Consider the following 124,747-nt stretch of genomic DNA (forward strand, 5'->3'; position numbering starts at 1 on the left):
TCATATTTTGTTGAATCATTCCATTTCATAACGATTTATTCTACCACAAATGTTGTCCTGTTTATGGTCACTGCAACCTACCTTCATTTATTCGAATCATTTTTTAAAAAATATCATTTTTATGAGTGAGAAGAATTTTGTTGAGGTGAAATTACAATGAGGCGCAAAAATTAAACAATGAACTGAGCTAAAAATGTTTGCTTCACTCATAAACATTTATATGTGACCTTTAAAATTGACATTTCATTGATGTTCTATTAAAGTTCAAGAGACGACAGAAAAAAAAAAAATTTCTGTTTCATCGCTCAATTATGCTGACAAAATTTTTTCTGAAATTGATTACTCTCAATCAGTATTAAGCCATTGAGATTAGCAACGTCCATATTTCATCTCTGGATTTAGTCCCAGTCTATACCGGAAAATAGACTCTGAGTTTTCAGTTTCTGAAAATATTAAGAGTAAATCATATAGGATAGTGTAATTTTTGAAGTAATTTAATTTTTGACCAGTTTAATATCATAGATGAAAAGTCCAATTTCACTTATCACTTTTAACTATTTTAGATTCAGATTTTCTATCATCATTTTCCATAATCACTGATTAAAAATAAACTAATTTGGATTTTTGCTAGTTTTTATGGCGCATATGTCTCACATTGTAATTCTAATCGAATCATTAATTTAATTCTTTACCCTTTGCATAATTATTCGTTGCATTATCAGCTAGAATGTATTCTTTTCCTACTATTTCTGTAATTTCTATGTCAGATAGATCAAATAGGGTCGATCATAGGAAATTAAATCTCGAAGAGTAATGGATGAGAAAGATCGAGGAGATAAACTATCAGAAAGGTAGCAGTAATTTGTATTACTTAACCGTAGTAGTAATTTGTATTACTTACTTTAAAAGAAATTCACTACGTCTAACTGTACAATGATTGAATTTCAAAAAGGGCAACTGTAAGATCAATAAGGCTGATAAGCAATACTTTCATTAATTAATGATAAATGATAATTGACGATTTTATCAGATGTTATTGTCTTAATTGCATGAGACTGTTAATGTTTTTGTTGAAATGAAGCCAATTTGAAGGTGTAAATTTTTCATTCGATTTAGATGATTTTTTCACCAAGTTATCAATTAATGATAAAATTAGTGGATGTGTTATCAGTGGAAATTTAATAGATGGAAATATCGCTGAATTGGAAAGAATATGTTGCGCGAATTTTTACTCATTCCAATTGGAATGATATTAATCATATTATGGATCATTTCGTTGCGTCGTTCCATTGAAAATGTCAACATTCAACGATCTTTCAGTCAACAAAGTATGTTTATTTTACTTTCTCCTCAATTCTTCAATATTTTTAAATTTTATTTCAAATGATTCACTCTCCTATTTTCACAGTTTATATTATTTTCCTTCTTAGATTATTGCTTTTTTTTTTTTTTTTTAATTAGTTGGCGGCTTTTTGAACATTATGTTTGCTTATTTTATGATAAATAAACATTATTGCTTATATTTTATGATAATTGAACTTTAGTTGCTTAATGACTTTAGCAATATTTTTTTTAACTTACTATTTTTTTAATAAACTCATATGAAGTTACCAGAGCTTTTTTTTTTTTTCCTTATCAGTGAATTAATTTTAAATTTTTAATTGAATGTATTTTTATTTAAATATTTTTTCATCCATATTTTGCTAAAAATTATAAGCAATTTTATAATTTTTTCAGTTCAAGCAAAAGATTTTTTTAATGCAACAACAACAAAAGTAAGTATGGAAGAATTGCTGCTATTGGATAGAGCTGAAACAGTTAAACGAAAGGTTTTCTCTTTCATCAATTTTCATTTATTTCCATTCTTGTTTAACAATTATTCTATTTCTATTGATTTCTATTACTAACATATATTATTAATGAGAATTTTTAGCTTCCATTGCTATCAGCTTATATTCTGGAGGATGAAATATGCAAGCAGTTACTAATGAGCTACAAATATTCAAAAATGCCTCAAATTAACAAAGTTTGAAATTTTTTTTCTTTTGATTTTATGTAAACAACCGCATTTGCTTCCATCCTTTCCAATTTGTTGCGAGAAAATTAAATTGAATTTTGAAACTAAATCGTTTTTTTTTTTTTAAGTACGTGGTAACCGTTAATAGAAGCAGCGATAAGCATTGGGATACTTCCTGTAAAGCTATCCGTCAACGAGGCTTTTATCCTGAAATGCCATTTTCGAGTGCTGAAAAAAACTTCCCAATTGCCTTCATTAGAATTGTTTACAAGGTTAGACATAGGCCTAAAGGCCTTACCATCTTTGGTTCAGTAACTTATACTCTTTCTGTTGCTGCTTACTGTAATGCTGTGATACTGTAATTATATTACCGTATTATTTTGTTACTGTAACATTAGTTGTATAATTGAATATTACTAATTATAATCACATCTTTTATCAAATAATCTGTTTGTCCTCAGTTCACATATCACTGTTGCAGGATTTTCATTTGCAAGAACTTCTTTTCAATTTAATGTATGCACCACAAAATTTTTACTGCTATGCATTGGATGCTAAGTCCACGCCACTATTTCATTCACAAATGCGCAATTTGTCAAAGTGTTTTCCGAATGTATTATTAACCGAACGAGAATACGAGGTTGATAGTGCAGGTCATAACATGTCACGCAGTTTTCTGGAATGCTTACGTGTGGTACGAAGATTACTAGGCTGGAAATATGCTATCCTATTGCAGGTTTCTCTTTTTCATTAATTCCTTCCTTTTATAAAATTCATTTTAATTTCACTACTTTGTGTACCTTTTTTAAACTTTGCACGTTTTTCAAACTCTATGCTTTACTTATTTGGATTGTTCGGCTTCTTCTTTTCTGTTATTTTCATCCTTTAATTCCAGAAAAGATCAACTTAAACGTTTCCAAGGCAGAAAATTAGATTCTTATATGGAAACTTCAGAATAATGACATACCATTGAAAAGCAATCGAGAAATGGTGCAAATTTTGAGTGCTTTAAATGGAAGTAATGATGTCAACATAGGATATCCGAATGCAGATCGTGTACCTAATGGCGCTCCTTGGACTTTTCGAGCACTTACACTTTTCAATGGTCAGCGTCTTTGGTAATTGTATTTTGTTTCTGATGTTTTGGAAAATATGTAATGATCAGTCTGTTTATTAAATCAGATGAACTTTTTAGATGAGAAGCAAAACGATGATCGTAAGTTACGGATAGCAAAAGGAAGTACGTCGGCATCATTAAGCTATGCATTTGTAGAATTCGTTGTTGACAAATTGAATCTAACCATTTTGCTTGATAAATTCGATCGTCTAAGTTACGGTGTAGATGAAATGTTATTTCCGTCATTGAATTCCGAAGATTCTTTAGGTTAGTTCTTGTTGATAAAAGGATTCTTTAAATTAGTTCTTAATGATTAAATCTTCCTATATTTCAAGATCGCCTAAAAAAAATTCCATTTTCATTAAGATATCTTTGTCTTTTCCAAAAATTTCTTTACAAGATTCATATTCCAGGTGCACCCGGTGGATTTACGCGACAGTGTATTGATGTTTACAATAATATGATCACCAGGTATTATTAAATTTATTTAATTATTACCATTATTATTAATCTGCGATTAGTTTAATGGAAGGAAATTGAATGAAAGCTTGAATACTTATCTTCATAAATTCTCATTGCAATGCTTTACATTAAAATTTAGAAATGATAACAACTGATTGATTAAATGCATCAGTTAAGTCACATGCTTAAAAAAATTGAAATAAGTTGAAAAAAAAAATGTGAAATATCTTTTAAAAAAAACCTTTTAAAAAGTCATAAAATTATATGATGCTATTTACTAGTTCAGATGAAAGTAATTACTATTAATACTGATAGTTTGATACTTAAGCAAAATATCAATTGTAATAATCAGATTTGATTTGTTAAATGTTCTCAGATACGTAGTGTGGAAAAAATCCACGAAAAATTGTCGAAGTGGTCAGTATCGCCATGATATTTGTATATTTGGTATTGCTGATTTACCCACAATGGCTACTTCTAGAGCTTTATTTGCTAACAAAATGCTTCCGGAATATGACTATACTGCAATCGGTTGCTGGGCTCATTCCCTTCATAATCGAACTTACTCTGCTGCTAAAATTATGCCTATAAAACTTAATTATTATGCTAATCGTTTACCGGTTCGATTTCATAACGAACGAGAAAGATGGAAATTAAACTTATCAGCTTTTAATTGCTCTTGTTGTTAATTAATTTTGTATCTTATCTGATATTGATATTAAGCAGGTTGTACAAAGTTTCATGCATGTATCAAGTTGAAATATCTATCAATTCAAGATATACTAATTTCACATTAATGCTTATCACAATTTTTAGCTGTCAAAAATTTGAATTCCAGTAGTATGAATGACATTCATTAGATAAGTTTATTAATTGTTCCATGTAAAAACACCTTTGTTTGCTCAGGTGTATAGGTATTACTGATAAAATATTACTATAAATAACATGGTTATGTTATTTATATTTTGATCGTTGTTACCTATTCAATTACATTAATGTTATTTCTTTTAATAAAGAACTGAAATGTAAAGTAGTGCTTTTGAAATTAAAATGCTACAAAATAAGATTTGAATTTATTGGCGTAAAGAAAGATATATATGACAAATGGGGTGCATTTAATTGGATAATAAACTATTCTAAACTCTAAGTAAAAAATTTTTCTCCAATTTTTGAATTTTGAAGAAGGAAGCATTTTCTTTAGTTTTTTTTTTTTTTTTCGGTAGTAATTTCGAAAAAATATTTTTTTTTTTGATTTCGAAAATAAGTTTGAAGAAAATTGTTTTGAATGAAAGTGATTATTCAGTCAAGAAATACATTTTGCGCCAATTAACCTGTCATAGCTGGATTCTTTTTCTTTTCTTTTGCTTCAAAAAATAAAAATAATTTTCCAATATGGCTGTTCTGTTTAATACTTATCATTTAATGAACATATTTAATGTTAACACTATTTTTAGCATTAAACTTATTAAACAAGAAATACAACAAGACATTAAGCAATAAGCCCAATTGTCTAGGCCTGGACAATTTGTCCATGTGAAAAATGCATGATAAAAAGATTTCAAAAATAGATTAAAATGAATGGAAATAAATTCAGGAAATTATTTGAACTAAATTACTTTAAGTCCATATTATTCTATTTCAATACTCTTTTGCATTAATTTTCTTTTTCCCTTATTTTCCAACATTTTCTAATCTGATCTATTTTCTTCGTTTTAGTTGCATCTTCCAATCTTAGACAAAACTAATTTTGACGAATTCATTATTTTCCTTCTTTTCGCTAAATTTCAAATCTCTAAAGAATAGTTTTAATTCATTTCTTCAAATTTCTATCTAAATTCTCGACAAAAGTTTGTATTTTTTTAGTAGATATCAATCGATATTTTCCATTATGAGTGTCATCAATTTGTCACATCAATAATGCATCGTCATAGAAGAGTATATCTCTTTGCTAATATCTGACATTGACTAATATTTTGTGTTGAATAGGTGAGAAATTAATTAAATAATTTTTCATCTACAGGCATTTTTCAATTGCTTCACAAAGTGAAATGTGCTGGATAAGCTTGAAAATTTGCTTTTCTCCTTAAAATGTTAAAATAGATTATATGATTGAAAGATTGGCAAAGACAGTAAAATGGTTTTTACATTCAACGCCTAATTTTTTTTTTTTTTTTAATTTTAAGTGCTTAATAAATAAATCCGCTAAAGCTTATCGAACGCTGTTTTTAAAAATTTTTCTTCACGAGATAAATTCTTCGTGCTTCTCAGAAGTCGTGGCGCTAAAGTGAACGAATTACTGACGGTGGTCAATTTGTCCTGAACTAAAAAATTGTTTCACGAAATTTGTATCTCTTTTTATCATAGAGCAAAATCCTAGTGAAATGATAATCTTCCATCCTGAAAATATGACCTGCCCAATTTTGGTATGTGCTTTCAGTAACTTAGACCGTCGTCGATATTATATCGAGTGTAAATACCATTGTCTTAATTGAAATCTGCCATGACTCTTTGGAGCAGCTCAATGAAGAATAGTATGAATAAGTTAGCGTAAAGACGTAACATAAACGTTTTACTTACTATAAGCCTTTTCTGCTTACGTAGTAATCAAATGCTTCGGCGAAGTCAACGAATGTCACGTGAAGTCTTTTGTTTCTTACACTTTTTATGCAGTTGTAGGAGAACAACTTTCATATCTCTGTTAGCTCTAAAATCATATTAGCTTTCGGGTAAAAGTGATTCGTGGAAGAATTTTACCAACTGTGGAGAGTAAAGTAATAAAGGTAAAGAGTAAAGTAAAAATAAAGTAATAAAGTAAATCTCGATAATTTAAGCTATCAGAATTTTTCTTACTCATAGAATGTATGTGCCTTTCATGCTTCCAAATTTCCGATGTAATTCCATCAATTCCAGATTCTTTTATCATGCTTCAATTACGGTATATTACAGTATATTTCAATTACTGTAGCTAAATTTTCACTGATTGTTGAATGAAGTGCTAAATTATTGAGTGTTTAACTGAACAGTGTATACTGAAAAGAATTCTCACAGTACTCAATCATTAATCACCTGTGAGAGGGCAAGGGTCATCGTCGTCATCTGAGCTAAGGCAAGGATGTGAACTTGATGTGTTATTGGTTCATACAGTACTTTGTAGATTCCTCTGTAGTTGCCGACATTTGCATATTATTGAATTGTAGATTCTAAGTATTCTGTGAAGGACTGCTGGATGCTAATTTTAATGAGTTGCCAAGGAATCTGTGTATTTAGTCGCATACTATAGTGATGTCAAAAATTGTTAACTTTAAACTTCTTCTTGAACACTTTTAAGTTTGGTCTAAAAATGAGAGCTAAACGTACGTTGATCTGTTTGACATTCTGCATTAGGCATCATTCGTCATGAATAGATCTTTGGGCACTAAGATGAAATCGAGGATGCATTTAGGTCATTTTTAGGTTGTTTTTCTGCTGAAAAGTTATGCTGAGATACTTTAACAAGAGATGTCCTTTGTCATAGCACTTCACATTACTGTGGTTGACAAATAGTCAGTTCTCTGACTAATTCTAGGTTCAGAGTTCTTTTCTACTAGCATTGAACTATGACTTTATTCTTTACAGGAACTTTTCACATCACAAATGTAAACATCGATGTAGAATTTGGTTTCTTTTTTTTTCTTCTGTGTGATTAGTTTGAAAAGTTGAATTTAACGTCTTTGTTTTGAAAAAAGATAATATTTTACTAACATAGAGAAATAATGCGATTGGAATGGCTCGATAGAAATAATTGTTTACGGTAATTGTTTACGACTTTTCGGCAATTAATGAGTTTGGAAGTTTTCTTAATCGTAAGCCAAATACATAGTGCGAATATTCTGCCTTCAATTTAACCAGAAGAGTTTGTCCTCTGTGACTACCTTTGTTAGGTAGACGAATTTCACTAAGAGTACAATGTCGTATATTAAATCATAAAAACTTGTAAACAATTATTAAGAATGATTTTGATGTTCCAATTTGCAAAGATTAGTCTGCAAACATTTTAAAAAGCAAGTTTACCTCCTTGTTCTTTTTTTCTTTTGTTTGTTTTAATTCAACTGCAACAAGTAATGTCCGGTTGACGGATAGCTTTTCAAGATTAATGAGCTTTATCTATCCGGATTTCCCTAAAGTTAACAAATCCACTAGGCTAATAAATCCACTGCTCTGTCTGAACTTTTAGTTCAGATCTTTTGGCTTGGCAATCCTACCGAAACATACACCACACTGAAATCTTTTGCATCTGATAATTTATTATCGCAGATTGATCAAATCGAATGAGAAACTTCTACAACCGTATTATCTTCTACAAAAGTAAACAAATATTGTTTATTACTTACTGAGAGTAATGAAATTGGAAAATTTTTACAGAAAAAGAATGCAAAGGTAATATTTTTCTGCGACAATTAGTATGAAAAGTAGTCTTTCATTACATTGCACCTCATCTAATAGTTCCTAAAGTGGTGCAAGTTAATTTATCACTTTTATCACATATATTTAATATATCATTCTATTCTATTACGAGAAAACTTTTTTTAACTTTTCATACAAATTTATGTTTAAAATTAAATGATAACTTTTCTAACAAATTAAAGGTAATATCGTTAATGAAATCAGCAAAAGCTTAACTTTTCTCACAATTACTTTTTGCAATGCATTAAAAAATGTTTGAGGTCAATCGATGATATTTGATTTAGTATAATTTCATTTTTTTTTTTTTTTTTGATGTTTATTTTTATAATTAAGAAATGGTAAATTATCCTAAATGCATGATTGCATGATGCAATCCTTAAGCATGCATGCATATCAGTAACATATAAAAAATTTTTTAGTAAATTGCAAGCATTACAGGTATTAGAGATGTAATAATAATAGAAACAGTATTGTCACATCATTTCATTTCAGGTGGCCTTCATCTTGAATTCCATTTTGCTATCACTCAAAATAGATCCCAGTATATTTTTTGTTATCATTTCTTTCTGCAAATTAGCATTTACAGTTTCACTGATATAATAGAAAGATTATAATGCAAATTATGTTAAAGCAAACAGTGAATAACAAATTTAAAATCCAAAAATTTCAGCTTTTTTTTTTTTTTGTAAACTAAAATTGTGAAAGATTTATTCATTCAATTTGTTTTTCTTTTTGAAATGAAAAGAATGAAACTTAACAAAGCAAAAGCAAAGCTTGCATATAAGAAACAACATCTATGATGATAATGACATCAGTTTAACTTTTAAATAAAGTACTATTTAAATGTGTTCCTTCAAAATTTCTTTCAGAAATCCTTTGTTCCTTATCGAAAAAAATTCTCAAATGTTGATAAAGTGCGCCTTGTTAACTTCTCGCGAAAAACTCTCGAAAAAACCTTTATGCTTATCTATTAGCTTTTCGTTAATTCTTACAAGTTATACCTTTCTATTCGAATCAACATTTTTCATTTTTAAGTTTAAAAGTGTAAAAAAAATTTTTTTTTTTACATTTCAGTACTAAATGATAAATAACTCTAAAATAATAATACCTTCTTTCGTCAGTCTCAATTTTGAGGAATGCAGCAACAATTTTGACTTAGATTAAATAATTGTACATTTAGACAAATAGAAATGAACTGATAAGATGCGGAAGCGTAATGAAAAGATGAAGCCGGAATGCGGAACTGAGGCGGACTGAATTATAAGTTATTTGTAGTGAAATTCTACTACACACATATTAATTACATGATTTTTCATTTGTTTTTTATGGAATTATTTCGAGAAGAGAAAAATGCAATGCAAATAGTTTATTTGATAGGCTAACGATCTAAATAATACTTATCACTTAGCTGATTAATAATCTAAGCAATATCACCTGATATGATTAACCTGTTAATCAATTTTCTTATCTTAATATTTCTTTAGCAATATTCGTTGTGATTATAAATTAAATCATCCATCAAAGTGCATTATTAAAGGAAAATCTTTTCATAAAAAAATTTCTTAACTGCTAAAATCTGTATGCAAAGCCCTATTAAACTAAGGTTCGATATATTAAAGACTGTTTACATTAAGTTCATCCATTTCAAATATATTTCCATCGAACTAACTTGATGATTTCTTTTATCCAAACCTGATATCACCGATATGTCACGAATTTGTCCTATATTACAACAAAAATATCTTAATAGTTTTGAATGATTTGTAAACATTTCAATCACAGCGCAAGAAAGATGTTGTTTATGTGTATGAAATCAATTTGATAACAAAATTTTAATTTTAAAATATAAAAATTCAAAAAAAAAAAAATTGATAGTTTAATAAATAATATATGTTATTAAAACTTCTAAATCTCTTAGTTTGAAAAGTTTTTATATTTGAATATGTACCTAAATCAAAAACTAGAAGAAATTTCAACACGTACAAATTATTGTATCTCTTTGTATTTTTGTATTCAAATTTATCAGATAATCAGAAACATTGGTAGAAAAATTTAATCCTAGTCAAGCAGATATAAATGAGTAAAATAAAATAATACAAAAGGAATACGAAATCCAAATTAAAAAAAGGAAAAAATTTAATCAGAAATTGATAAAGAATTTTTGAACTAATTGCGTGCCAAAACATTGAAGAAATTAATTTCTTTATTAGAAGTTTATAAGTTTGTTATTAAATAATTTAGAAGTCAACATTGCTTCATATCCATTCACAGAAAATTTTGAAAAAAGATTTACCTGTAGAATAGTCTATAAAATAGAATTATATATTATACCTTTTGTGTAATTTTGAAAACAAAATTTCATATTTACTAGGTGAAGCATTTTTAATTTAACCATTTATGAGACAAAACCTGATCAGGTTTCAATAATTTATTTTCAGCTTTGCATAACAAATTTAAAATTCCATCTTCTCCTAAATTCTTTTTTCCCTCCCTTGTCACTTCATTAATTTCAATAATAATATAACTATCCATCATTTTGTACATTAATTGATCAACTAACATATTTCATCGTCCAAAGTGATATTTTCAGAATTTAAATGAAACCTGAAATGTTCTCGATAACTAACTTATCAATCATTTCTCTACTTATTACATTTCAACTTCTGCCCATCTTCCATCATATTTATGTCTGTGAGTTTTGTAAAATTTTATCACTGGTAATTTCGGTATCATTTGGTACCTTTCTTAAAGTAGAAATTATTCTCACAATTATTTTTTGCAAATATTTTTCACCAGTAGCTTCTATATTTTTTAGTAGGAGATGGTGAAGTAACTACGGTAACAGCACATGATGGACTAACTACAGAAACTCAACCGGATGGGTTAACAGCAGGAACTCAACTGGATGGACTAACGACAGGAACTCAACCGGATGGACTAACGGCAGTAACTGAACAGGGTGCAGGAACTGATGAATCTATGCGTTTACTGCCTCTCATTCATGAACATTCACCATCGGAAAAAGATTGTGATGCAGCAATAACTGATCCGGCAGTAGCAACCGAATTAACTTCAGTAAATGAATTTCATATTACTGTTTTGCATAATCTTTAAAAATTTTGCTTTTATTTTTTTTTATAGCAATTTATAAATTTATCTAATATTTGATAAAATTTAGATTTTCTTTTTAATTGATATATCTGCAAGATATTTTTATAAATTATTTTAAAAATTACATATGTATATAAATAAAGATAACATTTTGAAATTTTTTTTTACTATTAATAAAAAATTTGTGCAAAAATTTTTGTGCTGAAGTAATCAGGAAAATTTTTCAGAAACCATACACTGTTGATTCTGATAAAGCAGATGCAAATATTAGCAATTCATGTGAGGATATCAAACAACGTGGATTATATCCGGAAAATCCTGCAAGTGATGACGAGAAAGATTTTCCAATTGTTTTCATCCGAGTTGTTTACAGAGTAAGTTCATATGAATGATTTTTTTTTTACCGTAGAAAATAAAAATTTTCCACTAAATTTTAAAATTGTCATTACTATTTTATTTATATGTTTCCAAATTTTCTTTCTTCAAATCGTCGTTTTTATTCAAATTTTCCTAAAGAATAGAAAATATACACAAAAAAAAAAACAAACAAAGATTATACCATTCTTACTTTCATTTGTATTTCGAATTTAACAATTTGCAATTTAATGCACACTTACAAATAAATTATCATTGTTATCATCAAAATTTACAATGATAATTTGTACATTCGCTTAATATTCAATCAATCAAACATTTTTTTTTTTTTCTAAAAGATCGAAATATCATTTAAATAAAAAAAAAAGAGTTATTTTCTATTTGCCCTTGTATATGCTAACATTATTGCGAATTTGTAATGAATTTTAATTTAAATTAAAATTGATTGATAAATTAAAATAAAATTAAAAAATTTTTTAGGCCTATCACATCCAGGAATTGCTATTTAATTTGATGTATGCTCCACAGAATTTATATTGCTATGCGTTGGATAGTAAATCAAGTCCACTATTTCATGAACAAATGAGAAATTTGTCAAAATGTTTCCCAAATGTAATTTTAACTGAAAATGAATATGAAGTGGACGGTGCAGGACATAATATGACTAAAAGTTATATGAAATGTTTGGAAACTGTATCAGAGAAACCTGCATGGAAATATGCTATCTTACTTCAGGTAAACAATAATTTATGACACATTTGGTAATTGCTTGAAAATTATAAAATTTAGCAAAAAAGTATTACAATTAATCTAACACACACACACATATGCATGCACATGCACACACATGCAATACATGCACATACATGCATTCCATGCGCTGCTGCATAATTTATTAAAACAATTGTGCACAGTTTGAGAGCAATTTTTCAGCTAAAAATTCTTTTATATATATATGTTTATTAAGTAAAGAAAAGAAGTCACTTCATTCAACTTAATTAATAACTTTTATTTTAATTAATAATTTTATTTTAATTAGTAATTTTATTCTAATTAAAGACATAACGAAAGATTCGCATAAAATGGAATGTATTTTTATAGAATGATGATTTCCCAATAAAAAGTAATTATGAATTGGTCAAAATATTGGATATACTTAATGGTAGTAATGCAATTAATGTTGGAAGACCATATCGTCATCGTGTACCGCAACATATCGATTGGAGTTATGCTGGTTTAAACCTTTTTAAAGGTTTGGTATAAATTTAATTTTGCAAAAATTTAAATTGAAATCTGATATTCTTCCCAAATTTTTACATTAATATTTTAAATTTTCTGCAAAAAAGAAAAAAAATAAAATAAAATATTATGGTAGTTGAATGAAATGATAATTTGATAATATTTTATCATTCCCATTGTCGTATTATGCATATAAATATAATTACAGATTCAAGCAAAAATGTTCCCGATTCACGTCTAAAACTTGCTAAAGGAAGTCCATCTGTTGCATTGTCGAGAGGTTTTGTAGAGTATGTAACGAATGAATTGAATTTAACAACACTTATTAACATTTTTGACTCGAAACCATTTGGAACTGATGAAATGATCTTCCAAAGTTTACATTCCGATGATGCTTTAGGTTAATTTTAATTTTAAACATAAAAGATTTCACAGAAAGACAGAAATTAGGGAAAAAAAGAACCATATAAGATGAAAATTATTTTTGAATTTAACAAAAATATATTCAACAATGAAATGTTGCTTAGAATAAATGATCCAATTTCTAATATTAGACAAAATTTGAAATAAATAATTACTGTATTTACAGATGCTCCTGGTGGCTTTACAAGAAAATGCCTTGATGAACAAAGCGATTTTACCACTAGGTTAGTTCAAAAGTAATTTTAATCTAATATTTTCTACTATATCATCACAGAAATGATATCATTCAATAAAAGGAAGAATGTAATAATTTACAGATAGCATTGTTTGTAATCTCAAAATTTAATACTTTTATAATTTCTTATCCATTTTTTTTTCTCTTGTTTTATACAAAAAAAAGTAAGTAAGTAAAGAAAAAGAAGTTATGAAACTGATCATTAATTAGAATTAATTAATTGTAATATATAATAGATATGTATCGTGGTCCTGGTCAAATCGAACATGTAAAAGTGGCAATTATCGACATAGTGCATGCGTATTTGGTGTTGCTGATTTGAATCATTTGGAAAATATTCAGCATTTATTCGCTAATAAAATGTTATCAGAAAATGATTATGGAGCGATTGCTTGTTGGGCAATGCGTTTCTCTAAACGAATTGCAAGCAAATCAACTGTTGATTTCGAGAGTTACAAGCAAAGTCAAATTGTACGATTTAATCATGATAAAGAAATGTGGAGAAAAAATATATCAGTGTTTGAGTGCTAAAAGATGAAATTAAAATGCTTATGTATTATTTTGAGGAAAAACTGAAGCAGTGATAAAATGATAAAGATAATGAATTGTAAATTGCAAATGCATACTATTTAACAATTAGTACATCAATTAGACAAAACAAATGAGATATTATTGTAAGTCTTAACATCTTACTAACTAATCAATTTTGATAATGGTAAATTATAGCAAACATGAAAGGAGTTTCTAAATTGTTAGTATAAAGTACTATCAAATAAGACAAAGTAAATTTAAGTATTCCTAATTAGTAATTTAATTAAAATCCCATCAGGAATATTTGTAACTGCAAAGACAAAACTTCCACCACCTGTTAATTTGTTCTTGGATGATATCATCTAGCACAAGAAATGATTGTTGACCTGACACAAATTTGCGACTCTTTCGTGCGCTATTATCATGTTTTATATCCGGTATGCATTTCATTCATCACTACTATATTGTGTTTGAAATCGAATTTTTTATTTTGAAAACAAAAAATATAGCATTAAAAAAAGATACATACTATGAAAAAAATAAAAGCACCATATCATTTAGGTACATGATATAATCAAATAACATTTGGCTGAACGTCAGTTCCTTACTGATTAGACCAATGACCAGAAATTCCAGACGCAAATCTAAAACCTTGTACATAGCTAAGTTCAGACTGCAGAAGTTTTTTGTCATCTACTCAATAAACCATTGTAGACGAGTGATATAAGGCCTCTCAAAAACAAAGCGATTAGTATTTTAAGTAAAAAATCAGGCTAAAGTCAATAAAGTCTGATATGAGATCAGAGAATCAGAGATATAAGCAGAAATGAACAAAATATGCATGGAAATTGAACAAGCGTCACTGCTGATATCTTTATACTCATAAAGTCTGAAACTTGAAATTCCCTGCTTTGTAGTTATGGAAAAAGTTTCCCGTCCAACTTTAACACCTAACAATGATAAAAAGATGAGTAATTTACAAAAGGATATAAACAAGTCTACAAGTGTCTCTTGCCAACAAAAATCAAAGGACAGGACAAACAAACTATGCAAAATAATTCACAAACAATATCTGTCAATGACACTTCCTTTATACTTAATCATCATCATCCATAATAACATCTAACAACATTTTTTTTGTCCCAGGTTCATTTGAGGCAATTATTTTATCCGTGGAACTGGAAAGATCGGGAACTCCACCTCTCTGCGAAGCATTTTTTAGGATCTCTAACACGGGTGGATCACTATTTTGTCCACGTCCCGCTTTTCGTTTTTTGGCTTCCTCATTCCTTTGCTGTCTGTTGGCTTTCCATATTTCCACTGCTTCCTTTACCTGCAGTTATTAAAATTAAAATGACATCCTGTGAACACTATTTGCTAAGGAAGAAGACAAATGGATAAACGGCCCGCTGATAAAGGACTGCTTTGACAAAATCGTATTCCTTCTTTTATTCATTCCACTTGTTTCTAAGCATAAGGTCTATTTCTAGCAACCAATATGTGCCAAAGACCTAATAAATATGAACTTTAATAAATATGAACCGGCTTCTCCAACTCTTCACATTCCAAAACTCGCACCGCATTTAATACATCCACCGCAGTAACTGTCTTGTGTTTGCTAGATACTGCACATTCTTGAGCATATGTCGCAGCATGCAAAATGAAAACTGCTGCAGCACGAGCTATCGCTGTCCGTGCATCCTACAATATCAGTAGTTTTCATTCTATACTTCATAAACTGTTTATTCATTGTTAAAATGGGCAAGGCTTCAAAAAGAAAAAAAACCAATAGAAAATGCATTGTTGATAAGAAAAAACCACAAAAAAGTCACAAAAACTCCATTTATCGTCTAAAATACTGCAAACCTTAGAAATGATAACACCAGGGGGTAGTGCATCCTTCACTAAACGACCAATCACAGTTTGTGGCAGCCGCAAATCCTCAGCTACATCTCCGTCCGCCATTTCAGCAGTAACCTCTTTTTCTTAAAAAAAAAAAAAAGGAATCAAGATATTTTATTTAGTGTGTAAATAAATTGTAGCACAAATTTTAATACATATTACTCCAAGAATGTATCACTGACAAAAAAAGAAAGAAATATAAATCAATTTTTAACCAATAATGAAAGACCAAAGAAACATTTTCTCGTATCTCATTGAAATCAATTTATGCGTTATGCAAATTGCATACGTTACGTGACTATAAAGCATTGTTTTAATCAAAAGTCTCTCTTTCAAATTAAATTCGAGGAAACTTCCACATAACCCCACTCACCCAACCACTTTCAAGTCAAATTCACTCAAAAAATTTTTCAAAAAGACTTCCCGTGCCGAATATTAAGAATGTTAAAATTCGTAATATTAAAGTTCGTGCTTCCGTTTGAAAAAATGATCCCACACATTCTTTTGTCTTTTTTTTATGTGTGTGTGTTTTTCTGGCTTATCTGTTATTGGATAATTTATCGTAATAATTTCAAAATGAAATTTCTATGATATATTTTTTTCTTTATATGGAATATTTTTGCAAAAAATGAATAATTCATTGGAAGATATTTTAATGGTTTATTTCCATTTTAATTGAACATTTAAATGATCACTTTAATATCCAAAGTAAAAATCAAAAGTTTTTACTATCATTTTGTGGACTATTCATTACATTAAACCATATGAATAAAAATTTAGAAAAAGAAAAAGGAAAACCGAAAAATTATTCCTTTTACGAATGAATTACTGGAGATTATCCGTAAAACCGGATTTCTTGTTTTTCATCAATTTAAAAATTGTGTAATGAAAGCGATAGTTCTTCCCTCTTTTTTCGTCCATTTTCTTTGCATTTAAAATTTTTTTGTGTAATAAAAGAATTCTTTCTGAAAAATGTGCAAACACGATACAGAGATCAAAGGTGAAATGAGATGCATAAGATATCACTCTCGAATGTTTTACAATATCAAACAAGTTTTCTTCACAAATCTCACAGAGTAAAAATCATCTCAATCAATTTTTGATTAAAAATTTTTGAAATTAGTAATGTAATTCTAAAAATACAGCTCAGAAAAGAAAAATAAAACTAAAAAGGTGAAGAATTTAGTTGGAAATAATAGCAGACATGTAACATTTGCAATTAATAATAATTTCTTAAATTTAAATTTGGGACGAAAATGCATGTAATGACGATAACCATTCAATTTTTTCATTAAACTAAAATTTGAACTCTCAGATTAGTCATCTGAAATGACTTAGTTAAGGTATAAGTAAACAGACAGATAACATAGATATTTGCAGGTAAACTTGAAGATAATCCTATCATACTGTTTTTTTTTTTTATTTTGAAATTTATTCATAGCGTTAAATTTGAATAGTTTATCAAAAAGTTTCTTCTTTTTCTGCTCTCTCATATCTGTCATTTATTAGTTACTTTTATATATTCTTAAATTGTGACTCTTCTAAAGTTGCAAAGATTATTTTTAAGAATGGAAAATAATTCATAACATCTTTTTTCGCTTTTTTGCTGCAAAAAAAAAAAATGTTGAAAATCAGAATTTACGGTTAGATTTGTAGAAGTAAAATTAATTTAATAATTCTAACTTATAATGTTTTAATTTGAAAGCTACCAATTTTCCGTTGTGTTTTATTTCAAACAAATAATTGAAGAGAATTAGCATGACAATCATTATTGGACGATGGAAGAAATTCCTGTTAACAACATTTGCATTTGATTCAATTTATTTATTTACAAGAGAAATATGATTGTAAAATTGTTTTCGATAATTCAAAATGATAAAATTTTGATAATGTTCATTTTTAATTAATTATTCAAAATCAAATAAAAATTTTCATTGTCAAAATTAGCTTCACACTAATTTTTTTTTGTCTTTCTTACAATGGCTTTCTTTTTTTTTTTTTTCATCATGCAACATTGACTTAATTTTCAAGTCTTATAACCGGTTTAAAAAAAAGAGAAAAGGAAAAGAAGCAACAAAGGAAATTTTGAATTTATTCTCTGATAATAATACAAAAGTGTACCATTTGTCCATACATGAATCAGCTAAAAAAATTTTTTTTTCTTTTTTTAAAATTCTTCCTTTTTAATACATATAATGGAGTGATAATAGCATAGCAATTAGTGTTAATTAATAATAACATTAATTAATTTTTCTTATTAAAAATTAAAAACATCGTTCATAATGTTATGGAAATAAGACTTACAATACTAATTTCAAGTTTAAATCAAAAAAAAAAATCCTTTTTTTTTATTATCATTAACATTTCAATTATTCAAAAGTTACTTTATCCTTTACAGAATTCAATTGCTTTATTCGATTGAATTTTCAAATAAGAAAAAAGAAAAAAAAAAAGGGGAAAGACATTTTTCAAACAATGACAATTAATGATGATAATGAATGAAAAGACGGATATTATTGGTCAGTGTAAGGACAGAAATGAGGTGGAGTTGATGGTGAATCGAAATATATGATTAAACCGGTTACAATTGCTATTCAAAAGAGCCCATCGTTTCATTCTTTCTGGTTGTATTAAATTAACCAATCTGATCTCATCTAATCTAGTTCCTGGTTAACTTTTCATCTATTTCAATCTGGTTCTGTTAAACTTTTTAGCTATTTACTAATCTAATTCTCGAAAATATTTGTTCAAGACTTAAACCATTCATCTAAATATTGACTTCAAACTATCTATATTCAAACTATCAATATTTCTAATCATATTCATTATGATATTACAAATTTCTATTCAAACAATCTATCATCAAGTATATTGTTGCAATTATCTGAATTAAACTATTATTGAGAGAGAGAATTATCACTAAAATTTATTTATTTATTTACATCATTTCCATCATTCATATATTTGCTCAAAATAATGTGTGAATAGGAAAAGTGCTTCTTCTAACAAATGTATTCAGTGGTGACAATTATTATACTTCTAACAGGACAAACAAATGGTCAATACGGTGAAATAGCATCACTTATTGGTGATTCTCTTACACCAGGACTTTTCGGCAGTGCAGCTAGCGGTTTAGCTGGAGCTGCTTCAGGTCTTCTCGGCAAAATTGGAACATGTTTGTTTTATTTCTCACAATAATGAAAATGTTTCATCTTGTTAGATAAATTTCACTTCAACAAAATATCTCAAAGATGAATTCGAGCATTATTTTTTTGACTAGTAATAGTTTATAAAATTATTTTTTACTTACCAATGAATGTAGTAAATTTGTCATAAAATTTTTGACATATTTAATTGATATTTAAAAGAGTACTCTTAAATTGTTATGCATAATTTTTTAGGTTAAATATGATTTATTTTGTTTTGATACGAATGATTATCTTAGAGTAATAATCATGATAAACACATAAAACAGAAATAATCTGTTACAATGTTCGTTTCTTCCTTTTTTTTCAGTGTATCAAATTGCTCAAGGTGCATTACAATTAACAGGTACCGGTGTTGGTATCCTGAATCAGGCTGCAGAAGGAAAATGGTTTAATAAAGTTGTTGAAGAAGCTAGAAATGTAAGTTCATTTCTAATTTTCTCATTTTGTAAAAGGGGTGCAAGAAATGAAAAAGTATTTCACAGTAACTGTAATTAGTAATAATTAGCAAAAAAATATTTTTTTGATTTATTGAATTTTTAAAAAATTTGCATAAAAATGTCAGTGAGACTAAAAATGAAATTTTTAAATTAAAATAACTGAAATGTAAAAAGTCCAAAATTAGCAAAAAAAAAAAGCATTTAAACACAATTTTGCATAATAATAAAATATGAAAATAGGAAAAAGTCAAAGAAAAAAACAATTTTTTTTTGATTTCTTTTTTTTAATTTTTGGTTGACCTTTTAAATTGAAGATACTTTGAACATCCATTAATTAATTCTTAAAGAGAGTTCTCTCATATTCAGGTATATTTACTTAAAATAAAGAAGAAATAAATGTCATCCATTATATTTTGCATTCATGTATACCAAAAAGTTATGATAAAGTTAATTTATACCAGTGAGTATGCTAATGTATAGCGATAAGTAAAGTCTAACCTTATCATGTCCTCTCTTTTGAGGTTTTATTGTTTGTTTCTCATAATAATCAAAAATTTTATACAGTGTTTTTCTCTCTAACAGTAGCTGCTACAATTTAAATCAATAATTTTCCACAAAATAATTTGAAAATTATTCAGAAAATTTTTTTAAAATACATTTTATTTCAATTTCCGGCTTTAAAAAAAGATGCCATTAAATGTATGAAAGTGGCGGAAAACTATAATCCGTCTTTCATGTCGTAGAATTTATTGTTAGTCTTTTCAAAAGAAAAAAAAAAAAAAAAAAAACTCTTGCAAAAGTGGATCTTTTATGAGAAATTATATTGCTTTCTTTCTAGGCTAATCGGGAAATTCAAGAGAGAACACTGATTGGTACGTACATTACTTCAATTTTTATTTACTTATTTCCATTTCCAATTTAAATACTTTTTAATTGTACCATAATAAAGTAATGATATTTGTTTGCTCTGAAACAAAAATTGCTGACCTTTGTCTTTAAGATTTATGATTAATTTATATTAACTCTTGTCATTTGAAATTTATTGACCGGAAATGGAAATCATCCGGTTCGTTTGTTGGTTTAAAGCATTTATCTTGGCCACTATCAATGTTTTGCTGGCCTCGAAAGTAACCAGAATAGCAAAAAGGATAAATTACAGTTTTCCGTTTTCTTCCATTTCGATTTTTTAAATTCTAGAACCGAGTGGTTGTTAACTGGAACAAAAAGCAAATATATTAATAATGAATATATCAATATTCGTAATGATAGTTAAATCACGAACACGTCTTGGAGAAATATAACAGAATTTTCTGAAATTTCCATAAGTAGTAGGAAAATTAGTTCTCGGTGAAAATTAGGTGTCAAATTCATTATATCGTAAAAATGAGTGTGTGGGAGGCGTAAAACTCATTCATCATTTAAAACGATAAAAAGATTGAGAAATAAAGAATGAAAAAATAAAAAGGAGAGTAGATGGTAATACGTTATTGCTCCATAACCTGTTCTTTTCCGGAATTGTCAGTTTCGGGTTTTCACAAATTTTTAATCCTATTATGACAATGTCAAAGTCCTAAACATCAAACTGTTCGAGCAAAAAATGATGAACGTGGAAAAAATTAAAATTGCAAATAAATTGAAGTTGAGGTTCCAATAATTCTACTTGATTCGAAAAAGAAAAAATTAATTTTGGTAGCTAAATAAATGCACTTGCCTTTCAACATTTAGGTGATTTTGAAGACGAAAGAAATGTAAACCATTCCAGGAAATAGACTGGAACCCGATTACTCTCAGTTTGGCATTAATTTTCCTGCACCGGCACCTAGTGACTATGATCATGAAGAAACTGCGAAACCGGAAAGTCTTATTCCAATCAATGCTAATAATATGACAACTGAGAGAATTGTTTCAACTGAAACTCCATTAATTACTTTGTTTCCGGAAGAGGTAAATGAAGCTTTTTCAGCTGAAAATTTTGTATAATTGATGAAAGCTATTTATTGTTAAAAATGAAGGAACGAATTGAAATGATTGATAGTTATCCTATCATTTGAAGTTTAAACTTATTATTTATGTTCCGGAAGTGAAAGTCAACTTACGCTTTTGCAACCATTCAGTACAATTATTTCCGTTCTATTATCGCATAGTCTATTATTCATCCAAAGTCTATACTGATAATTAATTATTCATAATACATAATAAAATTCATGTCAAAATAAATTTATTTTAATTATTGTTTACTTAGAAAGAGACGAATAATTTAAACGAAAAAGAAAACCGAAATACTATGAATGTAATTAGCGTCAATGAAAACGGAGAAGAGATTAATCGTTCTGAAAATAGAGAAAACACTGAAGCGGTTAGTATGAATAAATTTTAACAGTAATAATCATGAACATGAAAGAACGGTTTGTTTTTAGTAAAATTTTCAAAAATCAAATTAACTCAATTTCTATGTGATCTCTCTAATCTTCTGCAAAGTTCTAAAAAAAAAAAAAAACAAGCAGTAAACAGTCTTTGAAGACTTAAAAAAAATTATGAAAAAATATGTTTCATAAAATCATTTATTAAAATTACAGAATACAATGAATTGCAGATATTTTCAGGATAAAAAATTAGAGCTCACTGAAGAGAAATTAGCAAAATTACAACGATTTATTACATTGTTACATGAAAGTAACATAACAGGAAATGACTTAAGTGAGTTGACACAAATGCTCGAAGAAGAAAGAATGAACAGATCAAAATCAGTCAAATCAACAGCAACCGAATCTCGAACTGTTTTCACTAATGCTACAACACTTCAACAAATAAACAACGAGACAAGGCAGTTAATTTATTTGCAATTCTTTCAATTTTCAAATTCTTTATCGCTTCTCCAATTCTTGAAGCATTTATTGACATTCAAAGAGTTTTTCGAGGCATTCATTTCAGTATTCTAAATGTTTTCTTCATCAATAATGTCAATGTTGTCTTTTTTTGACACTAAGTATCTTCGACATTTAGAGAATTAATATTTTAAAGACCTAGCAATTATGTTGGTACAATGTCAAATTTTAATTTTAAAATTAAACTAAAATTGCACTTCATTTACAGCAAAACTTTCATCACTGCTCCGCCAATAACTTTCCGACATATAGAAACAGGTGATGTCATCGATAACGAAGATAATGATCTACTTCCATCTTCTACTTCAAGATCAAGAGCAGTAATCACTGTTTTATTTATATTCACAAAGTAGCAAATTTATTACTCAATGGAAATTTAAAATTTTTAAATGACAAGAAATACTTCAGATAATTGTTTTATTTACTAGAGAGCAGCTATGATCAAATATCAACCAAGCAGACAACCTAGAATCAATTCAACATTGGCAACTATTTATCGTCCCAGGAAATATCCTCGTCGTATAGCATATCAAGCACGATTACCGTTTGTCACCAGTGCTACTCATACTGCAGCTAACATAGAGAAGCCAAAGCAGTTAGAAGTAAAGATGAATGAAAGAGCAATTCAGCAACTTCACTTAACAAGTATTTCTTGACAAAAATTCATATTTAATTTATTTCTGTTATTTATTAATTGCAATTATGATAGTGTATGATTCCTTGACAGTTAATCTGTCTGAGAGAAAATAGCTTTTGATGATTTTTTGAAACCAGTAAGTACAATTTTCTCTTTTGTTCAAGAATTCTTAAAAATTTTTTATAGTAATGAATTGAGTTTCATACAAAAGTTCAGCTGACAAAAAAGTTTTTTTTTTCTTTTCAGAAGTATTTAATAACAAAATTTCTCTTTCAGAGCAAAAGCCAGCTGTCCTAAGACAACAGTTTTTGCAACCGACTGCTTTGAATCCATATGGACAATCGGAAATTTTCTTAACTGCCCCAGCTTCCGGAATTTTTCAAACTCCCACACTTCCACCTCCACTTTATTCGCAACCTATGAATGTCATTAAATCCTACCCGCCACACATGTCCGGTTTAGAAGGTCGTAATACTAATAATGGGTTATGGACTCATCAGAATCCTAAATATATTCTAGGAGAGTCGAATTCATATTTTAATTCAAACGCTGATCCATTCATCTTACCTTTCTATAATCGAAATCCATCATAAAACTTGCTAATTGGCTGTGATAATTATTATATTATTGGCTCATTATAAAATTATTTGTAAAAAGTTGTGCATTTGTTAGGTGTTTACGTGTTACCAATCTGTTCATTGTTTTTCAAAATGAATTATAAATATAGAAATTTTAAATTTATCAATTTTAAAAATGAACATTGTGGCAGATCAATAATGAAAATTAGCACTATGAAAGTAATATTTAATGGTTTCAACAGTTTTAGCAATGAAACAAGATAACCGTCTAGACAACAGAGTAAAAAGCTAGACTCTGTTTGCCAATTTCTGACAAAATAACTGCTGGTAAAAGTATGGCTGTAGCAAATTGAATCGATTTTTTGAATTTAAAGAAAATCGAGAGAGACTGAGATCGATAGTAGATGTATAAAAAATGCTGGATTTTAACTAGATAAAATGAAATGTAGCTAAGCCATACCTGATTCTAAATCTGACCTTTGAATCTAAAAGAATAAAGACATTAAGCAATAGTACTGTTATGAATTATTAGAGTAATAAATGAAGGAATTAAGGTCCTGATCACTTCATCTTTTCTTTGCTCTGTTCTCTTCATATTAGCACCGATACACAATCTTATGTATTTTAAATTTTAGCTCTTTTGTATTTAAAAAATCTTAGCTTAATATCATATATACATATGTGCAAACAAAAGTTGCATTAATTATTCGTTAAGTGAAATGAAAAGGGACTGCTGAAACGAATTTCCTAATAGCAAGTATGGAAGAATGCTTAAAGCTAAGCATTAGCGTCACAAAAAAGCTTAGAAGATTGAGTCGATCACATCTTCTCAACAATTATCTCTCTCATAATTATCTATTTTACTACTTCAATCTTTAAGAGATGGGACAATCTTACCAGACATTAACACTCTGGTCATTTCACCTTTCTTTTCTTACCTTTATCTTTTTATTCACTCCTACGAATGACATTCTTTCTTTCCAAGTCTACTTGTCAACCACTTATGACTCAACACTTTCAACATTTCGAAACGATTAATATTTAAATATTTTCAACAATCTTTTAAATTATCTTAAGTTATTTAATATACGTTGATGTTACACTATTTTTTGTGCCTTTTCCAATCAGTCATCCAGTAATGCATCTTTTTCCCTCGTAAATAAGTGGAACATATTCCTCCTTTAAGTATTAGTCGATAATAACTGATAAGCAAAACTTTCTATGGTATTTTTTAAAATTTATTTACAGGAGAAGGAAAAATAAAGAAACATTTGTGCTGGAACTGCTGTTAGATATAATAAAAGTTAGATAGAATTTATTGTTGCTTAAAAAGAAAAAAAAAATAAATAAATAAAAGCTTAAATACCTTTCGCATTTTTTAATTGCTTTTACAAAATATAATTATTGTTACTATCTTCGATATTCAAATTATAAAATGAATATATGATATAAATGTTGCGCCTGTAATGTTCTGCAGTTATTACATGATGTATTGATTTGGATTTGATAAGAATCTAACAACAATGACAACGTGAAATAGCAATAAAATTGATTTAATCATAAAATCTTACATCTTTTGACTTATTACCTTTTCATGTATCCTATTCTTAATAATCTTTTTTTAAATAGCTAACTTCAATTTGTAATGTAAATTGAAGTTTAAAAATTAGTTGCCTAAATTCTGGTTTTCGATTCAACCACTGATGAATCATTGAAAAATGAAAAAGGAATAAGTGTTGAGAAAAGATGTTTGTTGAGTAGCTCAAGAAATATCGGATTAGAATATGACATACTTATCATAAATGACCCGATTTCAACACATCCCTCACAATTATCAATAAAAATTGCTCTCAACATTTTTCACCTCCACAGCTAGTCATTTTCTTCTGTTTCTATTTTATTTGTTATTTGTATTTAAGATTCTCTTTCTCGCTATTCTTTCCTGTTTTGATCAGTTAAAAAAGAAACCGGACATAATGAATGGTTAGAGCTCAAAACCTACGGAAGACATAATGCATCGAAATATGTACTCATCTACTATTTACTACTTCTTAATAAATCTCAGGTATCTGTAAGGTATCTTTTGAATGATTGCTTCAAAATCAGAAAAAAATTAATACAAACTAAAGATGTCAATGCAGATTTCTGTTACTCTAAGCTTATTAATTTGCCTGAAAAAAATCATCAGTATAACAGCTTTAGATTTTGTCTTTTAATAGTTACACTTACAATATTCATTTTATTAGCACATTCAATTGATTTCGAACAGATAACTGACTAACACTATACATAAATTAATCATAAACAACAAATTGCCAAGTTGTAATATTTATTTTCGAAAGATTCTAGAGAAACGAAGAATTTTTTTTTTCTTTTAAAAGACATTATCGGGCTTTTAGTAAAAGAAGCAAATCTAATCTCTCACATCCTTCTCCTTCTTCATTATTTGATAGAATTTCTATTAACATCACTTCATGCCACTATAATAAAGTCTCGAAAACTATTTCCATTTGCACATCTCCGAATTCACCTGAAATTATTCCTTAACTCAGACAAAACTGAATTAAGTGATCAGAACAGACCAAGAGATAGAATAAAAACAGAATAAATTAAGCGTTTAAATTTCAAAAAAAAAAAAAAAAAAAGAAAGAAAGGAGAAAGTAATTGGGCAGTTCTATAATTATTTATCTGGAATTATTTTATTTAATATTACAACTCTATTAAATTGTATGACTTCAAATTTAAAATTTGATTTAAAAGTTTTTCACTTATAGCCAATTTTATTTTTCATCAAAGCTAACTCTCCCCTTAAAAAAAAAGAAAAAAAAAAGACTGCTCGTTCTCCTTAGGCATTCTCCTTGTCATTCAGCCTGCTAGAATCCCCGCGATTAACCCACCAGGAGTTCCACGAGGAACCTACCAGAATTCCCGCGGTCAAAACGAGGTCAGATTTGAAATCACTACTTCCACTCAATAATTGTTGACTGTTGCAGCTCTAAGAGAGTTGTACAAGTAGCTTCAATGGTAATTGTATCATTAATGACTAACCCTTTTTACCTGTCCAGAACTTACCTTTTACTGGTATTTCCCTCCAAAATAATCTAATCGTATCTTTAAAAAAAAATCTAATTTTAAACCTAATCATTACTTTTACACATAACTATACATCACGATTACACATAACTATACATCACGATTACGTCTTCTCAATCACTTTTTTCTTTTTTCATACAATTATTCTGAATTATTATTATTAGCTATCATGTATATCTTTATGAGGTAACGAGCAACATCCTTTTTGTTTTTTAGAAAATTCATAATTTCAATTTTTTGTTGCATCGGTTATTACGAGTATAATTTCGTGTTGTCATCATTGCTATGTCCTACTTTGTTATCTTTTTTTTTTCAGATTTACATCTCGACAAATTCAAGTATTAAATCGTTGAATTGGTTGTGAGATTAGTTTATATCAATTATTAATGGGAGACATCAATTTCGGATCTACAGGTATCTACTGAATTATTTGGCTCTGGCCTTACAAAGTGTACATTCTTTTTTCGACGTGTTGTGTTGAGAAGTGTCAATCACATTGTGAATTAGCAGGATTACATCTAAAATGCGATATGAATATTTGATTCAGTGCAAAATTCGTAGCTTTTGAGTATTTACACAATGTAGTGAATCTCATTATTTCCTCAAAAAAATTAAAGCCACCACCCTTTTCATAGCCATTTTTGGATAGTTACGGTTATTTGAAGGAGTTTCCGTCTTCTGTTGCAGAAATGAGATGTGAACTCTCAACATCTACGGGTCAGAATTCACCTGCTTGTTCAGCGCAGAGTTCACCATATTCCTCTAACATTAGTGAATCGGAAATTGATATTTCATCATTATCAAGGCATTCGTCGTAAGTTTTTCGGGCAGAACAAAAAAATGTTCACCGTTAAATTTCGGACGAACATTTTGCGGACAAATTCATTCTTTTTGCATGATGTTTACATACTTGAATATTTTGTTCAAATTTATTAGCAGATTAGTGCTAATTTCAGGTGTTCATCATTAAATCAACAAAATGCATTGTCGCTGCCAACAGTAACAACAAATGCTATTTCTCCTAACCTACTTTTAAATGGAGGATGTCGAAGTGTTTCAAGAACCAATAATAATGGAAGGGTCGAACAAGATGGTGCAGCACGCATTCGCCTGTCTTGTGCTCCCGATAGCGCAAGTGATGACGATGTAACTGCAGAAGATAGTAGTAGTAACAGGTAAACATTAAAATGAGCCTAGTTGAATTGCAGAAAGTCCTTTCAAAATTTTTTTTAAGTTGAATATTTTGTATCCAGAATTTCATGTTTTATATTATATGAAAATATGCAATTCCTTTTTCTTGGCGTAGTTTTGGTGGACATTTTCGTTTTGAACGACAAAGCACTATTGAATCAAGCGGAATTAAATGGCGTTCACTCAATAGTATTACTGGAAGTGGAAATGAACCAGAACGAAAAACTTCTCTGCTACGTACTGTAAGCATTCGATTACTTACAAATTAAGGATTGAAAATGCATCATTGTGTTATGTTAATTGTCATAAAATTGTGAATTATTGTCAGCGATAACTAAAATTATTATATGAATGATATTTAACCTCCTTAAATTACTTCACAAGTCGTTGCATTTCTTCTGTTACAAGTATAATACAAAATGTATTACTATTACAAATATATGGCAATTGTATTATCAGTTTTTCTCAATTTCTATATTTTTTTTTTACGACCGATAAAATTATTCTGGGCTGCTTATAGTTCACACCATCGCCCAGCGTTTCGGGACGATCATCACCAGCATGTCATCCTGTACCTTCGCATTCACGTGTTGCAAATATACGTCGAGAAAGCAATTGCTCAATTGAAAGCGAACTTGCCCATGAAAGACTAATGCAATTCGCTCAGCAGGTAGAGATGTTAGATCATTGAACGAATATTGTTTTCATTATATATGTATTTGCTCATCCATATTTCTTCTAACCTTTGGTTTAGGTGTCTTTGGGATTCGATGATTTTAGTATCGGTGGTAGTGGAGAACGAAAGAGAACACATTCCCTGTCGGAACCAATTTCTGTTTTAACGAATGCTTTTATCCCGCACAGTTGTTCACCATCACCGACACGATCAGTTGATATACAGAAGGTTGTTTAGTTTGAAAATTTTAAGTATATCAAGACTATAAAATTTTGTTGCAAGGAAATAACTAGTGGAGGAGCAGAAGATATCTTTAAAGCTTGATTTAATTGAGTCGTCGCTATATCACATTTGAGACTATGGTTCTGAATTTGGATCATATCCATGATTTACTTCTTGTTAGGTTTCTTATGAGAACAGTTATCCTGTCATGTGATTTGCGTGATTGTGGAGTCATTTTATTGTTCTCATAGGATGAATTTTGAAGTTACATTACGTTTTTATTTTGCATTGGAGAGCATACAAAGTTAAAATTTTCACTTCAGCAGTGTTATTCGCCCTCCACGCAACAGGTTGTTCGCAACAACATCACTTATTCTCCTAGTCCAAGTCCAACACCGAGTCCTACACGACATACAATGCGGTATACATATTGGTTCTATTTAAAAAGTTAATGTAAAATTTTCATGTTTTGTTTTTATTTCTTTTAACAGTGAAGTACATATGACTTTGGACTGACTATATAGTTTCATTATTTCTAGAAGTCTGAGTCCTATAGCCGTCCGTCAAGTAATAAAACGTAGATATACCAGTTCAGCTGGTTGTGAATTGGATTCTGATCAACGGTAAGCGCGGTAACTTTCTTTCGCTTTTATTCATTTAAATTATAACAAAGAAAATTGTTTAAAAAAATATTATTTATCAAGAAAAAAAATTATTTAAGAATGAAAAAGGACTGTTAAAAACATTATTTAATTTGCAGTGTAGCGAAACGAGTTTGTCATCAGCCTCACATTATAAGTCGTGGTTGTGTTTCTCCACTTGCATTGGAAAATTCGGCAAATTCCTTGGAATCAGCAGTGTAAGAGTATTTTTAAAGTTGTATTAATCTTTTGCTAATCTTAGCAGAACTTCATACTATATCTAGATTTTATTTTTTATAAAATTTAATTCGTTTTTTAAATAAATAACACAAAGCGATTGGTTTTCTAACAGAAGATTAGCAGATGCATGATTTTTCTATAGAGAAATATATCCGTCTTGCATTATAAGTGGTTTGTGATGAATATACCAAATCATTTGAAGTAAATCTCCGGAATTGGCGAATCCATTTTCCTTTCGTTTTCCCCCTCGTCTTCTTGTTGATCCAGCAATTGAAGCCAAAATGCCTCCTCCTTCTATGGAACTGGACGAAGATGGCGATTCAGTCAGTGAACAGAGAACGGGTCCAGAGGTACTGTTGATTTTAATTAAAATGTCATTATTAAAAATGAATTATTTTTTCTGTGGACTGTAAGTTTAGATTAGAGATGTTTTTTTTTTTTTGTTTTTTGTTTTTCATTTTTGTGGATTTAATCTTAATCTCAATTTTTTGAGGAATCGAGTGAAGCGGGTAAAGCTGCACAGATGAAAAAAGACGAGTAATTGTTAACTGAATTAATGAAATTGATTGGATACTGATACACATGTTGCAGATTTCTTTCACCTTTTTTTTTTTGGCTCTTTATTTGCTCATTTTTCTTAGCGGGCGTTCTTTTGCCAAATTGTTCTAATTTTAATTTTATACTCGATATTTTCAAATCACTTTCCATATTATAATAGATTTCCCTTCTCTTTTTTTGGGTTACTGTTCTTATTTCAGTTCTATTCTTATTTCACTTCATCTCTCTCTCTGCAAAGCTGGAACAATTTTTCACGTTTCACTTACATATCGCTTCTCTTTTTAGAATTCATTTCTGATTCATTCCAGAACTTCTTAGTTCTTGCCTGCAATTTTATTATCATATTAATTTAAAGAAAATTGTATATGTATTTTCCTTGATTTGCTCAAAAGTTTGTTTATTTCATATTGGTACTATATATTCTATGGTATGGTTGTCTATTGTATTTTGATTCTTTTGTACACCACTGGAATTCCTGTAACAAATCGCTATTATTATTGGAATGCCTTTTCTTGTCTTTCTGATAAATTTCTAAAGCATTCATAAATTGCTAAAGTAAGGTATACTGTGCAATGCAGAAAAGTTGTATTTCAGATTAGAATACCATAGTATTGCTTCAAAACTAATGATAAAAATGTTCGTAGCGTTTGGGTACAAGACGTCATACTGATTATTCAAAATACTCTGAAGCCGGTTGGGAATGCATCTTTTCTGAGTTTTCAGCTTTTCGGTTCTTCCGACACAATTTGCAATATTTTATCACTGTTTCTTTGAACTGCTTAATAATATCTGTCTAATTCATTTAATAACTAATGTTTTGTGCTCTTATTTTTCGAAAGCTTGTAACCTTAGAACCATAAAATTGATTCTGACTTGTTCGTTTCCCAAGTTAGTACAGTTCTATTACAGAGTTGTATTGTATTTTCAATGAATAGATCGGAACATTTCAGAAAAGTGAAGAAAAAAATGGTGTTAGCCATCCTTCAGTTTTCCGTGAACTTTTCAAATTTTAATGGTATTGTTTGGGGGCAATTCATTCCTTGCTTCTAAGTGTATTCATCTTCAGAAAAGGTTCCATTGGTTGAGAAATCTATAAATATCATGCCAGATGTTTGTTGGGACAAGTTTTATTGCTTGAATCACAATTTAAGTATACTAATAACTTAGATAAAGTTGTTTGATCCAATTACATACATTTTATCGGCTTAGTTTTTATTGAAAAATTAGAGAAGATCGTTTTGTTATTCGTAAAAGCGTTTGAGATGGAATACAATGCCCTTTTTTGCTAGATTATTGAACTGGTCGATGTTTTTTTGTCATCAATTCATTTTTCTTGTTATTTTCATTTCTTCTACAACATTTCATTCTATTATTAATCACTGAATTACGTTGAAGGAAGTTTCCTTTTAAAGGTTTCCTTCCACTTGATCGATTTTCATGTAAAGTCCAGAGTTGATGAAAAAAAATTTTTAATGAAAATTATTGCTAACAGAAATTGACGATTGAGATCTATGAAGAGTTCCCTTACAGCAACAACTCTGACAGGAGGAGGGCATGAACGTTGTTAAATTAAACTATTCTTAATTTAGAACGACAGTATTGCTGAATCGATTATTAAACTTAAGTGATGAATTGTCTCTACTTTTCTATATCTGATAAAAGAAAGGCGTTGGAAAGAAAGGAACTATTAATTAATTTCGAATGTTTGAATTTAAGTTGTTTTCAGCATATTTCACATTATCACCAAATTGTTTGTATTACGAATGCGATTTTTGTCGTATTTATTGCTGGTGATGATGGCAGAGGTTGTTTTGACTAAGGTAAGATTTGTTGGTTTAGTCTTTAGAGGTGTTTGAAAGTTATCTTTCTCACTGAGGATGGTTTAAATCATGTATCAACAGTAATATTGTATCTTTGATCCCTAAACTGCTTTCGATGTGCAGTCACTAAGCAAATAGCCAGACGGTTCGAATGATCTTTCTTAATTGAAAGAAATTCATTTCAAAAGTGCTATTGCATTATTACCTTTGAAAATTAGGAAGGAGTAATTGCTGGTGGTGACAACACATTGAACAACTCTGGCACTACAGCAAACATTCGACAATTGCAGTTACCCGAGTTCACAGATCCTGTTATTATCGTTGGTGGTGGTTTGGCTGGTCTCTCTGCTACACTTGAGGCAATACACGATGGCGCAAATGTTGTTCTTGTTGAAGGTGAAAAGGATTTGGGTGGTAACAGCCAAAAGGTAACCGTTAAGCGCATGATAATGGTAGTTCCGATAGCTTTGTTTATTAAATATATTTAGAATATGAAGTATGGAGAAATGGAACTTTCACTTTATATATAATTTCTATATTGTTACACACTGTACGAAACAAGCAAACAAGATAACCGTACAGTGCATACCTTACAAGCTAGTATCTTACATCATGGTTCATGGTGCTATCAACTACGATGAATTGGATTCTGTATTCTGTGGCCAAACAATAATAATATTTTCTCCATCTCCTCCTGATGTTTATCTTTATTTTGATATTATTCAATTATTGTCACAGTTCTCTAGTTCTCTAGTTGAATTTCAAACTTGTTATTTCCGAGAAATGTTCAGAAAAATGTTCCTCATTGAAAAATGTTTTTCGTAGGCATCAAGCGGAATAGCAGCTTGTAATACGGAAGCACAACGTGTTAGGCAAATACACGACTCATCAGAACTGTTTTATTCCGATACGATGTCAGCTGGAGATCGCGAGAATGATCACATATTAGTTGACCAATTAGTAAGCCTGATTGCAAATGATCTTTTATGCTATTTTTCTTTTTTTTCATTTCACTTCAAATGAAACGAAAAAAAGCAAACCAGTTAGTTTAACTCTATATTCATACTTAATATCTCATTCTATGTGCAGTAATGTTTGATTCTCATTGGATTATGGCTTACGTATTTTGAACAATGTGTTAAATATTTAAGTATGGCGTTACAGGTACGCCATTCGCCCACTGCCGTACAATTCCTCATCGATCATGGGGTTAACTTATCTGACATAAACCTTTGTGGTGGACATTCAGTTAAGAGAGTACACTGGTGAGATTAATTATAAGCTGGCGTTTTGTTTTAAGAAATTATTATTTAGAACATCTTTTTTTTCCGTGCTTTGGAGAATTTTTTTCAATAGGCCAATTGAATTTTCCACTTTTTTTTTCCAATTTTTGACATGGATCGCGTTGTTATGATTCAGATGACTGTTAAAATTGCATCATTTTAGGATACCGCAACCGAAGGAAGGCAAACCAGTAGCGGTTGGTGTCAGTATTATCAAAGCGCTGAAGGAAAAACTTCGCATGCATGAAAAAGACAATCCAGAAAAAGTAGTATCTTGTAAATATCGTATTTTGGTAAAGATATGAGAATAGAAATGTGGATGCTTAGACAAATGCATCAGATTTTGGTCTTAGCTGTATAAAATATAATGGAACTAGAAGTAATATAAGTGCTGGAATTTAAAAATATTTTCGGTGCGCATATTATTGGGGACCGAAGTAGTTGGGCTGGTCACATGGAACGATTTTGTGACCGGTGTGCGTATTAAGAATGGCAGCCAGATTGGTAATATTTTTTATTCAAATTTAAATTAAAATGTTTTTGTTTTAATTTTTTTTTTTTTTTTTTTTTTTTTGTCCGCTGAAGTGATAACTGGGTTCAAATGTTCAAAGAATAGTTCATATAAGCAATTAGAGAATTGACATCTCTGCAGTTGCTTTGATTAACATAACGCTGTAATAAAAAATACGACTGATAAGTTAACAGCTAATTAATCAATGTAAGTCTAAATTAACAGCTGCTTAACAGGAACAGTCTTTTGAGACTACTGTGAAGTTTATTATTAAAGAATAATGAGTGGAATTTCTATCATATTTGGAATAAATGAGTAGTTTTTACTTTATTGTAACGTTATATTATATATTTTTTAATCATTAGTGTAATAGTATTGTTAATTCGAATCTATCTTCAATTGCTAAAAAGAATAAGATTGCATAGAGAAGTTCAGTAATTGAGTAACGTAACGAATATTAACAGCATAACGTTATTAAGAGACTGATGTATTCAACGTGAAAGTGTCATACTCCTTAATAAAATCACTGCAACAACTTAGAAGGGATGGGAAATATTGTTGTTGAATTGTTGATCATGAAACTTACCGAGTAGTCGGAAGCGAGAACACCAAAAGAACGAAGAACATCATCAGTTACAAATTTTTTACTTCTTTCACTGTCTCTTCGCATGGTATCACTCTCTTTGTCCTGTCTATTATATGAAATTTTTCCCATTATTGGTTGAGCGTGTAAGTTTTGCTTTTTGTAGCTTATAGAACGATAAGTGTTTTGTTTATTTCTCATTGTCATTTCTTGCATTTCTTTCCAGTGATGGCCATAACTAGGTGATATTGATGGATTCAGGAAGCCATTACCAGAAAGTCTATAAACATTTTATGCTTATGCTCATATCTTTGACCATTTATCATTAATTTCCAAAATAACAATTAATTTTAGCAAAAATATGAATTTATTCATTTGCTTACTTGGCTGATCTGACTGGTCCTGGTAATTGCTGATTCTTATGTCGAAAGTATGCTGATCTCATTACTTTACGTAATTGCATGCTGTTCATAGTGTTATAATTTTTTTTGTGATTATATTGCCGATATGGAAATGTATCCTTTGTGATAAGCTTAAAATGAGTCTTTCAAATTTTAGTGGTTACTAGTTGACACATGAATGACGAATATGTCAGTGGTGAAGAATATGATAGTGGTTTTTCTTTTTTTTTTTTTTTCGAAAAAAAATTACTTTGAAAATTTTATGGTCATCATCTTCCATAAAAATAGTAATTGGTGGTCGTAGCTGGGTGTGATAAGCTCGTCGATGGTAGTGATACATGTTACCATCACTTCGATATAGGCATATTAGATTATTTCGGAAACTGTAACTTACCATACCTTCACTGATATGGAGTTGTACAGCGTTTGGAAGTAGGGCGCTCTGCAACTTTTAAATCATTACAATGATAATTTTATTGAATTGAGACTAACCAGTTGATTTCCTTGTTTATTTTTTTTATTGACAGTTAGGTAGTATCTAAAAGAGATGTGAAAGTTTTATTAAAATATTAAAAATGAAATATTCACAATTTGTTTTAGGGTCGTTTTGAAGACTGATGAAGCTTCCACAATAGCAACAGCTAATTTTCCACTGACATTTATATCCAAGATCATTTTACGAGTTAATCTTTCTGAATTGTTTTTCTTCCCTTCCTCATTCATCTTACTTTCATCTTCCTTGATAATCTTTCGACAACTACTTAAATTTACTTCCTTTTTTTGAGATAATGAAATACTGATCTGAGGATTATTCAAAGGTAGTTTTATAATTAGAGGGATGGAATGAAATTTAGTTTGGTAGTTAGGAATTTTGATTATTATTTCAGAAAATAAGTCAGTATGTAAAATATTTGCGACTAACGCATCTTTAAGCATGCTATTTAAAAATTACTTTAATAATATATTTGCCAGTTTTACACCAAATCTGTTCACTTGATTTCGTGGCATCTTGTAATAAAAATAGGCGGCGATAAATGCTACTGCTTCTTCAATTTCTCGGTACATGGTGTTCTAATAATCTGAATTTTGCTTATCATTAACTTCAAAATTTGAAGTGGAAATCTAAGCAAAGTTTTATTTTAAAGTTTCAGATGCTACTCTCAAGTCTTATAACGAAACGTATTACATAAGAGAAATGGTTTTTCCTGATGGAACTCAATTAAACGAAGCTAACCACAACTGAGCGAGTTTCTAATACTGGCAAAATTTTTATAACTGATTTATATAACTTTCGTGATAACAACTCAATAAATGCAAATTTTCAGACGAAATATCTGGGAAAGCGGTTGTTTTGACCACTGGTGGTTTCAGTTGCGATCATTCCAAAGAAGATTCATTATTGCAAGAATTTGCTCCAGAAAAAGCTGATTTTCCCACAACTAACGGTCCATGGGCTACGGGACGAGGAGTTAAAATGGCTCGTGCTATGGGCGCAGCTTTAGTAGGCATGCATAATGTCCAGGTAAAACGGAAACTTTCTATGTTCATATATTTAACATTCATAGCTTTTACGATAACACTTCTTGTAACTAATAGCTATTATATTAGTATTAATCTATTTGAAATTATTTTGCAAAAAATCGGGAAAATTATTTTCACCGCTGTTTTTTTACATTTCATCCAGTATTGAAAAAACTTTTTCTACTGTTTAACGGAATCAAGCTCTTTAGTTTCTGATAGTTGTTGCTACATAACTTTTTATAATTTAGTAACTATGTTGCATAATAATCTCAAGTACACAGTTATAAATAAAATTTAGATCCATCCTACAGCATTTGTGGATCCGAAAGATCCAGCAGCAGCGACGAAATTTCTTGCCGCGGAAGCTCTCAGGGGAAAGGGCGCCATTTTGGTATATATTTTTGGTTTATCGAAAAATTGATCGTAGATAACTGAGTAACTATATTTTTTTTTTTTTTTTTTACTTCAAGAAGAATTTTAAAAAGTTTTAGTTAAACGACAAAGGAGAACGGTTTGTGAATGAACTGGGGCGTCGCGATCACGTTACCGATAAAATTTTGAAGTTCTGCGCTAAAAACGAGAAGGCTGGCGCTCATACTGCTTTCATGGTTATGGATGATCAGGCAGTTGAAGATTTCGGCCGCGCTTCGTTTGGTTTCTATGCTAAAATTAAAGGTTTTTTTAAGGTAGAAGCTGTAGCTTGATTATTAGCATCTTTTTTCTTTTTCAGTGATTTTTTCTTTCTCAGTGATTGTTTTGCTACTAAACAGTAGCTAACCGATTTTCAAAAAACTGTGTCATGGTCAGCACTTATCCGATTTTTGCGAACTCTTTAATTTTTGTGCTGAATCTAGTATGGATAAATTTTGTGTTGTAAAATGTAAATTAGTGGGAAGATTTCATCTATTGTAGCAATTCGACACTTTGGAAGAAGCAGCGAATTATATGGGAATACAATCGTCAAAACTAAAAGAAACCTTGGATGAATATAACGAATATACTAAGTTATCTTTGTCTAAGGTAACAATACGCTTCGTTTCTTCACTTAATTTGAACTTCCTTGAAGTGCCAAGTGTAACGGTTTTGGAGATTTTATGAAATCTCACATTTTGAGTATTTATTTCAGGAAGATAAATTTGGAAAGAAGGTTTTTCCGGTTGCTTTGAAACATCCGCCGTATTATGTCGCCGTTATCACTCCAGCTATTCATTACACAATGGGAGGAATAAAAATTGATAAAGATGTAACTTCTCTATTTAGATTTTGTTTTACTTACACAAAGAAACTACGTCCTGGACTGAAAATTTTCCTTGATATTCTTTAGGATTTCAATTCATTGTTTCTACGAATTGGAATCCTAAAGATCCTAATGATTTCAGTAGAGTTATATTATGATTAAGTGACTTTAATATTTTTCTTGTAATTTCGAAACATTTAAACTTTTTAATGAAAAAATGAGTTTTAGTTGTAGTTATTTTAGCAATTTTTCTTATATTTCTTACGTTGATGTATTATTTTTAGGCAGCTGTATACAATGAATTTTCGGGAAAACCATTCAAAGGGTTGTTGGCTGCGGGAGAAGTTACAGGAGGTGTACATGGACGTAATAGATTAGCTGGAAATTCATTGCTTGAATGCGTTGTTTATGGACGCATAGCTGGACGCAATGCAGCTAACATACGTTATTCAGCTTCTGACGCAACACTAACACGTACTGATTTATAAAACGTTCGTTAGGTCATTTTTTGTCCTTCTGTATATGTTGTGAGAACTCTGGAATTTTAATTATTCATTTTTAATTTTAATATGAATTATTTGAAAAATATTGTGATGACACATTTTCTGGGATCATCTTATTACAAATATTATACCAGGTAATTCTTCCTATTTTTATTTCAAACTGTGCAGTCTGACTTTATTACATTTTCACGTCTTAATTTTTCATTGTACATTCTATACCATTTCAAAGTATATGGAATCATCCATGGAAGAGCAAACTAGCGCTTCGCTACTGATTGAGGTCACGATTTATTATGTATCATTATAATGCATGTATGATCTTATTGAATAGCACGTTTCTTTATCCTTTATGTTGCATATTTTATAATGGTTGTTTTGTGGCGTAACTTTACGTTATGTAAGCCGATTGTTTCACATAAGAATTGTTCTCAGTACAAATAGAGAATTGAGGAATTATTTGTTTGAGTTTGTTTATATCGAAAGTTGTTCCAAAGTTAATTTTTGAAATTTTATAAACTTCATATGCATTGATCATCAAATAAATTTATGATTTACACTTTCTCATTATGTGAAAGAATACAACGTCTGCATTCAGCAAGCTAATTTCTATGTCATTACGTTGATTTGTTTGATTTTTCTTGCTATATCATTTGTTGCAGTTTTATTTCTGGGATGTCAGGAAATTTTGTATCATGATATGTATTTAACATATAGTGGTTGTATTGCATGTCCCTAAATCTTCAATCTTTTTCAAACTTAAATTACAGCTCTAGTCCAATCTTTCGATAAAGATTACATTGAAATTTGAAAACTGATACTATCTGCTTGTTGTATCGTCGTAGTTTCCATATAACTCTTAAGAGACTTTAAGCTGCCAATTCTTCGGGAAATAAATGATTCTTTCTTATTAGACTTCTACCTACTGTACCCTAAGATGTTGTACTGGTTCCCTTAAAAGTATTGCTAGAGTGTGATCTAACTGATTATATGTTTACTGCTTCTAAGTGATTTATGTGGTAAATGTCTAAACAAAGATGTTAGAAATGACTGTCTCCAATAATTCCACAACCACTTTCCCAACAAGAAGCGCAAAGCTCCCTGAATCCCCTCAATTCAAATAGGCGGCTCTCTACCACTCAATTTGTTCATCGTGTCTTTATAACAATTTGGTTGGAATGGCTTACTATGCATACGCGTACGTAATGAATGGGTGGTCGCGCGCGGCGGTGATTGTGTATTTCGTATCACTGTGAGTGTGGGTGGGAGGGTGTTAGTGGTGGAGGTGGTAGTTTGGTTGTATTTGTGGTTATGATTTGGTACCGAGAGATCTGGGTGGTATTATTTTGTTGCAATTGTCAACACACACACAACAACTGTAATCCTGTGTTGATTTGCCAAGTGAGTTTCAAACCGAAAAGCTCACATACATCGTTTATGGTGTACAACATTTTGGCAGTGATGAAATTGAATGATCAGATGGTCATTAATCAACTCTGATTTAGTAAGCCCTGATACCATAGTTACTGGTTTGCTTGTCACCGGTTTTGGTATCATTCCAGATCGGGGCTGTTTGGAAAGATTCTGTGTCGTACAATTTTTTTTTTCGTCAGGCAGTAGTTTGAATTCCATTGATGGCTGTTGTCGCGGCATGTCTACAGGCATAATCTCAACCGACGCTATTCAGGACGCATTGCAACGCGCTAAAGAGGTATGCTAATTTCGTATTCTCAAAAAATTGAGATCACATTAATGAAGTGCAGTGTTATGCATTTTGGAGTATACCGTATAAAGTTTTTCGGTATTTATTACTGTTATTATTTTGATTAATTCCCTGCAGAAGTTTTCGTGATATTTTTTTTTTTCATCTAGATCAACCTTTCTGTGTCCGCTTATTTTGGGAAATGACTAGGCAAAATTGAGTTCGAAAATCACTGCATCACTTACCGTTATTGCCATCATATAGTACTGTTAGCGATGAAATTGAAATATTTGCACATTTAACAAATGCGTTGTTACAAACGTTTTGTTTTGTTGGATGAAAGTATAATAATGCATTTGAATAGGTCAAGTTGAAGACCTTTTGTCTCCTTATATTCTGTAAAATATGGGACTGTGGTTATCAGTTCAAGGATGTTATTGCTTAGGTTTAGGAACAGAGGAATGATTGTGTTGTTTCGTAGTTTATATCACTTTTTGCATTCAATCTACAGGACCAATGATTTTTTTCAAATTTTAGACTATATTGCTATATTTTCACGTATTTGCTTGAAATTGATTTTGAGACGAATGCGAAATCACCGCTAGATTCTGTTTGTTAATCAGAGTAGTGAATTATATACATATATTTATTTATTTATTTATATGCTTGGCAAATCGCCACCCTTCTATGGACAGGAAAAAATTGTAGCTTTTCGAAAAAACGAATGTTAAAACTTTGTTCTCATTTCATTTTGGGTGCTTCGGAAAATTTCCCATTCGGAGATGTAGTGTAAAAAATTCCTATGGTTTTACAATGTGGTACGGTTATGTTGACCCACTATGAAAAGATTAACATCCAAAGTTATGACATCAAATTGGACTGAATGCCTCCTGCATAATGATGATGATAATGATGATGCCATTTGGTTTTGGAAATTTGTTGTCTGGAATGAAATAAAAATATTTGCCATATGTGCAGTACTTCGATTTTTATCGTAAGTTTGATGTTACGTGACATTTTTTTAGAATAAGAGGATGCTTATATTTTTTTATTCATGATATCATAAGTGATAATTGATTGTACATGCATTTATAGTATATGTTCATATTTTGCTTGTTATGTTTAGCTCGCTGCTTCTTCACATTCGAATCCGCAGAAACGACCGAATTCGGACGATTCATCTAACCGTACGTACCAGTGATTCACTTGTTATTTTGCATACATTGATGCGTTAAACAGTCACACTTTCATATTAGGAACTTATTGCGTTGAGACGTTCCGTTTTTGACGGTGTAATACGCGTTTATACGGTATTTCATTGCAATTTATGGATTTTTTAAAGTGAAGTCTTCAATTTTCATAAATACGTACATAAATCGATTACGTTTTCTCTATGGATTTTGGTTGTTGATGTGAATTATTTCGATTAATTTTGAAACGGCTGATTTTCAACTTGTCAATTTTATCAGTGCAATTGTGCATATTATTTAAAACTCTATATTTGCAGTGCGTATATTATATTCTTGGTGTTTTTGCATGCATGGTATACAAATATAAAATAGCTGAAATTTAATATGCAATTTCTGTTTTTGGAATGGAGAATTCGTTTGCATTTTTTTCAGTGTATCCAACCAAAAGGGTTAATATCACTGGAAACACAATGGACATGGGCGGGAGCATGCAAATCTCAACACTTGGAGGTCCGGGTCACGTTGCTGCAGGCGGTATGCCGCCAGTTGGAGGTGTTGGAGAAGTTGTTATGGAAACAATGGAGGTTCCGGACCACTGTGTTGGCCTTGGTAATGGTAGATGTTTTGCTGTAGTCTGTGCTCATTTACCGTTTTTTTCTTTTCCTTCTTTTTCTTTTTTTTTTCACTTGACAAATTTTGAATTTATCTTTAATTCTGAATTTCTTTAATTACAAACAATAATGTGATGTTATTTCTTATAGTGATTGGCCGTGGTGGTGAACAAATATCACAGATTCAGTCACAGACCAACTGTCGCGTACAAATGTCACCCGAATCAGATGGGAACAATATGCGCCAGTGTACTTTACAAGGCAGTAAAATGTCCGTAGATCGCGCAAGGGCAATGATAAATGAGGTTGATTCTTGCCTCGTTATGTTTCTCTTTCTTTTGCGTTTCATATTAGTGGTAGGAAATGTATTTAGCTGATATTACGGTGTAAATTTTCTGCCAATTTTTCTGTGTATTATATTGAGTTGCAGTAATTTGCTGCAAATTTCCGTTTATAGAATTTAATACTCCTAACTATTGCAGTCGATTTCTCTCGGCGGTTTTACCCTTTCGATTTTTCTAGATTATTGGTCAAGTTGCGTCATTTACTAATAGTTGTCCCCTTTTGTATAGCATTTCGCGCCTTTTTATCGAATGTTGAAGATTTAGTACTATGTAATACTGTTACTAAATTTAGCCTACATTTTGATGTTGTTCGATTTTTTTTTTTTTTTCTTTTTTTGAAGATTTTGAAAGTAGAAGGAGTTACAAGGTATTACATCAACATATTTATAACGTAGAATTATAATGATGTAATTTCTGTGCTTGCTTTCAGGTAATAGCTCGAGCAGGAAATCGTCCTCCGCCGAACCGAGCAGGCCATTTTGATGGTGGTATACCTGTTGGTACTGGCCGTCAAATAACTCAAGAGATGTTTATTCCTGGTGCAAAATGTGGCCTCGTAATTGGAAAAGGAGGAGAAACAATCAAAAATATTCAGGTGCGTCAATAGAAATGTTTGACATTGTCGATCTTGTAATCTTCGTGGACTACTTTCTATTTTTGCCACCTGTTATTATGTTTCAGGAGCAAACTGGTGTTAAAATGGTTATGATACAAGAAAACCAAGAAAGTGGAGGACAACCAAAACCTTTGCGTATTACTGGTGATCCTGAAAAAGTAGAGAATGCTCGGAGAATGGTTGAAGAAATTTTGCAGTCGCGTGAAGACCATCCGCCTGGACATTTCGGTTTCCCTGGATCATTCGGAATAAGCGGTGGACAGCGTTCGATTGGCGAAGTAAGATTTTTTATTTTCCGGCTGGCTTAATGGCAATTACATGAGTTTACAATGCGACAGCATCCACCTGTTTTACTGATAATACAACTATATTTTAGGTAATTGTTCCTCGTGCCTCGGTTGGAATGATTATTGGAAAAGGTGGAGAGACGATTAAGCGTCTTGCTGCTGAATCAGGAGCTAAAATCCAGTTTAAACCTGATGGTTTGTTTTTTAACTCTTGATTAGGGCAATAATGTATTATTTTCCTGGTATTCAAATTTTTAATCTGTTCTCTGGAAAGCATTTTATATGAAGTGATAAAACGTATTCCATTTACTACTAAAGCAAAGGAAGGTGAAAACTGAGAAGTTTTGCATATCGATTTATTGCAGATGATCAGACAGCGCAAGAGCGATGTGCTGTCATTCAGGGCACTGCTGAACAGATTGCAAAAGCGACGCAGTTCATTTCCGAACTCGTCAAAAAGAGTGGTGCTGCAGGTGGTGCGGAGATGTTCTACATGCACGTTCCATCGAACAAAACGGGATTGGTGATTGGTAAAGGAGGCGAAACTATTAAACAAGTAATCTTTGTTCATTTCATAGTTTTTTTTAATAGAAGTCTTCAGATATCAAACATTTTAATAGGTGAAATCTTCTTGTTTATTATTGTTCTCTCTTTCCAGTTGCATTAATCGCATTGCCTGGAAGTGTCAGAGCATTTCTGTCTTTTCAGTATTAATGCATTTATATTTCTTCCTTTTATTTTGCGTTCATCTTCCAAAGAAAAATGAATAATTTGGTTATGTTGTGATAATTGATAATGATAATTGGTGTATGTAATATTTTTTTTTTTTTTTTTTTTGGAACTCAGGTCTTCTTTAGTTATTTTCTCAGACACACTGCGTAAATAAATTATGGCGCTTGTGTGGTATGAATAATAGACTTGTTTGTAAATTTCATAGGTAACTGAATAACTGGCTGACATCACAGACTTCCAGAACTCTTTTAAGATATGTGCGGAAAGTGGAGCACATGTTGAATTATCACGAGATCCGCCGCCGAATGCATCCGAGAAAGTTTTTATTATAAAAGGAACACCTTATCAAATCCATCATGCACAACATATTATTCGTATCAAGGTATTTCATTTATTCCAAAAATTTTTTCTTAATTCTGCTGCCTTTCTATGAAATTCGTTATTTGGAAGGAGGATTGTATTTAATCAATGTAGCATGTGTACGACACTGGGTCATTTGATGTCTGCCTGGGTCTTGCTGTATAGTCATAGTTAACGGGAAATTGCTCTAAAAAAAAAAAGTTTTTTTAGGTTGGTGATATTGCTCCAGGAACGCCAGTACCACAGTTTCATGGACAGGGTGGTCCAGGGGCGGGTGGTGATGCATTTGGAGTTGGACATAACACTGTACCAAGTGCTCCTCAAGGATATGGTAATGGTAACGCACAATTTGCTGGCGCTGGTATTGGTGGACAAGCAGGAGCGCAATGGAACACTACTTTTGGTAAATGCTGTGTTTGAACATGAAGGGATTTTGTTACTGGATAAAAAGGGTGCACGTAATACAATAATTGTATAACAATGATGCTGCGGTTTTAGGTCATCAGCAAAGTGATCCCGGACAAGCTGCTTGGAATCAGCAATATTATGGACAACAAGGACAACAGCAGCCTGGTTATCAGCAGGGGGCGTATGCTACCCAGTATCAGCAACCAGCACAACCGCAACCACAACCAGCGCAGACAAGTGCAGCTCCAGCAGTAAATCCGCAAACAGGTATGCAGTATGCGATAAAAAGAAAAGGAATTTCTGGGTTTTTTATGGGAGAATGATTGGATAGATATGGAAGTGTCTCCTAATTGTAATAATTTTAGCAAACATCTTTGTGACAACGCATTTGACTTATGCTATCTAATACACTTATTGTTAATTTCGTTCATAAATTTCAAAATTTTTATGAAAATTATGAAGGAGAATACTAAGGATATTTTTCGTTATTTCGCTGAAGTCTGTTCAAAGTATTTGAAGATTTTAAGATGTGCATTTCATTACATCCATTATTTTTCAGGTCAACCTGATTATAGTGCACAGTGGGCAGAGTATTATCGTAGCATGGGTATGCATGAACAGGCAGCCGTTATCGAAAATCAGTTGAAGCAAAATGCTGCTGCTGCCGCTGCTGCTGCTGCTGCTGCACAACAACCAGCTGCACAAGCAAGACCTCAACAACCGGTAAGTTTTCAAAATAATAATTTTTTCCGTGATTCATGAAAGAAATATAGATTGTCACTTTTTTATAGGAAAATTCTTTGGAAACATTATAAGTGGAATAAAAATGGAAATTTTTATCAACTATATGTCATATTATAATTAAACTACCTTGTTTTTAGGGATATGGCGCTTATGGTGCTCAGCCAATTACAGCACAAAATCAGTTCAGTTACGGAACACCGCAAGCACAGCCTCAGGGAGGTTATCAATTCCAGCAACAATATTAAGGCAGTAATGATGAAAGTTGAAAGTTGACATGTTTTATTACTTTATTATTTCTTATTCTTCTTTCTTTTCCTTAAATTCCTCTTGTTTGACACTTTTAAATCGGAACAGGTCGTCAATTCTTCGAGAAGTACAACACAGTGTTTGCTGTTGGATAACATATAATTTTAATGTGTTCGCTTTGTAGTTCTTTTCATGAGGGGGAACTATAAATAAGTGGCATGTACTATTCATAATTAACAGACAGAAGTTTGAGCTCTTTTATGTTCCACAACTAGTTTTTGCTATATAAGAATAGCTGTTTTGGATGGATTACTTACACAATATTCAATTTTAGTTCGTAATAGAATTTAGGCCACTTCTGCCTTGTTTCTTTTGGTTATTCGTAGACACATGGTTACCCTTTTCATCAGTTGGTGGTTCGTTTTTTTTTTTTTTTATTATTATTATTATTGTGGCTGAAGAAATATGTTTTGAATATTCAGGAGATCTCCCTGTGCTTTTTTTTTCTTGAAAAAAAATGCTATTGCTATACTGCTTTGTATCCAATAATTCTCGCAAAATGCGTTGTTCAAATTGTTTTTTATTTTTTCGCCTCCCCGTTGTTTTTTCTTTTAGATTATTTGGTGGATTTTACATAATAATTTTTTGTTTTACGAAGTTAAAATTGCTTGTGTTCTACTAATGCATTTCCAATATATTGTTATAATTTGATGATAGTTGAGTTATTTTTTAATTTTTGCAGTAATGATTTTAATAGCACTCTCACTGCCCGTATAGATGTCTTGTTGGATTTATGACGATAATAATGTTATCACCGGTATGTTGATTATTCAAATGATTGTTTTGACACTACGTTGTTAATTGCTGTTACCTTCTGGTCATCCTCATACATGCGTTCATTTTGCTTCACTGTTTTGATCGTTTGTTACAATTGATGACTGTTGCAGATGATAATGAAGATGATAATAATTATTTTATTGATAGGGAATCATGATTTTGGGCTTATTTTGTTTTGCTGACTTTTTATTTGTCGGTTCTTTTTTTTTCTCTCTCTCTCTTTGAGACATCTTCACAAGTACTATACATGAAGATTATCACTAGTGAAAGAAGAGAATATGAAAAAGAGTTTTTTCTTTCTGATGATTGATCTGTTCTGGTAAAATTATATATATATATATGTGTGTGCATTATATGGCATACAACATTCTATTGATTGATGTATGACGATGTCGTAATTATGATCAAAAATCCACTTTTCAAAGCTATACGGGTGTTGCTGTTATTTGCTCTTGTTTTCCCCCCCTCTATGCTTTTTTTTTTTTTTTTTTTTTTTTTTTTTTTATAAATTTCTCTTTAATCATTTATTGATTACCATTTTAATAGTGCAAGAATTTCTTTTTTTTCTTGAAAAATGCGAACGCCTATGTATGATGGGACATAATATGTGTTATGTGTCTGGTTATTCATTTTCATTTGTGTTTTCTGTTGGTTGGCTTATTTTGTTAATTTCATATGTTCGACACTGTGTTGTTCACTTCTCGAAGAAATCAGGACTTTGTTCAATTTAGTAACATCATTTTTTTTTCCTGGTACTTATCTCTAATTGCAAATCCTTCTTTTTTTTTTTCTTTCCCTCTCTTTCTCTTTCATTCTCACCTTAAATTATTCTTTTTTCTCATAGCACCGTAAATCCCTTTCCCTTTTCTTTCCCTCTTTCCCTTCAGGTTTTACGCAATTTCACAGGGAGCTGACTGATCATTTATGCTATATCATTTGCATAAATATTTTTCTTCATGATAGCCTCCTTAAATGTTGAACTTTTTGACTATGTTTCTTTTTTACTTTTCTGCTAGTTATTCTGTATTTTTTATATTCTTTGAGTTTTTTGGAAGTTACATTTTTTGCATATTGTTAGGTGTTGTCTTTTAATTAATTTATCCACTGCATACCTTTTATGTTCTAACGACGTTCTTTTCCCTGCGTTTTTTCATTATGTTTGACTTTTTCCTGCTCTTCACTCGTTTGTTTTTTTCCCTCCCCCCCCCAAAACCGTGTTAAAATGTTTTTTCCAATTTATATGTAATTGTTTGAAATGATTTGTATCCTCTATTCATGCTCCTTGTTGGTTGCAGTTTTTCCTTTCATTTGTATCCTTATTTTGAGGTGTTTTTCATCCATGAACGATAATAAACTATCAGAAATGAAACTGATGACGTGTCGAAAAAGTCGAACGGTTTTCAGTTGCTAAACATCAAAAATATAAGTTATAATCTTTAAGCTTGTCGGGCTGAAATGCAGGAATCTGATTGTTTTCAGTTAGATTAATCCCGGGAAGTCTCTGAAAATGGTGGACTTCTTTTTACCACTCGGAATTCTTGCAAAATACGAAATTGATTAATGATTTAATTCTTAATGCTTAAACTTTGAACATTTCTTAGACTTAATAAGGTGCTTACAATGTTCAGTGCATTGTCGTCGTATTATCTTGAAATTAATTGGTGTCGTTATATGAAAAATACAGGGGAAAACCACTAGTAATATTTTAACAATGGAATTTGATAAGAGATAGACAAAAGCATTTCAATGATGCAAAGACTAATTTGAGTTGTTGGTCGTAATGTTTGAATTTTTTCTGTTTAAAAAATTTCTTATTTGAAAGTCTTCAGAAATCGGAACATGAAAATAGTAGGGAACATTTTTGTTTTACATATATATATATATAGTAGATTTTAAAATTCTTAGTTTTAATATATCCCACAGATTCGGAAACCCGAAAACAGAATATAAAACACCTGAAAAAAGTAATATTATTACATGTGAAAATAGAGCACAAAGAAATGAATAATCAATGAAAGGTTGTGAATAGCAATCGATGTTAAACTTAAAAAGCATCAAAAAATTTATTGGACTATTTTCTATGCATTATTTCAGGAATAGATGACAAAAATATAACTTTTAGATTAATTTTGTTCTACTACAGTGAAATTTAGAAGGAAAACTTTTTTTTTTTTTTTTTGCACAACAATAATTATTGATTGTTTGGAAGAGTTAAAGTAACATGTAAGCAAGAGATTTATTTGATAAAATTTATTTCATTATTCGATACATAGCACTTACAATGAAATATAGAATAATTTTCAGTGATCCAATTAAGTTCTAAAATTCTTTTTTATTTTTAAATATTTGAATTGAAGATACATTTCGTCATTATTTCTGTTTTCTAATATTGAGAAATGAAAAATCTAACATTGCCTAAATTGGAATGTTGGAATTTATATCAAAATTTTCTGTGTTAAATTTTTGATTTCGTTTTTTGTTCAACAAAGTTCTATATGGTTAGTTGTGCCATTCCAAAAAAAAATTTTTTTTTAAACACCTTTCACTCTATGGTTGCTAATCTTTCTTTCCTAATTTCCGAAAATCCCACTTGAAGAATATACGATAATGAATTTATTTTGAATTACATTCAGGAAAATTTGATAATTTATAATAAATTGCATATCAGTTTGTAACTTTATAACTTGGAAATATCGCAGAAGGACTGATTAACTTCACCAATTCTTTCCTAGACAAAGCAATCATTTACAAGGGAGTAGTTTTAATGGAATTAGCATATTTAAGTAGTTATAGTTAGTAGAAGCAATGAAGAAATTTGCATAAATTGAATTAAGAAGAAAAAAATTTTTTTTTTTGTGCAATTAAAGATGTATTTATCATTTCATACCTTTTAAGAAGTTTTAGCAGGTGGTCCTTTGTAATTTTTTTGTTTTGGTGCCATATTGCGTTCGATAATATCATATGCCATAGCAATGATCGATTCTTTAGGATCTATAAATTCTATTCCAAGAATATCTTTTGCCTGAAATAAGTTAGTTTAGTCAAATTAGCAAACTGTCAATTTTTATGCTATTATTGAGATATTATAACCTCGGGATGCTGTAACCTGAAATCAATAAGATCATCAATTATTATTATTATTATTGAGAGCTAGAAAAAAAGATAATTGATAAGATTATGATAATTTACGAGAGAATTATCGAAGTGTACTTCATTGCCAAAACGACTTAGTATTTGCTGCTTTGTTTCCTTGCTGAACAATGAATAAAGCCATGCTATCGGGTATGGCACTGTAATTCTTGGGATACTGTAACCTGAAATTAATGAGATGATCAATTTATTGAGACAATCATAAGTGATAGGTGAAATATCAATGGAAAATAAATTTATTTAAACCTTGCGATGAGAATTCATCACGTAGAACATTGGCAATATCCAGAAACCAGAAACTTGGTTGATAACTTAATAAAATTCGTAATCCATCACTACGTGGTTCTCGCATAGCACGAATATGTGCTTGTGCTATATCACGTACGTCTACTAAACCAAATTGAACTGCTGGTACTGCGGGAATTTCATTGTTCAAAAAACGACGTATTATCTAAAAAGAAAAAAAAAATTATTGAATTTATACTAATCAATTTTAGTGGAATAACATCGATATCACAAATGATCAAATATAATTTAATAACATTGTTTTGCTAGAAAAGAGAAAAACTAAAGTTAAAAGTTTTTTTTCAGTTGTTTTATAACTTTTTAGTAAGGATAAGTTTACACTGATACTCGTTCCTTGTACATTATGAAGGAGAGGTCCAACAACAAGTGCCGGATTGATTACAGTTAGCTTGAACTTAATGTCTGAAAGTTGAAAAGTAATTGGATAATTTCGAGTTTAAAAAAAAAAAAAAAAAATTAAAAAAATTTAAAAATCATTTTATTTCATCAATGATTCGAATTCATTTGTTTCACAGTTTTATTTAACATAATAAAAAAGATTTTTTAAGTACAAATTGTAAATGAGTTATCAGAGAGGACAATTCAGATGTAGTAAAATTAATCTCTAGTAAAAAGTAACCTTCCTTATGAACAAAATCCCATGCAGCTTTTTCTGCAAGTGTTTTACTTTTCACATAATTATTTACATTTGTCGAATCGATATTACTCCAATCATTTTCGTTGAATGTTCGCGTCATATCTGCGTGACCTTCTACAATGTCAAATAATCTCAGTGCATTTGTTTAAGTTTTTTCCTCATTACGGAGTGATTTTCATTTCTTGTCGTTAATTTGTGAAGAGAGAGAGAGAGAGAGAAAAAAAAAAAAAGAAAACAACTCTTAAACATTTTTATTTTATTGTTGTTTATAATGTTTGAATCAATTAAGATCGATCGATGTATGCACAATGACTTAATTGCTAATTTGTATTTTCCTTTCGCCATTTCATATGAAATAAAATTCGAATGGACTAATGACATTATCTAATTATTCAAATAATCAAAATTATTCTTGTTATTTTGTGCTACTTTTTTTTTTTTTCGAGAAATTAATTTTCAAAAATTTTACCATTAATAGCAGCGCAAGAACTAGTAACAACAACTTTTTTTACAGATGAATTTGATGCAGCAGCTTGTAATACTCGAAGAGTACCATCTACTGCAGTTGAAATGACTGATTCATCCGTGACAATTGGAAAAGGACTCGCAACATGCAAAACATAGGTGCAATTAGCTGTTGCTCTGAAAAGATTAAAAAACAGTGAAAATGAATGGAAAAAAAAAAAAAAAAAATGAAATGAACTTGAAACGAATGATTAAACATTCTTCAATGAAATAGGACAGGAAGAAATTTTAGAATTTTTAGTTCTCTCTCTCTCTTTGTAGAAAGGGAAAAAGAAAGAGAGAGAGAGAAAGGAATTGATAACAGGTTAATTAATTAAGTAATAAAGATGATAAAATAAATAACAGAACGAACTGAGACCATCCTTGATCATTTTCCAAATCTGCTTCAACCAATTCCAAACGTTCAGCTGCTCCTTCGAGCTGTTTCAGTGGATCAATTTTAAAATGATTATTAAGGTCACGTACGGTACCACGTACAGTATAATTTTCCTTTAAAAGTTGATGAACACAATGTATTCCAATAAAACCTGATGCTCCGGTAACAAGCACTCCTGCAATATTTATCATTTTTAATTTTTTTAAATTAATCTTTATTCAACTTATCAGATTGAAAATGTCTAACTAACTTATTACTAATATTTTATTGTCTCTTTTCAACAAAAAAAAGAGAAAAAAAAAAAAAAAAAAAACACAACTCACTGATATTTTGATTCGTTTCCATTCTTTTTATCACAAAAACACTAAAAAATAAAATTTGAGTTTGCAAAAGGAATTCGTCGTTCTTTTTTTTTTTTTTGCAAACAAAGTGATATATCATAGAGATGAGAAAAACAATTACACTTATTCACTTCAATTTCAATAAATATTGTCTTTTTTTTACATCAAAGAAACGAGTATATTTTCAATTGAAAAAGAATGCAAAAAATGTGATTGTATGAATAGTTTTATAATATTATAACAATTTTATAATATTTTAGAAAAGATTAAAATGCATTTTAAAAAAGTTAAATTAGGAATGCTGATGAATTATGTAGTTGATACATTTACAAACTTTTTATAGCATTTATATTATCATTTTAATTTGCTTTTAATTTTTATACGCTTCAAATATATTTTCAATCAATTTAAAAAAAAAATATATATATATATATATATATTAATAAAATTTTTTTTTCCATAATTTAGATTAGAAATTGAATATTAATCAATATTTTTTTAAATATTATAAATGAAAAAAATTAATAGGAAGAAATTAAAGAAATATATTAAAAATTATTTGAAATATTTGAATTATTTGATAAATAAGAATAAATAAATATTTTTCTTTTAATTTTCAATTACGCACAACAATAATGTGAACAGGAGCGCTTGATTTGATCGACAGAAGGAATGACAGCCCTAAAAGTGGGCAGCAAAATTAGTGCCAACAACAATGTCAACCTCCTCTGCATGGATTAATATTAATGAGTACACATACACATACACCTACATACACATACACGAATACATATCATACATGAACACATATATATATATACATACATACATACATCACATACATATACAACATACACACGTGTATGTTGTATATGTATGTGAGTGTGTGTAAAAATATATATATATATATATATATATATATATATATATATATATATATATATATATATATATATATATATATAAAACAATGCGAAATTTTGCAGTTACGTATAGATTTTTGTTAAAATATTTATAGTAAGAATGTGATATTTGAGTTTAAAACAAAATTTTTGCGAAAATTTCCTTTCGTGAAAAAAAAAAAAAAAAAAAGCAAACAAACAAACAAAAAACCTTTGTGTGAATTGATTAGAAATGTAGTAATTTTTGAGAAATATAAAAAGAAAAATGAAATATTTCAAATCTTTTCATTAATCTAGTTTGATAATTTTATGTAAGAAAAAAGAAATGAAAAGAAAAACTTAGAATTTGATGTATTCAGTAATTCAACTATGAATAGCTCTTTTTTATGAATAATAATTCATTTGTAAAATTAAGAATTATTTTCGTATCTAATTTAATATAAATTCAAAAACGATTCTAATTAATCGTAGATTATGTAGATGATATAAAAGATATAATATAATAACACTTTTCAAATGGCTTTTTATTCCTCTTTCCTTCCCTCATTTTTCCATTTGTGATAATTCTTTCATTGTTTCATTTTTTTTTTTTTGAAAAAGTAATAAAAAATGAGAATAAATGATGACAGCAGAAAGAATTCACAAAATATCTCATTCAATTTATGAATTTGTATGATATGATGGATAGCTTTTATTTGTATTAATAATGACAATGACACTTTTTTTATCCTATCACTTAAGCTTGTTTGTTTCAACATTTAAACTTTTTGTCATTTTAGTTGTCTAAAGTTACAAAAAAAAAAAATCATCAATACATTACATTTTGCAACTTTTCATATTTCATAAGGAATACAGCAAATTAAACATAAAATTACTCTCTATGATATTTTAGAATAAAAAATTGAACAGCTAGCAATTGATACTTACGAAGAATATTAGCTTTGAGAGCGAGAGAGAGGGAGAGGGAGAGGGAGAAGTCAGTTTCGAAGAAGAGTGTATTTTAATAAAAATAAGTTTAATATGGTGGAGTTGAACTTTGTGGAATGTAGTTCGAAACAAAAATACACACACACAGACACAAACATACACATACACACACACACACACACACACACACACATATTAGTAAATTATTTAATTGCTTAAAAAGCAATGCTCGAAAAGAAGTGGAAAGTAATAGTTGAATTTTATTTAAAAAGTCTAGCTATCCTGCTACGATTATCGAATTGCTTCATCACATCAAATGAGATAGAAATAAAATCAAATAAACTATTTGTCGTTTTCCTTATTGTATAGTTTAATTTGTATAATTTTTAATACAATAAGGAACTGATGCTTGTATAACAATTTTGACTATACAATAAGAGATTTAACTATGTAATACTGAACTATTTTTTCATTGTTATATAATTAAAAATTGTATTAGCTTCTGGTTTTATTTTTAATTCTTGTTTTTTTTTTTCTCATAGATTTGTTTTATATTTGTTTTCTTGAGTATGCGATAATCCTGATAACAGATCATTTTTTATCTTCTCCCCTTCTTCATTATATTATCATGAGTTAGATAAACACTAAATATGATCAACATTTTGTGATAAGCTGAAAAAGCACTCCATCTTATATTAGCCAACTATTTATGTTTAAGAATTAATCAACTTGATTAATAAGGAAGATAATTTTACATCAATAATGTAATTGTGCAATCAAAAACAATCTAATAATCATTTGGTATTTCATTCCTAACAATCAATAGATGATTTTGAAATACTTTAAAATATTTCAATGAGTTTATCTAACTTAACATCTATTGCAGGAAGAAGTTCAAAAAATGAAACTGAAATAATCTGTTAATTAGTAGGATAGTTGGAGCTAAAACGTTGACAATGAGATTAAATCTTCACATATTTCTTTTTCCTTTTTCATTTGTGAAAAAACAAAAAAAGTCGAAAAATGGTATTTGAGAATTTAATACTATCAATACTGTTTGAACTATTTCCAATGATGACAGTAGTAATAGTTGCACATAAGTAATGTTATCCATCTCAAATAATCATAGAAGTAGGACAACACTTACTTTACTTATTTTTAAAATTTTAAACAAAGTTAGTAACAAAAAAAGATTAAGTGTGACAAGAATACTGCCTCAGAGATGCATCAACAATGATAGCACAATGTTTTCTTCATGTGGAGGAAGGAATGCTGAGAATTGCACAGAGATGTGAACAGTAGCGAGTATTTACTGTAAACAAGTAAACAACAACATGTAACTTGCATTTCCTGTACACAAGCAATCGTACACGTACGTCTATATCTTGTTCATATGTGACGTAAGTCTCAAAACCCGTGAGACGGAGCATTTGCGTAGTGGAAGTTCGGGGATTTATCAGTGCTTCGAGAGGATGGGAAGTGGAATTTGAGGTGATAGGATGGAGGAACAGGGTGATTAGAATATGATTCATTTTATAATTGAGTTTTGTGAAATTCACTCTGAACAGTTAAAGTTGATCCATAGAATGAATCCATCGTATCATTTCTTAGCAAAAAAAGCAATTTTTTTTTTTTCAGACATAAACAGTGAATGGACTGTCATGAAGACATGTTCAGGTACGCATTCCAGCAATTTCATGAATTATTTACAGCTTTTCTTGGTAAGTCTGTTTATGAGAATATTTAAGTAGATATTCATACTGTTTTCATCTGCTTCGAACACAATTATTTATTTGTTGCGAAAGATGGATGACAGTTCTAATAAAATTGTGTTATCTAGCCATTGAAAAAAAAAAAAAAAAATTAATGAAAAATAAACATTTATCAACCTTAATTGTCTCATATTGATTCTCTTATCTAATCATAGCTCTTTTATTTATCATATTTTTATAAATGCTCATATTTATAAGTGCTATAAATGCAGTCAAAATTATAAATGCTGGTTATGCATGAAAGTTGCCAATTTTATGAAAGGCTTCAACGCAGTATATGAGAGAAAGGATGATATAACTGATGTTTCTAATGGTGTTAATTAATTATTTGTGTGTTAGAGTAATTTGTTTCATTCAAATTGTTTATTTTTCTTTTTATTATATAACTCAAATTTGCTGTAGAATTTTTTCGAAATTATTACTGCAGCTGTAGATTGCAAGAATGATGAGCCCTTTTTCTTTCTATTTTACGCGTGTATTTGCAGCAGATAGTGGTGATGATTCCACTCGTTTACAGTGAATTAGATCATCAAACCTGTCAGGAACGTGGTTTCAACAGTGAATCACTGCAATGCTCAAGTTGTGCGGACCTGCCACAGTTTCATCTAGATGAGCTTGTTGATGACTGTAATTCATGCTGTAGGAAAGATTATGCAGAAATGGAACAAGAAGTATAAAAGTTTTACTTAGTTGGTTTTACAATAATGATAGGAAATCAACTGAAAGCTAAAAACCCTTTTTTCTTATTATAATAAGAAAATAAATTGATGTAGTGATGTTTCTTATCACAATGTTGATTTAGCTTGAAATTACTTTTAGAAATATCCACGAGCTCATATCGAGATTTGTGAGTGCAACTTAGGACGATTTCCCCAGGCGGAAGGTTGGTCAACTTCGTTTTCACTGAGTTACCCGAACAACTTCTTTTTACGCGATAGCTCTCATCTGGTGCAATGGCATCTCATTAAAGTGGAGCATATTATTGTATTCACTGAAATATTGATATAAAGCCAATATATATGAAGTATTTCAGCGTTTGTCAAATCCAATATGGTAAAGAAGTGGGGAACTTGTGTGAAAGTTCATCACGTTCGAGGAACATTACCGACAATTAAGTTATTAGATGCTCAAGGAGAAGTGCAAAAGACCATGAATATCGAAAAATGGGATACCGATACAATTACGGAATTTCTGAATACATGGCTGGAGTGCTAGTGATCTAGTGATCAGCATCATCTGTCAATATGTCCTTTTTAGTTCCAACTCTTGTATGAAATCTAATATTTCTCGCTTCCATACTATACCACAGTACAAAATTTTTTATACTATTTATAGTACACCATTTTATACTATATCACAATTTTTCAACCATAATTTTGATTCCAAAATAGTTGTTGAAAGATTTAGAAGACTTCTGAGGACAATAAATGGGAATCTTTTTGCATTTTATTTTAATAACATACTATCTTCATGGTTTTTGCTTATCTTAATAACAATAATTAATATGATTGGTAATCTCAGGTTAACGCAGAAATCATATGTTTTATATTCTAAAATGATCCGTTGTTTCATCATCCATCTATCAATGACTCGACTCTTAGCTGTTAGCTAATTCTTCCATGAACACTGCTGAGAAACTCGTAATTTAAGGTGCGTAGTTTACAAACTTTTCCTCTATAGTCTTTAAATAAATTCAAAGTAAATAGATTGCCTAACTTCATATATCCTTTTATTTCTACAGGAAAAAACTGAATTTCCTTTGACTAATTTCATGATCAAATTAGAGAATTTAATTCTGAAGATGTACACCAACTTATTCATCAAGAAGGAACTTTATTGTTGAAAGAGAAAGATTCACAACGGAAAACAATTACTTTGCAGTAACATAAACAATTTGTGAGATTTTGATGAATCTGGAAAATTTTTTACGGGTTCATTGATACATACTCATGCTGTTTCAGACCTTGACACCATTGCGCATTGTGACTAGCTCCTCCGCACTTGTTGGATGAATAGCTACTGTATTATCGAAATCCTTCTTCGTCGCTCCCATCTTAATAGGAATCTTTTAAATTTCAATTTAATTCCCTACAGCAGTGAACTTGCAGATAAAAATCATCTGCACAATCAGAAAGAGAAATTTGATAATTATGCTTCTACTACTTATTTTTGATAATTATTGGAAGTACAACTTACCTTGATGGCAACGGCAAAGCCTTGTAGCATTTCATCACATCCCTCGCCAAGCATATGTAAACCCACAACCTAAAAGCAGTATTCACATGAGTTCTATAGAGTTCCATTTCGAAATTCGAAAGTAAATATTTGAAAAAAAAAAAAAGGACATCAAAATTTGACATTATGCCAGTTCTATCGAAAGGATACATTTACACCTACCCGTTCGTTTTCACCAGCACAAATTAATTTCATCATTGTTGGCTCTTTGTGCTGAGTAACAGCATAATACATGGGGTTGAATTTCGTTTTATAAATTGTAAGATTGTTCTTCCCATACTGATCAACAGCTTGCGCTAAAACCAAAAATTCTGAATTGTATATAAACTAAATAAAAACATGTCCAACATGAAAATAATAGAGCAGAAAAATGGTAGAGAAACTTAACTGTGACGATTTTTTGCTTTGTAGGTTAAAAATTAAAGGTAACAAGATTTTCACCTTCTGTAAGTCCAACGGTTCCTAGTGGTGGATGACTAAACACAACGCTAGGGATATTTTTATAATCCAAACGATTGTTTATTTCATTGTTGAACAATCTGTGGGCAAGACATCGACCAGCAGCAATCGCAACTGAAAGCTTTATTAAAATGTTTAACTGGTATAAATTTATTGAAATAAAAGCATATATTTTTCAAATAGTATGTCTTCCTAAAATTAATCATAATCCTTCGAATTTCTCTAACCAGGAGTTGTAATGTTCTAGGAGAAGATGGCGTATTCTTATATTCTCAATAAGACAGAAAACTTTGAAACACTTATTGCAATACAATAAAATATGAAATGAAGCCGGAAACACATGCTTCATTTTTCAAGCGATACTCACTAAAATCAAAAATGGTTTAATAAAGAACCTGGTGTCAATAGTGCTTTTCCACAGCAATCTCCTACTGCGTAAATATTTCTGGTTGAAGTGTTTTGATACTCATCAACAATCACATTGCCATTTTCATCAGTTTTCACATTCTATAAAATATCCCTATTTCTAGGGACTTCATTTTGAGACAAACTGCAACGAAAGATTAAATTTGAAATAAAATTGCAAACCACATAGTCTAGATTTAAATCACGTGTTGCAGGAAGGCGACCAACTGCCCAGATTAAACTGTCTACTTCATTAATGATACCACTCGTTGTATTAACAGTGAGTAATCCATCAGACTTCCTTTCCACTGATTTTACCTGAAACGGTACATATCATAAGATATTATGACTGCATTAACAATACATAATTAATGAGTGAAATCATTATCGCCCTAAAAAAAGATTCTCTTAAATGTAGTGCTCACATTAATTCATTTGATTTTATTATAACGCACAAAAAGCTTGTACATTGAAGAAAATCATTTCTCCCATTTATGATTAATTCATTTTATAGCCATAAGACAATATTATATTAGCCCATTAGTCAGGAGTTAAAATACTCCTGAGAAAATCAGATATCCCATCTGAAATACTGTTCTATTTTTGTCAAAATATCAGATGAAAAATTTTATAGTAAGAATAGTGACTAATGAGTAATTAGAATATAATCGGATACAGCAAATAGACTTACTTCCGTATTTTTGTGAAGTTTCGTTGGCCCCCTATCAATGGATTCTGTTAAGCATTCAGACAATGTGTGATCAAAATTCCATAAAACCCTTGGTTTTCGTATCAGTAAATGAACATCAGATCCTAATGCCGACAATACTGATGATAATTCGATCGCTATATAACCACCTCCTACTACTACTGCACGTCTACAATACAATTTTTGTAGGGACAAAAATGATTTAGAATTATGACAATAGCAATATGCAACAAAGAATATATAGTATCTTTGCCTTTATGAGAAAATGCAGACAAGCGTTTTTTTCAAAAACTCACTTAGGTAAAACATCAAGATGGAAAAAGCCATCACTATCGATACCGTATTCCGCTCCTGGAATGTCAGGCCTCTTTGGATATCTGCAATCGCAAATTAAGAAAATTGTGATAAAATCTCATCAGAGTTATCGTAATCCACTCAAAATAAAATATTTAATTCGCACTTACCCACCGACGGCTATCAATATGTGCCTTCCGAAATATTTTTTGCCACCTACGTCAACGACACCATCTTTCGTAAACGATGCTTTTCCTCGAATCAATTCAACTTGTGACTAAAATAGATGCACAATTTAAAAAATAAGAAAAAACTGAGTAATAAGTGAAACCATTGCAATACATTGAGTGAAGCATAATAATGTTTGTAATAATTTTTGTAAACAAAGTGAAATACTCTACTGAAAATAGATAATAATTGACACCCACATTTCTGTTATAAACTATAAATTATATTTAATTTCATCTTTTATTTTATGTTTATGTTCGCATCATTACTAAAGCATATCAAATAGATCTCACATGTAAAATTTTGTATTAAAAAAAAATGAATGAATGAAAACAAAACATTTCAAAGTATAAATTGAGTTCTTCAGTGATGAACGAATCACGAATACAAATGGTAAAATGGCAATAATGCAACCTTATTTTATCATTGAATTATTTTTTTATTAATTTATATGAAAAAAAAAAAAAAAAAATGTAACTGAAAACTTTGCTTGCCAAAACACAAATTTCGAGAAAAAGTATGAAAAAAAAGATTGACTAACATTTGATAAATTTGATTCATATATTCCATTTAAACGCCTGACGTACGCATCACGACTATTCTTTATTTTTCTAAACAAAATTACAACATGTGATTTTCTTTTGAAAAGCATTTATTACTAAAAAACAAACAATCATGAAGTGTAATCTACACATACTAGAGATGCTAAGTTGAAGGAATCATCGCAAAGAATTTAAAAAAAATGACTTCTTGTTACTTTATAAGTCAATCTTAATGTGCAAGCTTTAATCGCTCGATCGTAAGTACTGGGTCAAAATAAAATTATCCAACAATCGTTTTCTCCCCTCCAATGCATTACTCACTAATCATTATTACTAGATCTTTAAAACAATGAATTATCAAAGTTTCGCTTGTATTTTAAGCATCCTTTGGAGATATTTCAACTTTGATCGATTATAAATATCAATGTTTGTTAAGATGATGAATACTATTTGTTCTAATTTCTCGATGTCTCCTTTCGAACAGCAAAAACATTTAAATAAGCAGGAAATTAACCTACTTCCAGTTGAAACCGTTCAGTGTCACGTCAAAACCGTAATCGGAATGATCAGCAATTGTCTCTGCATGGCGAGAGCAGTTATACATAACTTTCTTTGGCACACATCCCTTATTTACCTGTAAAAATGATCACAAAAAAATCCACAACACAATTAATTTTAATCCTATCTTTAAAATAACTGGATATGAAACTATCTTCTACATAAAATTAGAGAAAACTAACACATGTACCACCAAGTCGCGTTTCTTCAATTAATCCTACAGATACTTTAAATTCGGCAGCCCGACGAGCACTCGCAATACCTCCAGAACCACCGCCAATTACTAGATAGTCGTATCTTTTTATCGAATCATCCCCACTCATAGTATATGTGTTATTGCTAGAAAATAGTATATCGAATTTGCAAAACTATACTAGAAATAAACCAGTAGGAAAATGAAGTTTTATTTTACTAAGTGAATGAATTTGATTGATATTTTATCATGGAATTTACACATGTATCCGCACTGACTTGGTACATGCAACAGTCTCCTATTCCAAATGTTCCTTACTGTGTACTAAGGAATTTCTTGGAATTCAACAAAACTGATGTGTGAAACTTCTGTGTGGGAAGTTGCGCAGAACCAATCGAAGACAACCAACAAGCAAATCGATGACGATACCAACAAATGAGGGGTGCTCGATTCATCGATTAGTGTAAATTACACACGGAGCAAAACTTAGTATGGTATGACTATGTCAACCAGAATGATTCCGCTCCTATAACGAGTCATTCGACATGCTTTTAATTCTTTATAACTAATATGTCAAATGTTAAATGTTTACTATGCAAGAGAAAGTTGAATTTTTTATCGGATACACAACCTTTCACTTCCAACGCATTAATTAAATTATAAGTGTTTCACATAATTCAGGATTATTCGAACACGTTGAGAGTCATTCTATGAAGATTCTCAAGATTTTCAAGTTGAATTAACAGTTATTCCTAAATTTTTATTTTCATACCACTGACTTTCCCATTTACTATTTACTATAACAAATTCTCAAAACATCTCAATTGCGCACTTACTGTGATAAAATACTGTCTAAATAATGCACTTGTAGTTTATAATAAAAACCAGCATAACATTTACATATACACATACATAGCGCTACAATAACTTACTATCACCTTACTAACTTACTACCACCAGGTGTCTCGCATTTTCATAAATATCATCGTCAAACCGATTTGAGACAAGCCAATGTCTTTATCAATAAAGAATGAAGGGAAATAAGACAAAAAAGTAGCACATTTATTTATCATGTATTCATATATAAAAATATTTTAATCCATTCCGAAAATCAAATCTACCTAGATGAATGTTTCAAACATTTTATCGTTTATTAATCATAAGTGAACAAAAAGCAAAACATAAACCAGTTATTACCGAAATACATCTGAGAAAGTGAAAGAAACAGTGGTATAAATAAACAAGGATAAAACCGCATTTTTTGCAACAAAACATCTTAAAGAAGTTTATTAGTCCAAAGTAAGCTTACTAAGATAACTAACATAATATCAGCAATTTCATAGCCTATCTTTATCTTTTTAAGTTCTTGAAGTTCAATTCATCCAAATGAATTAAGAATTTAGAAAGAACAATGTTTTCTAGTAAGTTAGCTTCAGAAAAATCCTGATGTGAAACTATTGAAACATATAATAGATTTCTAAAATCAGTTTCTTACTCAAATTACTGAGGAATTCAAAGAAATCTATTTGCGTGAAAAGTTATACAAAGCGTCGTCACCTCGCATAAATTATACTTATGCTAAGAATAAAACATGAGTGAAAAAATAAATTAATTAAAAAGGAAATGAGGAACATTAATAAAAAGGACAAATAACAAAAGATAATAAGCAACTACCAGAACAAGTAACGAGCAACAAAACCGAAAAAACCTACAAAGAAAAGAAGCACAGTTACCTTGAACAGCGTACTTTTCCGATTAAGCAATCTCGCATCTTCTCGATATTTCTTACTGATATCCGACAAGTCATTTGCCCTTGTCTCCAAAACTGTTCAAAAATGTTATTTCATAAATCTGCTCTGGTAAATCGTAAACTATCAAGAAATTTCAGTCAAATCGGATAGTCAAGAAGTTTTAATTTATCCAAAAAGTTGGAACTGTATGCCAAACTAAATCTTATTTACGGAATTATCATCTAATTTACTTATTTCAGCAAAATAAAAAATCAGTGTACTTATTTGCTGCACAAAAGACTATTATATGCATTCATTATTTATTAATGCAACCAAAATTATAATGTCAATAAATGCTTGCGATTTATTCAATTATTAATAGCATTGTAAACAAATAAAACGGTAAACGAAAAACTTACTATTTAATGCTTCACCGCGATGAATTACATCTTCAATATTTGAAACCATTATGCGTGTCACATCTTGTAGTTCACTACTGACTGCAGATATCGCATGACGACTCCTACCAGCATATTTCCTTTTTGCTTGTTGTATATAGTAATCTGCAGTTTAACACTAAATACAGGCATAAGTAGCAAAAAAATACCACTTGCTCAAATACTAGCAATACAGTTTTGAATATTATTGGACCTTTTTGGAGAATGTAGCTATTAAAAAGTAAGCGATTTTAAGAAATCCGTGAAAAACAGCATAAGCCACTATATGTATTAAAATGAAAAACGCTTTTTTTTTTCAACTTTTTTTTCAACTTTTTTTTTTTTTTTTTTGCGAAACACAATAATTTACAAAGATAATAAACGTATAAATTTAAAAGTTTAGGGATATATAGAAAAATCGAACCAAATTCAATGAAATGATATGGTCTAGTGACAGATGCTATGCGTGTGCCATTCTGACCAAGAAATTCATCGGTAACATCTTCTAAATATGCAAAGGCAGATTTCCGTGAAAAATTTTTTTCACAGAGACATAGTGAGCAGACTGGTGTTTTGATCACGTAGCTGTAAGATACCTTTAATAAATATCACCAAGACTGTTATACCAACAAAAATGGCTGAATTTTTACTAAAAATACTGAACACTGAAAAGAAGAAAACTAACTGAAAATAATAAGGTCCACTCTCAAGAGTATGTATAGTTGGACTGTTGTCATTCAGCTTCCGAAAAAGCATCTTTGCCTGATTAGTATATTTCACCATATTATGATCCGGCTGAAAGTATTATCTAAGTTATCAACCAAAAAGTGTTTGGTTTAGCGTCTATTTTCCTCTTAACAGAAATTTCAATCAGACATGTGATAAGAGTATACTGCAAAATATTTCATTTTGAATTTGCCCAAAGGCGACATTTTCTTATTCTGCATGTTTATTAATCGCTCGGATGCCTAAATAATTCACGACCTAAGGTTAAGACATGCATTTCACTGGTTTTCAACCGTTTTTCCTTCCTTAGGATTTCTCATTAATTCAATTGAAATGAATCAAATTTCAAGCAAACAAACTTCATCGCTGCCTTCAATTGAAGTTGCAAGAATGAGACCATCGGATACACGTGCAATTAGCGTTAGCAAAACCATTGACGTGTAAATCACAGCTCTAAAAGTAAACTGAAATTCATCTCTCCCAACCTGATAACGACAACATGCAGAATAGAAAAAGCGTACACTAATCATAATTGTGAATTCTGTCATCAGAATGATTTGAAAAATACTCCCTCCCCTAATGATACGTCATTTATCAGAGCCAATCCACAGAAACTTCTCCATGGCTGCACGAACACGCCTCTAAGCTTACGTAATTCATGAAAACGTCTAATGCACGTAGCCAATATGCAATAAGACATCTCAACGATAACATTGACACGCAGCGAAGACGTACCATCGCGTGACTCAAACCTTAGCAGTATTCAATTCAAAGCGTTGTCTTACAGCTAGTTACATAGTCTACAAAGAAAGATAGAGTTGTCTTCCAGTACTTATACCATCAAAACTACCATTAATTAACTCATCATATACGTACACGTGTAAATAACTTATTGTTGAGTTGAATACTATGAATTAATTAGCTAATTAGTTACAACAGGAAGAGAGAGCACTCTATGACATGCCATAATAGTATATCTTTCAGATCGATATAGGAATTCATTCCCAGATCAATTTCCTTCTGTTACTTTCTTTGGTCCATTTACCGTTTCTTATAAATCTTAAAAATTTCTTATAAATCTGGAAAGTTTGTAGACAAATTTAGACATCCTTTATCTCATTTTGCTCATGCTGTTCATTGAGATATAAATTCACTTTCACTAATATTTTCATATTTACTAACCGGAAACAGGAAACAACGAAAGTGATATGTTCTTATAAATTAGTCAGATATTAAAAACTGAATAAATTAAATATTTGATTTGTTTAATCGCTTCTATCAATTATATTTTTGAGCAGAAATACCTTATTAAAAATATTCAGCTATACATCAGTAAAAATATTATGATAAATGAATATGGTAACAAGCGGATTCATTCCTCTTACTATGCATTTAATCAATTTGCTACGGCATTTCATTGCACTTAAAATATTTAAAAGGCGCAGATAATACCGGTATAATGAACTGAAACTTTAAATATTAAAAAAAATCAGGCACAAACAAATACCTTTCAAAAACTCTGAGCATCACAGAAATGCACTAATACATATGATATGAACATAACGTGTGAATTTAGTTTCAAAACTGTTTGTGTTCACATAATGTTCAAGAACTTCTTGTAGCATAGATACAAAATACAGATGTCCTTTACAGAAGTGAAATTAGTAACACTATCTACATTAACAAGAAAAATTCATACAACGCAAATCACTACCCGGAATGTGTTGCACATTCAAAACTTTATAGAGATCACGATAATATTGCACAAATCGAACTGAAAAAAAACTATGGAAATACTTGTAAATTGAAATGAGAAATAAAGTAAATAATTCATCAAAAAACTCGCTTACTTAGAAGTAATCAGTCAACAACCATCTTTTCACCCAGTTTTATAAGGTTCTGGTTTCATTATCTAGTAAATTCTTGGACGAAGACTTCGAAAAATACGAAAAACATACCAGATGCTTTCTTTTGCTCCGTGTCACTAGACCATTTTAATGCTTTCATCGTCATTTTCAGCAAATCATTTAGTTGGGACGCATCCAAATCTCTCATTTTTTTGATAAAATCATTTGCAAGACGTCCAAGCTAAAAATGTTATACTGTTACCATAAACATACTTAAAACAAATATAGTCTGTAACCATTCTATCACTATCAACCAACTAACGCTAACTCATGGCAATTCTATAAATTCAGTTTATATTTTCAGAAAAAGAAGTACAAAAATAAAGCTAACAATGGAGTAAAAATGAAACTAGAAAACTAAGAAAAAAGAAAACTAGTGGAAAGGAAATTGCAACGTACCATGTATTTGATAGAAACTTTTCGTAATTCATTTGCTACTGGTATTTCTAGCATCGAAGGTGATTCGGTCTTCAATAACTTCGCGAGCACTGATAAACTGACAAGATCCATTTCCTTGAGTAAATAGAACTGAACTAAAGTTTAAATAATAAATAAAAATCGTTAACCGAATGTAATAATTGATGTAAATAAATGGATTACCAACAAGGGGAGAATGCTATTTGTAATTCCGAAACAAATACGGAAGAAAGTGTACAAATTGGAGTAGCGCTTCTTTGGAATAGAAGTAAACTTTTCGGTAATAATGTACATAAGCAACTGGCACATATCAGAAAGCATGCTGCAAATTTATGCTAATAAATTACAATAAAGAAACATATATGTCACTGGTATGCTCACGAATCTAACAAACAAATAAATTATGTTAACTAAAAAAGTCTAATATTTAAAAAGTTTCAACTTACTTTACCATCACTTGCCATTTCATGATACCTGAATGATTATAGAATTCTGTATTAAGCCTCGTTATAACCACACGTAATATTTCCGCTGTCTCTATTGCACAACTCTACAAAAGTATTGTAAATAACACAAATGACTACAAAAATTGAACAATGTTTTATATATAAATTTTTGAAAAAATCGAGTTATACATTTTTCTTTTCCGCTATCCTCGAGATTCTAGCCAAATTATTTTCAGCTTGCTTCAAAACATCACATTGTAAGTTGATTAACAAATCGTCAGTTAATAATTTTGTAAATTTGATCTGAAATAAAAGTGCAACCACTTCATAAAATGAATGCAAAAAAAAAAAAAGAAACATGGGCAATAATTTTACTAATAAATTAAAAATAACATATTAGAGGTTTGAACGTTTTATTCAAACTTTCTTTTACGAAAAAGCTAACTGTCCCTTTTTGATGTTGAATGTTAACAAGTCAAAATATTGTGCATAATGTTAGGATAAAAAGATGTGTCAAGCACGACACTAAGACAAAAAATGTACCTTTTCATTGTTGATAGCCTGTTCTTTTAATTCTTTTGCATATCGAAAGCAACTATTGACAAGAAGTTTGCAAGCACATTTTGGACATGTATACTGTTGCTTTTTTAATGTTTGGTCTCCTATATGGCTGTCAGCTTCCTTTAAACGATTTTTGCATATATGGTAAAAAATTAGCCAGAAAAATAAAAAAAATAATTTCAAATTCTTCAGAAAAAGTGTTGCGCAAAGGAGTTTTTCGGTTCATATATATATTGAATATACTATGTTGTTCGAAAAAAAAAAAAAGCAAAACTACCTTAACGCTCACAATACATTTACAACCTTGAAACTGCAATACAGGAACATTTATTCCCTGACATTGAGCGCAAACATCTGTAATTATTTTCCTGTCTAAAAGAAACCAATCAAACATTAAATAAAGTGAAATTTTTGATTTTTATTGAGAATTTATATGTGTTAATTAAAGATAACGAAATATAAGAGAACATTCTGAAAAACTTTACGAATTAAGAGATTGAAATTTCAACTCCATACACAATTATTTTTAACACTACCGCCAAAAAGGTTTCACCTGGACAAACTTCGCCACAAAGACTCAGACAAGTGTGCCCACAATCGAGCTTTTTGTCACATGGAAAACAACATGGTCTTATACTACAAACTTGCCAACACTTCATTTGACATTGCCGATGTTTGCAGCTGTTTGTGCAACGTTGAACGCAAAAGCTGCAAAAATCAGCACATCGAGCTTTTTGTTCCTGCAATGTGATTAAAGTAAAAATTTGAGTTAAAATTTATATTACAGTAGTCCATTCATAGAACAGAAACAACAGCATGTTATATAATTTAGTAATACATTGTCAGTCATTGAAATTAAAAGTGTAAAACAAAATAGCAAAATGGTCCAAACCACAAGTATATCAAGTTCTTGACCACAATGTGAATGTTCACACTGATTTGAACAAGGAGCTATGCAGGGCTCACAGGGTATTCCACATGTGCGCAAACACTCGTGACCGCAGGAAAGTCGTTTACCACAAACTGACGTACAACTAGCACATCCCTCTGTAAATAAATTGCCTCATTTACAGAGATTTCATATTTTTAACTAATTTCATTATAAAAAAAAAAGTGAAAATTTTATTCATTTCGAGAGCATTACTGTTTATAAACAACGACTGGAATCACTAAACTAGCTCGTCATTTGCACCTAATGATTAAGAAGATCATCCAGTGATTCACTTGTAAAAACAAAGGAAAAAAAAATGAAAACGTAAGAGATCATTTGTGTGAGCATTGGAAAATAAAAGAGATTTTAACAAAATTTCAAAAAAATAAATAAACAGAGTTGTTTATCCCGAAGAAGTAATTAAGAATTGAAATTATTTTTAATACAATAACTAACCCAATGTGCATTTTCCACATAATGATTGACAACGATGACCACATAGCAAAATCCGCCCACATTTCTCACCGCATTGTGCATCTTCATAGTTATAGCATGGTACTGACCAGCGATGACTACACGTCGCAAATATTTTTTCTACTTCTACTATGCATTTTGTTTCTTGTTTTTCAGAACAACTAGCTGTAACGGTGTGTCCACAATTCATCAAAATCCTCTAAAAAAAAAAAAAAAAAATTTCAAACTGTCATCATAGATTATTTGTGAAAGGAACTGCACCAGACTATTCATTTTTCTGAAAGTCTATTCATAATTTCCATATGATAATGTGACAGAACGTCCACATAAAATTTCATCGTGAAAAAATATCAACAGTCAGCAATAGTATTATCAATAAATATGGCAAACAAATACTCACATATGAGCACTTGCATGGTTCTCTGCATTTTTTTCTACATTGATGACCACATGGCAATTCTTTCGAACATTTCTGTTGACAAACTGCTTCCTCGAATAGATAACAAACAACACCAGTTGTATGTCCACATGGGAAAGTCTTGTTTACAAAAAACTGGCATTTGCCACAAGGCTGAAAGGCTTTGACAATTTGCCTGATGTGCCAAATCATTTACAATTGACAATTTGCTGATTTTCCAGTGTTACTTATATACACAGAATAAGTGATACATGAGACTAATAGATATACACTTGTCTTCTTGTTTGAAACATTGGAAAAAAAAATCTTACTTCACCGCATAATTTTGTGCAGGGATGCCGAGATGCTGTTGAGCACGTTTTTAAACAAGGATGAGTACATGATTTGTTATGTTCTTGATCTGTTCTGAATTATTTTAATTAATCTTGCTTTTATCCTTGTTCATTCCATTTCCCGTAATTGTGACTTCTTTTTTTATTCTTTCTTTTATTTAACTAACTGAATTAGTTTAAGATTACTATACAATACCACGTTAAAAATTCCGTTCATGGTTTAAAGAATTGAAAGTAATCATACCGATGACAAGGTTGACCACAGATGTGACCACAAGGTCGCACAAAATCACAAGAATAATAGCAACCACCTTCAGGAGTTTTTATCAGAAATTCATCCGCGTTATAGATAATCTGAAGGTGAATACATCCTTTAAAAATGGCAAGCTAAATTTAAATCAGATATTTAGAAAATACGCTTACAAAATTAAGCTTCATTAATTCCAATTACCTGTGTAGCATCATGCTTTGCACAAAATGCCGGAAAGCCGTCACCAATAGAATCAACATCTGACAAAGAAATATAGAGCCGGTTCCACAGAGCAGAGTTAGATTTAAGAAAGTGCATATTGCCTATCACGTAAAGACCAAGTTTGGAACGTGATAAAGCCACACACACGCGATTAGAAATCTGAACAGTGGCACTCTGATTTACTTCTTTATTCGAGCTGATATAACCAAAATTCGTCAACCGATCCACATTTTTTAAATTTCAGTAAATTTCCTAGAATTTTTCAACAAATCAAGGAATTTATAAACGCACCCCAAGAAAACCGGCATTGCTACTCGGTTGTGAACGTACAAGCGACAGAATGACTATGTCATTTTCTTCACCTTGATAATTATCAATAGTTTCAACCAAAGGAAGATTTGCATTGTTGAATTTTAACATTATTTGTGTCCTTACATAATTTGCCTGAGCTGTATAAGCACACAATAACGTGATCTAAAAAAAAGAAAAAAAAAAAACTACTGCTAATTTCATTTGCTTTAACAGTATAAAACATAAGTTTATATTTTTTTGAAAAATAAAAACTAATACAGACAAGCAAACCTGTGAGCAAGCATAGCCCTGTTGAACAAAATAAGCAGATAAGTTGACCATAAAATCGCCCTCAAATGAATTTTTACGTGAAGTAGAAAAGATTACATCTTCGTCGTGACAATGGCTAATGAAATACAGATTTTTCTGGCATCCTGGAAGAAATATAACTAATAAATTAATAAAATTTGAATTCATAAAAATTTATTTCATATAGATTTACTTCGTCAGAAATACTTTCATCTTTACCTGTTTAAAATCTACATTGAACTTTCAATATAATAGTGTAAGTGATTTCAAAACATCTTACCTTCAACATTTGGGTATCTGAAAACATTCTCGGAACTTCTCATTAAAGGATAAAATTCTGGCATAAGAGTATTCGCTATAGCAGGAGCCATACGATGCTGACTTTCCAGTAATGCGTATGGAAAACCATTTTTGATTAATCTTTCAAACAACGATATATCCAAATTATACTCACGAGCAAGAGCAAATACAGCTGAAGTAAATAATTTATGCTAACCTCACATATATATTGCTAAGTGAAAAACATTATAAAAATTACGAAAAAGTTAAATCTTCCAACAGCGATAAGAATGAAAATTTATGTATTTCAGCTGACGAATATACCAAAGAGTTCGATGAAAAAGAAATATAATAGGAGGTAAAAGAGTGCATTACTTATCTTAAAAAACTCGAACAAGGAAAATCAAACGTAGTACGCTTCAGAAGATCATTCTTCCGCATATATCAAATTTAGCTAAGTTCATTTTCAACAACATATTTCATACCAGGATTTGGACGTAACTGCTTATGATCACCAATCAGAATAGCATGCTGACATTTATTTGTAATGCTTGTAAAAACATGAGCTTCCAAGACTTCAGCCGCTTCTTCTACTAGTACAATGGGACAACCAAGACGATCCAAAAACGGTTTTATCTTTGCAGCACCAGTTGTAGTTGCACCGATAATCTACAAACTCGATAAGATGAAACTACAGATCCCAAAACTATGCAAAGACATAAAATCGAGAACTGTGAAAAGCTAGAATGACTTCAGAAAAATTTTTGAAATGCTCACGCCTAAGGAAAGAATTATTTCTATAGGCAAGCACTTAAATTTGGAAGTAACTTATAAAGACCATTAATATAAGCTGACTGTTCAGAAAAGTTTTTGTGAAGAAACAATCTCTGATAAACTAAAAATCCTCAACAAAAAATTTGTAAAACGGGCAGATAAAATTTTGGCTAATTATATGAAAAAATATAAAGAAACAATACCAAAGCCTTTCGCAAAATGATTTCATCCAAAAGATCGAATTCCTTCTTAACGTCCTTCATAATAGTTTGATACTTGCATATGAGCGTCTTTAATCTCTTACATACAACAACCTTTAGTTTCTTGATCCAATGCATATACAGAGCCCAACGACGATGTCTGTGCAAAGTTTGTAGGTTTTTAATCGATGAAGCTTCTTCTGACGTCAAAGGACAACTCTAAAAATTTTTAACGTTTTCAGAAAAATGAAATATGAAGGGTAATAGCACATAATTTAGGGTTAATATTGAACACTTACTTTACAAAATGGTAGCTTTATCCAGTGCAAAATTCTTGCGGAATTAGGCCAATATTAAAAAAGTAATTGATGAGAAAAGAAATAAACTAACTTTTAATATATCAGCCTTCACATTCTTCAGATCTGCAATAAGCTCGGCAGCGTATTTTGCCTAAAACAATGCGAAAAGTTTAATTTCTGAGGAATAAAGAATAACAAGAATTGATACTTAGCATAAATTATGCTTAACTAATGATTGCAAAAAATTCAACAACTATTACATTATGCTTTAATCTGGCGTGCGTCTGTTCTGATAATATTGTAACATCTTCGATGGTACTTGCATTAGGATCTTTATTAAGATCCCACTCACCACAATGATAATAGTCGCTTATATCTGGGTTAGATTTGAGCAGCTGCTCCTGAAAATATCTTAATTAATAATTTTCATGTACTTTCCAGCACTATTTGCTGTCTTAAAAAGCTACAGAAATTTTCACTACTTAAGAAAGCTTATATCCCAATTTTCAAAACAAAGAACATTTTTCATGCTGATCAATTAGTGAATTAATAGGAAGCGAGACAGATCTGAAAAAAAGTAACACAAAGAGAGGAATTCACATGAATAATTTCTTAGTTTTTACTTGCATTACAAATACATTGTTGAAGTTATATATTCGGATTCATCGTGAAAACGTGAAAACCAACCTGTATTTCTTCCCAAGTTATACAATCATCCACCTGTGGAAGTGACTCAACGATTTCCTTTTTCTGTTCATTTTGCTCTTTGACGAGCGTTTCATCCTTGAACCATAAAGTTGACATTTCTGCATTTCCATTTCCGAAAAATTCTTCCTCCTGCAAAAGCGAGAAATTTTAATTGCAAATTGTTGCAAACTTCAACAATTTTAATGATTTAAGTATTTCATCCAAAGGTGATTAAATTGTCTTACTATTTATCCAGTCTTATATCTAATAAATATTAAAAACAAATCGTCATTTCAACTTCTTACCTCAAAGTCAACAATTTTCTCATTTGCATTGTCTTCTACAATGACACAATCCTCTCTACCAACATCACCTTCCAGAAGCCATGTGCAGAATATTTCGTCCATCTGAAATGTGAAGAAAGGCAATATGTTAATATCCAGCACTTGAAATTCACCTCAGTGTTAATAAATTCTTTATGGAATTACAGAATCTGAAATTTCAAAATCTAAGTTTTAAATATGCGGGCGATATGCGGCAAAAGTAAATCAAAAAAAAAAAACAAACAAACAGTAGGGTAAACTATCTATGAAATACAACCATACTATAATTACTTGAAATACTAACCGGATGTCTTCTTCTTTTGGTTCGTCGCACATTAAACTGTTGGACATGTTCCGGTAACATTACACATTGCATGTGCTTATAGGACAAAATCTCATTCTTACTGTGCATTAGTATAGCAACTTGAGATCGAATCATTTTCAATAAATGTATTCTCTCAGAAATTATCTTGCTCGCCTATAAAATTTTCTTGCGATAATATCATAAGGTTACAGAAGTTCGACAGCTCTATAGCCACGAAAAAAATTTAAGAGCAACCTTATGCTTTGTTGTATCTGGAATTAAGTCACTGTATGCTTTCAATACCGACCGCTTTGTATATCTGCAAATGAACTGCAACTTTTTTAAGTAATGTAACAAAGTTTTTTATTTGGAAATAAACAGCACGTTTTCCACATGAAGTTTGATAAAGCTATTTATATAAAATTATTTTATCTCTTTAAGTAGAATAAAAATAACGTACTTTTGTAAAGTTTCGCTTTTACAGCGCGATCCAAATCTAACAATACTAGGAAGTTCGTTATTGTAACGTTTATCTTTTATTAAATCCACTAAAATACCATCCAAAAACTGATCGAGAGCATGATTAGTAAAGCATACAACTATTATCGGATTTATTCTTTCTGGATTCCACATAGTTATATTTTCCAGCAAAATGCGTATAATAAGACGACCAAGAAAAGTTTTTCCTGAATTGAAACATATTATTCAAACAAAAACCAGTTAAAGTTGATTTAATATAGCAAAATTTCACTGTTTGATCTTGTTTGTAAGAGCATTACATCAGTGGTATAAAGAAAAATAAAAGTAAAGACAAAGTCAGAATTATTTACAGAAGGCATTTACTTCAATAACTGGCCGGCAAAGAAATCTCTAACCTATTCTATTAAGTAGCTATTTCGAGTTAACCTTGAATACATCGCGAGAATCGACGGATACCCGATTCTTGAGTCTCAAGAAAATCATGGATATTTCTTTCCTTGTTTTTAATTCTCTTCATACATACCTGCCGGCATTTTTTTTTACACCTATTACAATGATCTTATATGCATATAAATTCCACTTCTATCATCGGATAATGATAATAATTTTGTGGAAAACTATACACATCTCTTCCAGCTCCTCAACTTCCTTTTTTATTATTATTTCTTGACTGTCATCACTTTCGTATACCAACCAATTTTGTAAAGTCGAATAAATGAGGTAACCTGTGCCCGGAGGCCCCTGGATCAAGGCAAGTTCATGCGTAAGAGCGTAGCAAAGCGCATTTCGTTGGGCGTCGTCTAAACCGCAAGCAATTTTATTTCCGTCAAGCGTATATTTCAACTTATCCACTTTATATTTCGTTCCAAAAATGCTTATTTCTTTAGCAATCACAGTTTCTATAAGATATTTCAGAATATGATTAATTATTATAAAACAATACAATTGCTCAGTTCCAGAGACATGAAGTGGACTGTTTTTTCAGCCCAACTTTATTATATTCAAAGACGATTTCCTGAAAATCTGCACAACAGATTTGCAAATTTCTATTACTACAAAGGAGTTAATAATCGCTTCAAATATTTTGCCTTATGATAAAATAGAACTTACTTTTGAGTGAGGAAGAAGAGGCACTATAATCGGTATATTCACTTTTCAAAGAATCCGAAGAACTGTGAGAATCTTCGTCTATGACCTGAACAAGATATGATGGGAAACCAACATTAGTTTCAACATTTACCAAAAAACGTCCGAATGGAATCGTGTGACTGTTATCAAAACGCTGGAAATTCGTCAAATATTCAGCAAGCAAGCGTGCAACTCATCATATGTTTCGATATCTGTTATAGAACATCTCTCTCTCTCGAACTGTTAGAAAAGATAAGAAGATAATTAGATTTCTGTTGTTATCTTCCTTAAATTAGTAAAATTGATAAATTGGTAAAATTAGTAAAAATGTACGAAAGAAAAAATCATCCTTATAGAATTAATTCTTAAATCCCACAAGGTAAATACGTCTTAAAATTTTTGACAAAGAAAAGATACCATTACTGAAGCCTAGGCTGAGGTACATTTATGCACATTATTTACAATTCTTGCTAACAACCTGCATAATCATTTTTGGTGAAGAATATAGTACCTTGATGCATTCCAAAACATGTTGATACATTTCATAATATGAGCTCGACTCAACTAAAGTATAAATTTTGGTTCGTGAAACTAAATGATCATCGAAAAAATGTAATCCTAATTTTCCTTCGGAAAAATCATCAGAATCTTTCTCAGCAATAGTGGCAAGCAGGGCTTCCTCTGAAACTAAGCAGTGTATAATTTAAATTACGAGAAAGTTATAGAGTATAATATTAAATAATGAGAAAAACAGGAAATTGTAAACAACTTTGCTTCTAGAAAAAGAAATTTTCAAAATTCATTCTTTCAAAAGCAAATACTCTGAATATAGAATTGTCACAAACCCTGGAATCTGTCGCTTGACAATGTCACCAACTGTCCAAACTTAAGTCGTGAATCCCAAGAATTATCTGCACTTGGAGGCTGAAAATTATCTTTCAGTTACCGTGCAATAAACAATTATGAAAAATAAATTCGTAATTCAAGCTCAAAATTCAGCAATAATTTGAACCTGAAAAATGATGTAACGAATAATTTCTCCTGTACTTTGTTTTAGTTGTGCACCTTCCACAATAACACCCTTTATGATCAGTAAATCGAGTTCTTCATTTGCATCCGTTGCATATGACACAAAGGCTTCTATAAATAAATGATATCGAATTCCAGCTTTGTAATTTTAGGGATTATTTACAAAATATATCGATACTATAACTAGTGAGAGAAATAATGCCCACACCAGAAAATCTCAATCTATTTCCAGAAAACTACTAATGCTGATTTTATTCATAGCCTCACTGCAACCTTTTTCTTTTTGTTGTCGCCATAACTCTATACCGTCTCGCAACGGACCAATCAAATCTTCACGCATGAGACGAAACTGTATATCGAGGTAATGTTCTTGACTTGAGTAACTTCCTTTGACGATATTTTTTCGAATATAAGGTTGAACTGCAAATATATATCATATTGCAAAATATGCTGAAGTATACTTTTCAAAATATATTAGCAAATACCACGTGACGATGCTGCAAAAATTCGCATGTTTAGGAATATGAATTCCTAATGGTCATGAATCCACTGAAATATGCTTACCTCTCTGCATATCATTAACAATACCACAATACCAATATATAAACAATTTAATGATAATGGCTTCATAAACACTGCACCTGGATGAAGTATATCACTACTAGTAGCGTAAACTGGCAATGTTCGAAAATCTTCTGGAGGTTCTACAACATCATCATTGATGCATGCTAACAAATAGTGTTTAGTTCTTTTTCTTTTTTCCTCAAAACATTTCATATCACTATCTGCCATATTTGATTCCCAGTCTTCATGCGAATCTACTGCTAAAGGCACAGCAGGGTCGATCTAGAAAAATTTTTCGACAATTACGACCATTACAATTGCAAAAACACGGAAAACAAAAACCGATTAGATAATAATAGAATAATGCCATGTCCAGTAAATGATCATTAAAAATAAAATATGAGCTAAAAAACAAACTACAAAACATACAACTAATTTTTGTAACATTTTGAAAACTGTCAACTTAAGCTTTTCATCGATAGCTGACCAACATTTTTCCGGAATTAACTCCATAAAATATAAAAATTCTTCACATGCAATATCCTAAAAAACTATATCTATATGAACAATGTTCCACGACTGTAAATAATTATTTGAAAAATAAATCAGTAGATACAGCAAAGTTTTTTTTTTTTTTTTTTGAATATGCAGCAAAGTTGCAGAAGCAACTCACGAAATCTTGAATGTGTTTAACTCTCGAAATGTATAATATCTGCATAACGTCTTGAAGGTGAATGAAGAGAGTTCTATAGCATTCAGCACTAGTAACACTACGCATGTGACATACATTACCACGAAGCATGAAAGAAATAAAACTGAAATATAGAATATGGTTAGATATCTTCATTTTTAAGTTAACTTTGGATGGACATACTCTAAGCGATGAAAACTAACTCTGAATTGATGATCGCCTCCAACAAATTAACCACTGAAGATTGAAGATCTGGAAGTTCTGTAAATGAAGCAGCTGAAAGAATGGCAAGCAGTTGGACATTCTGTTCTCTGTCAGTGAACGGAATACGTAACCTATTATGCAACAATGGACCATCGATGTATTTTATCTATAGTAAAAAAACATTAATCCTTTGTATCAGCAATCTGTTATAAAGGATAAATGAGTTATATTTCAAATTAGAGCAAAAATTTTTTTGCATTTTACTTTTTATCTAAAGCTTATTTGGCGCATAAAAACAATTCATGCTACCAAATCTAAGTCTTTCAGTGGTTTTTCCAGTTTTTGAAGATTCTCAAAAATGTTCTCAACATGAACAAAATCGAGTAATGGACAGTCTCGATTAACTACATGTTCTTCTTGATTCTCGCCACCTGAAATATGATTTTAAGCAATTTTTAACCATTTTTATGATTAAGTACTGGTTTTGCATACCACCTATTGACAAAACTATATACTGGAGTTATTTAACGCATTACATCAAACAATGCCTATCTCTTTTCCATTTAGCATTAGTAATATTTTGTAAGTATAATAGAAACCCAATAAAGAAAACAGACGTCTAATGAACAATTCTTCATTTGACAGTTTTTCAGTTGTTTCAATAACATTTGTTTTGATTGATTCTGCTTCTTTAGTATCTTCAGATCCAAATTCTACTTCCGAAGCTGAAGAAAAACTACGGTTCTATAGAACAAATACCCCGAAAATTAATTGGTGTCCAAATTTTTGAAAATGAAAACCTAGTGAAATGAAATGAAATGAAAAATTCCCAACAGAACAAATCAAAAATTTTCCACAACAAAATTAAAACAAGAACAGCTTACTTCTGCAAAACTTTTCACTTAGAAGTTCACAAATTTCTTTGACCCAACAGCCTATCATTTCTTCAGTTTTATTACGCGCACATAGAAGCAAACTTTCACTCGTTTGTATGTAAAGCAAGATCTTTTCACTCCAAATTTTTTGTATTTTTTCCTCCACTTCATTCGAGTCTGAAAATACATCATTCAGATAAACAAAAAGGTGGGAATAAAGAAATAATTAGAAATTTAAATTTTTGATGCTGAAAATTAAAAACCATTGAGACATAAACAGTGGAGCAGTAGCCATTTCTATGGAAGTTACAATGACAAATCATAACAGTTAAAAAAAGCCTACCACTATCATTGAACAATATTACAAGCATCTTATCTTCGTCCGATTCCAATTCATCGCACCATTCATCCACTTCTCTTTGTGCCATTACTACATTTTTTGTAAACAGAAATGATGGTGATCGCGCTAAATTTAATCCCAACTTAGAACTGCTTTCACGAAACACATTTGCGAATGAGCTAAAAATGACAATTTAAGAATCTTATTGTCGATTTTACTAAACATTTCACAATACTTTGTTACAAACTTTGTCTTCCGAAACTATTATTAAGCAAGGAAAAAATCTCACCTATAATTGTTTTAAGAATATCTATAACAATATACATTCCCAACATAATCTGATGTTATTTTTGTTAATCCTATATATTCCATTTCTCCATTTATCTTCATAATCAGTCTTGTTTATAATAATTATGTAAATAACACACCGCATCATTTCATATGTAATTTCTCCTTTGTTTTTATCACCAAAGATAATAATTCCCCACTCATATTCCATTGTTGACACCATATCTCCTGCAACATTTATTCCATTAGCCATAACCATTTTAAATTTGTTGAAAAAGTGTTCATAATGAATTAGCGGCCCAATGTTTCCTATCAATAATTCATGTGAAAATCAGTCAATTTCTGTTTGTGTTTGATTAAATTTGCTTCAAATATTATTAACCTTTGGAGGAATATTTAAATGCTATATGTTACATAGTCTAGTAAGTATTGTTTGATGGGAAGATATTTGAAAAGGAGCGCATTACATTTGCATTATCAAAAAAAGTGAGAGTACGAATTGAATGGTCAATCATTTACCTGCTTCTGTACTGAACATAATGTTGAGTAAAAATCATACATCTATTCTTGTTGGATAATAAATTGTTGAAATAAATCCAACTATTGTAAACATTATCATTTCTCTATTAATCTGTCATTATCAATCACTTTCATTTCATATTTTTACTCTAGAAACATTCATTGCTGAAGAAACAAATTTCAGATAGTACATATGATTTTAGAATAGAACGAATTTTTCTTTTTTTTTTTTTTCGATCGAATTCATTTCTCAATCAAAGTATATTCAATTACAAGAGCATATTATCGATGATTCTAAACGTGTAATCATTTCTCTTTTTTCTCCTTGAAAAATCTAATCAAATGTATTCTGCATTTAACTCAGTTCATTTGTTAGAAAAGAATTTCACTTTAGATAAAAAACATTTTAATAGTAATACTATAAAATGCATTAAATTTTTACCAGTGATTTCAGAAATATTTTGTTTACTGTTATATAATTTATATAAAAAGTGTTTGAATGTTTGAAGGTTATCGATTATCGACTAAAACAATTATCGAAATTATATGGAATGAAATTATTTGTAACTAAGTGGAAATAATTCAACTAAATATATTTTTGCAGATAAAATTATATTTCTATTTAATAATTATTAAATGTGTAAGAAAAAGATTCTTTCCTTTGAAATAATAAATAGGAGCTATTTAATCAAGCATAAGGGCAGCTTAGGTTCTATCCTTCTCGAGAATATTACATTGCATCCTCATCTCATTCTCATTTCCTCTAATTAAGAATTGAAAGATTTTTGTAGTAAACAGATGCTTTCAACGTTCATACTTAACGTAATATAAAGAAATGACATCGAACTCGAATGTAAAATTTCCCCACGAATTTTACAATTAAACAATGTTAACTCTGAGAAAATAAATGGAAAGAAAATGAGAAGGATGGAAATTTTTCATTGAAAAGTTAATTATAAATAACAGCAATAGTAGCAATAGTATTATGATAATGTGTTATCTTTGTTTGCTATATTTTGGATTCAATTAATGTAATTAAAGTCTTCATTGTATTATCAAACATTCATCTCTACTGTTCTTCCCTTAATCACTTATCAATTGGCTTAAGTAAAGATGAGAATGTCATAGCCTTCTACTACGTTTTCTAGTATAAGTAAAGCATAAAATCATCTGTTATAAAAATATGTTCCATTATTGCAATTGATAACTGATAAGATAAAGAGTAATAAGAGTGTGAAGTGAAATGAAAAGAAAGCTTTATCAGAAAAAGAGATAAGATTTATTGCAAACTTATTTCTAATTTTTCGATATTTGAATTTAAATTATCATTTCTGTTTCTGTTTGTTGCATGTTTTCAGCATTATCTTTCTTTATCATATCTAAAGGTAAAGATAAGAGATAATGTGAAAATGTGGTTAGCAAGAGTGCTAATTATTGCTAATAGAAAAAGCGTCGTGATTGAACTGGTTGCTAACAATTCAGAAGAGACAAGAATTTTCAAATTGTGATGGCAAATCTGTGAAGGTGTAACGATGACTGATGGTTTTTAGGTTGTGTGGTGACTGTGGTACGCGTGGTGTGACTTGCTTGACCCTGGGGACTGTTGTATGGATGATTTGAAGGCCTTACTTTGGGTTGGTACGGTTGGTTGTTTGATCGCTGAAAGAGAGAATGGTGAACCTACTCGACCTATAAATCCGTGGAATGAGGAGGCCACCTGGTATAATGGTGGATCTTCTACACAGGTATGCTCATTTCAGCTGTAAGACTTCTCATGGTCATAAAGATTATTTCTCTTTCTCTATCTCTCCCTTTCCTTTCTCAATACTTCACAATAATTTTTAATAGCACAACATTCATAATGTCCTTAATTTAGTTGCAGTTGAATGCATTGTGATAATTAACAATTATCTTTCCCGAATAATCTTTATTTGCTAATCATAACAATTAATGAAGGGAATTCTTGCACAGATCGTAGGAGAGCAACACAGGTTATTTGATTTCAACAAAAACTTGAAGTTTTAATGTTTGAGATTCAAAACATTTTGCATGAGCTTTCCATTGTTTCAGTTTCGAAAGAATGACGTATTGGTACGACTGTCAATTGGTAATTTGGTGGGCCAAAAAGTGACAGTAAACAATGTGCCATGGATTCCTGACCATGATCCGATGGAGCAGATTCGTAAGGATTGGTCTTATTTCGAGCCAAACCCGATTCCTCCATTAAATAATGTCACTGTAGTGACATTCTTAGGTATTCCATATGCCGAGCCACCAGTTTCACAGAGAAGATTTAAGGTGCTATTAACTTTTTCATTTATTATGAAATGAAAGTTAAACTTGAATTGAGCACTGTTGAGATAAATCCAAAATATTTGCTGTTACATTATCTTTTTACTTGTCTATTATTGGATTAATCCAGTGTGCAATAACGAGTAGTTAAGGAAATTTCTGCGAAAGGATGAGGATAGATCCTTCTTAATTTATTGCAAATGTTAGAATAAGCCTTTACTTCAATGTCTGCAGCTTCTTTTCTGTGCCGGGCCTATTAGGTCGTTAATTTTGTCAGCACGTTACTTAATGTGAGCTTCTATGTCTAAATTAAATTAATCTTCCAGCCTCCGCAACTTGTTACCAAACTTCCTGGTAAACAACCATTTCTGGCTCTTCAACATTCTCCATCATGCGCGCAAAATGTCGAAGCTCGACCAACATTGTTTATCAATGATCCGTACCCGTTCCATATCAGCGAGGATTGCCTCTACCTGAATATATTCACTCCTAGTGTTCGTGAGTTTACTATAAATCTGTTGGTACTGAGTTGATGAGCTAATTACATTAGAGATAAAGCTTTTCTTACATTTTTTCCTCATTAAAAATTTTTTAAACCACATTTTTTCTAACGTTAACTCATTCCAGACTTCGCTTGTTAGTCGGCCTGTTATTGTTTTCTTTCATGGAGGTAATTTTCAAACTGGTTCTTCAAATGAATGGCCCGGCCATGTATTATCTTCTCGGGGTATCGTTGTTGTCACTGTAAATTATCGCCTTGGCGCTTTTGGTTTTTTAAGCTTTGGCGACGCAAACACTGGCAATTATGGTTTTCAGGTTATTTATTACGCGCCACTTGAAAAAATGCGTAGTTTTTTTCTGTTTTTTGACTAGATTAAAGAATTGTTAAGTATTACAAGAGCTGAAAATTCGTAAAGCATACCAACGAAGGGTTTTTTATTTGTAGCACATTTAGGATCAGAGGACTGCATTGCAGTTTGTACAGGATCACATAGCATCATTTGGTGGGGACCCAAGACAGGTGACAATTGTTGGGCACGATGCCGGAGCGGTCAGTGTTGGTCTACATATGCTATCACCTTTTTCGAAAAGTACTAACTTCTTGGCTCTGTTTTTGTGTCGTACTATTAATGGGTATACGGTCGTATGTTCTGTTTTCTTCAGATTTATTTCGAGCAGGTGCTGCTTTGTCGGGTGCTGAGATTTCATATCATTCAACTATTGGCAAACCTACTCTTGCATTCAACAATACCATGAAACTGGGGCGATACTTGGGTTGTACGCAGTCAGTAGCAGAACATGTGTGGGATTGCATATTAACGCGATCAACTAATGATATTATACAAGCTGCTCAGACAATACCGGTAGTAACCACAGTATCGTTAATTTTATGTATTATGGGCTCATTAATTTGTATTTTAAGATATTTTGGCAGGCAGTAGAAGGTATATTTATTTTCAGTTTGTCTTTGATAATACGAAAAATTCTCTATAGCATCCATTTTTTCATGAATATCGGAACTTGATTGGTTTGGGCAGTGACATATACTAATTCTTTTGTTTTCCATAATCTGTTCAGGCAGAATATTGTAGGAAACCTTGTATATGATAGCTCTATAGCACTAAGTTCTTCTGTAAGAGTGTTGTTTAGTTGTTCCTTAGAGGTAATTGAATGATTAACTTGTAGGTGGAATACAATCGCTATCTCTTCTTACCACATGTCGATGGTCGATTCATTCCAGCTCATCCAATGGTTCTTTTGAATTCTTTTCCGACTGCTATCACTAGCTATCCATCTGCTGTGCCTTATTTAACAGGTTTCAATAGAGAAGATGGCTCCGAGGTAGGTGATTTTGTACAACGCAGGGGAAAGATTTTGTTGACGCGTAGTAGAGTGGTTAAGGGATACAACGTTAGTTAATGTGTTGGGGTTCGGGACCAACAGAGTGAAGCACAGTGATGGTACCATCTTTCGGGTCTGATGACTGATGACAAAAAACGAGCTGAGTGCTTGCAGTTTTGTTTTTCCTGCAATATCAGCAACATTTTATTTTATTAATCTGGTACAGTTTGACTTTTTTCAAAATTCTACTATCAATTTTTGTTATTAGAATCTGACGCTGTAGTCGTGAATAAGTGGAAACATTTTAGTCTTCAAATCTCAAAACTTCTAAATTTATGAATTTTCGAAACTGATGAGAAGTGTTGGAAACGTTCTTATTTTTTTTCTTATTATTTGCAGGTAGTACTTGAAGATCGGCTTTTGGGGGAATTTAATGATTTTATTTTGGTCGACCATGAATACCTTAAAAATTACGTACTTGAATATGCTTTCCGCCACAATTATACAACAAATCGCGAAGCAGTAGCAGAAGCAATTATTGACCGTTATACTTATTGGCCAGATGCGTCTGATAAACGTGCAGTAATGAAAGAATTCATTCATGTTTGTTGATTTCATTTTTTACTTCTTGCAAACTTATTTCTAATTTTTCTATTACTTTTTTTTTGATCTATCATTTCTGTTTTTGATCATATCTATTTCAATATTGAGTGGTGGAATCATTGTTGCTTGGTATACAGCTTCAGCGTTATCTTTATGATATCTAGGAACGAGGCAGTATATCATTTGAGGACATTTCTAAAATTAGCAGTCTTTCCAAGATTTCTGGAATTAACAATCTTCGCTGGAGTTTAGTATTAGAGTTATGTTGTTAGCTTTTTTTATCAGAATTATTCCACTATTTGAACCATGTGACTAGAATTTCTAATATATTATTTTATTATAATAGAATACAGTTTTTTTAGATGGTGACGGATGCTTACTACGTTGCCCCAATAAGTCTCTCTGCTCACTTACATTCTGCTGCCGGCTCGCGAGTATTCATGTATGTAAATAATTATGAATTTGGGCGAGGATCCAGCCAACAACTTTTCCCAAATTGGATGAGTCAGTATTTTCTTCGCTTCAAATCTTTTTCACATTTACAATTCTCATTTTGGTAGTATGTTTGGTTATTCCTATAATTCAGGTAAAAAAATGAAAGCATTTGAAATTCCATCACGCTTATGTAGTTGTTCTATGAGGCATAACCACTTTCGAGATATAAATCGTTATTGCGCTTAGGTTGGTTAGAATAGTTTCAATATTCTAGTTACATAGTAACTTGAATATTCGGATCGTATCCAGCACTTCTAACCTAACCACTCCCTTCCTTGTATGTATTTATTTATTTAGCTCTTTCATTTTATAATAAAATTGCAGCTGTATGTCATGATTGTGATTTATACTTATTGTTTGGTTTTCCGTTTATGTCGAAAGATCTGTTACCGAAGCATTTTGAAAATATAACATGGACAGACGCCGATCGAAATGCTAGTCAGCTTTTAACATCTATATTTCGGCAGTTTGCGACGTATATGTATGTTGCCCTGTTGTTGCACGTAATATCTTTTCATTTTCTGTGTTGTTTGTCTAATTCTTTTCTAGAAATTTAACCGAACGTGTTCTTCAAAGGTGGTTAACATTTTATGCGTTTGACTGTTTTTGATTAAGTATCTGAATCACAAATCTTTCACCTTTGTTTATTTCATTCTTAACTTTTGGAAATGGTTTATTAGGAACCCAAACATTCCAACGGATTCTAGTTGGCTAGCTTTTGAACCGCGGCGACATTGGTATCTCAATTTCAATTACTCATTATTTTCTGATTTTACTAAACCTGGTACATTAGAACGCGATTATCGTTGGGACTCTGTGTCGTTCTGGAATATATACATTCCTTCGGTCAGTTTCTACTTGAAAAGTTATGATAGGCACCGGTAGATAGTTTTGCTTTTTTCAATTACTAATTGATCTTTTTTATCGTGAAATCTTAATTATATTTGTGTAAATAAATCTTTTATCCATTGAGACGAATAACAGCATAATATTCAAATCTACTTATTACTTTTTATTGTGTTTAGTTCTTTGTGATTCTTAAATCTTTTTTTATTTTCAGTTAGTACAGTACATGACGACAACATTTCCGTCTCTTGAAGCTAAAATTCGAAAAGAATTGGTGATTTATCAGATGTCACTTGGTATAGTTGTATGCATACTGTTTGTAATTCTTATGTTGATGTGTCTTTTTGCTTATTTGTTATTTGAGAGGAATCCAAAAAGAATCGCGAATGAATTGAATCATGAAAGGTTGATACATAACGTAAATCAGCACTTTTTGCGGCAATCGAGTCAAGAATCATGTTTGTAACAGGTTTTCTCACTAATTTTTAGGATCTTTTTCTCATTTTTTTTTTTTTTTTTTTTTGCTTAGTGGAAATCTTTTTTTCCTTGCTTATTTGTAATTTTAATAACTAATGCAAAAATATGCTTTATAATTAAAAGTGACTGGATTCTTAGTTGTTTGTAATACTCATATTACCAAAATTATTTACATCAAACTTATGCATCATTTCGTTTTTAACTACATTATGTTTTATATCTTTGCCGACTTAAATTTGTGCATCCATGCTTTTATGTGAATAATTCAGAAGTTTATTAAGTTCGCTCATTATATTTTTGTATATATTTGCTAGAATATGAAATTTTGTCATCACTCACTTATTGTGTATAACAGTGCTATGAGTTGTTCATTTGAAAGTAAATACATGACTCATGAAGTGTATACTTTAATGTAAATTGCTTCAAAAAGCAGCGAAAAGTATTTGTATAAATTGCTCTTTTGGCTATGTCTGTGATACTGAAGCTTGCATGAATACTACTAACTATAATTTTATAATTTGTGTCGAAGTTTATGAGAATTTGGGGATTGGGTGGATATGTGCAGTTTTGCATGTGATCAAGACTTTTTAATTTAAGAACTGAAAAAACTTATTCAGGGTCCGAATAAAATGGCTCCGAAACGGACTTCAAAAAAAGGCAGCATTGGAACAGATAAAGCAGAAAAAGGTATGCTTTATATTTACTTTATAAAAGCATTCGCAGTTAACTGGTTGCTTAGCTTTATGTTGCTTTTCTCTGTTATTTTTCAAATGAATTTACAGGAACTGGTAAGCAAAAAGTGGCGAAAGCTTTGGATGCTAAAAAGAAGGTTGTCAAAGGACAATTTAAAGTCCATAAGAAAGGGGTGCGTATTTGAACAGTTTTTCTTGTATTCTTAGTGATGCATCATTTTAGATGGATGGAAATTTTAGTTTTGCAATTTCGGCAATATTTCAGGTTAGGACATCTGTGCATTTTCATAGACCACGTACATTGACTTTACCACGATCTCCTCGTTATCCACGAAAATCCGTTCCTAGGCGTGACAAACTTGATGCATATGCCATCATCAAACATCCGTTGACAACGGAATCAGCAATGAAGAAGATTGAAGATACAAACACTTTGGTTTTTATTGTTGATATCAAGTCAAATAAGCCACAGATACGACTCGCTGTTAAAAAACTTTACAATATCGACGTGCAGAAGGTACTTTCTATTTACTGGAGTGTATTTAGATTCTTACAATCTTTTGATTTATATCAGGATTTTTTTTTGCTTCAATCCTCAGAGTTTCTCCAAAACTTTTCGCTGTTAAAATCTCCGAACGCCTAATATAACTATCAATAATTTGATTTTAGGTGAATACTTTGATTACGCCAAATCACGAGAAAAAGGCATACGTTCGTTTGGCACCTGACTATGACGCACTAGACGTTGCAAATAAAATTGGCATTATTTGAAGTGTCTTATGTATGCCATGCAGTTCCTTATTGTTTTTTATATATGAATGAATGAAATAAATGATTTTTGTTTGGTAGTTGTTTGGAGTTTACCTTCAAGTTTATCAGTTGCTTCAACCAATCATTAGTTAATTTATCTAGTTGGACAAGAATGAGTAATAAATTCCTAAAGAAATTCCTTTACATGTCCTTCTCGGATAATTCCTTATGGGTCCTTCTTGGACAGTGATAGTAATTTCGAGGTTATACTTGCTGTGATTGTATGGAAAAGTATGATTAAAATGCTATGAAATACGAACGTAGTGAAATTAATCGGATTAAGCATTTTTATGAAATATCGTTTTAAATTAGAGAAATATAGATAAACAATTCTTAGTTTTGTACAATTGACTGCATTACGTTGATATCAGTGTCAAATTGGAATACTGAGTAATGAACTCTTTGTATGTTTACGCTAAAAGTTTATGATAATCCTATGCAGAGTTCCCAGAGGTGAAAATTGAATCCCTTTTCGCTTCATAGTTGTTTGCATATTGCCTCGTGGCTATTAAAAATTCATAAAGGAAAAGAAACCGATGTTTTCAGCAATGACAAAAGATGAAATTAAAGACTCCGCTTGTGATCAGTTAATCAAACAAGGTGAAACTTCAGAACAAGAGCAAAGAGCAGAATTGAGAGAACGCTTCTTGAGGTTGATGTCTTTTTTAGGAGGCAAACAGGTTTGCTTTTTTCATTTCTAAATGATCAGTGCAATACGTTTGCTTCATTAGGCAAATAAAAAGGCATAACTGTTATTTACCTTAAGTAGAAAGCTTCTTTATTCCTGGGCAAAAAAGTAATAATTTGGCAAAACTTTAATGTTTGAGAAACGAAGGATCCATTAATTCATGATGTAAACAAATTATATGAACATCACTTTAGATAGAGCTCGATATGCACGAACGTACTCAAGTGACAGGTAAATTTTGTGCTGTAAAGGCAGATCAAACCCATTACATCGTTGATGCACTGATTACACCAATCGGTCTGATCAATCATGCTATTTTGAGGATGAATGATACAATCATGATCTCAACCAATGATCTAAGTGAACTGTCAGATTCCAAAATTCCCATTTAGTAAACAATTCACAAAGATTTATTCAAGTCTATAATAATGCTAGAAGATAGGTATATTATTATAAGCTATTATAAATATATTCTTTGAACAACATGTATGATAATATTATATTTCTGTTAAATAAATTGCTTACAATCGGACTAGACGATAGAACGAGTGAAGAACACTTTAAAATTAGTATAAAAGAAATAAGGATAACGAAAAAAAGAAGAACTAAGTACCAGTTATTTCAATGAAAACCGTATAGAATTAATGAGTTTCAAGTAGTACAATTTCAAATGGCACTAAGCCTGACTTCACATTTCAGCATCTTCTCTATGGGATATTTGCGAACTTTTTTTTGCATCCATTTTTTTTTTTTTATTTTCTTGGTGGACACCCATAATGAATAGGTTTCCACCAAGAAATGGAATTTACATAGTTGATCACTGGTTGACTGTCACAATCCCTTGTCAAAAATAGTATTTCCTCCTTTAGTACTTGATACTGCAACATACAGTTATAAAAATTAATTAGGGAGTTATTATTCTGATTGAGTAGTTGTTACGAATCTCTAAAAGAGAAGATGCTGACAGCATGACGTATTTACGTGGATAATGCAGGTGCTTGCGAGGCAAATTTCGCTCCCAATGTGATGATGTTTTCAAATTTTAATAGGTTGAGAGCAACATGTGGGTCTTCGTCATAAGATTTCAAAAAGTGCACAGTTAATTCAATCACTGCCTCGATAATCTGCACCGGATCGTGTAAACTTTGTATGCCGAACCAACGGCACAGTATTTCCGGAATCAATAGAGGAAAATCTGTGAAAGAGTGATGCAAAGCTTCACTGAAATTTGAACTATTAAAAAATAGTATTCCTTTTCTCATACTTGATAAATGCAGAATATATTATAAAAACGTTAATTAGGGATTTATTATTCTGCAACTATAAAACAGTTTAACTCCCATACTGCTATTGCAAAATTTGCCATACTTTTTCAATTTCCTATCCTAAACATTTGAAAACTTGAATCATGTTTTTAAAAATTTCCGAACATACTTAAATGTAAGTAGAATGCCGCGTTTCGAGTTTTCGGTAACTTGTAACATATCTTTTACGTTTGCTTCCCATTGAAAGTTTTCTGCATTCATAAACAAAATAGGCTGATAAACACGTGTAAGCAATTCTCTTTCAATTGAAAACATCCATCCGTCGAGTATAACAGCAGCCTGAACATGCAGAATTGGGCTGTATTTCGCTTCGCTTCATTAAAATTGAAGAAAAAAGACGAAAAAAAAAAAACTGAAAAATCAACCCACTTTAAAACCAGTAGGGGAAGTTGCTGCAGCAGCGATAGCTGTTGCACCACCAAACGAATGACCAGCAATAAATACCCTGTCCATATCTAAGTGATCCTATAATAAATTATTTCAAACATTTTGAAGCACGAATAATACCGAGCTAAAATTTTTAGGAATTGTTTAATCAACAAATTCAAATGAAATTCATGCATAAATTTGCAACGCCGAGAATACCTTGAACTGTGACCACTCGAAATCATTTCCCAACAATAACTTTTTGCCAATTTGTTGATCCGAACTAAACTGTCCCAAATTTAACTCCTCGAGTATATGTAACGTTTTAATACATTCAGCTACTCGTTTATGAAGCTAAAAGAACTTCTTGTTTCACTTTAAAATTGCTTAGTACTTATCAACCACTTACTAAAACAGAAGTGAATCTGACTAACCTTTTTTTGCAACGAGATATCCGTAGACGAAATTTAAGAAAAGAAATCAGTAGACTTATGCATTCAGTTCTAAAAATTTCGAATCCTTATGGATATTTCTATATGAACTATGAGATTATTTCTATCCACTCATTCATACTAATTTTGTTCGTAGGATGTTTACTTTTCGTCTCTTATACACTTCAAAATTTGGCCCAAATTATTATTAACAAAGATAAAAAAGCGAAAATCCACAAACTTGTCCATTTCGCAGCTGAAATTCATCGTCGGTTGGCATAAGTTTACGAATTTTCACCGGCACTTCTATTTTTTCGCCTGTTTTTTCATTAGTTTCATATTTATATGTCCAGCAAGCTGAACAATCTCTAAAAAACCACAATTTCAATTTTGTTTGTTCAGATGCAAATTTAAAAACTTATAGTCAATAAAATCCTTGCAATAAGACAATAGATTTCTTGTTTTTTTATTATTACCATGGAAAGCATGAATTACCTATGCTCGATAGCTGCTACAATATAGCCATGACTTGCCAGTGATGAACAATAAACTGAATAAAAGTGACGACATGCTGAAAGGCCATGAGAAAATATCAGAACTGGATAGTTTGCTATACTCTTATTTAATGCAAGATGCCGACGAGCGGGAATCCTGTAATTAACAAACTGAAAAAGAAGAATTTATTGATAATTATTTGAAAGGTTAGAAAAAGATCAAAAAAATATCTATGCTATTCAGTAATCATTTTCATCATTCAAATATCATTTTCTTCAGATTTCTCGCAAAACTACTTTTTCTCCAAACTCACTAATTATCCCATCACATCCAGTAAAAAAAATTTCATGGCAATAAATTAAGTTCTCTAATTACCCTATACTTTCTTTTAAAAAGTAACTGTATTAAAAAATTATTCTGAAAACACTATAATTTATTTGCTAAGTATATACCTTTTTTCTCCAATAAACCATCTGTGAATAAAATGCATCCAGCGAGAAGATGAATTCCGATAGTCTGCTAAACCATCTAAATATTCTTCTCTCGGAAGCCACAAGGGATGTTCCGATTGTTCCTGAAGAAAAATCCAAATTTCTTTAAAAGATTTCATGATGATAAGTTATTCCAATCCTCTTTTCAACGGGGAATTGTAATTGTACATACTTCAGCAGCACAATGATACCATTGCAATAACAATTCGATCATAAAAAAAAAAAAAAAAATTCATCTTATTTACTGATTGAAATATGTACCACTACTTCTAAACTTTGTATATATATATATATATATATATATACATACTTTTTTTAACTTAATTAATTATTCCTGATGTTTACCTAGCATTATTTTTCAAAATATTAAAAAAATATTTGCATGTAATCTGATCTCAGAAACATTCTTCCTCTTTTTTTAACTTCATTTCAGTTTTAAAAAGTTCCAAATAACTGAGTTATAAATTATGAACATCTGATCTGGTTGCACTATCGCATGGATAGTAGATTGTTAACAGGATGCCAATATCATCACCACTTGCACTATCACTATCGCTGATCATTATTTCGGCACATCCTACATCAAATTTTCCACTTCCATAACAAGAGAGTACAGTGGAATCTTTTTGCATCGATGTTGAGATGCCCATTATGATAGAAACTGAAATTCCTCTTCTTATAACTGCAATTGAGCATTAAAAATCCTAAATTTATAGTCTAAGGACTTGCTTCAGAGCATATAACAGTCACATGTGATATTTAATAAGATATGATCGGCTTTTGATTGTTTACAACAAAGCAACTTTTTCACCATTGCAAAAAATCTCGTCAGATGTAATCGATCTTCGTGAAAAAATTAAGAAACATTGAAAAACAACGTGCTACTTTATGACCATACAAATGAATTCTAAATAAAAAATAAATTAGAAATGTTTGTAGATATTTCAAAACAGGTAAATCATATTAATAAAAAAAATATATATATTAGTATAAACAGAGCTAATATAAACAAATACCTCACAGATATGAGACAGATACGAGAGAATAAAACGACATCAAGATTCATCGTTTAGAAAGAACTGCGACACTCAGACTAATTTCCTCAACTAATAAATCAATCGATAAAATCTTACTGTTAACATCTAAATGCGTACGAAAAAAGACCATTAGCAAACATAGAAACAAGAAAAAAAAAAATGTTTCAGATAGCAAATGTGATTCAATACGTAAACGTGAACGTGTGACGTGACGGCATCTAAACATTGTCAATAAAAATTGCTTACAAGCACCAAGACGACTCATTGTTTATTATCTGTCATTTGTTGAGTGGAAGGTGTTGCGAAATAAGATAGAAGGGAAGACGAAATTCGTTATCAATGATGAAAAGCAATGATGACAATGAGAAGACAAAGGTAAGTAAACGCGTCTATTCCCACCTGTGCACCTACAGGTATTTAGCAACGCGATATAGGTTTGATGAAAAGAGTGTGTCGTCAGAAATAGTGCACATGAAAGGCAAAATAAATATTTTAGTTTAAAAATTTGAGAAGAAAAGTGAAATGATTACACTTGTGAGAAAAGTTCCATTGATATAATGTCCTGTTGACCTTTGACCTTTTTGTTGATAGTAAATGAAGCAGACTGACTGATGATGAATTATGGCTGCAAGCAGAAGAAATTAAAAAAAAAAAAAAATTATTTTTTGCTCTCTGAATTTCATTCAAACAATCTTTTTTGCATCCTAAATTTAATCAATTCATTCATTTGTTACAGTCCTATCTAAATTGATCGTTGCAATTTGTCTCATTTTCAAAGATTTTCACTATTTTTATAACGCTTTTTTTTTTTTTTACAAGAACAGGAAGAGAAGAATACGACTACTTCGTCTAACTCACAGCATGTGCAAACACATTCGACCAATCCGTCACGTACGTCTAATTGTATTTACATATTAAAATATTACGCATTATTTCATATTTTTCATCAAATTCAAAAAGTTTTCAAATCTATCCATCATTTATATGTTTAATTTTTTAAAAGCTCATTCTATTGATCTGATAGGTCTTCATTTATTGTTTTTAGTGTTTGCTAATGTGAAAATTGTTAACGAAGCCACGTCGCAAAGGAAAAATGAAAAAATCGATGAGCAGAAGTATTGAAATTCTAACAGTTTATTTGATTAAAATTGGGAAAATATTTTGAAACGATAATTATGCTACTGTAATTTGTAGAATATCAAATGAACGGGACAAAAATATGCTGAGAGCGTTAACTTCACCTGGTGGTCGATCTCCTGAAGTTCCCAGCATACCAAGTAATTTAACATTTCAGTTATTCATAATATTTCTTCACAAAGTACTTCTGGAGGTGAATAATTCTTTGAATTTTGAAAAGTCAAATTATATATATCTGACGGTAGTCAGCTATTTAGATAAATGTTACCTATAAATTGGCATTATTAAGGAAAGACGACAACAGAATGCTAAATAACGGAATGTATCTGTGAATTTTTATTAGCTTTCTGTTTCTTTTTTTTTTTTTTTTCAGTGTGTAAAACAGCTGCAAAATCTAAGTCAGAGAGTCATGTATCCAGATCTGATGTGGTAACAGTAAGTTTTGCTGATTCACAAATATTTTTAACGAAATAGAAGATTTAAACAGAGCCGATATTTAATGATATCATCTACAACTTAAAATTTCTTATTTTAAATAAAATTATAAGTTTCGTAATGTTTTTTGATGTAAAATTTTCAAACGATTAATGAAGTTGAGATGCTAAAACCTTTTATTCAAGGTTACAATTAAATCAACCATATCATCGTTCAAACCACTGAAGTTAGTAATGAAGAAAACAACAAGTATACGTGTGCTAAAGAACTATTTGCAATCACGACTTGGCGGCGCTCATCAAATAATTCTCATTCATGATAATAAGGAATTAAAGTATGTTTACTGTTTCAGAAATCTTTCTTCCTTAAAATTGTATCACAGCTAATACAATTATGTTGTGTTTTTTTGGGAAGAAGGAGAATAACTTATAAATTTCTGTCGTAAAATGAAACAGCTATTATATGTGACACATTGATTATTTATAGATTATTGATATTTCAATATCTACCTTCTTATGGTTTTTTGAGGAATGAAGGCGGCACTCTGGCATCATTTGGTATTACTTCGGGTAGCGTGTTGTGGTTGTTAGTAAAACCAGTAACTGGTAATAATGATCGTGAAGAGATTGCATCTTTAATTCGAATATCTCAGTCGCTAGCTAATCTGCGAAATCTGATTCGTTCTCTGCCAACTGTTGGCAGTTGTGAACCAACTTTTTCAGGGCACATCTTATTTTCAATTGCTTTTTTTTTAGTTAGCATCTATTCTGTGATTAATTTTAGTACATTAAATTATTTCTTCTTTACTTTTACTAGTTTTTAGTCGTAGGATGGTCAGTATTCACTACATTATGTTTATTGTAATTGATGTGAAATGAATTGTATACCAATTACATTAAACATGTTGTTGAATTGTATGAACTGTGTTCTTGATAATTCAGATCTGCTGAATATATTGAAGTTACACCTTGCAAGGAAGCGGAGCATGAACAGATGCGAGAAAAAATGAAATTATTGATACAGCGGAGAGAAAAATTTCGACGGAACAACGTAAAAGACTTGTCAGGAAATGTGCAGCAAGAAATTCAAGGAATATCCGCAAAAGAAGTAACCACTGATATACTATCACAGTCACCATCATCATGCAGTAATTCTTGCACGTAAGCCTTTTAGACATATATCATTTTTTTGCAATAACATTTGATATTTCGAAGCATCAAATCAGTTTTTAGTACATGTTTTAGTACATCCTCCATAACTTTGTCACCATCTATTTCAATTCCAAAGGGTACTGCTGACGTTGTAAACCAGAAGGAATTAGCGACATATTTTGACCCACCAGAAACAATTAAACAAAGGAAATTTGAAGATGAAGAATTGTTTGATGTCCCATCAAATGAAAGCGAACTACTTAAAGTGAAAGTTAAATCTTATTCTAATCGCAGATAAGAATAATTCCATCGATTTTGCTTATGACCATATTTAGGAATAAAGTTTAGTTTCTTCTGTAAGTTCAGTATTCATATTGTGATATAACTACATTATCAAGTGATGTATTTCACTATATGATTGCTAACACTCTGCTCCACAAACCAGCATTACTTACTGGGATTTTGATGATAATTTCGTTCAAATTTCTAATTATTTTCGCTGAGTATTCAGAAAGATAATAATAACAGCAGTGTACATTGTTGTGCATATAGAAGTCGGTTTCAGATAAAAGATGAGATAAAGAACAAACGATGTGGACTATGTCGAATAAAGTTGCAAATAGCTGATAGAGAAATACAGTGCACATGTGGCCATGTATTTTGCAGTAAACATCGTAATCCGCAGATACACAGGTGTTGAACTTTACTTTGAATTTGGATTATGATCAATGCTGGTAGGAATCTTTCTTACCAAAATACTCTAACGTTTTGTTTTCCTTGCCTTCGATATTAATTAGTTTTGTTAAAAGAAGTTTTCTTCTTTGCTTGCTTGGTCGGAGATTTTTCCTTTCTTACAAAATTTTGCTTATTTATCAGTTCCAGCGATTCTTGTGATGCAAAAGTTCCCACTTCTTAATTTAGATGTTTAAGATGTAATATTTTAGGTGCAGTATCGATTTAAAATCAGTCGACCGAGAACATGTCAGGACGGCACTACCAAAATTAGTGCGAGACATTCCAAAATCAAAAATATAGATTGCTGTAAAGTTGATTTGGTATTGAAATATATCGGAAAAAGAACCTTTTCCTAAAAAACTGGTTATAAAATAACGTTATTTCATCACTCCACAGTCATGTGTACTGTGCACAACAACGCTTGCCATTCTTTCGACTGTGCAAATTTATTTAAAAATTAATTTTTCTGTATAACATATTAATGTAATCATTTGATGTCATTTACAATCTCTGATTAAGTTCCAGTAGTAGGCGTCTCTCATAATCATGTATATATCTATGCAAACGTCGACTGTAGAGATTCTTCTCTTCTGGTCCTCTGATATTTCTTACCGGAATATATCTAAATGTTTTTATTGCTTTAAAGAAAAACAACCTTTTCTCACTCAAATCATCAATTCTCATCTGTTATCCTTTCCTCATGATTTTGCATCACATTCTAATTTTTAAATTCTGAATAGGAATAAAGGTCCAATCAAATACAAATTTGGAATTCACAAAATAAACGCTATTTTCGCTAAAAAATAAACTCACTTCCTAAAAGCACGTTCCCAATCACCGGAAGATTCATATACACTGTACAGAATTGATGTAACCGCAAGCAATGTCATACTTCTTGAACCTGATTTCCATCTACAAATAATCATAAAAGTTTGGGCTTTACACTTAATTTCTCATTAATGATTTTGAAATGATCAACTACTATACGATAGTGAAATGTAATGTGATATAGTAATAATCTAGGCACGTAGATTGTTTTCTATGTAAGCAATTAAAACAGCCAAAAATATATTGTTTTGCTTGCTTCATAAAGATGTGCGATTTTTGATGCATTCCTCCCTGACCTATCATGAAAGGATCAGAAATGCCCATATAAATCTAAGAACTTTTTTGAAAATCTATTGCTATCTGACTTTTCTAAGCTAAAAGCAATGATCAATTATAGAGAAAGTAACTAACTTGATATATCTATCGATAGGAAGCCGGCACACTTTGACTCCATCTTGCTTTGCAGCCAGCAATGTTGCATGTGGATGCAAACGGTGTTGCGCAACTCTATCTACTATACCACCCAAAACATATGCTTTCGAGCCTTCCACCTGCACATCATCAGTTTTTCCAAGGTTTTAGGTCTAATTCATTTGAACTTCTGTATGTTAATCTTAAAACATACCTCCTCCAAATCAAGTTCTGCATGAGGACTTAAATAAATTATTTCTTCACGGGAAAAATGATTTAGGTAGCTGGATGATGAGACTGTGAGGGATATATTTCGTGGTGAATTGGCCAATGATAAATACCTGTAATCAATTTCTACGTATTTTCAAAAGCTTGAGGATACTGTAAATATGAACAAAACTAACCTATATTGTGCTTCCAAGATGTTTTCGTCCTTCATATCAAAATTAAAGAAATAAAGGGGCCATGGACGTCGCCGATCTCGGTTTTCACTTGCCAAATAGGAAAGCTGGATTAAAGTTTGGGATAAAGCTTGCGGCGAGAGTTCATTTAGAAATCGACAATCAATCAGCAATGCAGGCTTTGGGTCTAATTGAAGATTATGGAGATGATTCATCAATCTTCGATGATTAGCAATGCGTTCTGAAGACAGTGTTACATTTACATTTTTTTTTTTTTTTTTTTAAAAATGAGGTCTTGGATGTTATTAAAAAATTTATTTAAAAAACGAAAAAACAAAAAAAAAAAAAAAAAACAAAAATAGTGAAGAACGATCTTGATAAATGAAATAAAAATTCGAGATATCATCATATTAATAAAATAACGTACTGCAATGTGTGGCACCCACAAACATTGCGAATCCTGATGTGGGTTTTGAAGTTTCGAACTTCTTAACAACCTTCAACTGATGCTTTGTTTTACATTTCAACTCCTTTAATTCTTTCTGACGACAAAATTTAATATGATTGAACCGTTGCTTTTGAGTTTCACATTGAAGCAATCTTTTCCAATCTGCATCTGACAAGTGTTCGGGAAAATAATTGTAACAACGAGACAGCAACTGTAATGGACGAGTTTACTTGATGTAACTCTAAAATCATTCATTCTTATTTTGAATTTTGCTATGGTTTATGGACACTGAATCAATGTCCAAATTCTAGTCAAAAAGTAGACGTTATCAAATAAAAATTAAAATATATTTCGGTTGGAAGTATAACGAATTTCCGTCTTCAGTAACTTATTCCACATATAGCCCATCAGAAGTCCTCTTTTTATGCTTAACAAACTTCATTTAAAATAATCATGGACGTTTACAGCTATCTAAGATTATCTAGTTCATATGGTTCAAGTCATAATTTTAGCTTTTTTTTTTTAAAAAAAGAAAAAAAAAAACCTATTATTAACATTTATCACAGTTTAAATTTTTGAAGAAGTAAATGTAAAAAGTTGAAGCTAAATAATTAACAAAAGAGAGAACAGAAAGATAAAATGATGAAAACATGTGTGCATATATGAATATTTAATTCTAGAAGAAAGTATTAGCTAACCTGTACTTCCGTAATAATGCTCGTAAGTTGTTCATGTTGCTTTCCAGTCAATGTTTCGATGAACTGTTGAGAGGGTAAAGATTTCAGTTTGCTTTCAGCTCAAATTTTCACACAAAAATTAAAACTAATTAATTTTTAAATATTTAAATCTGCAAACAATTCTAAACTTACTCCACAACACTGGCCAATTTGCATCCAATCCTAACGTCTTCTGTAACTTCCATACCATTTTTCTCCATCCACTTCGAATAACATCTCGATCAAATTCCAAAAACTTCCTCCACATCTGTTCTTCGCAAACAAATATTACACTATATCGCACTAATTTTCGTTATTAGACGGTACAATTACATAAACAATCAAACATCTAAAACTAAAGAGCAATTCCAATTCAATTTAGTTTATTCCTCCTCACGAGAAGAAAGTTCTGGAAATAAACTCGTCTTACCATCCATATATTTTGGATGTAGGAAATAAATATCAATGAAGATGGAAAATATTCCAAACACAAATTTTTATTCTATTAAGAAATTAAACGAAATTATAACATTCCACAACATGAATTAGTAATAGTTAAAATTAAAGATGATGAATATTTACTTGATATTTAGCCAGATGTAACACTTCTATATCACATGTACTTTATTTTGCTGAATACATCAGTGAAAATAAACACAAAAAAAATTGTTGAAAATGTTTTCGTTAGATAGAAGATGATTAGTCGTGTTGTCTGGAATTCCAATTATAATTTTATCCCATAAGGAACCGATTACAAAGTTAACACAAAGCAAGATAGCCCCATTTTACGAAATCAAATATAAAAATGCATTATGGTCTCCAAAATCAGGTTTTTTTGCTTTTATCTTCTACTTCATCCTCTACAATTTCCAGTTGAGCTCGAAATTCAGGTATTCTCATAATCTTCTCAATTACATTTAAACGCACAGTGAGATTTTTTGGCAAATCTTCTTTGTTTTGTATCAACAGACCACCTTTCAATGTCTTCCGAGATTCTGCCCTCAGTAAAGTCTTCTTAGCATTACCTTAAAAAAATTTTACAACTTGGAAAAATTCTACAATTTAAAAACGAAAAAATAAAAAAAAGTAAGAATTATCAAATGAAATTCATGAAATTTATCGTTCACCTGCAACGAATTTTCGAGCTAATTCAGGACGAATACCAAAAAGAACTGAAATATTGGCAGCATCATATGGTGCTCTGATATCAATCATTCTTTCAGCACCACTTGCTATTATAACGCCATCACCATCTTTTGTAGACATTAACAATTGTCGACCATTTACTAATACCTGAAGCTATTTCAAAATTTACAAACCAAGTTTTAGAAAAATTATAAACTATTCGCCAAAGAGTAGAAAAAAAAAAAAAGGTTTGGTTTCACTTTGATAAGTGAAATGTCTTTAAGCGGAAAATTTCACATATTATGGCATTAATAATTAGGAGGAATACCTCTCGTCTTTGACTGCTGTCTTTTAAGGCATCGGCATAAGTGATCTCAAACGCTATACCATCATTAATACAAAGTTGGATAATCTAGAACAAAATTATCATCATACTACATTATCATTTTGCACATTATTAAAGTTGCTGTAGTTTGAAAAACGTATGCACTTATCACTTGCACTACTGCTGCACATTCAGGTATGATCATCGATTAAATCTCCTAGTTCCATATCCTCAGAATAAATGACACTGATCAAACTTTATTTAAATAAAACAGTTTAAAAACCATGAAATACTACCTTGCTTTTATTAAGCCATCCAACAGATGTTGATGCTTGCTCATAAGTGATAATATCAACAAAATCACCCTTCTTGCTTAACGTCTGAAGGATCTGATCATCTGATGGACGCACAGCGATTAAATCGTATTTTTTCAGCTGAGGATGATGCATTAGTAAATGGACCTCTGTGCTGTTTGACACTGTAGCAGTTAGACGACTAAAAATTTGAGATGAATTAAGATAGAGATTTAACTAATTCACTTCTAAATCATTTCATCATAATTTATACATTGGCACTATCTTTTTCAAATAAATCATGAGAATTATATATATAAGTCAAAATCCAGTCAGCAAATCAGAGTTACATTTAATTTTAAAAGTACTCGTTGACACACCTGAAAATCCTAAGACGCTTTCCATTTGCTTCAAGCATACTGGTATCCAATTCGGAACAATTAATACTAACTGGATCCGGTATAACATTCCGCTCTTTACCACCTTTCTTTTTCTTCTTTTGTGGTGGCTCATCACCCTAAAACAAATGAAAACAAACACTGATATCAAAGAAAGAAAAAATACAAGGCAGCAAAATTAAAAAATATATAATTCACTTAAATGTCTGCACCTTAAATAAAGACCTTAATTACCTACATCATACTTCCTAAAGCCATATTTGTATGCCTTTTATCTATAACTACTTCCTGCAAGGAATGACTTACCAGATTAGCACATTCCTGTACCATTTGTCCTATATCAGTATTAATTGCGATACAATCATAACCCATTCGCACTGCTCGACGTACCATTGCCATAGTTTCATCCATATTACCCGTATGCCTAATATTCATTTCAGCAAATTCAAAATGATCATCCACAAATGATGAAGACATATTCCTATAACAATTCTATAACATTTTACGTCCCACTAATGTCAAAAGAGAACACACCAAATATCTGAGAAACCTGTTTTAAAACAAATGGAATTACTGCAATTTATCTGAAAAAAAAAAAAAAAAAAAAACAGACGATAAATGAGCCACAAAAAGAGAGCTATTATCAGTCAAGGAATGAGGGAAACTAGGAAAAGCAAACCTGCAAAAGTACAATCATTCAAATCAAACTAATACCAGGCCATATATTAAAAAAAATATTAATGTAGAGGGTTCCTTCCACATGATTGAAATAGCAATGGTATCCATGAAGAAATCATGATAATGCAATATCATTTACCACTTCCCTTTAAATCCGATTTGATATAATCTCGGAAACAGCTGTAGCACAACTTATATGTAATGCTAGGAAAAACACATTAACCAAAACCCTTACTTGCAAAGTAATATGATAGAATACAACCAGTTATTCTGCTAAAACTTTACTGATTCGCCATTTCAGAAATAAGAAATAGGGAGATTACAAAACTCATCACATGCAATATAAAAAGGCTGTATCAAAATCCTATTATTATCACAATATATGTTTCAGCTAATTATTCACATAGATTCCCGACAAAATATCAAATTTTAGCAACTTTGCTTATACAATCGACGGTCCTACCCTTATAACTGAGGGTCTTTTAAAAGAACAGCAAAAATATCGGTAGTGGTTAATATAAAAAGAAATTCGTTATCAGCATGAATGCCAACAATATTTTCCGAAACAGCATTAGCATCACAAAATTCAGAAGGTTTAGATAAAGATATCAACTGCTGCTTAGCAACTCCACCAATTCGACGGCCTGTTTTCCGGTTTCGCAAATCTGAATAGAACTCTGATAAAGATGTTTAAGTATTAACTTTGTAATGCACAGGAGAATATAGATAATGAATACCCGAAGTTATTGCAGACGGTTGCCAATAAACAAATGCGTGTCGTTTAGCTTCCACAATAACTGCGTAAGAACAATCGGTTGGACAACTGCTGAATTTTCGCTGCGTTTTAGATGCCTACAAAATATTCAGAAATATATAGTACAATAAACCGGATTACTTATTATAGTTGTTGAATTACACACATTATAATTTAATATTCTAAAAAAATCATCTTTAAAGCATTAGAAGAATAAATCTAAAGCTCATATCTCTCGCGATCAACAAAAAGATTCGACTTTTATATAGCATAATTTTTTTAATACATATCATAAATTTTTTCTAAAAATAATTAGAACTTTCACCTTACTATATTTTAATTATAATAGCAAATTTTTATGGCCCGTTTGTAGGAAGTACAATTTAGCAAATTTCAAAATCGACATGTACCTGAACGTATCCGAATGCATTAAATGTTGCGTGATGCTGAACTTTTCTGCTGTCTTCTGTAAACTTCCATAAAATACCATCAACATCCATGCGGATACAAAGAAAACATGGTCCAGAATCCAAATATACAGAAAACAAGATATTGTGCGTGGTTATATCACTCTGTAGACATATGCTATTATGCATGTTACTAAAAATATAGTGATGATATCAGTACTACTTAAGCTCAATTTTTTAATTCATATTTAATTCATGCTATTAACATCATCAAGTTAACATCAAAAAAAAAAGGAAAAAAAAAAGAAAAGCAACAGCTTCTTGCTAATCCTTGAATGATTTTACAGGACGGGAAAGTCATAAACAAATCCAACACATTATATCTTAAACTGAAGTGATAATAATGATAATGATCACTTCATGACTTAATTTCTGCGAAGCACAGTTCAACCAACGAATTTTACAAATATCATCCGTACTGATATCACAATCTTCCATTTGTTCGGTGTTAAAATTCCGCTCAACTCCACTGCTACCTAGAGCCTAAATGTGCCATTGAAATTTATGAAAAAATTTAAAAACAGAATTAGAATTACGAAACTATCAAACAAAAAAATATGATATCCACAAAATATGTAATTAATGTTGCCCAAACCTCTGATTCAGATGTGAAGCGCTCCAACGTCTTCGAAGCAATATCCAAAGATTCTGGGTCAATTTCATAGACGCCTTGATCGTCACCCAGCACCAATTCCGACCAATTAGTTAAACCTCCACTTTTAACCAAAAAAAGTTCTAACCTCAAGCAGGAAATTTTTATTACAGAACATATTATGAAAAAATAAACTGGATATTCACCAGTGGTAAAAATCGCAAACAATAAATGAATAAATGATTAGAAATATTAAATCAATAGCATCGCAACAAAGAGCAAGTGACTTACTTGTTATCATCGATAGTATAAGTTGATGACGTTGGATCAACTGATCCACCAAGAATTCCACCGATAAGTATTATGTCTTTTACTGACAAATGAACAGATGTTGCACTCAACGATAACAAAACATCTTTTTTTAAAATTGTCTCATCATAGGTGAACACTGCTGTTACATCTGTTCCTGTTTGAGACCAAGCGTACTTTTTTTTAGCTAGCTTGGCAGTTTCAGTACCTGAAAGTATTAACAAATAGGAAAACCAGCAAAACTAATTGAACCTTTGAATTCCCATAAAAAATCTCCCAAAAACTTTTACCATATTTTTTCTTCATTTCCGGAACTGTATTATCCGATGCATTTAGCCCATCCCCGCAAAAACTTAGATCGCCAGTACTAATAACGATTAAGCTTTCGGGTAATTTGTCGAATGTTACCATTTCAGTATGACCAGTGCATATGATGCTGCTATTCTTAGTCATCTTCATTTTTCCGTCTTCTGAAAAAAATAAATAAATAAAATAAAATAAATATATACGCATGATGGTTGCACAGATGCAAAATTTGAGGACATTACCAATATAAGCCCATTAAATAGCAATGGTTTCTTTCCAACGTCCTATGTAAAAAAAAAAAAAAAATCTGAGTAAAAAAAAGTCTTACAATGCCATTAAGAAAAAAAAAACTGACCGCTGATAACAGTCAACCAGGTTATTTTACTTGAAAAATTTCCTTGATTTGAAGACTTTTTGCTCGGTATAATAGATCGTAGTAATACATCAAACTTATTTTCCACATGACGACTTTCAATAATTATAAATGAGCTTACTTCACCATCAACAATAGGCGGTTCGATACTTAAACATTCCTAAACCAAACGTATAAATTTAAAAATTTAGAAATCAAAAAATTATATAATTATAAATAAACAAAGGAAAAACTGGTATGACCTGTTCGTAATTCTATCGTTTGAAAATCTACACTAGAAAGATAAAATAAAATAAACGGAAATGGTTGCGTTAACCTTCCAAGCTGTCGCACTGCGTCGGTCACCCGTAATATACATTGTGAGACGACCAAAGCCATTAGATACAAAAGCATGGCCAGCATCTGGAAATGATACTGTGACTGGATATCGATCTTGTACTTCTTTTTCGTCAAGTGATACAGTAATGATTGTATGATTTTTATCAACTGAGAACTTCTTTGTCTGCAAAAGTCAAAGTGACAGCCAGTGAAACTACCATGATTTCTCTTCAAAAGAATTACAAAAAAGATAAGTTTGAATCCTTATCTTCGGTTTACAAATGAAAGTTTTCATAGAATCTGAACTTTCGCACGAAGTAGAACGCTTTACGTTATTTACTATCACTACCACTCAGAAGATATATAAGTAATCATGAAAGAAATGCCTCAGTAATTGCTAATATACAGCCTTATTTATAAGTAATGAGCTTATTGCATAAACCAGGCATTATCATCTATTAGTGCTAGATCTTGTTTGGAAAAGACGAATCTGGAAAGCTGAAATTTCAGTAAAAACTGTGATGAAATTAAAAAATAAACAGTAGCGAGTTAATTACCTGAGTATCAAAACTGAATGAACATAAGTGAAAATTCTGCAAAACAATTACAAATCGCCTATGTCCAGAATCGGATGAATGAGGATCGTATGTTAGATAATTGATATCGTTAAATAGTTTAGTATGCTCGAATCCATACTGAACACTGCTTGTCTGCAATTCCCGCACTAAAAGTATTCTTTTCATTAATGACTGAAGTATTATTGAACTGCCTTGATTTTTACGAATAATTCATCCTACCATATTCATTATCATTTCAAAAATTTTCTGACTCTAAACCTAATAACATCAATTTTTCCATAAAAAAAAAAAAATTAATAATTATTGTACTGCCAATGTTAATAACGTAAACAAGTGAAACTATCCGAATAATGACATAAGGAAAAAGTCCAATGAGCGTTACCACAAAGAATAAGGAGATAATTAATTATTAATTAAATTATTTGATGTAATAGCATAAACAAATAAATACAAGATAGGAAAAAAAAAACATACCTGGAACTTCGAGAGGATAACTATAAATCGGAAATGGGTCGAGAGAGAGCTTGTAACCATCAAAATTTGCATCGAGCAACGATGGATCCGGTTTAATGTCGATGAAACTTTCCGGCATCAAATCCATTGCACTCGAGGGAATCTGAAATTCAATGATAGCAACTTTTCAAAATATATTAGAATAAATTGTTGAGAACTACGTTAGGATTAGAAGGTATGTGATCTGCCAATTTCGACTTGCGAATTTCAGCAACGTGACCCTCCTCCCAGCCATACCTAATACTAAGACAACTGTAACCCGTAGGAAGGAGAGATAACGTCGTGTCCTTTCACTCTTTTCCTCAACTATTTCTACCTCTCCCTGTCGTCTGCACACCTCATACTTTGTTCGTGTTTTCGAGTTTAATTCAATTTCAAGAATTTTATAAGTTCTATTTTACTAACGGAAACAAGATTACGAAAAGATGGATTGCTTTATTTACATGTCTTGCGACTAGAGCAGTGCATTGAGAATTAGCAGATAGTTTATCTGCAGAAAGTTTTTTGAATGTTTTCAGATTTGTCGCACGACGCGGCTATCCAGAAATAATTCTAAGTGATAATGGCGGTCAATTTCAGTTAGTTTTTCAAACTCTAATGGAACAAGGAACATAATTGACCGAAGTCCTAGCTAGACATGGAATAAAATGGAGAAATATAATTCCGAAGGTGCCTTGGAGAGGAGGAGTTTATGAACGGATAATCAGCCTAGCGAAAGGAACATTAAGGAATGTCATAGGTAGGAAATTGCTAAAAGAGAAGGAGTTTATAACCTTAATAGTGGAAGTTGAAAGCATACTTAATACTCGTCCATTAACCTACGTAAACTTCAACGATTCAACAATCCTGAGACCTACTGATTTTATTATACCGGACGTATATCTAATGATGCCTATTAATAATACCGATGATCAAGATGATTATACTTCACATAAATATTCACGAGAAACTTATCAGATATTGGACAAGAACATTAGAAATTCTGGATACATTCTGGAAAATATGGAAGGAGGAATACTTAACCAGTTTGAGAGAACGTCACAAATAGAACATAAATCTTCGAAAGGCGCCGAGATTAAAGCCCCTGTTGAAGGAGAAATTGTAATAGTAAACGAATCAAACGTTCCTAGTGGTACCTGGAAATTAGCAAAAATGAAGAAACTCAATAAGGCACAGGATAATAAGATAAGAAATGTTCTAATAGAGTTACCACGAGGAAGATTAAGAATCGACCTATAAATATGTTATATCCATTGGAAATTCAACAGAAAGAAGATACGAAGGACCAATCAACAATATTGAAAGATAGAATATATGAAACTGATAAACGAGAGGAACCCATTAGCTCAACGAACTAGAAATGCTACAAGATAAAAACAAACTACAACAAAAAACGAAGAATGACTCAAGTCCTCCCATCCGAAATCTCCAAATTAAATTCTCCGTCGGGAGTGTCGCGGATTTTAATATCGCGAAACTTTAAAATATTATATGAGAGTTGTAAATATGAGTAAGAAATATGTTCCATGAAATTCATTACAATAATGTTTATACTTTGTACTTTTTCTAGCTATGTTTAACCTTTAAATCTTTTATATATTCTTTACACGACATTAACTCCTTATTTAGTTGTCCTCATTGGTTGTATCGCCACTGTAAATTATCTATGAATCTATGAGGTTAACAACTTCTGCTTAACTGATGTACTTTGTGGCTTGTCAACTAGTAAATAGATTTGCTTGTAAACCAGTCAACAGCTCTTTGTTAGACTGATTACTCTTTCGGCAGGTCAATCTAATACTGTAAATCATATACTTTGTTTATGCATATTGCTTGTTACATAAAGAGGTTATCCTTGTTGAAGGGGCATTGTGTGTTTTTTATGAAGAACCAGGAGAGTTCAATTTCAGTTGTTCTCTATCAAGTTATTGTACTATTGCTTTTGTTAATAAATGAATTATTGAGGTCAACTAAATAAGGAGTTAATGTCGTGTAAAGAATATATAAAAGATTTAAAGGTTAAACATAGCTAGAAAAAGTACAAAGTATAAACATTATTGTAATGAATTTCATGGAACATATTTCTTACTCATATTTACAACTCTCATATAATATTTTAAAGTTTCGCGATATTAAAATCCGCGACACTCCCGACGGAGAATTTAATTTGGAGATTTCGGATGGGAGGACTTGAGTCATTCTTCGTTTTTTGTTGTAGTTTGTTTTTATCTTGTAGCATTTCTAGTTCGTTGAGCTAATGGGTTCCTCTCGTTTATCAGTTTCATATATTCTATCTTTCAATATTGTTGATTGGTCCTTCGTATCTTCTTTCTGTTGAATTTCCAATGGATATAACATATTTATAGGTCGATTCTTAATCTTCCTCGTGGTAACTCTATTAGAACATTTCTTATCTTATTATCCTGTGCCTTATTGAGTTTCTTCATTTTTGCTAATTTCCAGGTACCACTAGGAACGTTTGATTCGTTTACTATTACAATTTCTCCTTCAACAGGGGCTTTAATCTCGGCGCCTTTCGAAGATTTATGTTCTATTTGTGACGTTCTCTCAAACTGGTTAAGTATTCCTCCTTCCATATTTTCCAGAATGTATCCAGAATTTCTAATGTTCTTGTCCAATATCTGATAAGTTTCTCGTGAATATTTATGTGAAGTATAATCATCTTGATCATCGGTATTATTAATAGGCATCATTAGATATACGTCCGGTATAATAAAATCAGTAGGTCTCAGGATTGTTGAATCGTTGAAGTTTACGTAGGTTAATGGACGAGTATTAAGTATGCTTTCAACTTCCACTATTAAGGTTATAAACTCCTTCTCTTTTAGCAATTTCCTACTTATGATCTTTCTTAATGTTCCTTTCGTTTATAAATTAACGTATACTCAAACCATCTTTATTCTGTTACTATTCTGGATTTAAAACTTTAAATCTTTTACCAGAGATTTCCACTGCTTCTAAGCTAGCCTTAAAATATTTACATTATCTTTTGGTAGATGTAGCCATCGAGTCAAATTTTTCTCCCGGCACTGTCTTCATTGGAAATTATTAAGCAATCGAATGGTTTAAAAACTTCAATTAAAATTTTCAAAACATATTTCAATTCAATTCTAATTTCACCTCTTCAATTCATATTTCGATTCTAATAAGTAATGAATCGATGGATTATTTCAAAATCATTCAAAGAAACAACTTTTTATATTTTCAATTTTGGCTATTTTTCCTTTTGGGAGAACATATTTTGAGACATTTTTCGAGATATTTCAAGGAATTAATACTATTCAAAGAAACATTATATCAATGCTAACATTTGAAACATACTAAAATTTTGTGCATTTTTAATTGTACAATTTTTTGAAATACCTTAAACGATCATATTGAATTCTGACTGAATTATAATTATCAATTAATTTGAGATTATTATCACTTCGTTTTAGTTTACTTTCTCATTAATATTAATTTTTTACGATTCATTTGAATAGTACCGCTAATAGAAAAGAATTTAAACTGTAAACAAATCATATTTTCTATTTACAACATATAAAAATATTTTGTGTAACTAAGATAATATAATTTAATTGTAAATTCAAAGAAATTTTTTTGAAAAAAAATATTTTTGAGATAGAAATATCTTTATTCTTTTCCAATCATTTCAATAATAAAAAAAAAAGTGTGTGAAATGTTATATCTGATTTTACATTTCATATGGTATACACACACACGTCAAAGCTCATCTCACGACATTTATTTCAAAGTTTTACAGTTGAATGAATAATTCAAATTTTGTAAATAACTTATTTCTGGGTAGATTTTTTTCAACGTGCACTTCTCACTCACTTTCATCAGTTTAGCGCATCTACTACTCCATCATTTTGCAACAATTTAATAATATTTAAAGGGCAGTATTTCAACTATTCATACCTGATAAGCGGAAATGTTCCTACGCATTTCCGCTGCGCCACTCTGTCCTGCATTTATTGCAAATGATTATTACATGATTAATGGATTGATTTTTATTTTTCAGTTTAGACTGCTGCTTGAATGAACGAAGCAGCATATTTTAATTTACTCAAAACTTCAAAGTAGTTTTATTTTGAAAATGAAATTTAAAATGGATATTTTAAAAGTTGAACTTTAATCAAGTTTATCATCATTATATCACTATCAATAAATTTGACAAACTTATAAATTAAACCATATTAGATTGGAATTGAAACCATTTAATAATCGAAATTGCATTCTGCCGTGGGAAAAAAAAATTCAAATAAGCTGAACGGAGTATCTATGAATCATTCCAGATGTTTTCTTGATATCAGTAATAGGAATGCATTATTTTATTCCATTTTTCCCTCTCTCTCTGTTTCTATCTCTCTCCCTCTCTCTCTAAAATCTATTATACAATATGCCAGTTTGTGACTAACCTTATATATCGAAGAGAAGAGAGTAACGTGTTTCAATTTACTGTTTAAAATTAGGTTAACCATAGCATTGACCTCGATAACATTTTCACTGATAATAATGTATTGTTGGCAGAGTTTGTCACCAACGGAACATCTTTTATCAAACAACTATAACCATTCCAATTGTCACATATTAACATTCTTTCTTTTCTCTTTCCACTTTTATAGATTCTTTGAAAAATTCATCTTAAAAAGGAATATTGTTGTTATTGTTGCAAGATTGCTCTTCACATTAACACAATTTCATGAAAAGTTATGAAAATTAGTTCTAAATGTTTAAGTTATTTTTAGCTTATAAACATAAATTTGAAAAGCTAGCACAAAGGAAGGAAAAGTCAAGTTTACAGCAAATATTACTTGAATAATAGAAAGATTGAAAAAAATGAATAATTAGGAATAATTTTAAAAATGAAAAAATAGTAGTGGAGATGAATAATTTCCGTTTATAATGAGCAAAATTCGAGACTGACCTATACAATCAGTATCGTTTACCACTAATCATCATATGATGAGGTCATTTCTAGGATTGTAACACAGCTACGAATGGAAGAAGATGATATTCTACCATGCAACTACAACAAGGTCATTTCCAGAGTCCTTCACCCTCCTTTTTCGATTTGCCTCGGCGCTTTATGACAACAATCACTAATGAATCGATCAGACTATTTCATGATCATACGGTGGAGCGAATGATTGAATCTATTCCTCAATTTTTACTTTCACTTAATATTCCATCCACCATTGAAAATCATCGAATTTATTTATTACTTAAATTAACTAAATTTTATCCTACTAGCATTAGTAGAATAGTCTTTTGTTCAACAGTTATCATTTACCAATTTAATTAATTAAGATTTAATAAATGGGATTTATAAAAAAAAAAAAAAAAATCGTAGAAATTAATTTTATTCATATTATATAAATGGAAAATTTACATATCTCCTTTTCATTTTGTTGAAATTTGAAAATATTCAGATAATTTATTAATAAATAATGAATATGTTTACAGCCATAATCTTATTTAAAATGATCTAAAGTACCATGCAGAAATATTGTTTAGAGATTTACTTTTTTGCAACAAACCATATTTATTGATAATTAACTTATTTACTGGTTTCATTTTTTCACTTAACATGAATTAAAATTTTTCTAATTGAGTTCGTTGACATGAATAGGCCAATTTTTTTTGCATCTATTTTTCATTGGTATAAATTTCATTTCATTTTTTTTAGGATGCATATCAAATTGACTTTATAATGAGAAAGTGAAAAAATATTTAAATTTAGGTTTTCAGTAGTTATTAATTTTCTTTCAATAATGAAAATGCTCCAATTATATTCCTATGGAATTTGCCGGAAATTTCTAGCTTTCTTATTTGAATGTCATTTTTTTCTTTTTTAAACGGAATTGGATCATTTAATCAATACGTACTATACTTGCGCTAAAGATAATCTATAATAAAATTATGCGTCAAAAAAAGCAGTGAAATTTCAGAAAATTTAGTAAATGTTATTTGAATAGCTTGAATTATTTATTGTAAAAAGACATTTCTGCTAAATTTGGAGACAAAGAGAAAGCGCAAAAGGTCGTCCTGAGCGGAAAAGAAAGAAGACAAAGAAAATGAGAAATAACAGTTGGCTTATTGTTGCTTTGCTAATAAGGCTGATTAAAGCATCACTTTCTTAATTAATTTATTGCATATTCAATCTCTCCAAAAATGGTCTTCTCAAATGTATATAATAAATAGAGCACAATGAAATATAATAGTTTGGCGATTAATAGAATCAAAGGTTTGTTCATCACAATTATATCGGAGCGATCAGTGATCGGTATTGTTTATTATTTCTCATGTGGAATTCAATTTATTTTACTTTACTATTCTTTCTCCTCTGCTATTGTCCTTGACCGCAATAGGAAAAGATTTGAGCAATAAGTTGAAGACAAAAATGAAATAAATGAATAGTTAAAAGCATGAAGGTGTAAAAGGTGGTGGTAGAAATTTAATCTTTCAGCTTTAGAAAATCTTTACACATTTCTTTCTTTCATAAATTACTAGTTGAATTTCAAAAACAAAAAGTTATATAAGTTTTTCTTTTTCTTTTTTTTTCTTTTTTTTAAGAAAGGAACGAAAATTATCAAATGGAGGAAGAATAAAGTGAAATGGTTCTATTACGAAAATATTCAGGTATAATTAATTGATGATCACCTGGGTAATAATTCTTTTTCTGTATAAAGTTCTAAATACAAAACCATCGGTTATTAGCTTTACAATCATATTGAATTACTAATCGAGTGAGCTTCTTTGCATGATTTGTTACACATGTAATTATTAACATACTTTTTAACAACAATAATTCATTGATAATTAATATTCCACTGTTTAATTAAATGTTGGATGTTGTAAAGTGAACAAGAGAGAGACAAAAGTAGTTACTTTAAACAATCGTTACAATCTGTTTTGATAGATTTTATTTATTTGTCCTTTCTCAGTAATAATCGACTATTTTCTCAAATTAATAAAATATACACTAATGTAATTATCAGTGGCGCAAAAGACTCAAAAAACAGAGAAAAAATGATAAATGTAATTTATTTACGTCACAGAATGATATACAAAAGTGAAATGATAAAAAATTGTTAGTTGTGGGAAGTTATCATAGAGATTATCATGAAATTGTGAAAAGTTATCATAGAGGTTATTATGAAATTGTGAGAAGTTATCATAGAGATTATCATGAAGACAGAAGTATTTTTTTTACAGGAAAGAAGAAGTTTTATTTGAGTGAGATATGCCGGGGAGAAGTGTGGATGAAGTATAACAAGTTTACATTTTTGTTGTTTTTGTTAACAAATCCCTCAGCTAATTTCTTAAAATCGTGAAAAACTTTGGCAAGATTTGAAGCACTTTAATTTAATTTAGGAATTGATCTCGACATAATTGAAAGTCGAGAATATACTAGAATGAATTGTTCAAAGAGAAAAAAAGAACTCCGATGCCTATTTATATGAAAATAACACATATGTTTAGAAAAATTATAAATTAGTTTAATAATTAATGAAAATGATAAAATCTATAATGAATTCAGTACACCTGAAGCACTATAACAGCCATATGTATTCACCTTTTCCTCAAATAAGACCTAAGTGACTTTGAATCACGTATTTTGATACTGAATCGATCAATATAACAAGTATTTATTATTATTAATACTTTTATTATTACGTTATTATTATTATTATTAATTATTACTATTTCATTATTCAAACAACAAAGTCAAAGAATGCTTCTGGCACAGTTTTAAAATGTTATTCATTTCGAAAAAATTTTCTTTATCTCGTTTATTGGATTGTATATTATACAAAATTTAAATGTCGTAGAAATGTTAGGTTATTTCAACTCGATAAGAAGAAGTGAGAATTTGTTCTTAAATTTTTTGATGACATTTTGATAAAATATGCAAAATTTTCATTTATTGTCTTTTGCTCCTTTATTTGAAGTTCATTTTTAAGCTATACGGCAATTATAGGACTGATTTAGTGTTAGATCTTGATGAGACATGCAGTAAATGTTTTCAAGATTAAACTTGAAATTTGGTTGATTTATTTGAATTAGCTCTAACTTACAGAAAAATTGAGGCAATTAGGTTTTTTGACTGTTATAATAGCGGTACCATTTCCATGGTTACCAGTGGTACCTCATATCATATTATGCTGACAAAATCTACCTGAATTGATCTATTCCCTTACAAACAAACCATTGATGCATTGAACTGTCTCTTATTACGTTTAACAAAAATTAATTTATCCACTCAATAATCTGTAAAATGTTCAATGATGTGAACATAATCTATTATTAATTTATTTAGTGCATAAGAAGGATGTGAGAGGGTAAAAAGAGGAAAAAGAAACATTATGCATGCATGCATGCATGCAATTTAAATACTACATCAGTAGTACTCTTTGCGCCTGCAATCCAAATAGTACATCAATAGTACTCTTTGCGCCTCTTCTTCACACTGTCGCACTTAACTGATACATATTGATAAAAAATGTCTTTTGCAAATGACAATCAAATCCAGTCGCTTGCTTAAATATTTGTTATAGAATTAGTCACAGTCTTTCATTTCTCAATTTTTAATTTATATTTGATCAAATTTGATGCAATAAATAATACATTACATTAACTCTTAACATGCAAGTGCATGTGCACATGCATTTGCATGCAGATAAAACTAGTCCTATATGTTAAGATTATAGAATGAATTAAGGTTGTAGAATGCTTTTGGAATTGAAATATCCGAACTAATTTTTAGAATTCATATTTTGGAAAATAATTTCATTCATTTGAAAGCATTATGCATGCATGATGAATGTGTCAGTTTGTGTGCATGCATACATGCATGTGTGTGTGTGTGCGTGTATGTCAATGCTAATATAGTAAACTATGTATGTTTATTCCCATTTACTGGTTCTAAAATCAATTTTTACTATTTGCTTGTGATAGACTTTATAGTATGAATGAATGAATGTTCAGAGAGAGAAATGAGTGACTAACTAAATTGACTGATTACTAAAAAGATTTTTGAACAAATATTTCATTCACTCTTTGCTCCCTTATTTTCTTCCAATGGAAAATTTTGAGGATAAATTGTTCCCTTCTTCCTATATTGTAAAAATAAAAATAATAATAATATTAATAGTAATTGCATACAGAATGAAAAATATTATTAATAATAATATTATTATTATTATTATTATTATTATTATTATTATTATTATTATTATTACTATTAATAATACATTCAATTCATTTATTCCATTTACTCATTGTTAGAAAGTTATTGTTTTGAAAATTATATTAAAATGAAATAATTTCAATATTATTTTATCAGAGTAATTGCATACAGAATAAAAGATGAGAAATAGAAAATGAGTGTTAAATTAGCAAAAATTAAATAAAATAAATCGATTAGCAGATTTCATATATCGTTGTATAAAAAAAGCTGCGCAATTTTGTTTACTATTGCATGCATAAGTATTTCATTTTTTATTTGCAGAAAATTGTTTATGTACTACTGTTTGCATTTTCGTTAAAAAATAAGATTTAGATAGAATTTAACAACTTTTACACTAAATTCGATAAATGAAAAAGCGGAATATTAGCCTTTGACATTTATCTAAATCTTATTTTTTTCTCTTTTACTTCGTTTTTAATTAAAGATATAACTTAATTAGCATTTGAACTTATTTAATTCGAATACTTCATTAGTTTGCAAATTAGCTTAGCAATTGTGCAAATATTTTCATAAAAAAAAAAAAAAAAAAATCGAATTTTACATTTTTCATTAATTTTGTTGATTCAAAAAATCAAAGTTTAATTAATATGAGCGATTGCTTAACAATTTTTTTACTTCCGACAACTTATTTACTCTAACTCTAATATTGTATAATGGTTGGCTTTTTTAAGTGCTAACCTTATCAATTATATCTTTTTGTTTTACACTAATTCGATTACTGAAATTAAAAGAAAAGAAAAGAAATTAGAGCCTTATCAAATGAAATTTTTTATCAAAAAGATAAGTATAAATATGAAAGAGCAATTTTTTTCAATTTTTTTACTCTAAAACAATATCTTTTATAATTATTAAAAAAATTTCAGGCTGTGAAAAATTCAAATACATTTAGCAGTAGCAATATTTTAGTTCAATTCCATTTTATTCGTTCAATTTCAAACTTTCTTCGACAATTTTCAAACGTGAAGTAAACATTTGCCGTCAAATATTCATCAAAAGAAAATGATTTCAAATGATGCAAATGTTTGTCTTCATTTAATTGATCTATTTTTATATACTTTTTAAAATTAATACAAAAAATAAAATAAAATTCGATAATATGTTTTATTGTTTTGCAAAATCGTCACTTAATTTATCTAAGTTCAAATTTTCTTTCAATTTCTATCCAAATATTTACTCAGAAAAAAAAAGAAAAACAATTAGCTACAATATGAAAATAAAGTTAATATACCACAAAAAAAAAATTTTTTTTTAATACTTCATTTATCATTAATATTGAAATCTTAAATCTTTTTCAGTTATTTGACAATCACAAATTAAGTAAACAAATCGAAGATGCTAAATGTAATGGCGATTCTACCATGAATGGTTATTTGAAAATTTTCCTAAACTATTCAATAATAATTATAATAAAAACTAACTATTCAATAATAAAAGTTTCAAATTATTCCATTTCATACTCAACAAATTTAATCCAATTTTATAATACATTATTAAAATTTAAAAAATTGAAAATATTTAGAAATTAGTTATGGTCCAGGCGTAGTTCAAAAATTGTGCGCTCGTTTTTTGCAATTATCAAAAGAGTCAAATGTAGTGCCACATTTGCGCTCACCACGCTTTAAACGACGAAAAGCATCATCAGCAGAGAATAATTTCACTGTAATTAGTGAAATTCGTCGTTGCACATCTTCAAAGATAACGTTAGTTCTCTCTCTCTCCCTCTCTCTCTCTCTGTTCGAAATTTTCAAATTTATTAAATTTATTTTATTTCCCAAATTTTATTGATATGAATAAAATTTTGAAATCATTAACATTACATTGTTTAATAATTTTTAATTACAGAAATAAAATTGATCTTAATGCTGAAACAAATGATATGAAGAACCATTGTGATGAACAAAACTATAAAATAAATTTTGTACCAGCATCAATGAAGGTATACTTCTTAAAATAATATTAGAAATATTACCAAAACAAAACTTTGTAATTAATTATTCACCTCTAACTTTTATTTATTCATTCATTATTTGTATTTGCTTTAAATTTTTGTTTCAATGATACAAATTACTACAAAAACTACAAAAATTATTGCTATCACTGCATATAACAATTAGAAATTTCAATGTTTACCTTACGAAGAAAAAAAAATAAACAATAAAGCAAAGAAATCAATAATTAAATTATAAATTTGAAAGAATTCACACCATTCTGTTGTTTTATAATTTTTTTTTTTCAAATAATATTTATTACAGGTAGTTGACAGGGTAGAATTAAATGGTACATATTTATATCATGCTACTGTAATTCCCTCTGATACTAAAGCAAATCGTAAAGCAAAAAAAATTGAATCAATAAGAGAAAAGTTTGAAAAAATCTCCGCAACCTCATCAACTCTTCCATCTAAGAAGGTTTATTATATATTACTATTCTATGAATAATTATTATTATTACTATTACAACTGAGGAAGAATTTTTCCTTTTTTTGATCTTTCAATTAAAACTTTTTTATTTTTATAGGTTAATAAAGTTCGATTTCGACGAGACTGTAATAATATACCTATTGCGAATGCTAAGAAATCTGAATCTGTAGAAATGAAGGGACAAATTGAAAAAGTTCAACATGATGGTATCACCATAAAGTTTTTTTCTTTTTTTTTTATCGGTATGTAACAATTGAAGAAAAGCAAATATTTAAATTAATAAATCAGATAGTAAATGGAACTTAAAGTTTTTTTTTTTTTTTTTTTAAATCGAATTATAGCTTTTTTAGAAATCATTGAGATGAAATGAAACAAATGACATATGCAACAATCGATTTTAGGAAATATAGTAAAAACGGTAGTGAAATTGGCACCATCTGATGATGATAATCTAACGATTACAGAGCTTCCCACAATATCAACCATATCATACTTACCCAATTTCCAGGTAATTTTAGCTTAGGGCAACAAAAAAAAAAAGAAAAAAAAAATCACTAAATAATATACTATGAATTATACAGTAAAGTTAATAAATTACAAAAGTATTACTTATAAAACATTAAAGGGAAATAAATTATGTATGATAAATTATTCAATCGAAGCTAACCATTCGTTTTATCAACAATATAATTATTTATTCAATGATTAATTAATCACTGTGTCATTATCATTTCTTTTTTTTTTTTTTTTTTTCACTCCCTTTTCTTTCATATTCCCACAAAAATAAATAGCATAGTAATCTTATCTGTAAATCATAAAATGTTTATGCGCAAAATTACAGCAGGAAGAGGTAAACGATCAGATAAAAAAGTCTGAGAAAGAATCTGATGAATCAAACATAGATGGATCATTTGAATTTGAAGATATCAAAGCTACTTCCATCATTAGCAATAATACTTCAGGTAATTTATAAAAAATTTATATCTATGCTTATCAATATTTGTTGATATTTTTCTAATTTTAATTATTCGATAAAAAATTTTTCTATAAATTACATTGTATTACAAAAATTTTCGTATAAAATAGAAGTGCATTTTTTCATTATTACTAATTGTAAAGTTATTTTTAATTCGAAAGGATTTTATTTAAATACAACAACTGATTAATTTTTTCTTTTTTTTTTTTTTTTTTTATTGCAATTAAAACAAAAATGATAATTACTTTCATTACACTTATATTAATATAACTAAAATTTATTGTATTTAAATACTAATATGTCACAGTCACGTGTGACTGTTATTTAACTTTAATATTCATTTATTTGTGTATTGAAAAGCTTTCAATATTATGGCTTTTTTGATTTTCGATTTGGATTATCTGAAAAGCTAATAATGCAATGGTTATCAAAAATTTATACATTTTCACTTTTTCATTTTTAGCTTATTTCCATTTTTACATTTTAACAAATTTTGCCATCATACATGATTTACAAAATTCTTTAAACAAATTAGTAAAATATTATTTCTAATCGATAGAGAGAAATTATATTAAATAAACTGTTTCCTTAAGAACTGAGTTTTATCATATACAATTTCAATCTGAAACTTATTAGATTACAAATTTGTTAAATCTCAATGATAATTTTATACTTAGTAAAATAAGAAGATGGAAAAGTTTTCTCAAAAACTAATAAACAATGCTAATAAATGATTTAATAAACAATTTCATAATGTTTTACAAAAGTAAATGAGAAAAATTTATTGCAAATAATTTAATTAATTTAATTTTGCAGTTAAAATGGCTGATAGAAAGCAGAACGAAGAAGATGGTTTAAAAGAAATTCATCGTTTACTAAAAAAATTTAGCACAATTCGAGAACAACGAGCCAAAAAAAGCTTACAGAATGATTTAATCGCTAAAACTAACAATAAATTTGATACGAAAGATCACAATCAATTGACACAATTACAGGTATAGAAAGAATTCAAAAATTTGACATTTATATCATTTTATTCAATTTTTTATCTTAGAATTAAATTTGTATAGTAAATATAGTTTAAATTTCTTCTTATCTCTTAATGCTTAAAATCGAATTAGGAATGCAACTACCAAATTACTTTAAAAATATGAAAGTATTTAGAATGTTTTAGTAAAGTTAACTTTTTTTTTGTTTTCCTTTCTTTCTTTCTCTTCTTCATGTTTACAAGTTTTACTATCGAATTTCAATTCTTCATTCTCATATAACTTTTAATTTTAATTCTAACTTACATTTATTGCATAAAGAAAAGAAAGAATTTTTAAAGGATGTCAATCAAAGCAATGAAATGAATGCATTAAACTCAATGAAATTTAACTTTCAATCTTTTTCTCAAGACAATCATTCAGGTAATTCTTGTTTCAAATAATTTATTGCTTATCTTATCATTGTTTTAAAAAAGAAATATGAATGAAATGAGTAAGTTATTCGTATGAAACTTGTATTTGATACAATCAAACCTATCTAAATTTTTAGGAAATGTTCTTTTAATTGTTCAAAAAAAAAAAAAACGAAAAAACGAAAAATTTTTAATGTGTAATCGAAAACAGGATCTTTTTTTTTTTTTTTTTTTTCAATAATATTATCTTATTTCCAAGTATTTCATGTTCTTTCAATTGTCATCAATACTCTCATCACTAATCAAAACTTCATTTTACTAATTTTTTTCTTCTTCATAAGAAATGAAAAATAGTTCCAATCCTAAAATTTAAATGTGACAAATAGAGAAATAATTTTTTGACAACTAACCATCCCATTTCATTTTTATTTTGATTATTTTTCTAGTAAAAACTAACCAAATAGGTTTACTTATATGTTCAAATGAGTGGAAAGTGACATTCCAACTAAATTCAATTGCATCACTCATTCATACTGCAATCGTTGTCAATCGCAGCTGTTTAAACGTTCGATCAAATTCAATCAATTAGCAAGCAGCTTTTCATTTTAGGCATATAAACTTTAAAAGCTATTAGAATTGAATTTAAAGGAAAGCTATTAACTAACTCTAATTTCTAAACTTTGTTCATTCTCAATTTCACTTTACAAATGATATCCATTTTACTCTTCTCTCTTTTTTTATTTTTCAATTTTGAATAATATCAAATTGAAATTTTGCTGAAATAATGAATTGAAGAAAATAATCAATTTTGATATCTGTTCAAAAGTAATTCATATGATGAAAGATTCTAGATTGAATTTCATTTTCCATTTTAGTTTTTTTTTTTTTTTTTTTTTCTTTTTTTCATCCATGCAAGTATTAAATTTATTTATCAATTATTATAAAAAAAAAAAAAAGTGCTAGAATTTAGGGATAAATATAACTTACTTATTTATCATTCATCAAAGATAGTATTTGAAGTAAGTTTGATAATATTAGTGAAATTCAAAAGTTACATTCAACTGTTTTTTGAATGAATGGTGAATAAGATTTGAGCAAATGACTGGTTTTTAAGTTTCATTTCTTTCCATATTACTAAATGCTTAAAGTTCATAAAAAAAGTTGTTGTGCAGAAGTGCAAGTGATACAAGTGATAGTCAAAGGTCATATTAGTAAAAAGGACAGGTAGAGAAATGATAGGGATGATAAGGATTAGTTCATAATCTGTAAAAAGATATCTACTAGGAGAAATAAGGCAATCTAACTGCATCATATCAACTTAAGATGACGATACTAAGTTAATCATTTAAATCGTCAGTGCCATTTCACATCGCTAAGGTAATTATTTGTACCTTAGAATGATGAGTGAATCATTTAGTCAAATAAGCTTATCACTAAGCTTATCAAATATAAGTTATCAATTAAGCTTATTTACTTTGTGATTATTGGAAAAATTACCTGTTTTTTTTTTCTTTTTTTTGTCTCAACATCAATTAACTCTCTTACATTTTGTATTCTTTTTTGTTAAATTAATCTCTAAACTTTTTGAAATCATTTCAAATTCTTCAATCTTTCCAAAATTTGTTATTTTACTGTTACAGTAATTCTTGTTTTTTTTTTTCTTTTCTGATTAGAGAATGAGATATAACTCTAATATCATTCTCGATTAATAGATAATTGATGAGAAAAGTGATTAAATAATTAAGAAGTAAATTATCATCAATCTTATGAAGATACTATGATTGATTTTATCAAATAACTAGTAAGTGATAAATGATAAATGTTAGGAAAAGAGAAGAAAGCGAATGAATGGTACTACAGTGATATCTTATCGCATATATTTAAGTGAGAAAAAAAAAACTAAATTTATGATACGATGCAACTGATTATGAGACATTAAATTCGGTTACTGTATTGATTGGTACCTTAGTTTTCTCTTTTTTATCAATGAATCATAAAATTTGTTTTTATGATACTCCCACACATATATTATATATTGTTGCTTCTATTATAACAAAGAAATTTTTGAAGTGAAAATGAAATGATAAAATGGATGGAATTATTTTCGAAATTGCAAATTTAAAATAGTTTCAAAAAAAAAAAAAAACACTTGCAATTAATAAAACAGAAAATGATAAATAATTAATTGTAAAGTAAGCAGTGATAAGTTTATTTGTCTGAGTGATAAGCTTATTTAACACTGAATGCTATAGGCTTGTTTTGATTAAATAATTTTGTTTTCTTTTTTAAAAATGCAATATATTTAGCTATTTTATATCAATTTCTACCACAATTCATTCATTATTATTTCAAATAAGCTTAAATACTTAGCTAGCTATTCGGATATTTTATTTAATTTATCGTTAGGATTACAAAAAAAAGAAAAAAAAAAAAAAGAAAACAAAAATTCTGCTAACAACTTTTCGTGAACTTTATAGCATAAGTGTACTTTGATTTGTGTTTATTTGAATTTTGCTCAATTGATTCCAACAAATGCAAATATAAAAGTTATTTGTTGCTTCTGTTTGTGCACAATTTGTTTGCTAGAATGCTTTCATGCTTATCACATTTCACATTTTCGCATAGCTTTTCTTCATTTAAGCATAAAAATATAATTTTATAATTCCATAAAAAAACTAAAAAAAAATTTTTTTTTTTTTTTCATAAAAATGCAATAATCTTATAAAATAATTTCTTTTTTTTTTCAATATACATATACGGTATTTATAAAAAAAAAAAAAAAAAAAAAAAAACCGTAATATATAATGAAAAAAAAAAAAAGGAAAATCTATAAATGATTTGTATCAAATTATCATAAAAGATATTATCTGTTATTTATGATCTATTTCCCTTACAGTATAAATTTTTCTATCATTTTTTAGTATGTTTTTTTTTAATTTCAAATTGAAAATAAAATTATAAATTTTAATTATAAAAAAAAAAATCTATGCATATATTAATTACATATCAAATTATCATAACAGATATTATCTGTTATTTATGATATATTTCTTTTACAGTGTAAATATTCCTATCATTTTTTAGTATGTTTCTTTTTTTTTTTTAAAGTTAAAATTTAAAATAAAATTATAAAATTTGAAATGTTTAACTAAGATATTCCATTGAATAGATGAAATATGATGAAAATATTATTAGTTAGTAAATAAATTATAATTGTTAATGAAACGATAATTCGTTATTTGGTTGTGTATTAATCGTTATTCCATCTCTTTCAGTTCAGTAACATTTTTGCATATATTAATTACATTTCTCTGTAATATTACTACGATGACTCACTCATTCACTCATTCATTCATTCATTCATTCATTCATTCACTCATCCATTCTTGCAATCAATTTATTCACCTGTCCCATTTCATTATGACCTAATTCAGTTTCATTTCTCTCATACGTATGTATCAATTTAGTAAGCGAAAATGACTCTCGCTAATGATACTTCATTAACTTACTTAAATTTTCATTTAAATTAAAATTTAACTAAAATTTATATTTAATAATAGATATAAATTAAGTAAATTTTTTAATTATATATTTATAATAAAAACTTTTGTTTAGCTGTTTTTTTTTTCTTTTTCTTTCAGCTTATTTTCATATTTAATTAATTTTTTATGCTTTAGCTATAGTTTGATTTTCTATATATATATATATATATATTTTTTTTTTTTTTAAAAATATGAATCAAGCATTTGCATATTTGTTTTAAATTCATAGAGATAATAATCAGAATTTAATTATAATTTTCAATATCATTTATATATGATATGCTCAGTTATGAGCATTTTTTATTAATCGATTCATATATGAGAAAAACGGAACACATTTTAATCTTATAATTTGCCTTTTTTTTTTTTTTTTTTTTGTATAAAAACTATTTCAAAAATATTTTTCATCTATTATAATGGTTGAATTTTTTGTTCATTTCACTTTCTTTTTAACAAATTTTTTGAAATATTTTTTGAGCAAAATTTTTGAATGTAAAATTTGAATGAAATTTCAATGGAAATAAATTGCGGAACAACTTTTTATGCTTTCTAAAATGAATTAACTCATTGCTAAAGTTAAAGTATTTCTAAACTGGTTTCATCTTCCGTTACAAATATCTAAATGTAGTTTTATAGATGTGATTTTCCTATTAAACTTAATAAAATTCAATTCAATAAAGAGGCAATGTTATGCAAATTTAGAAATCTCGATTGACCTTTGACTTACAGCTATTTTAAATTGATGTGTGTTAAATTGAGATTATTATGATGTGAAAGAATGAAATTCCAAATGTGCAAACATGCACACTTATTTACTGTCATATAAATATCAATTGTTAGAAAATTTTTTTCATCTCATTCTTTTTCAACTTGTTAGCATTGAAAAATTTTTCTTTCAAAAAATTTCACGAAATTTCAATCTTTTTTTTTTTTTTTTTCATCTAAATAGCTAATTCTTTTAAGATTGGATGGCATTTTTTTTATTATTTACTATAAATTCTTTTTTTTTTCATTCGAGAAAAAGTAATCTGAGGAAGTTAATAAAGTAAGAGAACTGTTAAATGCGAAGAAATGGGAAATTTAAGTAAGTAAAAGTAAATTTGTATAACACTATTCATAATGTGATCTTCTAGACTAAACTAGACTAGGCTAGATTAGACTAAACTAGACTGGGCTAGATTAGACTAGGCTAGCTTATGCTGATCATAAATTTCAGGTAAATATATAACTTGAAATATGAATTCTATTGTTGTTTAATTGAATTGTAAACATTATATTCATTCAATGAAAAAACAAAAAAAACAAATTATGATTGCTTTCATTTTTCATCAATTTATTTTATCAAAGAAAAAAAAAGGCCATTTTTAAAAGTTTATTTAAAAGAAATGCATTTTATCATTTACATATACTTAAAATCCTAATTGAATAAAAAATTTTGACACTTAAAATAAATATTTTGCATAAATTTTCTTAAATATTTTGATAACTTTTGATTTATATCTATCTTTTCAAAGATATATCACAGAATAATTGAAGAGAAAATGTACAAATGTACGACCTTGAAAAGAATAAGATCATATCAATTATAAATGTTACAAACTTCAGTCAACAACAATGTATATATTCAAACTAACTAATCAAATAAACATTAGCATTAGAAATTGATAAAAGATAGCATTGATATTTAATCATTATGAGAAGAGCAGTGATTATATCAGTGATAATAATTTTAATGCAATTTTAGTATTCCCGTTAGTTTATTGTTTATTTGAAATTATTGCATTCTTTCATGACGAAAATATC

General features: G+C 29.9%; 22 protein-coding genes and 1 non-coding gene across 27 annotated transcripts; 13 read left to right on the plus strand and 10 right to left on the minus strand.

Moving 5' to 3' along the window:
• Window positions 1-1,213: 1,213 nt before the first annotated feature.
• Window positions 1,214-4,285, plus strand: Bm6053 (Uncharacterized protein; the record flags this gene model as incomplete). Its single annotated transcript, XM_043075724.1, has 9 exons — window positions 1,214-1,328; window positions 1,738-1,829; window positions 1,934-2,026; window positions 2,146-2,289; window positions 2,499-2,753; window positions 2,972-3,122; window positions 3,213-3,401; window positions 3,548-3,605; window positions 3,973-4,285. The coding sequence occupies 9 exons, from the start codon at window positions 1,214-1,216 to the stop codon at window positions 4,283-4,285; spliced, it is 1,410 nt and encodes a 469-aa protein (XP_042931658.1).
• A 6,351-nt stretch (window positions 4,286-10,636) lies between these two features.
• Window positions 10,637-13,953, plus strand: Bm3610 (Core-2/I-Branching enzyme family protein; the record flags this gene model as incomplete). Its single annotated transcript, XM_043075725.1, has 8 exons — window positions 10,637-10,730; window positions 10,855-11,114; window positions 11,378-11,524; window positions 12,006-12,260; window positions 12,627-12,777; window positions 12,973-13,164; window positions 13,354-13,411; window positions 13,659-13,953. 8 exons carry the CDS (start codon window positions 10,637-10,639, stop codon window positions 13,951-13,953), a joined length of 1,452 nt encoding a protein of 483 aa, XP_042931659.1.
• Window positions 13,954-15,049: 1,096 nt separating this feature from the next.
• On the minus strand, window positions 15,050-15,918 carry Bm9124 (DNA polymerase epsilon p17 subunit, putative; the record flags this gene model as incomplete). Its single annotated transcript, XM_001892416.1, has 3 exons — window positions 15,050-15,286; window positions 15,496-15,654; window positions 15,820-15,918. 3 exons carry the CDS (start codon window positions 15,916-15,918, stop codon window positions 15,050-15,052), a joined length of 495 nt encoding a protein of 164 aa, XP_001892451.1.
• Window positions 15,919-18,864: 2,946 nt separating this feature from the next.
• On the plus strand, window positions 18,865-23,616 carry Bma-abu-12.1 (Uncharacterized protein; the record flags this gene model as incomplete). The annotated part of the gene is made up of 9 exons (XM_043075726.1): window positions 18,865-19,030; window positions 19,372-19,481; window positions 20,340-20,373; window positions 21,264-21,445; window positions 21,744-21,857; window positions 22,105-22,325; window positions 22,595-22,706; window positions 22,815-23,031; window positions 23,300-23,616. The coding sequence occupies 9 exons, from the start codon at window positions 18,865-18,867 to the stop codon at window positions 23,614-23,616; spliced, it is 1,473 nt and encodes a 490-aa protein (XP_042931660.1).
• A 3,464-nt stretch (window positions 23,617-27,080) lies between these two features.
• Window positions 27,081-30,205, plus strand: Bm9125 (uncharacterized protein; the record flags this gene model as incomplete). The annotated part of the gene is made up of 11 exons (XM_001892414.2): window positions 27,081-27,108; window positions 27,382-27,508; window positions 27,651-27,869; window positions 28,001-28,127; window positions 28,406-28,555; window positions 28,640-28,789; window positions 29,107-29,204; window positions 29,323-29,406; window positions 29,544-29,642; window positions 29,867-30,014; window positions 30,158-30,205. 11 exons carry the CDS (start codon window positions 27,081-27,083, stop codon window positions 30,203-30,205), a joined length of 1,278 nt encoding a protein of 425 aa, XP_001892449.2.
• A 1,810-nt stretch (window positions 30,206-32,015) lies between these two features.
• On the plus strand, window positions 32,016-38,066 carry Bm4209 (putative FAD-dependent oxidoreductase YEL047C, putative; the record flags this gene model as incomplete). Of its 2 annotated transcripts, none has more annotated exons than XM_043075728.1 (12): window positions 32,016-32,042; window positions 32,261-32,470; window positions 32,868-33,002; window positions 33,207-33,307; window positions 33,489-33,618; window positions 33,715-33,829; window positions 36,146-36,342; window positions 36,640-36,732; window positions 36,833-37,027; window positions 37,254-37,361; window positions 37,468-37,584; window positions 37,863-38,066. In XM_043075728.1, the coding sequence occupies 12 exons, from the start codon at window positions 32,016-32,018 to the stop codon at window positions 38,064-38,066; spliced, it is 1,632 nt and encodes a 543-aa protein (XP_042931662.1). The 2 variants fall into 2 exon arrangements, with proteins under 2 accessions (XP_042931662.1, XP_042931661.1); XM_043075727.1 differs by having other exon boundaries at window positions 32,333-32,470.
• Window positions 38,067-39,549: 1,483 nt separating this feature from the next.
• Bm11304 lies at window positions 39,550-45,317 on the plus strand (the record flags this gene model as incomplete). 2 transcript variants are annotated; one of them, XM_043075729.1, is made up of 13 exons in its annotated part: window positions 39,550-39,789; window positions 40,907-40,967; window positions 41,403-41,585; window positions 41,732-41,886; window positions 42,356-42,520; window positions 42,607-42,819; window positions 42,918-43,023; window positions 43,194-43,384; window positions 43,814-43,942; window positions 44,131-44,323; window positions 44,419-44,595; window positions 44,888-45,051; window positions 45,210-45,317. In XM_043075729.1, the coding sequence occupies 13 exons, from the start codon at window positions 39,550-39,552 to the stop codon at window positions 45,315-45,317; spliced, it is 2,085 nt and encodes a 694-aa protein (XP_042931663.1). The 2 variants fall into 2 exon arrangements, with proteins under 2 accessions (XP_042931663.1, XP_001892446.2); XM_001892411.2 differs by having other exon boundaries at window positions 41,403-41,579.
• A 3,728-nt stretch (window positions 45,318-49,045) lies between these two features.
• On the minus strand, window positions 49,046-51,494 carry Bm3338 (putative 38.1 kDa protein in RCK1-AMS1 intergenic region, putative; the record flags this gene model as incomplete). Its single annotated transcript, XM_043075730.1, has 8 exons — window positions 49,046-49,177; window positions 49,345-49,469; window positions 49,552-49,756; window positions 49,931-50,013; window positions 50,231-50,362; window positions 50,718-50,890; window positions 51,126-51,324; window positions 51,473-51,494. 8 exons carry the CDS (start codon window positions 51,492-51,494, stop codon window positions 49,046-49,048), a joined length of 1,071 nt encoding a protein of 356 aa, XP_042931664.1.
• Window positions 51,495-54,980: 3,486 nt separating this feature from the next.
• On the plus strand, window positions 54,981-56,306 carry Bm7150 (15 kDa selenoprotein precursor, putative; the record flags this gene model as incomplete). The annotated part of the gene is made up of 4 exons (XM_001892409.2): window positions 54,981-55,040; window positions 55,577-55,762; window positions 55,911-55,974; window positions 56,125-56,306. The coding sequence occupies 4 exons, from the start codon at window positions 54,981-54,983 to the stop codon at window positions 56,304-56,306; spliced, it is 492 nt and encodes a 163-aa protein (XP_001892444.2).
• Window positions 56,307-57,048: 742 nt separating this feature from the next.
• Window positions 57,049-61,169, minus strand: Bma-gsr-1 (glutathione reductase, putative; the record flags this gene model as incomplete). Its single annotated transcript, XM_001892408.2, has 13 exons — window positions 57,049-57,144; window positions 57,288-57,356; window positions 57,489-57,622; window positions 57,768-57,899; window positions 58,181-58,292; window positions 58,374-58,508; window positions 58,882-59,068; window positions 59,196-59,276; window positions 59,364-59,470; window positions 59,963-60,032; window positions 60,482-60,597; window positions 60,704-60,860; window positions 61,033-61,169. 13 exons carry the CDS (start codon window positions 61,167-61,169, stop codon window positions 57,049-57,051), a joined length of 1,533 nt encoding a protein of 510 aa, XP_001892443.2.
• Window positions 61,170-62,384: 1,215 nt separating this feature from the next.
• Bma-sec-22 (vesicle trafficking protein SEC22b, putative) lies at window positions 62,385-64,137 on the minus strand (the record flags this gene model as incomplete). The annotated part of the gene is made up of 5 exons (XM_001892407.2): window positions 62,385-62,539; window positions 62,864-63,007; window positions 63,306-63,466; window positions 63,567-63,676; window positions 63,967-64,137. The coding sequence occupies 5 exons, from the start codon at window positions 64,135-64,137 to the stop codon at window positions 62,385-62,387; spliced, it is 741 nt and encodes a 246-aa protein (XP_001892442.2).
• A 1,149-nt stretch (window positions 64,138-65,286) lies between these two features.
• Bm7616 (uncharacterized protein) lies at window positions 65,287-79,168 on the minus strand (the record flags this gene model as incomplete). Its single annotated transcript, XM_043075731.1, has 43 exons — window positions 65,287-65,381; window positions 65,566-65,695; window positions 65,914-66,027; window positions 66,115-66,253; window positions 66,378-66,481; window positions 66,567-66,680; window positions 66,921-67,058; window positions 67,216-67,292; window positions 67,492-67,678; window positions 67,831-67,985; window positions 68,326-68,542; window positions 68,744-68,914; window positions 69,073-69,166; window positions 69,338-69,447; window positions 69,545-69,724; window positions 69,857-70,039; window positions 70,148-70,290; window positions 70,446-70,637; window positions 70,930-71,113; window positions 71,422-71,637; window positions 71,809-71,868; window positions 71,978-72,118; window positions 72,405-72,554; window positions 72,710-72,811; window positions 73,032-73,205; window positions 73,287-73,350; window positions 73,492-73,717; window positions 74,237-74,410; window positions 74,622-74,793; window positions 75,151-75,320; window positions 75,485-75,563; window positions 75,652-75,779; window positions 75,942-76,088; window positions 76,310-76,514; window positions 76,662-76,775; window positions 76,906-77,047; window positions 77,127-77,293; window positions 77,437-77,558; window positions 77,745-77,852; window positions 78,012-78,179; window positions 78,346-78,521; window positions 78,771-78,858; window positions 79,150-79,168. The coding sequence occupies 43 exons, from the start codon at window positions 79,166-79,168 to the stop codon at window positions 65,287-65,289; spliced, it is 6,039 nt and encodes a 2,012-aa protein (XP_042931665.1).
• Window positions 79,169-80,756: 1,588 nt separating this feature from the next.
• Bma-glit-1 (Carboxylesterase family protein) lies at window positions 80,757-85,693 on the plus strand (the record flags this gene model as incomplete). Its single annotated transcript, XM_001892404.1, has 12 exons — window positions 80,757-80,894; window positions 81,220-81,447; window positions 81,768-81,935; window positions 82,069-82,257; window positions 82,397-82,532; window positions 82,606-82,805; window positions 83,128-83,283; window positions 83,683-83,886; window positions 84,249-84,390; window positions 84,706-84,862; window positions 85,062-85,227; window positions 85,442-85,693. 12 exons carry the CDS (start codon window positions 80,757-80,759, stop codon window positions 85,691-85,693), a joined length of 2,136 nt encoding a protein of 711 aa, XP_001892439.1.
• On the minus strand, window positions 83,390-83,453 carry Bm15551. Its single transcript, XR_006227940.1, has one exon. It is a non-coding gene; the product is annotated as a small nucleolar RNA Bm15551 (small nucleolar RNA).
• Window positions 85,694-86,333: 640 nt separating the features above from the next.
• Window positions 86,334-87,167, plus strand: Bm4425 (60S ribosomal protein L23a, putative; the record flags this gene model as incomplete). 2 transcript variants are annotated; one of them, XM_001892403.2, is made up of 4 exons in its annotated part: window positions 86,334-86,391; window positions 86,487-86,569; window positions 86,662-86,913; window positions 87,066-87,167. In XM_001892403.2, 4 exons carry the CDS (start codon window positions 86,334-86,336, stop codon window positions 87,165-87,167), a joined length of 495 nt encoding a protein of 164 aa, XP_001892438.1. The 2 variants fall into 2 exon arrangements, with proteins under 2 accessions (XP_001892438.1, XP_042931666.1); XM_043075732.1 differs by having other exon boundaries at window positions 86,505-86,569.
• A 587-nt stretch (window positions 87,168-87,754) lies between these two features.
• Window positions 87,755-88,286, plus strand: Bm2348 (Gem-associated protein 7, putative; the record flags this gene model as incomplete). Its single annotated transcript, XM_001892402.1, has 2 exons — window positions 87,755-87,886; window positions 88,089-88,286. The coding sequence occupies 2 exons, from the start codon at window positions 87,755-87,757 to the stop codon at window positions 88,284-88,286; spliced, it is 330 nt and encodes a 109-aa protein (XP_001892437.1).
• Window positions 88,287-88,871: 585 nt separating this feature from the next.
• On the minus strand, window positions 88,872-91,652 carry Bm6172 (the record flags this gene model as incomplete). The annotated part of the gene is made up of 8 exons (XM_001892401.2): window positions 88,872-89,115; window positions 89,329-89,498; window positions 89,589-89,684; window positions 89,805-89,939; window positions 90,258-90,384; window positions 90,512-90,667; window positions 90,964-91,085; window positions 91,476-91,652. The coding sequence occupies 8 exons, from the start codon at window positions 91,650-91,652 to the stop codon at window positions 88,872-88,874; spliced, it is 1,227 nt and encodes a 408-aa protein (XP_001892436.1).
• Window positions 91,653-92,378: 726 nt separating this feature from the next.
• Window positions 92,379-95,797, plus strand: Bm4489 (AN1-like Zinc finger family protein; the record flags this gene model as incomplete). Its single annotated transcript, XM_043075733.1, has 11 exons — window positions 92,379-92,414; window positions 92,864-92,930; window positions 93,085-93,154; window positions 93,234-93,316; window positions 93,550-93,611; window positions 93,797-93,945; window positions 94,140-94,262; window positions 94,553-94,771; window positions 94,856-95,027; window positions 95,328-95,455; window positions 95,707-95,797. The coding sequence occupies 11 exons, from the start codon at window positions 92,379-92,381 to the stop codon at window positions 95,795-95,797; spliced, it is 1,200 nt and encodes a 399-aa protein (XP_042931667.1).
• A 201-nt stretch (window positions 95,798-95,998) lies between these two features.
• Window positions 95,999-98,569, minus strand: Bm4159 (Uncharacterized protein; the record flags this gene model as incomplete). Its single annotated transcript, XM_001892399.1, has 8 exons — window positions 95,999-96,119; window positions 96,311-96,409; window positions 96,737-96,876; window positions 96,951-97,077; window positions 97,141-97,378; window positions 97,565-97,796; window positions 98,284-98,381; window positions 98,455-98,569. 8 exons carry the CDS (start codon window positions 98,567-98,569, stop codon window positions 95,999-96,001), a joined length of 1,170 nt encoding a protein of 389 aa, XP_001892434.1.
• Window positions 98,570-99,126: 557 nt separating this feature from the next.
• On the minus strand, window positions 99,127-100,919 carry Bm14772 (Uncharacterized protein; the record flags this gene model as incomplete). Of its 2 annotated transcripts, none has more annotated exons than XM_043075734.1 (6): window positions 99,127-99,326; window positions 99,429-99,594; window positions 99,755-99,838; window positions 100,048-100,246; window positions 100,425-100,561; window positions 100,749-100,919. In XM_043075734.1, the coding sequence occupies 6 exons, from the start codon at window positions 100,917-100,919 to the stop codon at window positions 99,127-99,129; spliced, it is 957 nt and encodes a 318-aa protein (XP_042931668.1). The 2 variants fall into 2 exon arrangements, with proteins under 2 accessions (XP_042931668.1, XP_042931669.1); XM_043075735.1 differs by having other exon boundaries at window positions 100,749-100,853.
• A 666-nt stretch (window positions 100,920-101,585) lies between these two features.
• Bm4688 (Uncharacterized protein) lies at window positions 101,586-105,418 on the minus strand (the record flags this gene model as incomplete). The annotated part of the gene is made up of 11 exons (XM_001892397.2): window positions 101,586-101,785; window positions 101,858-101,972; window positions 102,285-102,446; window positions 102,699-102,824; window positions 102,937-103,081; window positions 103,225-103,450; window positions 103,533-103,712; window positions 103,904-104,081; window positions 104,238-104,423; window positions 104,797-104,963; window positions 105,292-105,418. The coding sequence occupies 11 exons, from the start codon at window positions 105,416-105,418 to the stop codon at window positions 101,586-101,588; spliced, it is 1,812 nt and encodes a 603-aa protein (XP_001892432.1).
• A 6,146-nt stretch (window positions 105,419-111,564) lies between these two features.
• Window positions 111,565-111,965, plus strand: Bm13043 (Uncharacterized protein; the record flags this gene model as incomplete). The annotated part of the gene is made up of 2 exons (XM_043075736.1): window positions 111,565-111,640; window positions 111,931-111,965. 2 exons carry the CDS (start codon window positions 111,565-111,567, stop codon window positions 111,963-111,965), a joined length of 111 nt encoding a protein of 36 aa, XP_042931670.1.
• Window positions 111,966-115,606: 3,641 nt separating this feature from the next.
• On the plus strand, window positions 115,607-119,004 carry Bm13592 (Uncharacterized protein; the record flags this gene model as incomplete). Its single annotated transcript, XM_043075737.1, has 9 exons — window positions 115,607-115,627; window positions 115,903-115,972; window positions 116,127-116,307; window positions 116,450-116,543; window positions 116,860-117,015; window positions 117,125-117,233; window positions 117,429-117,535; window positions 117,869-117,989; window positions 118,820-119,004. 9 exons carry the CDS (start codon window positions 115,607-115,609, stop codon window positions 119,002-119,004), a joined length of 1,044 nt encoding a protein of 347 aa, XP_042931671.1.
• Window positions 119,005-124,747: the final 5,743 nt, after the last annotated feature.

This window comes from Brugia malayi, assembly GCF_000002995.4.
Source record: "Brugia malayi strain FR3 genome assembly, contig: Bm_v4_ChrX_scaffold_001, whole genome shotgun sequence".
Classification (NCBI taxonomy): domain Eukaryota; kingdom Metazoa; phylum Nematoda; class Chromadorea; order Rhabditida; family Onchocercidae; genus Brugia; species Brugia malayi.